The 144,179-nt window shown below is 38.9% G+C and overlaps 8 protein-coding genes across 9 annotated transcripts; 3 read left to right on the top strand and 5 right to left on the bottom strand.

Moving 5' to 3' along the window:
• The first annotated feature begins 16,022 nt into the window (after positions 1 to 16,022).
• LOC128362224 (low choriolytic enzyme-like) lies at positions 16,023 to 21,665 on the top strand. The gene is made up of 10 exons (XM_053322969.1): positions 16,023 to 16,091; positions 16,296 to 16,326; positions 16,455 to 16,520; positions 16,777 to 16,938; positions 17,918 to 18,035; positions 18,189 to 18,367; positions 18,742 to 18,823; positions 19,422 to 19,546; positions 21,096 to 21,159; positions 21,422 to 21,665. The coding sequence occupies exons 1-9, from the start codon at positions 16,029 to 16,031 to the stop codon at positions 21,149 to 21,151; spliced, it is 882 nt and encodes a 293-aa protein (XP_053178944.1). The 5' UTR covers positions 16,023 to 16,028; the 3' UTR covers positions 21,152 to 21,159; positions 21,422 to 21,665.
• Positions 21,666 to 36,082: 14,417 nt separating this feature from the next.
• Positions 36,083 to 43,927, bottom strand: LOC128361685 (hatching enzyme 1.2-like). Its single transcript, XM_053322225.1, has 10 exons — positions 43,850 to 43,927; positions 43,741 to 43,744; positions 43,318 to 43,389; positions 43,064 to 43,219; positions 42,187 to 42,307; positions 41,924 to 42,102; positions 41,171 to 41,252; positions 40,372 to 40,496; positions 36,430 to 36,700; positions 36,083 to 36,344 (listed from the first exon to the last, which is right to left on the bottom strand). The coding sequence occupies exons 1-10, from the start codon at positions 43,925 to 43,927 to the stop codon at positions 36,083 to 36,085; spliced, it is 1,350 nt and encodes a 449-aa protein (XP_053178200.1).
• Positions 43,928 to 53,054: 9,127 nt separating this feature from the next.
• Positions 53,055 to 57,731, bottom strand: LOC128362267 (low choriolytic enzyme-like). The gene is made up of 10 exons (XM_053323011.1): positions 57,652 to 57,731; positions 57,430 to 57,460; positions 57,236 to 57,301; positions 56,819 to 56,971; positions 56,037 to 56,154; positions 55,660 to 55,838; positions 55,211 to 55,292; positions 53,867 to 53,991; positions 53,491 to 53,554; positions 53,055 to 53,208 (listed from the first exon to the last, which is right to left on the bottom strand). The coding sequence occupies exons 1-9, from the start codon at positions 57,712 to 57,714 to the stop codon at positions 53,499 to 53,501; spliced, it is 873 nt and encodes a 290-aa protein (XP_053178986.1). The 5' UTR covers positions 57,715 to 57,731; the 3' UTR covers positions 53,055 to 53,208; positions 53,491 to 53,498.
• Positions 57,732 to 65,795: 8,064 nt separating this feature from the next.
• mtch2 (mitochondrial carrier homolog 2) lies at positions 65,796 to 78,865 on the top strand. The gene is made up of 13 exons (XM_053320919.1): positions 65,796 to 65,917; positions 66,743 to 66,827; positions 69,620 to 69,726; positions 70,451 to 70,477; positions 74,095 to 74,151; positions 74,865 to 74,922; positions 75,078 to 75,129; positions 75,242 to 75,301; positions 75,699 to 75,792; positions 76,622 to 76,669; positions 76,758 to 76,825; positions 76,911 to 76,986; positions 78,029 to 78,865. Exons 1-13 carry the CDS (start codon positions 65,831 to 65,833, stop codon positions 78,113 to 78,115), a joined length of 906 nt encoding a protein of 301 aa, XP_053176894.1. The 5' UTR covers positions 65,796 to 65,830; the 3' UTR covers positions 78,116 to 78,865.
• A 400-nt stretch (positions 78,866 to 79,265) lies between these two features.
• Positions 79,266 to 83,542, bottom strand: znf414 (zinc finger protein 414). The gene is made up of 5 exons (XM_053320371.1): positions 83,468 to 83,542; positions 83,163 to 83,273; positions 82,385 to 82,490; positions 81,817 to 82,265; positions 79,266 to 79,820 (listed from the first exon to the last, which is right to left on the bottom strand). The coding sequence occupies exons 1-5, from the start codon at positions 83,505 to 83,507 to the stop codon at positions 79,651 to 79,653; spliced, it is 876 nt and encodes a 291-aa protein (XP_053176346.1). The 5' UTR covers positions 83,508 to 83,542; the 3' UTR covers positions 79,266 to 79,650.
• Positions 83,543 to 87,099: 3,557 nt separating this feature from the next.
• ankdd1a (ankyrin repeat and death domain containing 1A) lies at positions 87,100 to 98,915 on the bottom strand. Its single transcript, XM_053319939.1, has 15 exons — positions 98,860 to 98,915; positions 98,157 to 98,260; positions 96,397 to 96,495; positions 95,231 to 95,329; positions 94,958 to 95,062; positions 93,131 to 93,229; positions 92,856 to 92,954; positions 91,273 to 91,371; positions 91,045 to 91,143; positions 90,012 to 90,110; positions 89,791 to 89,889; positions 89,336 to 89,431; positions 88,633 to 88,834; positions 87,416 to 87,547; positions 87,100 to 87,237 (listed from the first exon to the last, which is right to left on the bottom strand). The coding sequence occupies exons 1-15, from the start codon at positions 98,891 to 98,893 to the stop codon at positions 87,176 to 87,178; spliced, it is 1,527 nt and encodes a 508-aa protein (XP_053175914.1). The 5' UTR covers positions 98,894 to 98,915; the 3' UTR covers positions 87,100 to 87,175.
• Positions 98,916 to 99,890: 975 nt separating this feature from the next.
• On the bottom strand, positions 99,891 to 118,099 carry plekho2 (pleckstrin homology domain containing, family O member 2). Its single transcript, XM_053319258.1, has 7 exons — positions 117,962 to 118,099; positions 107,027 to 107,176; positions 106,784 to 106,906; positions 103,889 to 103,993; positions 103,637 to 103,735; positions 102,717 to 103,037; positions 99,891 to 102,616 (listed from the first exon to the last, which is right to left on the bottom strand). The coding sequence occupies exons 1-7, from the start codon at positions 117,968 to 117,970 to the stop codon at positions 101,270 to 101,272; spliced, it is 2,154 nt and encodes a 717-aa protein (XP_053175233.1). The 5' UTR covers positions 117,971 to 118,099; the 3' UTR covers positions 99,891 to 101,269.
• A 4,412-nt stretch (positions 118,100 to 122,511) lies between these two features.
• Positions 122,512 to 127,142, top strand: rwdd3 (RWD domain containing 3). 2 transcript variants are annotated; one of them, XM_053319270.1, is made up of 5 exons: positions 122,512 to 122,680; positions 123,996 to 124,228; positions 124,377 to 124,598; positions 126,169 to 126,287; positions 126,367 to 127,142. In XM_053319270.1, exons 1-5 carry the CDS (start codon positions 122,596 to 122,598, stop codon positions 126,479 to 126,481), a joined length of 774 nt encoding a protein of 257 aa, XP_053175245.1. In that variant the 5' UTR covers positions 122,512 to 122,595; the 3' UTR covers positions 126,482 to 127,142. The 2 variants fall into 2 exon arrangements, with proteins under 2 accessions (XP_053175245.1, XP_053175253.1); XM_053319278.1 differs by having other exon boundaries at positions 126,169 to 126,277; positions 126,367 to 126,522.
• The last annotated feature ends 17,037 nt before the right edge of the window (positions 127,143 to 144,179 follow it).

The following is a 144,179-nucleotide window of genomic DNA, read 5'->3' as shown; positions in this document are numbered from 1 at the left end:
TTGACTCTGGCTCCACTGTCTCATTGATCTCAGAAGAATTCAGAATGTCCATCCCAGCTTTACGTAAGCGTGTGTTGAATACACGTTACATGTTTGCACGTGCGGTGAATGGACAATTATTGGACACTTTAGGTACTGTAGCACTTCCTATAATGTTGGGCGGAAAGGCATATGAACAATGTGTACATGTTGTGCGGGGGGCCACACAGGCCATCTTGTTGGGTTTTGCTTTCATGCGACAGACTCATGCTATTATGGATGTGGGGCGAGGGCATCTCAGCATTGGGGACACTAACATTCCTCTCTTGCAGGCTGCTGATTTTATCCCACAATGCTGTAACATCTCCATGTCTAGCACTGTCATTGTTCCACCTTTCAGTGAAATGATTGTCCCGGTTCAGGTGGAGCCCCGCCGCATCGGAGGACCGACTTGACTCTTACCTGGGCTATTTGGAGCCTGAGGTGCGTGACAACATGGGACTGGTGGTCGCACGCACAGTAGCGCCGGTGAAGGATGGGTGCACTATGGCACGGCTGCTCAACCCGACTGACCAGGAAATGAAACTGCACCCGGGTTTTCACTTAGGAGTATTTCACCATGTTGACGAGTGTGACATTTTAACCCCTGCAGAGGTTTTTGACTCCCAACAGGTGGATGCCCCCCTGCCAGAGGTAGCAGAGTGCCCGTTGTCTGATGAGCAGAGGCGACAACTGCACGTCCTGCTGAGGAAGCACCAAAGAGTTTTCAGCACAGCGCGGGGTGGATCAACTAACCCAAACCTGATCAAGCACCACATTGACACCGGTGATCACCCCCCTGTGAAGCGACATGCCTACCGCACTTACCCCGACAAGCGGAGGGAGATGAACAGACAGCGCCTTTTGGAAGATGGCATCATCGAGGAGAGCTGCAGCCCTTGGTCCTCTCCTGTGGTTCTGGTGAGAAAAAAAAATAACACATGGAGATTTTGTGTGGATTACAGAGGTCTCAATGCTGTAACGATCAAAGACTTTCATCCATTACCACGGGTCGATGATACACTCGACGCACTGGCGGGCGCCACCTGGTTCAGCATCCTGGACTTTTCAGACGGCTACTGGCCGGTAGCACCGGAGGACCGTGAGAAGACCGCCTTCACCACCAGCCAGGGTCTATATCAGTTCCGATCCATGCCCATGGGGCTCACGAATGCACCAGCAACTTTTCAGAGGGTTATGGAACACGTGTTAAAGGGGCTGCCATGGCACATCTGCATGGTGTATCTGGATGATATACTGATATATAGCAGGTCCTTTCAAGCTCACCTCGCAGCCCTGGAGGAGGTTTTCACCCGGATTGGGGCAGCTGGGCTGCGGCTGAATGCCAAAAAGTGCCACCTGGCCCGGGATCATGTGGTTTTCCTGGAGCATGTCGTCTCTGCAGAGGGGCTTCGCCCTGATCCCAGAAATACAGACAAAGTGAAGTCTTGGCCGGTGCCGCGGTCTGCTACAGAGGTGCGTGCTTTCCTGGGGCTCTGCTCCTATTAGGAGGTTTGTGAGGAATTTTGCACAACAAGCCGCCCCCCTCAGCCACCTGACAGGTAAAGAAGTTCCATTTCAGTGGATCACAGATTGCCAGGAGGCGTTTGAGTTCCTGCGAGACGCTCTCTGTGCTGAGCCCATGATGAGACACCCTGACTTCACCCATCAGTTCACTCTTTACACTGACGCTTCGCAAGTGGCAATTGGGGCAGTGTTGGCGCAAGATGCTGATGGTCAAGAGAAGGTGGTGGCTTATGCAAGCCGCTCCCTCACAGCAGCTGAACGTCGATGGTCAACATACGACAGGGAGTTGTGGGCAGTAGTGTGGGCGGTTCGCCACTTCAGGGATCGCCACCAACCCGTGTTGGGCCTGCGGCGGCTCCCCATTGACAATGACAGGACAGGGCGTCGCAGTCGCTGGGCCCTGGAATTGGACCCGTATGACTGGGTTATCATACATAAGAGTGGGGCACAACACACCAACGCGGATGCCCTGTCGCGCAGACCCGACCCCGGGGTGGAACTAACTGTCAGTGTTGACCCTGATGTAAAACACTCTCTGAGGCATGCATGTACCCAAACAACGGCGGACGAGGACCCCGGCACTGTGTGCACCATAGAAGCCCCTGTGTCCACCATAGCTCCTACTGAGAGTCCCGCCTCTGCCCCCAGCGTCTGTCCCCCCCCTGACCCCCAGGTTGCCGCGGACCAGGCTGTAATCTACACCCTGTCACACAACGGCTCTCGTATCAGGGAGCTTCAAAAGGGTGATTCGGATATTGCACAGGTCTGGGGCTGGCTGGAGGTTGGGCAGAGACCCCCTAGATGGAGGTTGAGGGATGCTGGTCATGGTTTGAGGAGACTGTGGCATGAGTTTCCCCGGCTAACCTACGTTGATGGACTGCTGTGCAGGGTTGTGTGGTTGTCTGATGAGGGGCAGACTACACAGATTGTGGTACCTACTGTCTTGGTTCCTGAGATACTGGGACACCTGCATGGTACACCACTGACTGCTCACCTTGCCTATGAACGTGTGTTGAGCCGTGCCAGGAGTGTATGTTACTGGCCCACGATGTACAGTGACATTAAAAAGTGGTGCGAACAGTGTTATGCATGTCAGAGGAGGAAGTCCCCCGTTCCCAAGCAGCATGCCCCGATGAGAACTTCACAGACTGTCAGGCCTTTCCAGCGTGTTTCAGCCGACATACTTGAGTTGCCAGTCACCTCCAAGGGCAACCGGTATGTTTTGGTTGTGGAGGACTATTTCACTAAGTTTGTTAACCTCTATGCCATCCCCAGTCAAACAGCCACTACAGTTGCCGAATGCCTCTTTGAGTGTTATGTTTTGGAGCATGGGGTGATGGAGACGCTGCACACAGACATGGGGAGGCAGTTCGAGTCGGATGTGGTGAGACACTTATGCAAGATGTTGGGGGTGAAGAAAACACATACCACGCCATACAACGGTATGGTAGAGAGGTTTAACAGGACGCTTGTCGACCAGCTGGCTAAGATGCTCCTGTCATGCGAGGGAGAATGAGATTCTTTCTTACAACAGGTTGCTTTTGCCTATAACACCAGTGTGCACTCCAGTACTGGGTTTACGCCCTACTTCCTTACACACGGCAGGGAGGCCCGTACACCAGTGGATGTGATGCTGGGGCCACTGATGCAAAGCAATTCAATGGGGAGGTCCACAGAGGACTTTGCTAGCTCCCTCCTCAGGCGCTTGGACGTTGCTTTTAGCCGGACTGTGGATAACAACACTGTGGCAAGCCAGAGACAGAGGTAACACCAAGTTGAGGTATGAACCTTACGAGGTTGGGGACCTGGTGTGGCTAAACGACCCCACACAGAGCCGTCGTAAATTGGCTCCCCACTGGAAGGGGCCTTACTTGGTGCAACGACGAATGGACAGGGATGACGAGGTGGGCGTCACTTACGAGATTTGTAGCCCATTTGAGGAGGAGCCCCCTCTTCAGACCGTCCACTATGACAGATTACGGTGCTACAGTTTGCCGGTGGCTTTTCCCTTGGAGGGCCCGTCTAGAATCACCCCCCCCCCCCTCTCCGCCCTCAGTGGTGCTGGATGATGCAGCAGCACCTAGTAGCCCTGTTGGCGGGTTCTCTTCTGCTGAGGGCTTGGACTGTGTTCATGGACTGGGTTCTGGTCCTGCTGATGTTCCCCTACTGGCGCCTGCCCCCCATGGACAGTCCCGGGTGGGTAGGTCGTCGCGGCCCCCGGTCCGCTTTGGAGATTATGTGATGGGGTGACTGTTTTATGTTCATGCTAGGGACTCCATGTTTGGCTGGGGGATAACATGTATGTGGGGCATTAGCTGCTATGCTGTTTTATTGCTGCAGCGGGTTATAACTGTTACTGTTTAATGACATGCACTTTTTTTAATATTTCCCCCTGAGTATTATATTGGCGTGAGTGCCTTAATCCTCGTTTAATATTGTGTTTTTTTGTTATGTTGTTTTTTTTAATACTTAGAAATGTGGACATTTCTTACTGTAAGGGGGGACGCATGTAAGAGTTGAATGCAGCTTATGTTTAAAAGGTATGCATAGAGAGTTGGACGCTTAGCTGACGTCATCGGGTGGCAACTTTGTTGTGGTCACGTGTGTTGTCTCTGATAACTGATTAAACGGAGTGTGTCGTTCCTCTCCAAAAGAGTACAAGTTTCTGCGTCTTTGCATAGCACTGCATAGTTATCAGCCAGTTTTTGTTTTATAAGCTTTCTTATCAGAATACTACAAAAACACGTGACAATCAGAAGTGTGTGATACACAAAAACAGCATACTACCGTAGAAAAATAAACTAAAAATAAATAAAAATACATTTAAAAAATAATTTCTAAAAAAATTAAAATAAAAAAAAACACCTCAGTCTGCAAACAGTAGTGTCAGTATAGACAACAAATTGGTTTAACAGCAGTTAAACTGAACCCAGCCCAGTATTAGGGGCTAATACCCCCCCCCCCCCCCCCCGCCTATGGAACTCTCTCCCACCAGACATTCACACTTCTGACTCTGTCTCCACCTTTAAATCCTACCTGAAAACAGTCTCGCACTAACTATGCAATCTTCATTCTTGTTTATTTATTGTACTAATGCACTTTGCAGTCACATTCATATTTATTCTTTATCTTTGCACTAAATCTCACCTGATTTATATCGTTTGATGTACTGTTGTTGTATTATATGTGCTTTGTAATGTGACCTTGAGTGCTTTGAGTCATTTGACCTGTGACACTTAACATCAAAATGAACTTGCAATCAAGAGCACTCGATTTTTAACCAAAGATTATTTTTAAGGTAGTGTATTTTAGTGAAGAGAAATCAAAAGAAACACAAAGGAAGAAAAGTTCATCTGTGACTTGCTGATCAGGCTCAACCTTTTCCCCACTTATTACAGAAATTATATTAAAAACATCCGTCCAATATTTATGCAAAGATGGGCAAAGCCAGAGCACATGTATAAGATCTGCAGGTGAATGCTGGCATCTGTTGCATGCAGGGGACACCCAATCATAGAACTTCGACAAACACCAATTTGCTCTGAATAAGGCTATGCCTCGCGCAAATAGAGGATTTATGAACTTGCTTTAAAGTCTCTGCCCAAATATCCTCTGATATTGCCTTCCCTACTGTATATCCTTCTCCCATATCATCTTAATGGAGCCCAGATGTAAAAGATACATTTGGTTAGAAATATATGAGCTGGAGCCTTTTAATGTTTGGATTGGTGTCAGTAAACTATCTAGAACAGAATCGTTAGGTAGGTGGGGAAACATGGGAAATGTGTTATGAGCAAAGTTCTGCAGAAATCTGAAAAAATGTTGCTTAAGAAGTGAAAATTTGCAATAAACTCCCGTTTTCTTGGAACCGACTTGTGTTTGTTGTTGTGAAAAGAGCTATAAATACTTCATCTGCAAGTGATGAAGAAAAGAAGGGAAAACGCAACATTGTCATTACAATCGATTTCGCACAATTAGAGAAGTCTTATAACGAAATCATTGTCGAGCAACTCTGAAGAGTTGTGTAAATGTGAAGACCTTAATGCAATAAAATAAACATGTTGAATTTAGTTTCAGTGCAACACCATATTAATCACTGAGTGATGCCACAGGTACCTTATCATAAATGATTCAATATCCATATTATTAGATTACTGATCAAATATATGATCAGTGTGGGCTGTCTTTCGAAGCCCACATCAATAACGTTACTCGGTCTGCATACTTCCGTTTACGTAACATCAATCGTCTCCGTCCCTCACTTTCACCAACCTGCACCGCTATCCTGGTAAACACCCCCCCCCCCCCTTCTTATGGAACTCTCTCCCACCAGACATTCACACTTCAGACTCTGTCTCCACCTTTAAATCCCGCCTGAAAACACACCTATTCAGAGTGGCCAACTCTGTCACTCACTAACTATGCAATCTTCATTCTTGTTTATTTATTGTACTAATGCACTTTGTAGTCACATTCATATTTATTCTTTATCTTTGCACTAAATGTCATCTGATTTATATTGTTGAACCCACTCACTGTTATAACCACACCCTTGACCTTGTTTTGACATATGGTATTGAGGTTGAACATTTAATAGTTTTCCCTCATAATCCTTCTTTATCAGACCATTATTTAATAACATTTGAATTCCTATTACTGGACTATAAGCCGTTAGACAAACATGTTCTTACTAGAAGTCTGTATGATGGTGTTGTCACTAAATTTAAAGAAATAATTCCATCAGTACTGAACTCAATACCATGTCTCAATACAACAGAGATGACTTATTCTGACTTTAGTCCCCCCCAGATTGACTGTGTTGTGGATAGTGCTGCAGACTCACTGAGAAAAACTCTGAACTCCATCGCCCCTCTAAAAAAGAAGGTAATTAAACAACAGAGAACAGCTCCATGGAACAATTCCAACACCAGACAATTAAAGCAAACTTCACGAAAATTAGAAAGACTATGGCGTTCTACTAAATTAGAAGAATCTCACTTAGCCTGGCAAAACAGTCTTAAAGCATATAAGAAGGCCCTCCGTAACGCCAGAGTCGCCTACTACTCATCACTTATAGAGGAGAATAAAAACAGTCCAAGGTTTCTTTTCAGTACTTTGGCTAAACTGACAAAGAGCCACAATACCACTGATCCTTGTATTCCTTTAACTCTCAGTAGTGATGACTTCATAAGTTTCTTTAATGATAAAATTGTAACCATTAGGGACAAAATCAATCACCTCCTGCCCTCAATGAATTCTGATTTATCTTCTAACACAGAATACCTAGAAATCGCTGTTAAACCTGATACTTTAGACTGTTTCTCTCCAGTCGACCTTATAGAATTAACTTCAATGATTACTTCATCCGAACCATCAAATTGTCTCTTAGACCCGATTCCAACTAGGCTGCTCAAGGAAGTATTTCCCTCAGTTAGCACTTCCTTATTAGATATGATTAATCTGTCTTTCGTGACAGGTTATGTACCACAGTCCTTTAAGGTAGCTGTAATTAAACCACTTCTTAAAAAGCCTACTCTTGATTCAGAGGCTCTAGCCAACTATAGGCCGATATCAAACCTTCCCTTTCTCTCTAAGATCCTCGAAAAAGCAGTTGCTAATCAGCTGTGTAACTTTCTCCATAGTAACAGTTTATTTGAGAATTTTCAGTCTGGATTTAGAGCTCATCATAGCACAGAGACTGCACTGGTAAAAGTTACAATTGACCTTTTAACCTCATCAGACAATGGACTTCTCTCTGTCCTCATCCTGTTAGACCTTAGTGCTGCCTTTGACACTATTGATCATCAAATCCTGTTACAGAGACTTGAACATTTAACTGGTATTAAAGAAATAGCATTGAAATGGTTTAAATCATATTTATCCGATAGATTTCAGTTTGTAAATGTTCATGATAAATCCTCCATGCAAACAAAAGTTAGACATGGTGTTCCTCAAGGCTCAGTGCTTGGACCAATACTATTCTCCTTATATATGCTTCCTTTAGGAAACATTATCCGGAATCACTCAATAAATGTTCATTGTTACGCAGATGATACTCAATTATATCTCTCAATAAAGCCTAATGAAACTAAACAATTATCTAAACTACAAACATGCATTAAGGACATAAAGGCCTGGATGACCTGCAACTTCCTGTTACTAAACTCAGAAAAAACTGAAGTTATTGTGCTTGGCCCTAAACACCTTAGAAATTCACTATCAAATGACATAATTTCTCTGGATGGCATTACTCTGGCCCCCAGCTCCACTGTAAGGAACCTAGGAGTTATATTTGATCAGGATCTGTCCTTTAATTCCCACATAAAACAAATTTCAAGGACTGCCTTCTTTCATCTGCGTAATATTGCAAGAATTAGACATATCCTGTCTCAAAATGATGCTGAAAAACTAGTCCATGCATTTGTTACTTCTAGGCTGGACTACTGTAATTCATTATTATCAGGCTGTCCTAATAAGTCTCTAAAGACTCTCCAGCTGGTCCAGAATGCAGCTGCTCGTGTTCTGACAAAAAATAGAAAGAGAGATCATATTACTCCCATCTTGGCTTCACTGCATTGGCTTCCCGTAAAATTCAGAATAGAATTCAAAATCCTCCTCCTCACCTTCAAAGCTCTTAATGGTCAGGCTCCATCATATCTTAAAGAACTGATAGTACCTTATGTACCTACTAGAATACTGCGCTCCCAGCATGCAGGTCTACTTGTGGTTCCTAGTATCTCTAAAAGTAGAACAGGAGGCAGAGCCTTCAGCTATCAGGCTCCTCTTCTGTGGAACCATCTTCCAGATTTGGTCCGGGGGGCAGACACCCTCCCTACATTTAAGAGTAGGCTTAAAACTTTCCTATTTGATAAAGCCTATAGTTAGGGCTCTTTGAGCTCTTAACTTATGCTGCCATAGGCTTAGATTGCCGGGGGACCCCCATGATGCACTGAGCTCCTCTCTCCTCCTCCCTCTCTCTCTCTCTCTCTATCCATCCATCTATATCAATTAACATTCATGTTCTATTAATGCATTCAATAACCTAAACTTCTTCCCCATAGTTGTCTGTGCTTTCTCGTCTCACAGGTAATCTGGGCCTGTAGATGTCCGGATGACGGATTCCAGTCCCGGACCTTCTAGCTTCATTGTTGATTTTCATTGTGCTTCTCTCCTCTATCCTTCCTTTCTCTCCTCTCAACCCCAACCGGTCTAGGCAGATGGCCGCCCACTTCTGAGTCTAGTTCTGCCTGAGGTTTCTTCCTGTTAAAATGGAGTTTTTTCTCACCACTGTTGCTCATGTGGGAATGTTGGGTCTCTTTAAGGTTAAAACCTGAAGAGTTCGGTTTAGAACCTGCTCTATGTGTAAAGTGCCTTGAGATAACTTTGTTGTGATTTGGCGCTATACAAATAAAGATTGATTGATTGATTGATTGATTGTTTGATGTACTGTTGTTGTATTATATGTGCTTTGTAATGTGACCTTGAGTGCTTTGAGTCATTTGACCTGTGACACTTAACATCAAAATGAACTTGCAATCAAGAGCACTCGATTTTTAACCAAAGATTATTTTTAAGGTAGTGTATTTTAGTGAAGAGAAATCAAAAGAAACACAAAGGAAGAAAAGTTCATCTGTGACTTGCTGATCAGGCTCAACCTTTTCCCCACTTATTACAGAAATTATATTAAAAACATCCGTCCAATATCCATCCAGGGGACACCCAATCATAGAACTTCGACAAACACCAATTTGCTCTGAATAAGGCTATGCCTTGCGCAAATAGAGGATTTATGAACTTGTTTTAAAATCTCTGCCCAAATATCCTCTGATATTGCCTTCCCTACTGTATATCCTTCTCCCATATCATCTTAATGGAGTCCAGATGTAAAAGATACATTTGGTTAGAAATATATGAGCTGGAGCCTTTTAATGTTTGGATTGGTGTCAGTAAACTATCTAGAACAGAATCGTTAGGTAGGTGGGGAAACATGGGAAATGTGTTATGAGCAAAGTTCTGCAGAAATCTGAAAAAATGTTGCTTAAGAAGTGAAAATTTGCAATAAACTCCCGTTTTCTTGGAACCGACTTGTGTTTGTTGTTGTGAAAAGAGCTATAAATACTTCATCTGCAAGTGATGAAGAAAAGAAGGGAAAACGCAACATTGTCATTACAATCGATTTCGCACAATTAGAGAAGTCTTATAACGAAATCATTGTCGAGCAACTCTGAAGAGTTGTGTAAATGTGAAGACCTTAATGCAATAAAATAAACATGTTGAATTTAGTTTCAGTGCAACACCATATTAATCACTGAGTGATGCCACAGGTAGTTTATCATAAATGATTCATTATTCATATTATTAGATTACTGATCAAATATATGAATGAAATAAAACGCCTTCATTTTCATTTTTCTCACCTTAAGTATTCACAGACAACTGCTGTTTGGTTCTCCGTCAGTCCGTCTTCTTCGGCTTATCGCGGGGGCCAGCAGCCTAAGCAGAGAAGCCCAGACTTCCTTCTCCCCAGCCACTTCGTCCAGCACTTCCCAGGGGATCCCAAGGCGTTCCCAGGCCAGCTGAGAGACATAGTCTCTCCAGCGTGTCCTTGGTCTTCCCCGGGGTCTCCTACCGGTGGGACATGCCCTGAACACCTCACCAGAGAGGTGTCCGGGAGGCATCCTAAGTAGATGTCAATGTGGAGGAGCAGCGGGTCTACTCCGAACTCCTCCTGGATGACCGAGCTTCTCACCCTATCTCTAAGAGAGAGCCCAGCCACCCTACGGAGGAAGCTCATTGCGGCCGCTTGTCCCCATGATCTTGTTCTGTTGGTCACTACCCAAAGCTCATGAACCATAGGTGAGGGTAGGAATGAAGAAGCTGGTAAATCGAGAGCTTCGCCTTTCGGCTCAGCTCTCTCTTCACCACGACGGATCTGTGCAGAGCCCGCATTACTTCAAACACCGCGCCAGTCCACCTGTCGATCTCACAATCCATCCTTCCCTCACTCATGAACCAGACCCAGAGGCACTTGAACTCCTCCACTTGGGGCAGAATCTCATCCCCAATCCGGAGAGTGCACTCCACCCTTTTCCTGCTGAGGACCATGGACTCGGATTTGGAAGTGCTGATTCTCATCCCAGCCGCTTCACACTCAGCAGCAAACCGATCCAGTGAGAGTTGGAGGTCACAGTCTGATGAAGTCAACAGCACCACATCATCCGCAAAAAGCAGTGACCCAATTCTGAGGTCACCAAACTGGCTGCGGCTAGAAATCCTGTCCATAAAGATTATGAACAGGATCGGTGACAAAGGGCAGCCCTGGAGTCCAACCCTTACCGGAAACAAGTCTGACTTATTACCGGTAATATTTGATTCTGCAGACTAGAAATGATTCTCAACATTATGAATAATATCATCTGAAATGATCATAAATGAAGAAGTTTAAAATGAATGTATTTAATTATTAAAAGCTATGAATCATTGAGGCAGTCCAAACAAGTGTTCCTGTTATCTAACATCATGTTCATTTGGAAGGCATTGTGAGCTGTTAATGCAGTTTTTATACGTATTCTGAAGTTCAGTAATGATTTTCCAAAATATGTCCTGTCAGATCTTCCACTGGTTCATTGCATTTTGAAAACATGATTTAGTGGAGATAAAGTGATACTTTACAGTGATACCACTGACTGGGGCTCTTTCACCTAATGAGTGCATATGCTTTAAATGCTTTAAAGTACATTTTGCTCTTAATTCTTGCACACTTTCAACTCTTTCAGTGCATGATTTTTCTTGTGATGGAGTATTTTTTTTTCTTTTTTTTCTTTTTTTCTTTCTTTATTTATTTTTTATTATTATATTTACAACACAAACTCAAAAGTCTCACACAAAGCATGGTCATTCATATTATTCCATAACTTTCCATCAGGTGCTTTGTACATTGGTCTCAAACATTTTAACAGATACCATTAACCCCTCCCATTTTTACACCCTCCCACCCCCCACATATACACATTCACATACATTACATTCACGCACACAAACACACTCAACGGTCATCACAGAAACTATTTCTTTCCTTTTTTTTAAAGATTTTGTTGGCATAGACGCCTTTATTTATCAGTAGATCAACAGGAAACATGGGAGAGAGAGGGGGGTGTGACATGCAGCAAAGGACCTCCAATTGGGATTCGAACCGGGGTCGGCTGCGTATATGGTATGCGCTCTAACCACTCGACCACCAGCGCCCAGAAACTATTTCTTTCCTTGATAGCTGGTCGATCTCGCTCCTCCACTCTCTATAAATCCTCATAAATTATAGTCCATACATTATCAAATTGTTTTCCTTTATTGTTGTCTTCCGACATTGTTCTTTCGATTTTTAAATAATAAGTTTTCCAGTTTTCAAAAGATGGCGCCTCTGTTTTTTTTCAATTTTGCAAAATTAACTTTTTATAAACCAGTGAGGAAAAAATAATTTGCCACCCCAATGGGTATCTCATATTTTCAATATCTTGAAAGAATTGCAATTCTTTAGTGTGAGCACGAACTCACGGTTGCAGATTCTTGACATCCATTTCTCAATTTTATCCCATATTTCTCGAATTTTCTTACAGTACCAAAATGCATGGGTGAGGGAGTCACTTTGAGTGTTACATTTTAAACATTTATCTGAAGATTTACTATCAAATACGAGTATTTTGTCTCGGGTATAATATATTTGTGTCATTACTTTGTATTGGATTAACCTTAAATTTTCGTTTATAGTGACCTTATTTGTAAGTCGCAAACATTCCTTCCATCTTACCCCTGCATTTTTTATATCCAACTCTACATTCCATTTATTATATATATTTTCTAACAAGTTTTCATTACTCTCTGCTTTAATAAGAGTGTCATATGTAGCTCCTATTAATCTTCTCTTTTTATTCCCTTCCTTTTTCAAAATTTCTCCTATTTCTGTAGTTGTTCCATATTTGAGGTCTATATTGTCCTGTATCCAATTTTTCAGTTGCAGATACTTAAACTTTTCTGTGTACCTCAATCCAAATCTATCCTCTAACTCCTTATATGAGCATATTGATTTTTGGTTTGTGATATCTGATATTGTTTGGATTCCTAAACTCTTCCAGGTCCCCCACCTAATTTTAGCATTTTGAATTCTTATAGAAGGGTTATCCCATATCTTTATGTGTCTTGGCATTTCAATTTCCTGTCCTATTTGCTTTTTTATTTTACTCCAAGTATTTAATGTAGAGTTGATGATAAAGCTTGCAGTAGTACATTTTTGATTGGAGAAAAGGGTAGTTAGATTAGTTTTTAGGCATTAACTGATGATTTTCGATATCTATCCATGGACTTTCGTTTGCATTATTTATTATTTGATCAATATAAAACATCTGCGCTGCACAGTGATAACTGTGGATAATACAATAGCTTTCTTTTTAACCTATGACCTTTATTTGACCAAATAAAGGATAGTAAAATTGAATTAACCTCTTTATAAAAGGCTTTTGGTGGTATAATAGGAATTGTTTGGAATATATATAAAAATCTTGGAAGCCACATCATCTTAAACAAATTTATTCTACCAATGATGTTTATTTTCAAATATAACCACTTTTCAATATCTTTTTTTAATTCTTTAATTAAGGGCAGAAAGTTGTCTCTATAAAGTTGTGATTTATCTGTGCTGATGTAGCAACCTAAATATTTAATATTTCGTGATTGGACTTTAAATTGATCACAGTTTTCCAATTTGTTTATACTTTTGTCTACTACTAATAATTCTGTTTTTTTAATATTTATTTTATACCCGGATAACGTTGAAAAACTTGTTAATATTTCTAATACTTCTGGTATGGATGTATTAGCCTTATTTAGATAAAGTAATAAGTCGTCTGCATAAAGACTAAGTTTGTACTCACGCTTTCCAATAGTAATACCTTTTATTTTGTCTGTGTCTCTTATTTTTTGAGCTAATGGTTCTATTGCTAGAGTGAATAAAGATGGGGATAAAGGGTCTCCCTGGGCTGTACCTCTATTTAGTGGAAAAGGATTTAAGAGAATTCCGTTTGTATATACTTGTGCCTTTGGTGACTTGTAGATTATTTTAATCATATTTATAAATTCCTCTGGAAAGCCATAAACTTCCAGCACTTTAAATAAATATGCTCTCTCCAACCTATCAAAGGCCTTTTCTGCATCCACCGCCATAAGTGTTAAGTCTATTTTATTTTTCTTTGCATATTGTATTAATGACAAAAAAGGTCCTGGTGTTGGTTCTTAAGTCTCTATCCTGTATGAATCCTGTCTGATTTTGATGGATGATTCCAGGTAAAATATGAGAAAGTCTATTATTTATAACTTAATAATAGTAATAATTTTTTTATCACAATTAATTAAGCTTATAGGTCTATAGTCCGCTGGAGTATTACCATCTCTTCCTGGTTTTGGTATTACTGAGATGACTGCTTGGTTCATTGTTTGAGGCAGTGTATGGTCCTTTTGGGCCGAGTTCACTAATTCTATAAAAAGGGGCTCAATACTTGACCAAAATGTTAAATAGAATTCAATTGGGATTCCATCCATTCCTGGAGCCTTTTTTAATGGGAAAGTTTTTATTGCAGAATGTATTTCCTCACAAGTTATATCTTTCCTCAGTTGTTCCCTTTGCTCTGCTGTTAAGTATTTTAAGTTAAGTGATTTAAGAAAGGGGGTAGGGTCTGAGTCTTTTAATTCTGATGCATATAGATTCTCGTAGAACACTTTAAATTCATTATTAATCAACTGATTATTTGTATAGACTGAGTCTGATGTTTTATTTATTATTGATATAGGTTGTCTTTTAGCTACTCTTTTAACTAATGAGGCTAAATGTTTACCTGATTTGTTAGCTGATATATAGTTAAATTTATTTGAGTGATGTCTAAAGTCATTAGCTTTTTGTAGAAGCAAATTGTCTAGATCTAATTTTTTTTTCTGAATTTCCGTCAGTACACTACTGCTAGCTTGCATTTTATGCTGATTTTGTAGTCTATTTATTTGTTCTGTCAATTTATGTATTTCTTTATCCAACTCTGCTTTCTTTTTAGCTGCATATCCTAGCATTATTCCCCTTATATATGCTTTAAATGTGTCCCATATTATACCGATTTCTGGTCTATTTTCAGAGTTCCCAACATTAACATTGGTTTCAATGAATAATTCAATGTGTCCTTTAATATATTTTAGAATTTCTATATCTGTTAAATGTTTCCTATTCATTCTCCAGATTCTGTGGTGTACTGTGTTTTGTCTGGGCAGCATATTGCATACTAATATTGCGTGATCCGATATTATAATTTAATTTATTTTACTTGATAGTATTCTTTCCATATTTAATCTGGAGGTAAATAGGTAGTCTATTCTACTGTAGCTATTTTGAGGATTTGAGAAGTATGTATAATCTAAAGTTTTTGGATATAATGTTCTCCAGATATCCTCTAATTCGTTATCTTCTAGGAATCTCAGAAGTCTTTTTGGTGGATTAATTTTCCTGTTCTTTGTGGAGCTATCCTGGGGGCTGAAGATAGTGTTTAAATCCCCCCCAAAAACAATCACTCCTGTCGGGGAGCTGTCTAATATAATCTGGTTTAAAGTGAAGCTCCTGCATTAAAACAATGTCAGGAGACAGCTTTTGGATGGAGTATTTTCACAGTACTTTTATATTAAAAAAAATGTATATTAAACATTTATATTAAAAAAGAAAAAGGAAGAAATAGCAGATAAATACTTCCTTTTCCATGATAGATCATTTAGCTTTCTAAGAACAAAACAGGAAACAAAACTAGCCCACATCTTGCACAAATCAGTTTGATTCAAGTAATAACGGTCACTTCCACCTGAGCTGAATTTGTCAATAAGTGTCTGTTGAGCAGTGGTGCAATGTAACGAAGTACATTTACTCAAGTACTGTACAATTCTGAGCCACTACTTTACTCAAGTATAAATCATTGAAAATATTGTATGTTTTACTCATACATTTATTTGACACTTTGTTCATGTTTATTGTACATTGAAAAAACATAAAACATATATAATTAATAAAATGTATTTTAAAAGAAAAAGTTGCATCGGTAAAGATAAAACCAGTTTCCCAACCAAACAAGATCAACTCTTATATTTTAACAGAAAAAGAAAAGATTAAAGTTAAAGCATGAATACAAATTGTGGACTTATCTTTGTTCTGACCGTAATTTTCTGCAAAAAAACCTTTCACTGATATGATCTACTTTTACTTAAGTATGATTATAAGAGCAGGACTTTTACTTATGATGACATACTTCTACATTGTTGTGTTGGATCTGAGTACTTCTTTCATTACTGTTGTTGAGCAACATGCCATATTTGGATGAGAGGTAGTTGCTCTCCCACCAATATAAGCTTGAGATCTTCTGTCTCTCTGGATGTCTTCTTTGTCTGCCGTTGCTGTTCTGTGACCAGCCATGATCCTCCAGACCGCTGTGCTCAGCATCCTCCTCTGCTCTGTCCAGAGCTTCACTCTGCAGGTAAGCATCAACAGACACCTTTAGATTCATACAGTATTCACACAGTATTGCAAATGTTTCATTCAGTAGTCTCTGAAATTGAAGTTTGCAGGATTTAAACTGAATATTTCAACTTGCAAAAAATATTATACTGAATTCAGATAAGACCACAGTGGCACTATATCAATTTAAAAGCATTTGACCAACCTCTGCATGCTATTACAGGCTTCATTTGAAAAGAGTGATGAATCCTCTGGTAAGACATACTTACATTTCATGAAGTACAATGTATTTACTTGATGTAAATATTTAGTATTCATGTAAATATATAGCAATTCATGAAGTTACATTCAAGTACATGAACAAACTGTTTCTATTCAACAGGCAACACCATTGAGGAAGATGATTTCAGTGTCTCCACACTGATAGAGAAAGCCAATGCCAATCTGGGTATGTTCATCTCCACTGCAGCTGCTTTGTGTTGTTCAGTACAGATCTCATAATATGTGATAACATTTCATCTTTGGTGAAATTATCATTCCAGCAGTAAATGCATAGAGCAAGACAATCAGTTTGCATTCAAACTGAGATTACATTATTACAGTATATTAGCCTATAGAGACTCAGATTTGACCTGCCTGATTGAAATGCAGTACAACAAAATAGATGGAAACATTTTCTCAACTGTCATCATGTCATTTTACAGGAAAGAACCCTGGTGATCCTCTAGTGATGTTTGGAGACATAGCAGTGTCAACTGATCTAGGGAATGCTGATCCCTGCACCGATGACAAAGACGACAACTGCAAGTGGCCTAAAGCTTCTGATGGCAACGTCTATGTTCCTTACCGCATCTCCAATCAGTACTGTAAGTCTCACTAACCATCTAGCTTTTGAAGGCACAATGTTGGTTTGTGAGAGGTGGATTAGCAATATATAACACACCTGTCTTCAATTCAGAACACTTATGGGCTACAGCCTTAATTATGGAGGCTGATGTGTGCAAACTGATACTGTATGACAGACACTACTGAACAACATGTTAACGCTATGTATTCACTTACTGTTGTATGTATTCAAGTTTGATGCAACTAGTTACTGTTGTATATACTGAATTACATGTACATTTTCAACGACTACAAATCTTATAGAAATTATTTGAGTCAGCAAAGTGATCTGTGATCTAATTTGTTCTTTACACCTCTTGTATCAATCAATCAGACTCTATTCATCTAGAACTTCTCATACAGTAAAATGTAGCACAATGTGCTTTACATAATATAAGCAAGAAGAAAAAAAGCAGAAGCAAAACCAAAAGCCACACACACACACACACACACACACACACACACACACACACACACACACACACACACACACTTTTTCTCACACATAATACATATATACATGCTGAAAACTGAGGAAGCACTATCCCACCCTCAGCAATTTGCAGTGAGGAAACACCAAATAAATAAAAGGAACTGAACATAAAGAAAAGATGACTTAATACAAATAAATTGAAACCAGAATTTAAAAGTTAACATTAATACGATGACATAATAATGTAAATAACTAAAATTATACAATAAATAGGCTAAATAAACTAATAAACTAAACAGTTTAAAAAAGATAAATAAAAGAACAGAATATAATAAAACCTTTAAATAAAATTTAGACAAACTAGGCTACAAAGGTAAGTCTTAAATTTGCTTTTAAAAATGTCCTAATAATTAGTAATAAGTAGTAATCATCCCATTTTTGCTACAGTGGCTACTGTTCAGCAACACTTTCAGATAAGAAAACTGACTAAACTGATAATACATGTTGTTGTTTTTCTTTCTTTGAAGCACCCAAAGACAGAGACACCATCATTCAAGGTCTGGAGTCATTTGCCCAGTCTACCTGCATCCACTTCATCCCTTTCAAAGGAGAGACGGACTTTCTGGACATCCAGTCTGACAAGGGGTAAGAACCACACATGCACTATAGCACACTAGAATACCTTAATGCAACAGACATGGTGTGTCTCAGGTCAGAAGTACACAATGTGAGATATTCTTGGGGAAACATTAAGGCTCTTTTACAGTTTGATTTGTTTTATTTACTGCTCTGTTTCAGGTGTTACTCATATGTCGGGCGTCAGGGTGGGGGCCAGATTGTGTCGCTGAAGACTCCTGGGTGCATTTATCACAACATCATCCAACATGAGCTGATCCATGCCCTGGGTTTCCAGCATGAACAGAGTCGGTCTGACAGGGACGAACACATTGAAATCATCTGGGAAAACATCAAAGATGGTGAATCATCACAGTCTTCATCGAAAATTTGAAAAAGTCATTATCCATTATATAGAATAAACTATGGCTTCAATATTACTTTTGAAATAACAAAAACCAACAAAAAACAGGATGTATTAATATACATGTCACCCATAACACTTACTAATAAATGACTGGACTTCATCATTTCATTTCAGCAGGTATAAAGTAACTCAGGGTGTGAATCATGTTTATCAAGACCTCTTGAATGAGCAACCATTGGTACAGAAATAGTGACATATGTAGTTTCCTGCATATGCTGTTCATGCTTTTCACTTACTGCACTTTTCAGACATTTTACTGACAAACTGTAATGGAACAGATCAAATCTGACTTGTGTGATTCTTTTGCAGGAGAAGAGGACCAATTTGAGATAGTCGACACCAGGAACCTTGACACTCCCTATGACTACGACTCTGTCATGCAGTATAAAAGGTATCTCTCATAGTTTACTCATTGATCAGTATACTTAAGCAAAAGTTAAATCCTGTTATTATAACATGACAAACTCTTCTTTTATACTTACAATCATTTACTTCAATATTCCCCTTTTTTTGTAACTGTCTCTTAGCAGTGGGCGGGTATTTTGTACTAAAATGATTATACATTTGGAAGCTTGCTAGTCCTTTGATTTGTCTATCAGAGTGTTTGAAGCCTCTTCAAGAAAAGAGAATATTGGACTTACAGAAATCAAGTGGATCCAGTGTCTATCCAAATGAATGCTAATTGTAGTCTGTGTGTCTGCTAGATGTACATCTAGACATGTTAGCCAGAACAACCTCATAAAGTGATGATATGTCAGACTACATTACATTATTATGTTTTCAGTCTGTTGTTGAGTTTTTCTGCCCCCAGGTGGTGAAACATTCTTAATGCAGCTTTAATCCTCCCATACTGTACATCAGTGGTCACTCAGCTCTACAGGAAGAATTAGTGGTTCCTGTTGAACAAGATCTAAGCAGTTGTGAAGACAGAGAATGGTTAAAAGTTTACATTTTAAACTCCTCTTAACTACTGCCTGTTTGCACCACAGGGATGCCTTCTCTAAGAATGGGCAGCCAACCATGATTCCCATCCCCGACCCCGACGTGCCCATTGGCATGGCCACCGAGATGAGTCCCAACGACATCCTTCGGGTGAACCGTCTTTATCGCTGCAGTATGTATCTTTTGACCCATGAAGCCTGTTACTACTATTCCCTCTGAACTATCGACCTGCTCTTGTTTCTTCTCATCTTCATCCTTCCTACCTTCTAACCTGGCTACCCACTAGCCCAGGGGTTCTCAACCTTTTGCAAGCTGGGCCCCACCAAAGCTGGTTCATTGCAGTTGGGGCCCCCCCTCCTCCCGGTGTCACCCTCCCTCGCGGCCCCAACCCCACTACACCACCTTGCATAGATAGATAGATAGATAAAATAATAGATTTGTTATTTTTAGGCCCACACTATTATTATTATTATTAGCCTATTATTATTATTATTATTATTATTATTATTATTATTATTATTATTATTATTATAATCATCAGGTAGGCCTATCATCATTACTAGGCTATTGTTATAACTGGCAGTAGCACCAGACTTCTAATGTGAGCTTGCAGGCATTATTATTATTATTATTATTATTATTATTATTATGAGTAGTGATATCCCTATTATCATTACTAGGCTAGCTATATAATTATAGTTACATGCTTTGCTGTTATTATTATCATTATTATTAGTAGTAGTAGTAGTAGTATTACTATTATTATTATTATTATTATTATTATTATTATTATTATTATTATTATTATCATAGGCCTATTATCATTACTAGGCTATTGTTATAACCGGGAGGTAGGCGATGTTAATGTGAGACCTGAGCCTGCTTTGCCTTGCAAAGATCCTCAATTCTTGGTGCAATGTCTGATAAACATAGCCTCAAATCATCCTCAATTTGTGCACGATTCCGGTATTTCGTTTTGAGTGCAGTCATTTTCGAGAAGCCTGCCTCACACAAATATGTCGACGCGAAAGGGAGGAGAATCTTCAATGCGACGTCACAGAGTTGAGGGTATTCCTGCATCAATGCTGCCCAGAATGACGAAAGAGGGCAGGAGGTGAAACGTTCCTTCAGCCTACTGTCACTCTTCAGCTCAATAAGCTGTTCCTGCATGTCAATTGACAGCTCGTTTGCTGTGCACACAAATGGATCTCGAACCCACGCGAAAGAGCGATAATCCTCTTTGAAATACGTCGCAAATTGTTGTCTCATTGCAGACAGGTGCTCAGACGCTGACTGAAATAAAGAAGTGAAATCGTGTGACGTGCCTGCATCAGTGATAGTAGTGATAGATTGTAGTAGTCCAACCACTTGCATTTTCGACATGGGGATTTTCGCGATTTGTTTTTAATGATTTATTTTTTTATTTTTTATGATTTTTCCCTCCATCCTGTTGCCTACTCGCGCCCGCTCGCCCCCCCCCGGAGAGTGTTCGCGCCCCCCACCGGTTGAGAAACACTGCACTAGCCTACCACCTACCAACATTATACTACTGTATCTATCACCCTGCTGACAAAATGGACAGACTAGTAAATAGACATACAGTAAACTTGGAACGATGAAATTATATAAAAAATACAAAATATAGATGTTCACTTTACGTCAGTTCAAATAAGAAATGAAGCAACATTTTCAGAATTGTCTTTTTTTTAAATTCATTTCAGATCAAGCTGCTTCCCAATCTGATGCGGAACCTGTGAAAAGGAACCAATTCCTCTAGAAATTAAAGTAAGTTTCTGTGGACACCATCATCAACGTGATTTATTGTTAGCTTGTATTTACTGACTCATTTTCTATTTAAACATCTGATGATCTAATGTGTAGAGATAATGTATTTTATGAAATGATAGAACTGTACTCAGATCACTTTAATGTTTTACTGCATGTATGCCAGTGTGTGTGTGTGTGTGTGTGTGTGTGTGTGTGTGTGTGCACACTGGCAAGGACGTATGTGTAATTATTTTCAACATTTTCAATTGTTTTTCAACAGGAGGCAAACCATGCAGCTTCTCATCTACAATCAACGCCAGTAATGCATGTTATGATTTGTGATGTGCTTAATGAAATTTAGAAGTTGATTAAATTCAGCTAAATATGATACTGATTTCATTAGCTTTAAAAGTATAGGCAATGCAACTGTCCAAATACAACAGCACAAGTTTACACTTACTGTATGTGTATAACTGCTTCTGCACTTCATTGAACATTAATAATGAATAAAAATGCTTTCAGATACAGCATATAATGTCAGCCTGTTTCTGTTTGGTCTAATTGAGATACTTACCTGTTAAGATTTCTGACACTGGAAAGATAAACATGACCAAATGTTGTTCCAGCATTTATGTCTACACGTTACACCTGTACACCACAGTCACCACCAGCTACAGAGACACACAGTATGTGGAAGGAGTGACGTTGTTCATGACATGACCACGAAACAAACATTTAGAAATACAACAAAGAAAATACACATCTTTAATTAGCATTTAAAGATAAGACTATACTATTAAATCTAATATGTAACTGATACAATGTAAAGTTACAAATTATTGTTCAATATATTTATTTCAAAAAGCTTTTCATGTCATTATCTATACTTTAAAAATAATATTGAGCCCTTGGGGCTCTGGGAACATAAAAGCTTTATTCTGAAAAGGTTGTCTATAAAGACAAATCTAATAAAGAAACATTATAGAACACGCTATCCTCTACAATAGCTCTGCAATAAATGGACTGCTCCAATTATGAGAAGAGGAGCTGAATCCAGCTGTAGTAACTTGTAGTGATGTTGTAAGAGACTGCATTAGATTGTAAAATGCTTCTATGGTGTTGGCTATTGTCTTTAGTACAAGGTGGACAGGTGTTGCTTTGTTTTGTTTTACTCTAAGTTCACCATTCATATGAAAACACAGATTTATAATGAAGTCATTCATGTTTAGAACTGCAGAGGTCAAATGAATGGTGTATAGAAATTAACATGTGTTAAACATTTCAATCACCAATTTGTGTGATTTGTGTAGAGATTATTTTTGTAACTTCTGGGACAAAAAGGCAGCTAGCCTAAGCTTTATTTAGGCAATTTTATTTATGCAAGTCATTTATTGCATAGTAAGTAAGTTTTTATATGTTTAGCATGAATGCATGTTACCTTTTGTCTTAAGTTTGCCTTTGTGTGATTTCATCATTGGAATCAGTATATTTAAAAATAATAGACAAACTGTATTGTTTTGATGCCATAATTGGCCTTAACACACTATGCATTGTATCATTTTTTGAATCGAGAATTGATTTTGAATCGAATCATGACCCTAAGAATCGGAATCGAATCGAATCGTGAGACACCCAAAGATTCACACCCCTATTATTTACGTAGTAATATTTATCACAGGCCTAACGTGTCAATGTGCAGATGTTACTGAAGCTATTAAAACTCAATATATCTAATTGTAGTGACTAGTCCTAAACTTAAAGCCACAACTGGCTGCTAATGGTTAGATGTTCCGACGTGCACTCAATACGCAGACTACTTAACTTGTTGATAAATTATTTATTCGTCCTTTAAACACAACGCTTAATTTTCGTTTGTTTGCTCTTAATACAAAAATAAAAAAATAAACCAAAACAACAGAAAATAGCTGCGACCTGAACGCAGTCAAAAAACTTTTTGCCTCACCATCAGCACACCTGTGGTGATTGGCATGACCCTTTAAAAGTAAATCAGTGCGCTGCCAGTATAACCATGCACCCCCTGCTGTTTGGGAGGAGCACCATACTCAAATTCATACCTGGCTCCTACAATATTAATATAAGAAGAATGGAATAATTTGCAATACAAAAAACATTTATTGAACATGTATTTAGTGAACAAAATTAAAATTGTTTGAAAACTCGAGTAAATATGAACGTTTTGTTAAAGGCACAAAAATAAAGCACAAAAATAATTACAAAATACAAAAATATATAAATAAAATAAACATAAATAAAAATTCTGCAGACTCCAGAACAATTCTGCTGGCTTCCAGAAGGAACATTCAGAGATTATTCAGAGTCACAGTTGTGACGTGTAAATATTACCCCAGGTGTTCAATCTTTATGTGCCCAGGACTTGCACATCCAGCACTGGAAACTTTCCAGGCAGACGATGCAGAAATCTTCTTCCTCTTAAGAGTCGGATTGTTCTCTCTTCTTTTTTTGGATTTTCAACACTTTTCTTTGTGGTTTGCTTTACTTCTATCCTTTTTTTGCCTTCCTCTGTACAGTTTTGTTTTTTTCTTCCTCTAATGCTTTCTTCACATGTGTGTCTGTGAGGATGGCAGTGGAGCACAGTTTTCTGCCTTTTGCAGATTCTTTCTTGCTCCTGCTTTGGGATGAAGCTGTACAGTCTCTGGTGAGAAGTTTTCTGTAACTGTCTGACATGCTGATGGTGTTGGTGGTGACCCTGTTGGAGGAGGCATAGTGGAACTTGGCTCTATTGGAGGAAGCGTAGCAGGAGATGGCCCTGTCGGAGGAGGCAGACTGGAACTTGGCCCTGTTGGAGGAAGCGTGGCAGGAGATGGCCCCGATGAAGGAGATGGCCCTGTCAGAGGAGGCACACTGGAAGATGGAAGATGCCGGTCAGTGAGGAGGGTGCAAAGTCACTATCCTGGAATATCTCCCTACTAAATGGCCAAATCCCTTTGCATTTAAATCCTGCTTGCCCATTTGTGGATGTTGCTGCCAGTGGCAGAGACTCCCTCACAATGCCTGGGATGTCGTAAATCAACATTGTCATCCCTGGATGAGTTTTCAACCAGGAGTCACAGGCTGAGTTGACAACTCTTTTAAGTGGCTCAAACACACTTCTGTCAAGTGGCTGTAACTTGTGAGAGCAGTGGGGAGCAAAAGATAGCAGTACAATTCCATGGCTGCAGCAGAAGTTGATGCCTTCCACTTCCGCTGTGAGGGGTGGTTGTCTAGAATTAAAAGAACCTTCAAATCTGGGGAGATTTTTGTATGAAGGTGGAAGTGCTTCAGATAGACCAGAAAATCAGCCTCTTGCATCCACCCTGATGGGTTTGCTGTCCCAGTGCAGCCAGGTGGGCCATCTCAAACGAAATGTGATTTAAAATGCACACGTGGGAAAATAAACATAGGTGGTATTGTGTTGCCAAGTGCATTGATTGCACAGGCCAGTGTAACAAGTGTGCCTCTTTCTGCTGAGGTGACTGCACCAACCTGCCTTTCCCCACGCCTTCCCACAACCCTTTCAGGAGTTTGAACTGTTGTTATCCCAATTTCGTCCATGTTCCACACATTTTGTGGTTGAAACTGGTCTTTTTCTAGAACCTTTCTCAAATTGTCAAAGAAGCTGTTAACATTGGTTCTATTGAAGCTGGTTGCCCTCGAAAGGCTGGTGGCTTGGGGATGCCTTATCGAGAGAGTGGGGTTCCTCTTTAGAAAACCACTGAACCAGTCAACACCAGCCATACTGGTCTCACTCCACTTTGAGGGAAATTTGCAGTTATAGTGAGAGGCCAGCTGAAAGGCAAATTTCTGAACCTGAAATAAAATGAAACAAATACAAAAGCTTAATAATAAATATTTTCTCTCTCTTTCTCTCCCTCCCTCTGTCTCTCTCCCTCTATCTCTCTTGCTCTCTGATATATAGCATTCTCTTGTTAAAAAAGATTTTTCTTATACATTTATCTTACCTCTCTGGGCCCCATAGTACAAATCAGCTGCTCTTTGTAAATTGAGGCTCTTCTCTTTCTCCTGCAAGCAGTATCTTACTTGATGACCCGCTTAAAAGTCTCTCTCTTTTTTTGTGGAACCTAAATAATGTGGTGTGGCATATCTCGAAGGCCTTGGCTACTGCCCTGACTGATTTTCCCTCATCTCTCACAATAGCTGAGGCTCGTTCCAAAATATTGAGGGGAACCCCTTTGTTAGTCACTCTCTTCCTCACTCTAGGCATACTGAAAACAAACAGAATACGATTTGTACTTCTAGATGATTTATTCACTATAGGACAACAAATAAATTTACTTTTCTCCTGTTTTCACAAGAAAATGTATGTGGCTAGTTGGTCCCATAGCACAACAGATAGAACAATAATTTCTCATTTTTGCTAAACTAGATATTTGGGGAATTATTTTGTTTATCAATAGCGTTAGTCTCTCATTGTCTTATAATTTCCAGTTCTGTTCATCATGAGCACAGGCACATTATAAAACATGAATTGTGCCTATCTTGAACTTAAAATCTTCAAAAACACTGTTTTGATATGACTAGCCAACTTAGCATGGGGACAGTTGCAACTGTTGCAACTGTCCCTATGGTATCAGTCATGCCAAAATATCATGTGCTAGCTAGCCACACTGACATTGACACATGCTAACCATGTCACTGAATAGTCAACAAAACAATGATTCAAATTAGGTAAGTTTGGATTCACTCATACGAAAGGTCTGGACAGTATGACAAAAATACAGCTCATGAAAAAAGCTACTTTCATACCTCCAAAACAACTTTTCTTGATAAAAGCAGGACCACATGCTCAATATGGCCTCTCTCTTTTTGGTGGGCAGAGGGTCTAACTGAGCATGTGCAGTGTGAGTGTCATCACTCTCGCATGCTTCTGATTGGTTTGATTCGGTCCGCTGGGAGTACCTATATTTGACGCTGAGAAGATTTGGATTCAAAGACGACTCTATATTTTTCCCCAAATGCCAGGATAAAAAATCAACGGACATCACTCACAGCCTATTGAGCTGGAGCAAGGCTGCCGTCAAGGTTGTCCTCTCAGCCCAGCTCTTTTCTCAATATATATCGAACTCTTAGCACAGTCAATCAGGGATGACCCGGTAATAAAAGGAGTAATGGTCAGAGGCTTGGAGCAAAAGATTTGTCTATACACGGATGACGTTTTATTGCTTTTAACACCGCTAGAGACTAGCATCCCTTGGCTGATGTCTACACTAAAAAAATTTGGAACCTATTCTGGATATAAATTAAATGTGCAAAAAACCCACATTTTAAGCTATAACTACTCCCCTCAAAAAGACATGCTGAATAGATTAGATTTTAAATGGAACTCAAAGGAGATTAAATATTTGGGGATTCGAATACCTAAAGATCTATCCAAAATATATGAAAGCAATTTAGGTCCTGTAAGTAAAAACATTAAGTCAGAAATCGACAGATGGTCTCAACTGCCCTTAGACATGCACAATAGGACAGACACAATAAAGATGAACCTACTTCCCCGACTTTTGTACCTCTTTCAATCCCTGCCAGTAATGATCATACAAATGCAATTTAACGAATGGGATAAGTGGATCTCAAGATTCATATGGGCGGGTAGAAGGCCAAGGATCCAATTCAAAACACTGCAACAGGCTAAAGAGAAAGGGGGCAGTTCACTACCATGCCTGGCAGACTATTATAAGGCAGCGCAATTAAGACCACTGACATGCTGCTGCAACCCAAATTATACAGCAAAATGGAAGGATTTGGAAACTTCACAATTAGACATACTGTTACAATTTATACTGGGCAGTAAAACACTGTATGAGCAGCATTCTAATGGCCTGAACCAATGGTTTAGTTTAGTTTATTTGGATCCCCCATTAGCTGTTACTCAGGCAACAGCAACTCTTCCTGGGGTCCATATTAAAATAAATACAACCAATTACATTACAATTACAATATAACATAAATGCATACCTAAATAGAGTGACCCCCCCCCCCTTTAAAACAGTGACTTCAAACTTCGTACAATTCCATTAAAACCAGCTTACATAATTGGTATCAAAACACACAAATGATTGAGACAACACTATAAACAACAAACAATCAAACAAGAAACAACAAAAACAAACAAACAAACAAACAACAACAACAACAACCAAGCAATGATACATATTAAATATTTTGCTGGCCTCCACCCAAGAATAACCTTTTTATATGCTTTTTAAAACATTCTTTATTTGCAGTTTGAATAATATAGTCTGGTAATTTGTTCCATTGAAAACTGGCTCTATACAGAACTGTTTTTTTTCATTGCATTTGATCTAGGTTTAGGAATTACAACATGACCCCTCCTCACCTGTCTTGTTTCATGGTCATGTCTGTCCCTAGAAAACGTTATTCTTGAGTATAGGCAGGTTGGTTGTTTAAAAACACATATATTCCAGAATAATGTTAAAAGACTTCGTCTTAATCTATCTTCCACCTTCAACCAGGCAAGATCAGCGTGCATTTGGTTTGTACTTTTCCTTATTGAACACCGGAGTGCAAGACGGGCTGCTCTATTTTGTACTAACTGAAGCTTATACAGCTCTTTATTAGCTGCACTAGACCAGATAGCTGAGCAATAATCTAGATGAGACAGTATCAAAGCTTGAATAACCTGCAATGTGGTACTTGGTGTAAGAAAAGAGGAACATCTTCTTATAACAGATATTCCTCTCCCCATTTTCCCAATTATTTTATCAATGTGATTCTGCCATGATAGTTTACTATCAAGGGTGACCCCTAGAAGTTTAGCCTCATTGACCTGCTCTATACAGCTGCCCTTGATGGAGATGGATAACTGCTTCTCCTCCCTTAGTGTATACATTGATCCAAAAACAATACATTTGGTCTTAGACACATTCAAAACTAAATTGTTATTCTCTACCCAATCTGAAATGTGTTTAATTTCATTTTGAAGGAGAACATTTAACTTTTCCACACCACTTGATGACATATATACAGTAGAATCATCAGCAAACATAGCTAAACTGGCTTTACTCAGAACAAGAGGCATGTCATTGGTAAAATAGAATAGAGCAAAGGACCCAAGCAACTCCCCTGGGGAACACCCCACTGTACTGTCTTGACAGTGGAAAACTACCATTAAAAAACACTGTTTGTGTTCTATTGGATAAATAGCTCCTCATCCAGCTAAGAGGCAGAGTATTAAAACCATAAGCAGGAAGTTTCATTAATAGCATCTCATGGTCAATTAAATCAAATGCAGCACTAAAATCAAGCAGAACAGCACCTACAATTCTTTTCCTGTCTATATCACTCAACCACTGATCAGTCATCTGCATTAAAGCTGTACTTGTGGAGTAACCTTTCTTGTAAGCATGCTGAAAATCAGAGTTAAGTTCATTAACTGAGAAATAATGTGTGATCTGGTCAAATACCAATCTTTCCAACAGTTTACTTAACAGAGGAAGAATGCTGATAGGACGACTATTGGCACCTGTAAACCAGGGGTCTAGGAGGAACTGCGGTGAACAGCTAGCAGACCATTTTCATAATGGTCTAAAGTCTGCCTTCGTTTTTGGTTTAAGGAATGTAAGTCACCATCACTTGAAAGACAGTCTAAGTTACTGAGATGGGTTGCCTTTGACCCTGAATTCAAGCCCGCAAGGATTGACAATGTGTTATATGTCCGGATGGTTTTCAGAAAATTTCAGATACATATGGGCTAGAAAAAATTTATTTCTTTAGGTATCTTCAAACCAGGTCTTATTATAACGATCAGATTAAACCACTAGACGAAAGTGAGACCAACTTAATCAACATATTTATTGACATGTACAAAATAAGGACAATAGGAAACTTGTTTCAAAACTGTACTCCCATATTCAATCTAATAAGAAACACTCAATAGATAAAGTTAGATTAAAATGGGAAAAAGAATCTCGAACTGTCATCACAGAAGAAGAGTGGTTGAATATATGCTCTGGGCAGTCAACTTCAACTAGTTCTGATCTCTGGAGCGATTTCTGCTGGCGGAATCTGGTTAGATATTTCATAACCCCTAAGTTAAAATGTGTGCAGACAGGGGAGACGGCCAGGGGACTATGTTAGAGGAACTGCGGTGAACAGCTAGCAGACCATTTTCATATATTCTGGAGCTGCCCAGCTATTCAGTCATATTGGCAAAAGATTACACAAGTAATACAAAACATTTTTGGTGATGAAATTAACAGCTCTTTTTCTACAATCTACCTGGGCAATATTGCACCTCATATACTGGGGCAAGTCAGTAAGAAAACCGTAACTCGAAGCTGGTTACAGTCCGCACCTCCAGCAGAGTGAGACTGGATCGATATTGTGACCAAAATTCAAAATATGGAAAGGATGACCTTTTCGTTAAATCCACAGACTGATAAATATTTGCACTATTGGGAAAAAAGGATTGTGTACATATCCACAAGAAATGCTCATTGAGTCATCATTGTATTTGTAACTCCATCAGTATAACGTCTGAATGAATGTATATTGACCATCTGTTTGTTCTATGTCTCTCTATATGTTGTCTATGTTCCTTCTATAAAAATAAAGTACAAAAAAAAGAAGAAGTTAAAGGAGAGTGTGAAGACATGCTTAAGGGATGGACTGCTTGAGGCTGGAGTCTTGTGCTGGCAGCCAGTTAGTCCAGTGACCAGTGTAGTGCCTAATCCTGGAACTCTAACATTTGAACAACAGAAGGAGTTGCTGCAGTTGCAGTTAAAACAGTAGTTAGAGTTGGTGAGGTTGAAATTTGAAAAGGAAGTAGAATTGGGAACTATAAAGCATAAAACTGAGTGTGCATAGTTGGAAGTGCAGCAGTATCAACTACAGCTGGTAAAGGAGAGTAAACTTTCAGATATTGGCAGAGCTGATAGTTTTGAGGCCTCAGGGGGCAAGTCTTCTCAGTGTGACCTGGTTAATAATCTCTGCCTGCTTCCCAGGTTTAGTGAGTCTGATCCAGATTCATTTTTTTCTCTGTATGAGGGGATAGCAGATGCTCAAGACTGGCCGGACTCAGACAGAATGATGCTGCTACAGTGTGTTCTGACTGGAAAGGCTCAGGAGGCCTACTCTGCTTTAAGTGTAGCAGAAAGTAAGGTTTATGACACAGTGAAGGCAGTGGTGTTAAAAGCGTATGAACTTGTGCCACAGGCATATTGCCAGCATTTCAGATCTAGGAAGAGGCTGGATAATCAGACCTACTCTGAATTGGCCCGTGATATGACTTCCCAGTTTAACCGCTGGTGTGCAGCATCTGAAGTTGATACATTTGATGATCTCTGCAACCTGGTGGTACTGGAACAACTTAAAAACTCTGATGAGGCTGATGGCTGATGAGTATGTTCTAACAAAGAGAAGTTTCTGTGACACAACAGAAATTAATTATTTTGTCATAGAAATGACACTTATTCTAGGCCAGGAAAGGTAAAAACAGCTAACGAGGCAGATCTGCAAAAGTGGGTGGAGTTCAGCAGTCAATTCTGACACCTGAGGCAGAACCTGCTCAGAAAAAAACAGCGGAGCCTGAAAAACTAATGAAAACAGCGCCATGTGATGTCACCATTAACAACGTTAATCCTCAGACAGATAACTGTGACGTTACTATAGTAACAAGTTTCAGGCTAACTGTCTCAGAGTAGGGATGGGCAATACCACACTTTTAGGATTCGATACGATACTGATACTTTTTCTTGCAATTTCATTGATATTGATACCAATACTGATAATTTCTTTTTGGCAATTTTTTCCAGTCAAAATATTGTCAAATAACTGTCAAATAATCCAAATTGCAATATGGCTGAATCTGAATCACAAGAAGCTGCAGTTATTTTATTTTATTTTTTTTAAGTTTGTGATAAACAGTATTATAATTAATCAAATATGAAAATCATGTTACAGATTAAAACCAATATCACAACATCACAACTGTAATGTTTTTTCCAATGGAAAAAATAAAACTGTCATGCAAAGATGAAAAATCCCCAAAAATTGTATCTCATATTTACTTATCTTTTTTACTCTGAGCCAGAAATGTTCAAATTCAGTAAATGTATTTTTATGGTGTGGAAATCAAGATGACTTAATTCCTCTCTGTAGAAGCTTTTGCCTCTTACTTATTCACATAATAAAATAAGGATTTCATACCTGGCTTAATCAGGTGTTCAGACTTCTGAAAATAAATGTATATTCACACATATACGTTTTGCAAAATATCAGTAAACATTACTAAAACCAATGTCTGTTTTAAGTAATCAACAACTCGACTATACTGGATATAAATATCCTCTTCACCTGAAGTATGTTGTGTTAAAATTAGATTGTGATCATAAAGATTCAGGAACAGACACAACACAAGCGTTGTCTTTATCACTACACTGGCAAAGGCAACAGTGCTGTCTGTACCTGGATACACTTGGCCTTTTTGAAAACTCTCCAGCAAGGTCTTTTGGTGGACAGTGGGTGGTGCAGGAGACTGAACTTTTTCAGCAGCTTGTCTTTTTCCAAGCTTAGTGTGGCTCTCGGGATGTGTGGTCTTCAGGTGTTTGGTTAAATTGGTTGTGTGGCTGCTGTTGTGAAAAATAACTTGCATTCGTGTTGGCTGTGCAGAGTGCACTGTCGGCTGAGTGGCTCATGTCTCAAATTTCCTTGTCACGTGACACGGGCCACTGGGGCCAGCGCAATATGCTGCCAGGTACGGGGGTGTCTCGACACATAGTAATTGAAGTAAGCTATCTTAAACAGTTGAAAGTGATGCATGCCAATTCTTATTTGTTAGTTAATACCGATATTTGTTTAAGGAAATCTATGCCAAATGTGTAGCGTGTGAGTATCGTTATATCGATACCACAGGATCGATACGCCCATCCCTAGCTCAGAGTATATGAACGGCTCCAACTAAACAGGTGATGTAAAAAGGCCAAGGGATTGTGAATAGAGCTGTATGATAGACTGCTTTTTTTTTTTTTTTTTTTTTTTTTTGCGATAGGTTCACTTTATTTATATTTATTGAATTTCAAAAATTTGCACTCCCACTTGTGTCACATTATACATGTCAGCTTTTAATTAACATTGAGTGGCTGATACAACATGGCAAAGAGTTATACTTTATCCTTATTAACATATAATTTCTTGGAGTCACTTTTCTTCCACTCTACAGTCCCCAATTTTGATTAGATATGTCCTATATGAAAGAGGTTGCTTTGGTGACTCCAGTTAATATTCCACGTGGTTAACCCAACTCCACTGACTGGTTGTGTTCCTTCAGCAAATAGTCTTGATTGTACCCCAATGTTTCAGAATTGTAATACTGCCACTAGTCCCCAAAATGTACCAAAAACAGCCAAAATTAGATGGGAGCACCTTCATGTGCTTGTGCTCTGTGTTTGCACTTCCACTTGAATTTTGGTGCCTTTAATTTCCTAAGTGATACTTCAAATATCCAAAATCAAAGAAATTTGGTTGTAATAATTGGTGACCATTGGCAACCCAGCTCGAGCAGTCTAGAACCCTAACAGAGCTGAACATTTTAAAACCGCAGTGCAAAGTTCTGCTGACTCACCAGGCCTTACTCTGACTCAAGTGAGAGGTTGAGTGATTGGCCTCGGCTTCCAGTGGAGAGGAAATGTACCATTACCATCCTCAAGTCAGTCCAAATGAACAAATTTGATGCTGACAGTGGTGCTAGAGGAGAGTCCAATATTCATACAGCATATTTGATACAATAACATAAAATACAATGAGTTTCACAAAGGTTGAAAAATGCAAAGTGGCTTGCTGGATTGAACAGGACAGGGACTTCTGCTTTGAAACACCATATAACAGGCATGTCCAAACTATTCCATAACGGACCATGTGTCAAGAGCACACAAATCGACTAATCAACTGTCTGAAGACTGAGATCAGTTGATTAAATGAGTCATGCCTGGTGTGCTTCTGCTTAGTTGGAACGAAAACCTGCAGCCACATGGCCTTTTATAGAATAGTTTAGAAATCCCTGCCATAGAACCATTGGCGGTCTTAAGCATCTGGGGACCCAAGCTACCCCCCAAAACCAGGTTTCTTGTATCAATAATGGTATCATTTGATTTCAAAATGCACTTTCAGCATGATGGACAGCTCAACATAGAAATAATCCAAACCATCCCCATGACCTCGCCCGAGAAGCCTTATGAGCAAACACTGGTCCCCACTAGATAGCACTGTGTGTTATGTATTAGCAGACATAAAACCAGCTTAAACAATTCCCTCGGCATATTTTGCTTGGTATGGAAAGTAGATTGAAAAGTGTCTGAAACTATTGGTAGTTTACAATGAATTGTGCTTTGGCGTTCTTTCAGCACCATGGACAGCTCATGTTGGGATTCAATTGAAATTGGTGAAACATAGATAATACCACCAATGCATAGAGCATAGAAATATCAGCCTTCAATGAGCCTCCAAGGAAATGGGACGCACCCATGTGACTTCAAATATTAAATCACCCAAATACGTCTTAGCAGAAAGATTTGGGCTGTAGATCTCATTCCTCATTATCACTGATAGCAGGAGAACATGCTTTGCCTGAATGAAAGCAACATGATTCAAACTGGTTAAAAACTTAACAACTCTTCTTCTTTTGCAAGGTCAGCCAAATATCTGTGCCTTCAAAATGAGTACTGTCCTTGTTTAACCATGACATATGGCTATGACTGCTATGACATCACAGCCCCAGAGAATTCTGGGAGTTTTTTTCATGAGAAGCAATGCAAGCCTAATGGACAGAGTGCAAGTTGCTTGACTAACCTGTGTGGACTTTATTTGTGTAGATGTGCGTCCATTATAATGTAAGTGTGGAAAAATGATTCTTCTTTATAATTTGGCTGGTGACATGTGCTTTGTTTTACCGTTTCATATCAGCATTAGGCGCTTGTATGCTACATTTCCCTTTACTAACCCATGCGGTTTGAGGAGATTTAAATGCAGACAATATTACCAAATTCCTACTATAGAAGTTATTATTAATCTGTATAGTTCGATATTGTGTGGTGTTTCATTGCTAGTTTGAGTAATTTAAGAAGTTTATTGTTTAATTGAAAGGAGGTCATTTAAAGTCTGTAGCAGCATTTGACCAACAGAGGGCAGTGTGTATCCATGTAACAGGCCACAGAGGCAGTGGAACTAATGTTTGTCTAATATGCAGTAGTGTAACTAGCTGCCTATTGCTGCCTGTTGTGTTTGATTATTACACTGATGTTTAATGATGGCAGCCTCTGTAAGGTTTAATTTGTTGATATTAAGGTTATGTGACCAATTTATTTAATATGTTAGTTTGGATGTAAATATGATTTACCGAGGTAACGTATGTCTGAACTTTGGTTTTATTTCCCTTTTCAGAACCACATTATCACAAGTTTAGTCAACTAAGCCCTGTTGTGAATAAGAGCTCTGTGCTTTGCCGTGCCTCCAATTTGACTGAATAAAGTGCCATAAAAGAATACTGGGATCCTGTCAAATGCATTCTGACTGATGCACCTAGGCGAATATCCATCTCCGCACCAGTTCATACAGTCCAACTAATTAACTCCACTTTAGGTGATATTAACGGCATAATGTGTAAAATGCTGCAGTGCTGTGTGTTTTATCAGCTGATGTTACAAAACATCAATTTAAGTCACTCAGATGTTTCTCATTCAACAGACATGAAGAGAGAGAGTGAGGCATTCAACAAAAACATGATGCTACTGAAGCTGAATATAACTACTTAACTGTATAATACTATATAACTTGTAATTACTATAAATATAGTTCAGAGAATAAGTTAACTATATAACATAGACTGAATGGTTTAACCTGTGCAATCTAATTTAATCCAATACAGCAGCTCTGCTATAAATTCTACATTTATGAAGCTTAAATACATTTTTTGAGAAGAAGGTGAAATTTCTGCTTTATGTTCATTATTGAGTGATTGTGGTGTATTAGGGTGCATTATACTGAAAGGTGTTCCTAATATTTTGTCCACTCCATTAACATACATGAGGAGGACAAAATATTAAGAACACCATTCAATATAATGCACCCAAGTACACCACCACCACTTAGTATGACCTCAGTAATAAACAAAGTAGAATTATCACTTTTTTGACAATGTCAACAAAAGCTGAATATGTATAAACTTCAAAAAAAAGCAGAATTTATAGCAGAGCTGTTGTATTGGGTTGAATTATATTGTACAATAATGAAGTTGTTCAGAGAATAAGGGCCCATCTTGCGGTCGGCGCACAGCGGATGGCACATGTGGCGCATGTGTCATTTTCTCGCCTTGGGCCCACGTTGTCTAAATAGTAAATGCACGTGCACCAGTCTGTGCACCTATGGGCGTGTTGGTCTCAAAATGAGGTGTGGTCAGGTTCATTGGTGGCGTCTTGCTATTTTGGGGCAGAGGAAAGCGATTGCACTACTGACCAAAAAAAAAGAGGTCTAAAGTCACTGGAGCATATTTCACTGTTTAACCCTTTTATGGTCTCCGGTTTTTTGTTACACAGGGAGTCCTGCTGGGTTTGGTGGACCCATCACATTTTGAGGCTTTTAATTCAACATAATCAAACCTTTTTTTTGTTAAAATACAGATCTTTACTTCATCCCAATTGCAACAACACATATGTTAAAATTGTTCCCTTTACCTTCGTTAAATCATGTTTATGAATAGAAATGTCACTCATTTATTGTTTATTTTTTTAATTAAAATGCAAGAAAATAATTAAATGCATCATAAAGCAGGCATTCTAGTTCATAATCATTTCGGGCTTTCGATGCTCCTGGTCACAGAGTCCCCCGTCCCTGTGCAGTGTACTCATGAGCACCACATTTTTCCCTTTCTTTGGTACATATGATACCAGGTTCATGTCAGTCGTGTCAAACTTTGATGACTGGACAGGTCTGTGCTCTGTTTACAGCAGCTGGGGAGGGAGCTCAGACCTGTTTTTGCGTCTGTTCCCACCATAGTCAGCTTCCGCTTTAGCAGCTCCTGTCCCAGCTCGTTCAATGTGAAAAAATTGTTGCACATGATGTTGTGTCCAGAAAGTCCCTGAACCATATCGAGGACCATTCTCCTGCCTTGATTTTTCTCAGGGGCTCCTCCATTGCGCTTGCCCGTGTAGGACCTGCAAGTTCCATGCTTAAGATGAAGCAGCATCACAGCCAGCCCAAATCTTTATACCATATTTGGCGGGCTTAGAGGGTAGATACTGCCGAAATGGGCAGCGGCCCCAAAATGGCATCAGCTGCTCATCAATGGTGACATTGATAGTGACAGGGTTGTAAAACAGGGGGAGACGTGCCACCCACTTGTCCCACACAGTCCTGATGGCAGCTTGCTTGTCTCTCTGCCGTCGAGCTGGTCTATCATTACGGTCATCAAAATGGATGGTTTTTGAAATTATTTGGAACGTTTTCAGAGACAAAAAGTTCTCTGCAAGTTTCTTCATCCCACAAGGATTCTGTGGCCTCACCTTCGGACCTAAAAACACCAGCAAGGATAAGAACTCCAAAGTAAGCATCCAGATCAGTTACGTCCATAACCTTCCACCTCTCTCCAAAAACTCTGCTTCCTTCTAATTGGTGCAATCCAGGATGATTTTCTTGAATAGGGTATGGCATGAAAAGGTCAAAAGAAGACTTGAGGTTTTCTGCATGAGTGACTGCCAAGTGTGTAGGTCCTGGTATCATTCGAATCACATTGGCAGCTATGCAGGGGGGGTTCCTTTCTTGAGCAAGAAGACCATTCAGTTCTGTCATTTTTAATTAATTGTAAATGTACTGTTCTCCCTGTGTGTTGTGTGCTTTGTGTACGTTAACACATTTTAACAGTCAGCCAAACTCAGGTACACTTGAGCCAGGATCGGAGCGTCTTGCTCCCTTTATTTCCTTAGATTTAATAGTAATACCACGAGTGAAACTGCAAATGAAAAACAATACAAAACCTTAGCGACACACTATAAAGAAAACTAATGAACAGTAATAATATTTAAAGAATAGCTGAAAAACGACACAGCACAAAACAGGCGTTTACCTTAACAGTCGGCTGAGATACACTGTTGCTAAGCAACGCTCACTTTACACTTTCTTATATACAGTCTATGACTTTACATTAGCTCACAAATTACTTTTAACTTCTTGTTTGACTTAAGTTAGTTAATAAACATCACACATTACAATACTAAACTCATTAACTTATCATTACATATTATATATTACTTCAAATTAACAAATTTACAGCCATTGCTTTCGTGAATATGACAAAGACGATTCAGATTGACCAGCCGTCTTTCTTATTGCTGGTTGCTACGTTACTGTTACGTTATAAACCGTTATGTAGCCATAACTCATTCATTTTGGTTTACTTATTATTGTTGACTAATGAATGAATGTGCACAGCATGGAATCATCTATTTATGAGTTTCAAGTATGAGCTCAGAAAAAGCAGTGGAGCAACCGATTTACAGACTGTACACATAACAAGGTCCATATTCTATGTATCATGTTTTCTCTTTGTTTTATCTCATTTATTGATCTTATTGTGTTTGTACATGTTTTAATGTTCATTTTGTCTTTTTGATGTGAAACACTTGGTGCATATAATTTCATTAGTTGTAAAGCACTTTGAGCTGGATTTTTCACATGAAAGTTATTATTTCACTCAATCATTTTTATGATTATTATTGTTATTATTATTATTATTATTATTATTATTATTATTATTATTATTAGTAGTAGTAGTAGTAGTAGTAGTTGTATCCTTAATTCAGTTAATTCATTATTATTCAGAAATAAGTTTATTATTATTGAAAAGAATGTTATTTATTTACTCGTTAATTATATTACATGATGATTAATATTCAAATGGTAAAATGCAGTTAAAAGTAAGATTACATATACATGAGTCAGTTGTATTGTATGTGTTATGTTACAGTATGAGACCACAAGGTGGCGCCTCATTCGTTTACATGTCAGTTTTACGACAGGTCAGAGGGCAAACCAGAAGAAGAAGAAAAGTGTTCAGTTGAGAAAAAGTAGCCGTTTGTAGCAGTTAGGCCGATGTGATGTTTGTGAATACATATTTTCGTCAGTAAAACCACTGAAACGACATCGAGGAGTCCTGCCTCATTTTTATCAGAAGGTTGCGGCTAAGTTCCCACAGTAGTAGTAATAATGGAAGAAGTTGTAGAAGTAGTAGTAGTAGTAGTAGTAGTAGTATTATATATAAATTATTGCATTTGTTATCCAGAATATTCTTTTCAATCATAAGGTTCTTGTCTTGTCAAGTATTGTCTGGTTGGTAATCCACCCTTGATACCCACTGGCTACATGTCATACTGTGGCTGTGTCCCAATCTGGTCCTAATTGCGAGGCTGCATCCTCGAAGTGCGCATTTAGAGGCCGATTACGTCACAACGCCGCGCGAAGGCTGTCCCAATTCGAAGACTCCTTCAAATGCAGCCTTGAAATGCGGCCTTCTTTTCCCTCTTTTTCGAGGATGCACCGCTACTATCCTTCGCGGCCTCCCAAATCCCAAGATCCTTTGCGCGGCGCTGTTCAGTGCCGCGAAAACACAACAATGGCGACACCAACAGGTGAAGACTTTTCATTCAAGTGTAAGTATTGGTTTGTTTTATTTAATTATTTTTACTTATTACTACTTATACTTTTATACTTTTACTAATTACTTATATTTTATTACTTGACTTATATCTATATCTATATCTATCTATATATATATATATATATATATATATATATATAGAAATGGACTAAGATGAACAAATTTAGATTTTAATAAAGAGCTACTTTTGGGATTATCACTATTATATGTTATACTTCATTATTATCATTATTATGATAATTTTTTGCTATATTAGAACCCTTTTGTCTGTTGACATAGTATAAAAAAAAACATGTTTTACATTACATTTTGTTTTATTTTTGTTTTAGGGAGCAAGGAGCAAACCGAGCTCCTGATTAAACAAAGAGGGGAAAATGACCATCTATTCACGGGGGCGAAAAACTTTTTGTACATCTTTGCATCCCTGTGTTGATGTGATCTTGTGTTTACCTTTTCTCTTGCTTCCCTCTGTGTTTAGAGCAATACTGGAAAAGATTGGGCTGGAGGGGAAGGTCCAGCCCTACCAGGCCAAAAAAAAATGGGACAATTTAAAAAAATATATATAAAGTAGGTAGCCTACAGGTTTGGATTAGTTTTACTGTTACTAAATACTTTTGCTGAAAATTGCTGACATGATTGATTTCCACTGCCTTAGGATTGCAAATATCCAGGGACAGGGGAGGGGGTCAGCGGCAAGCCCACTGCTGGCACTTGGCCGTGGTTTGTCCTCATGGATGAGGTACTGGGGCAGAGGCCATCTATTGCCCCCCCTGTCCTCATTGCCTCCATCCGTGAGGACACACCAGGGCCAAGTGCCGCAGTGGGTGAGCAGGAGAGTGAAGAGGAGGAGGAGGAGGAGGAGGAGGAGAGCCAGCCAGGGAGCAGCAGGGACCAGCCAGGGCCCAGGAGTAAGAGGAGGAGGAGGGAGGATGACCTCCTTGACCTCATAAAGGAGGACATGAGAAGGCAAAATGAGGCAGAGGAGAGGAGGGAGCAGGAGGGGTACTTCGAGGATGCAGCCTCGCAGTTGGGTCGGAATTGAGACACAGCCTGTCTTTCATTATTAGACCTGTTTTCATTTGCTTCCCAAACAAAAAAGTCCTACAAGTCAACTCAGTATTTATTCATTCAGGGTGGATTCATTTATTATTATAACTGTGAAGGAGAAGATCACTGCCGATTCCTGCAGCAGTCCTCACAGTTGTTTGCAGTCCAGCAAACAACTGCTTAAGCTTAATAAAAGCATAGATTACATTTAGTTCACTTGGAAAAAAACAAAAAGGATGTAGTCAAAGCATGTTTATTGTCTGATCACTGATTGTTGTGCTGCTGAGTTCAGGTGTGCAGCTTCTGTTGTGCAGTGAGGACGAGATGATAATCTCCTCATCACATCTGAACAGGCTTCCTCTGTAATGGTGAACAGCACAGAGTTGGATCAGGTTAAAACTGAGCGTAATAACAAAGAGTGAAACAATCAGTGTTTGTATGCCTGTGTGTTATATTCTTAATGTGCTCAGGAGGACACTCACAGCACTTGTAGAGTGTGTTGAGCCTGGCAATGTCATTTCTGCTCATCTCCTTAGCGTTACCAAAGCTGACGTTGGAGTTAGGGATGGGGACCATGGTGGGCTGGTTGTTCTTGGAGAAGGCGTACCTACAGCAGAACACATAGCAGGTAGACTGAACCGCAGCACATCCTGCTCACACAACACTAGGCTTTACACAATCAGGATTTTTGGGGCCGATCACCTATTAGTGAGTTTAAATAAACCAATCACCGATCCGATCACGTCTTCTTTGTCCACGATCCGTTTCTTAAACTCGGCATGCTCCTCCTTGTGTTCCCCATCCAGGTACATTTGTGGTGTTGAAACATTTTGCAGATGCTTCCCCACAAGGTACTTTAGTGTTGCACAGATTGCGAATAGCTTGTTTTATCTGTCTGCCCACAACACCGACATGTTTGTTTGAATCCGACAGCTAATGATTCAAGATTCAAAAACCTGTCTATCACATCGTGACAGGGCTCAAAACTAAGGATTCAAACAAACATGTCGGTGGTGTGGAACTGAGTAAATGAGACAGATAAAACACAAGCCATCTGCAATCTATGCAACGGGAGCATCTGCAAAAAGTTTCAACACGACAATGACGACATTGATCGGAACAGCGAATTAAGACATTACAACCGATCTCACAAATTACATGAAATGCAAAATATCGGCCAATCCAATATAGCCAATCAGATCGGCAGAAAGCCTACATAACACACATGTATGATGACACAGTGCAGGGCTGTGTGTGGACATTGAAGCCAGTTCTTCTCACCTGTGGTACTGCATGACAGAGTTGTAATCGTAGGGAGTGCCTTGGTTAAGAGTGGCAATCTTCCTGAAGTTGTGCTCCATTCCTAAAAGAAACACAAAGGAAGAAAAGTTCATCTGTGTTTCTTTGGAATTCAGAAAGGAGTCCAGTTGCTGCAGAGCTATAAACTTCAGTGTCGAGAGTTTTATATTCAGAAAACCACATTTAAACAATGATCATCTTCTTCATGTAAGTGTTGTGCCATCATGTGCTGATCGGGATCTTTTTAAAGATTTAAAGACTTACTCACAGCTTATTTTTTGAACCATAAGTGTATTGTTGTGGATTTTCTGAACTTAACAGTCATGATAAAAGTATGAACTTGGGAAACTTGGTCTTGCCCAATAACTTTAAATACTAGTTTGAATTGTCTTAAAATAGACATCTGGCAGAAAGGATTGATCAAACAACATCAGCACAGTATAAAAATCTCCATTGAGTGAATGTTTTCAGTTCTGCATATGTTAGCAAAAGACGGTTCACCATGTTCATCATCTTTAGCATGCTAGCATGTTGACATTTGCTATTTAGAAAGACCTTAAATGTAATTTGGAGTTTTGCAAGATTGCAAGATATGACTAAAGGGTTGTATTATCAGTGTGATTGTTCCCAAAGTTTAGTCATGAAATATATAACCATGTCTTTTGTGATAATGAATCTATTTGAAGGTACTGTCAGCAGGGTTTAAGATGGGTCTAAGATGACATCCTCCATTACCAGACTGGACGTTTTGCAGCAGGACTCTGATGTGGTTGTCCCTGTCAGAGCGGGTCTGTTCATGGTTGAATCCCAGAGCGTGGAGCAGCTCATGCTGGATGGTTCCATGGTAAAGACATCCACTACGAGCCAGAGATACCACCTGCTTACCACCACCACGACCAACGTAGGAATAGCAGCTGGACAGAATGAGAGAAAAGTTGTAGAGCACTGACATAACCTTTCAACTCAAACTGAGTTGAGCATTGGTGTCGGTTTCCTACCCGTTCTGGGACTCAATGCTCAGCCAGTCACGGTCGCTGCTTCTGCTGGGCCTGAAGCGGATACAGGAGAAGGAAGAAAAGGATTCCAGTCCACGGGTGATGATGGCCTTCTCACGGGAGGCTAGCAGTGAGACACCACACATCATTTAGCTTTTAACCATCTCACAGTATAAAAAACTGAGCACTGTAACATACTGACCCCAATATTAGACAGTATTCAATTCAATTTCTTTTCTAAAAATAACATTTATACCACATTATATTATATAATATATATATATATTATATTATAAGACAATTACATGTTCATAACAGATCTTTTTGTGAATGGAGAGAGTATTAGTGTAACAGTCCCTACAGAGAGTGTTGTCTTCTGGGTTGTTTGTAGCCTCAGTGTTGCAAGGTTCACTAGTTTCTAGTATTTTAGAGTTAGTCAACCCTCAGACTGCTTAGTGTGTCCAGTTTAAAAATCTTTCATATGAGCACTATGGCAACAACTACTGGATGATGGCAGATGGTAAACATTAAGCTAACAGTAGCACATGAGCAGACTTGGAATACATGTAAAGGTGTTACATAATTAAGACACTGTAGCTGAAATTATTTTGAAGTAGTCAGTTTTTTCTTGGATTACGTTACCGATTACATTTTATAACACATTTAAAAAAAAAAAAAAACCAGACCAAGCTAAACGGTCTAAATGTGTTAAATTCTATTTATTTTCATATATCAGACAAAAATGTCTTATTTTAAAAATGATATGCCATGATGATGACCTCAAAAGAAAGTCTGAAAAGTTCCGACAGCCAGAGAAAGTCATACAGACTGCTATAAGAGTCTGAGTATTGGGCCTCATGGGCCTCCGTCTGACACTTACAGAAGTGATTGGTGATGTAATAAGGAATGTAGACCTTCCCATCAGTATATTTGCCCCACATGCAGCCTCGGCTGGTGCAAGGGTCGGCGTTCCTTTCGGCCTCGCTGTCAACGGCGATGTCCCCTTCTGTCAGGATGGGTTCATCTTGGGAACGCACTGAAACACATCAAGCAGCCCGTGTAAACCTGTTGAACTGCTACTGATAAATTTAAGAGAAGAAGAGGAACATGAAGACTGCAGCAGGTCACACTCACTCAGATTACTGTTGGCTCTTTCCAGAAGTTCAGAGACCGAAAGCTCTCCTAAGTCCTCCTCTGCAACGTACTCTGCTCAATGACATCATCAACAACATCAAACAACATTTCATTTAGACACTTTAGTAAAAATACTGGACAATACAATATTAATACAATTAGAATAGATTGCATACCTGCCTGCATGTTCCATGGAGGGATTAGAGAAGAAAAATAAACATGTATTAGAAATGAATAGAAACACATGACATGAAATAACAGCTAAAAGCTAATAGAACTCTTCAACCAAAGAACCATATAGAGTCTTATAGTGACTGATAAGGAAAACAAGCTTAGAGATACACTTTTTAGCTTATATCATGGAAACTAAAGTATTGCATAGATATATCACCCACATGGTCAAATCACCAACTGTGAGGAAACCTGCCTGCAAGTGCTGGTGAACAACTAAAGCCACTGTCCTTCTGGACATGCATATGTAAATCTGTTTGTTTAAAACTCAGTTGAGGTGTGAATAACAGTATGATCCTACCTGATTGTCTGCCCAACAGGAGGCAGACAGCAGCAGCAGAGTCAGAGCTGAGAATCTGAAAACAGACATGCGATCCATCCTGACAGACCTGCTGGACACAGACAAGAATCACTTACTGTTTCTTTCCTCTGAGTGGAAGCTGTATCATAAACAATATTGAACCAAAACACATACAGCTTCATCTGAATACAGTAAGAGACAGAGCACATGTTCCTGTTACATTCTGCTACAAACATTTGCAGCTGAACTCACCTTGAGTCCTCTGTGTGCAGCTGAGGTTTGTCTGCAGGTTTTTAAACATGTTCAACTGAGTCAATAAGTCCAAATATGGATTATCAGAGTACTGATAAACCCAAAGAATCAGCTAAACTCACAGGCTTATCAGTCATATACTGTGAAGACACATATGCAGACACACCCCCAATACGATACTGGTGGGAAAAGGACACTTGTTCCATTTTTCATCATACTGTACAAAACACATGGATTACATATGTTAAAAACATTTTCTGTTCCCATGGTTTGTACTCAAGATTGAAATGTTTAACACGTTAATTTCTATACACCATTCATTTGACCTCTGCAGTTCTAAACATGAATGACTTCATTATAAATCTGTGTTTTCATAAGATTGGTGAACTTAGAGTAAAACACCAGCACAGGTGAACAAAACAAAGCAACGCCTGTCCACCTTGTACTAAAGACAATGTACAACACCATAGAAGCATTTTACAATCTAATGCAGTCTCTTACAACAGGGGTTCTCAACCTTTTGCAAGCTGGGCCCCCCCAAAGCTGGTTCATTGCAGTTGGGACCCCCCCTCCCCCCGGTGTCACCCTCCCTCGCGGCCCCAACCCCACTACACCACCTTGCATAGATAGATAGATAGATAGATAGATAAAATAATAGATTTGTTATTTTTAGGCCCACACTATTATTATTATTATTAGCCTATTATTATTATTATTATTATAATTATTATTATTATTATTATTATAATCATCAGGTAGGCCTATCATCATTACTAGGCTATTGTTATAACTGGCAGTAGCACCAGACTTCTAATGTGAGCTTGCAGGCATTATTATTATTATTATTATTATTATTATGAGTAGTGATATCCCTATTATCATTACTAGGCTAGCTATATAATTATAGTTACATGCTTTGCTGTTATTATTAACATTATTATTAGTAGTAGTAGTAGTAGTATTACTATTATTATTATTATTATTATTATTATCATAGGCCTATTATCATTACTAGGCTATTGTTATAACCGGGAGGTAGGCGATGTTAATGTGAGACCTGAGCCTGCTTTGCCTTGCAAAGATCCTCAATTCTTGGTGCAATGTCTGATAAACATAGCCTCAAATCATCCTCAATTTGTGCACGATTCCGGTATTTCGTTTTGAGTGCAGTCATTTTCGAGAAGCCTGCCTCACACAAATATGTCGACGCGAAAGGGAGGAGAATCTTCAATGCGACGTCACAGAGTTGAGGGTATTCCTGCATCAATGCTGCCCAGAATGACGAAAGAGGGCAGGAGGTGAAACGTTCCTTCAGCCTACTGTCACTCTTCAGCTCAATAAGCTGTTCCTGCATGTCAATTGACAGCTCGTTTGCTGTGCACACAAATGGATCTCGAACCCACGCGAAAGAGCGATAATCCTCTTTGAAATACGTCGCAAATTGTTGTCTCATTGCAGACAGGTGCTCAGACGCTGACTGAAATAAAGAGGTGAAATCGTGTGACGTGCCTGCATCAGTGATAAAGTCTGCAAGGCTGGGGAACATGTCGCAGTTCCCTCGACTGATCATGGGGATTTTCGCGATTTGTTTTTAATGATTTTTTTTTTTATTTTTATGATTTTTCCCTCCATCCTGTTGCCTACTCGCGCCCGCTCGCGCCCCCCCCCCCTCCCCGGAGAGTGTTCCACCGGTTGAGAAACACTGTCTTACAACATCACTACAAGTTACTACAGCTGGATTCAGCTCCTCTTCTCATAATTGGAGCAGTCCATTTATTGTGTTTTATGTTTCTTTATTTTATCTGTCCCTATAGAGAACCTTTTGTTTATGTTCCCAGAGCATCAAAGGCTCAATATTATTTTTAAAGTATAGATAATGACATGAAAGAAAATAGAAATAAATGAATTGAACAATAATCTGTAAAATAATTTTAAAAAATGAACTCAATATTATGACTTGTTTTTTCATTATTTTTTTTATTAATTCATGTCACGTTCATGACTGTGACTAATCACTTCTCCCTCACCTTTCATCCAATCACATGGTGCCTTCCTCTTAAGATAGCAAGTTTAACACTTTCTGCTGGATTCAGCCATTTAGCTCCCGATTGTTAGTGCAACAATCATGTCAAAGTCATTCTGAATCAACAGTCTAGTTGCTGCTAGATACAGATACAGAAACTCAACTTCTACTGGTATTTAGTTTGATGATATTGTACATGCTTCCAACTAGACCGGTGAGGTTGTGAGCTTGGTTCATTATGTAACTGAATTCCCATTGGTTTGCAGGTCTCTCCTCAGTCCATAAATTCTGGCTGTGACGTCGGCACAGTGCCAGTATGAGAGGATTGTAGGTTACATGAAGCACAGCGTTACATTAAATCTGTCAAAATAACGTAATTCAGTGACACAGCTATCATGATATTATGTCCGACTATATTACAGAAAGTGGCGACTGCATTGTACTCACTTTTATGTGTGAAATTGTTCATATTTTTATTTAGTGTTTACACTGTAGTTAGCTTCCTTAGCGCCTAAACTAAGCTAACATTTGCTAACTTTTCTTTAGAGCTGTGCCTTAAAATTGCTGTGCCTACAGACTGACCAGTGGATTTTCATGCTGTATTCAGGTACATATTTTTGTTGTGCATTTATTTATCATATTTTATTAATGAATAGTGCCAGTATGAGAGGATTGAGCCCAAGAGCTGTGCCTTAACATTGCTGTGCCTACATGACTGACCAGTGGATTTTCATGCTGTATTCAGGCAATAAACGGTCAAAAGTTGAAGAGTGTTGGTCCATACTTCACACAACACAACACAGACTGAAGGAGACTGAACAACAGTTACAATTACTCAGCATCAAAGTGAAGAGTCAGTGTTAACAGCAGCAGTTAGCTGATCCATTCAGTTACCTCAGCAGCATTGTGACTCTAAAGACACACAACTCTATGAAGAAGATGCTCAAGCCAACAGGAGCTAGTTAACACTGTTATTATATATCATCACTCAGAGTCTGGCCTTCAGAGCAAGGCCAGAAAAAAGGCTTATCAAGTACATTACATGCTACATTGTTTACACCCATGTGTGTTTATCTAACAGCTTCACTGCACCCTGTCCATGAAGGTGAATGAAATGAAATGTGAATACTGCTGATCATCTGCATTTACTGTTCAGCTGTTGTCACGGTTTATTTTTCACTGCAATAACATTAGGCTGCACATTTGTATATGTGCACCTAAAGATGAGCAGATACTGTAGGTTTTCATTAACCTTCAACTAGTGTGTTAACTCACACTACACTTTTAACTGCACTGTCTACACAGCCGAACCCACCACTTCTATACCTACTTTAAGTTTGATCAACCAGTCACAGTGTGGGTGCTGAAAACTAAACATCAGCTGATTTTGTTCAATGACAATTTCAACAACGTTTTATTCTAAAAAGATGGCCGCATCCTCAACAATGTTGACTTAAAAGATAAAGGCAGTGTGAAAAATACAGATCAGCAGCTGGCTGAAAGATGTTTTCTTTCTGGTCCAGTAATATTAAATCAAGTTGAGTACAGTCTATAGTCTTAAGAAGGTCTTTTGACATAAGCCATGTGTGAAAAAGAGGAACTGAGGATGAGAAACTGTTCAATAAAGAATTCTGACCCCCTCAAACTAATCACCGAATGACAACTGATCTATGGGAAATTCATCCTTATTCTTTAATTAGCTCTGTTGCTGTCCTCAGGTTAATATTTTTATATCAGAATTATGGATATTTTTCATCTAATTGACCGAAACTCACATGGATGGTTCCATTCTACATTCTTCAAACACATACATTCACACACACACGCACACACACACACTTATTATTACATTAGTGTTAGTATATTAGTAATGGCAGAGCAGATGAGACCACTAGGTGATGCAATGGAGTCAGTGTTTTCTTTTCCAGCAAATGAACATGCACACACACATAATAACAGAGCAGATATGACCACTGAATACTGCAATGGAGTCACAGTACGCACACCAAGGTTACTATAGTATCGAAATTTTCATTCATTTTTATATTTTTTATTTTGTTTTTCAGTTTGCTTTTTTATTTCAGCTTAGTTTGAGTTAGTTTAACAAGTGATTTAGGGCGCACTCACACTAGGCAATCGTACCGTGCCCAAGCACATTTGCCCCCTTAAATACGGATTATTTGGCTAGTGTGAGTGCAAGTGTACCGTGCTTGAGTACTGTACACTTCCCTGGCACGGTACACTTGGTCACACATGCGCACTAGGGATTAATATTTTTCCCATAATTAGACATTTTAAATCCCGGGAAAAGAAGCCAATTTTCCTCAATTTATGTCCATCGACATTATAATGAATAGGCTATAGGCTTAATATTAGTTTGCATCCAGCATGCTGCATGGACTTCATTTCATCTGCTGCACCGTTACCACAATTATGAAATGCTAAGTTGTCTGTGACTGTGACCCTCATAAAAGTAATATTTTAAAAATCTGTGTTATATAAACCAACGAAATTCGTTAAAGTAAGTCATGTGGCGCGAGGCCGGCTCTACGCAGGAGAAAGCACATTTTATATAAATTTTTTTTTTTTTTTTTAAAGTCCAGATCGGAGCAAGATTAAAAATCTCTCTCTATATGTCTGCCTGTGTATATGCATTTGACATTGATGTGCAGCACGTGCGTGCGCATGTTGTCTGTTTACTTTGTTTAAAAAATGAAGAAACACAAGTCAGGTGCGCTAAAGCGCAAAGAGCAAGAGCAGAGGAAGAATGTTGTGGCCGCTTGTGTTCCTCTCACCAACTTCTTCCGACCATCTCAACCCTCCACATCCAGTCAGTGTCTTGTTGCTGCTAGCCCTGCCAAGTTAGCAAGGAATGCGCAGCTAGCTCCGAGGACAAAGGTAATGAGGAGACAGGGGAAGAGGATGGTGATAGCGGCGAGGATGAGTTGAATGAGGGCACAGCTGTAGTCTGTGATGAAAGTGGAAATGATGATCATTACGATGATAATGACAGGCTGATGGAAACTTCTGCTGCGGAACACCCCCTCTCCGCCCATTTCCCCCTGAATCTGATCAATGTTCCTCCGTTTCAGATAGCACTGCAGGGCCCTCATCTGTTGATTTTCTACTTAACGTTGAGGATCAGTACCCAACGGATCCCTTCTTTTTCAAGGAGAAACCTCTCACACATCAGCTGATCAGAGCACTGATGAAGCACGGCCCATGTCAGCCAGGGCTGAAAGACAGCCACAGTTTCCCATATGATGAAGATAAAAGATGCTTCAGTCCAGTGAGGTATAAGCGCACTATAGGTCAGTCATGTTCAGTGGACAGACAATGGTTGACCAAAATGCAATAGCCTCTTTTGTAGCAGGCTGGTACATTTTATTTTTTTGGTCTTTACCGATTGTTTCCAGGTTCACAGACTGTTACCGGCAGTTAGCTCTATGCTAAAGCATCGGCTGGGCTAGGCTAGGCTACACCCAGAGGTCCGCGGGCGGCTACATCCAGCAGTTGACAGGCGCTGCGGTGTCCGTGTTTGTTAGCCTATTTTTGGGTAGTTTTTTTGTGGCAATATGGCGTGTTGTGCAGTTGATTGAACTAACCGACCGACAAAGGATTCTACGTTAGTGCTATTCCCCTCCGAGCCCGTGGTGGCATGTGAGGCCAGGAGATACGCGTCTGGATGTGTCAATAAACATCTGTATCACAACACTGGAGGATTTCCGCTCAATGATAAACCGGGCTGTGGTAGAGACGCTCGGAAATGACATCATCCAGATCAGAGGTTAGTAGGTCAACCTACAGACCCCGGATGTTGATAACATGCCACCACGGGCTCGGAGGGGAATAGCACTAATGTATCATAACAAAATATTGGTGAAATGAACTAGTTTAGCAGCAGATAATGCGTTATATAGAGGCTGCGCTTCGGTGCCCCGTGTACTCACGCGGCGCTCCACTGGAGCTAACTTCATCCGAACGACTCCAAATGACACCAAAGTTGTCTGGGTGAGTAAATGGTCGTATTTTATGCTAGAAATAAGGTCCAGGCTGTAAAAAACGGTAATTATCCTTTAAGGCTGATTTATTCTTCTGCGTCGGAGCAACGGCATCGCCCCAGTCTGTAGTTCTGTACTGTTTTTTTTTTTTTATAATCACAGCAGCAGCTCACAAAGAGAAAGTTAATGCTGTGTTATGCATCCGTTTTTCAGAGCTTTTAAAAAGTGTAGTGCTGCTCCTGCATGTAGTAGTAGCAATGATGCTACTGCTAGTACATCAGAGACAGCAGCTAGCAATACTGCACCTTTAGCATCAGCAAGCACTGATTCTCCTGCACCAGCTCCCTCCATCCCCCCAACAAGTGCTCACCCAAAGCAGCCTGCTCAGCTACTCAGTGACTTAAATGGCAATGCACTATCTCAGCCAATACTGGGTAGCTACCCAAAGCGTGCATTTGGTACAACATTGAGATCATTCAATCCTGCCTGGTACCGCACACGACCATGGCTAGAGTATTCTGTGGTGCGAGACGCCTGCTTCTGTTTCCCCAGTCGGAAATATGGCAGCGCTGTTAATGAGAGGGATGTTGTTTTTACCTTAACTGGTTTTAACAACTGAAAAGCAGCACTTGATCGAGACAAGGGGCAACAGAGGCATGTGTCCAGCAGCTTGAACTGTATGGACTCACAAAAGCAGAGAGGCAACAGGGGCAACTGTTGACTCCCTGTTGGTTGGTAAAACACAATTTGAAAAAAAACATTACTATGTCAAGAGTGTGGGCAGTGCTGTTAAGTTTCTCTGTGTAAATGAGTTGGGGCTCCGTGGGACTGCAGAAACTTTGAGGCATGATGCAGCTGACGACGACATTGCTTCAGGTCTCTTCCTAAAGCTGATGGAGTACACCTTAGAGAAGGATGAGAAGCTAGCAAGCATTGCTAAGGGTATCCCAAAGAATGCAAAATATCCATCTAAGGATATACAAAATGAAATGATAGAAACACTGGCAGACATGGTGCTTGGAGAGATCAGGAAAAAATATGAAAATGCGGATTCTGCGGGGTTTTGCCTCAAAAGTGATAGGACCAGAGACAGGTGCAATGTGGAAAATTTGTCTGTGATGATTCGCTTTGTCAGCAATTCCATGCCAGAGGAGCATCTTTATTGGGTTGCTTGACTTGCATCAACTTGGTGCACAGTAGCCTACATCACCTCTGAGATACTGACACACCTTTCTGATGCTGGCTACAGTGCTGACAACATACTTAGTCAGTAGTTTTTTTGTTGTTGTCTAGTCTTAGTTTTAGTTACCTATAATAACCCTGATACACAAGTGCACGCACACACACACACACACAGAGAGAGAGAGAGAGAGAGAGAGAGCAGCTGAGGCACTACTAGATGGTGCAATGGGGCAAAGGGCAACACTATTGCTTTCCAAACCAATGAACACACACATACACACAGTATTTATATTTTACACACAAAGTAGCTGAAAACCATCACTAGATGGTGCAATGGGGAACATTATTGCACTTTCCAGTGGATGAGCACACATACATACACAGATCAGCTTAGACTCAGTTTAGAAATTATGCTTTTGAGCAGATGAACACACTCACACACACACACACACACACACTAGAAGCAGGTTGGCCCTAAAATAATATAACAAAATAATAATGACAAGATTGCAACATCAAGAATCCATCATGTCAAATAAGTTATGCTCTTGTGTCCGAACTACCTGTGGTTTGGGCCAAACAGCATCCTATGAGGATTCTTGCATCACCTTGTGATATCATGAATCCAGCTGCCCGACCAGGTAATATGGTGATCAATGGATGGTTCATCCAAACATCTGCCAAGTGATTTTTGGAAGTGCCTGCCCTTTTCCAAACCGTTTCCAAGTTTGACTTTTCAAATGGCAATAAATCATTTGGCACATCAGGTTAGCAATAATACTATTCTTGACAATATGACAAAATACTCCTTGTGGAATTGTTGGCTCTCCTCTTACTGATTACTTTCTCTTTCAAACATACAAATGTGAAATTATTTCAAAACAGTATTCTGACTAAATGTTGATAAGGAAAATGACCTCAACCTCAATACAAAGAAAACCAAAGAAATAATCATAGACTTCAGGAAAAACAAGAACACACTTCATACTGAGTTGTGCACTGATGGGGAGAAAGTCTCCATCTTCAAATGTCCATATTTCTGAAGACCTCATCTGGAGCCTTAACACCCCACACCTGACCAAGAAGGCCCAGAAGCGTGTCTTTTGCCTGAGGACGCTGAAGCGCAACAGACTTCTGGAGGCTGTGATAATCCACCAACATATATTTTTCTGATCTGAAATATATCCAAAATAATTCATAATTTGTTTGTTCTTTCTTATTTTACTCAAACATTTAATGTAATTAAGATGTAATTGAGGTCTGTTGACTATGAGTTTGAAAAAGTAGTGTAAAACGTGTGGTTGGAATGAAGTTCAGAAGTCCAGAATTAGGTGATCATTTATATCTTATGCTTTATAAACAGATAAATCAGACCGGGTCAATTTTGACATATTCTGTGATAACCCATAACATATTTTCCTCTGATCTTAAATCTAGTTAAATCTAGTTAGTTCTGCTTTTTTAACTCAAAAATGAGGAATAATTTAATTTAAATGAGCCCTACTGACCATAATTCCATAAATGTAAAGGCTATGGTAATGAATTGGAATGCAGTTGGCTAAAAAAAACTGAGAACTGGGTGGTAATTTATACCTTAAGCTTTATAGACTGTTGTGTAGAGGTGTAACGTGACATAAATGCTGAAACAAAATTTGGTTATGCTGTATCTGAAAGCATTTTTATTCATTATTAATGTTCAATTAAGTGCAAAAGCAGTTATACACATACAGTAAGTGTAAACTTGTCTTTGGACAGGTGCATTGCCTATACTTTTAACGTTAATTAAATCAGTATCATATTTTGCTAAATGTAATCAAATTTTGAATTTCACTAAGCACATTACAAATCATAAGATGTATTAATGGCGTTGCTTGTAGTTGAGAACCTGCATGGTTTGCCTCCTGTTGAACAGACAATTGAAAAATAATTACACATATGCAAGTGTGCATACACACACACACACACACACACACACACAGACACACATACACCAGCATATACATGCATTAAATCATTAAAGTCCTTAGGTAATAGCTCTATCATTTCATAAAATGCAGTATCTCTACACATTAGAGCAGATGAATAAATACCAGCTACCAATAAAATAAAGCACAGTAAATAGTAAGGAGTCAATATTATGCTTAGTTTCAATCAAGTTGATGATGGTGTCCACAGAAACTTACTTTCATATCTAGAGGAATTGGTTCCTTTTCATAGGTTCCACATCAGATGGGGTAGCAGTTCTATCTAAAATTGATTTAAAAAAAGACAGAAAAATTCTGAAAACGTTGCTTCATTTCTTATTTGAACTGCATATAACATATATATTTTATATCGTTTCATCGTTCCAAGTTTACTGTATGTCTATTTACTAGTCTGTCCATTTTGTCATCAAGGTGATAGATACAGTAGTATGATGAGAGAGTAGTGTTGGTAGGTGGTAGGCTAGTGGGTAGCCAGGTTAGAAGGTAGGAAGGATGAAGATGAGAAGAAACAAGAGCAGGTCGATAGTTCAGAGGGAATAGTAGTAACAGGCTTCATGGGTCAAAAGATACATACTGCAGCGATAAAGACGGTTCACCCGAAGGATGTCAGTGGGACTCATCTGGGTGGCCCTGCCAATGGGTACGTTGGTGTTGGGGATGGGAACAATGGTTGGCTGCCTATTACGAGAGAAGGCAAACCTGTGGTGCAAACAGGCAGTAGTTAAGAGGAGTTTAAAATGTAAACTTGTAACCATTCTCTGTTTTCACAACTGCTTAGATCTTGTTCAACAGGAACCACTAGTTCTTCCTGTTGAGCTGAGTGACCACTGGTGTACAGTATGGGAGGATTAAAGCTGCATTAAGAATGTTTCACCACCTGGGGGCAGAAAAACTCAACAACAGACTGAAAACATAATAAAATAATGTAATCTGATTTATAATCACTTTATGAGATTGTTCTGGCTAACATGTCTAGTGGATATTTGCACAGATCAGAGACTGTGTTTTTCCCTCATCTCTTCATGGCTAGTAGGGAGAGTAAAAATGAATGAATGAGAATGTTCAGTAACTCTTGCAACATACATATTGGTATGTGAGTATTGTTTTAATACAGACTTGAAAAAATGTCAACTCAAAAAGATTTGTCATGTTATATAAGGATCGACCAATAATCGGCATGGACAATAATATCGGCCGATATTCGGCATTTTTATGATAATCAGCATCGGCCGTTTTTTCCACCGATAACCGATCAAATAAGTTTATTTTAAAACGCGCTTCTTTGGCTCTTATGCAGCCGTCTCTCTCTGCCTGAAGTAATCACTCTTGGCTGTGTAACAATATCCCGCCTACAGCGCCCACTGATTGGCTGCACGGCACAAGTGACAGCCAATCAACACTGCAGCTTCTAGCTGCAGCGCCACAGAGAGGAGAGGAGAGGACTGCTCCGTGAAGTAGCAGCGTGGTGTTTTAAGGCAAGGCAACAGAAAATGTCGAAGTTGCAATAAAAATACTCTATGGTGAAGTTTTAAAGACACCACAACCTTATTATGATCAGTTTCATTGAAGAAATTTGCTTTTTTTTTCTTGAACCATTTCAATCAAGATTTGCATCAGAGTTTGTGTTATTCTACAAAAGTTTAAGGTCTTTTTATCACAGATTTTCACAGTGTACAAAAACAAACACTGTATTATACTGTATTATACTGTATTCAGTCTAATCCCAAGTGTGTTATTCTAAATTTTGACACCAACATTAAAATGTTTACTGCAAATTAATATTGATTCTAAATATCGGTTATCGATTTCCTTGCTTACTAATAATTGGTATCGGCCTTTAAAAAATCATATCGGTCAATCCCTAATGTTATAATAACATGATTTAACTTTTGCTTAAGTATACTGATCAATGAGCTACCTTCCGTAGTGCATGACAGAGTTGTAGTCATAGGGAGTGCCAAGGTTCCTTGTCTGGATCCTTCTGAAATTGTGCTCTTGTCCTACAAAAGAATCACACAAGTCAGATTTGGTCTGTTCCATTACAGTTTGTCAGTAAAATGTCTGAAAAGTGCAGTAAGTGAAAAGCATGAACAGCATATGCAGGAAACTACATATGTCACTATTTCTGTACCAATGGTTGCTCATTCAACAAATGATTCACACCCCGAACTACTTTATACCTGCTGAAATGAAATGATAAAGTCAAGTCATGTATTAGTAAGGGTTAATGGTCAGAAGTATTAGTTGTAATACCCTGTCCTTGTTTGGGGGCGTAGTTGTTGTTGCAAAAGTGATATTAAAGTCATAGTCGCGTTCTATATAATTTTTCAAAATTTTGGTCAAGACTGTAATCTTAACATGACGCACCACGAATGACGTTCTGCAGGAGGATTCGGACATGCTGGTCCCTGTCGGACCGAGTCTGTTCATGGTTGAAGCCCAGGGCATGGAGCAGCTCATGTTGGACAATCTGTTGGAAAATACACCCCTGGCGACTCAGTGACACTACCTGGGCCCTACCACGACGCCCAACAAATGAGAAACACCTGAAACAGAGCAGTAAATAAAATGATCAAACTTTAAATGAGCCTTAGTATTTCCCCAAGAACAACCCATCCCAATATCATGTCCTTTGGCCTGAGAAAAACCATGTCTGTTGACAAGCTGTGGTGTAAGACCCCAGTTGTAAACTGTGAGTGGGTTCAGGCATGCAAGCATGGTATAGTGCATTGTGTGGCCCATACCCTTGTCTAGACTGGATGTCCACAAAGTCCTGCTGTCTGTTTAAGGGGGTGAAGCGGATGCAGGTAGACTGGGCAAATGATCGCAGACCTTGAACGATGGTGTTTCTCTCTCTGGCGGCTTGAAAGAAAAAAACAAAAACAAACATTTATTATCAGATTGTCAGTTTAGTTGTTTTTTGTCTTAATCTTGATGGACAAGAAGTCAAAAAGTTTTAAAAGGGGACTGTAACTTTTGCTGAACAGTAGCCACTGTAGCAAAAATTGGGTGATTACTGGAGGTAAAGAACAAATCAAATCACAAATCATGTTGCTGATGTAATTTAGTATATACAACTGTAACTAGTTACATCACTGTTCAATGAAATTTGAATACATGCAACAGGGTATACACTATTGTTAAAATGTACCACATATCAGCATGTTTTTCAGAACTGCTATCTGTCTTTGGTTCAGGTGTACATTCAGTTTATTGGTTCTTATTATTGAGTTCAGTGTTATTTAAGATTTGTCCAGCACCTTATACATTGTGAAACACTGAATTTAAATGTTTATCTGTGATATGCTAAAACATAGTGGAAGAGTAGCACTACACCATAGCAATACAGTCAGAAAACTCACTTAATAGTGTCTGTCATACAGTATCAGTTTGCCCACATCAGCCTCCATAATTAAGGCTGTAGCCCATAAGTGTTCTGAATTGAAGACAGGTGTGTTATATATTGTGTATATATATATATATATGTATATATATATATATAAGCTAGATGATTAGTGAGACTTACAGTACTGATTGGAGATGCGGTAAGGAACATAGACGTTGCCGTCAGTAGCTTTAGGCCACAGGCAGCCTCGTGCGGTGCAGGGATCAGCATTCCCTAGATCAGTTGGCACTGCTATGTCTCCAAACATCACTAGAGGATCACCAGGGTTCTTTCCTGTAAAATGACATGATGACAGTTGAGAAAAAGTTTTCATCTTGTTTGTTGTACTGCATTTCATTCAGGCAGGTCAAATCTGAGTCTATATAGGCTAATATACTGTAATACTTGCATAATGTAATCTCAGTTTAAATGTAAAATGATTGTCTTGCTCTATGCATTTACTGCTGGAATGATAATTTCACCAAAGATGAAATGTTATCACATATTATGAGATCTGTACTGAACAACACAAAGCAGCTGCAGTGGAGATGAACATACCCAGATTGGCATTGGCTTTCTCTATCAGTGTGGAGACACTGAAATCATCTTCCTCAATGGTGTTCCCTGTTGAATAGAAACAGTTTGTTCATGTACTTGAATGTAACTTAATCAATTGCTATATATTTACATGAATACTACATATTTACATCAAGTAAATACATTTTACTTCATGAAATGTAAGTATGTCTTACCAGAGGATTCATCACTCTTTTCAAATGAAGCCTGCAATAGCATGCAGAGGTTGGTCAAATGTTTTTAAATTGATATAGTGCCACTTTCAGAGGCTACTGAATGAAACATTTGCAATACTGTGTAGGACCACAATGCAATACAGTTTAAAAACTACTAGTATAAAATGAAAGACCAACAATCTTTTAGACCATATGAATCTAAAGGTGTCTGTTGATGGTTACCTGCAGAGTCAAGCTCTGGACAGAGCAGAGGAGGATGCTGAGCACAGCGGTCTGGAGGATCATGGCTGGTCACAGGACAGCAACAGCAGACAAAGAAGACATCCAAAGAGACAGAAGTTCTCAAGCTTATATTGGTGGGAGAGCAACTTCCTCTCATCCAAATATGGCATGTTGCTCAACAACAGTAATGAAAGAAGTAGTCAAATCCAACACAACAATGTATGTCATCATAAGTAAAAGTCCTGCTCTTATAATCATACTTAAATAAAAGTAGATCATATCAGCAAGTCTTTTTTGTTGTTGTTTTTGTATGGTTGTTGTTTTTTGCAGAAAATTCCAAAAGCCCACAATTTGAATTCATGTTTTAACTTTTCTCTAATCTTTGTTGATCTTGTTTGGTTGGGAAACTGGTTTTATCTTCACCAATGCATTTTATTTTATTGTATTTTATTTTATTTTATTTTATTTCATACATTTTATATATTATATATGTTTTATGTTTTTTCAATGTACAATAAACATGAACAAAGTGACTAAAGCTGTTAAATACATACAATATTAGCAAAACATACAATATTTTCAATGGTTTATACTTGAGTAAAGTATAAGTGGCTCAGAATTGTACAGTACTTGAATAAATGTACTTAGTTACATTGCACCACTGCTCAACAGACAAGATGCGGGCTAGTTTTGTTTCCTGCTGTTTTGTTTATAGGAAGACAAGTGTACAGCTAAACGATCTATCATGGAAAAAGAGGAATTTATCTGCTTTATATTTTTTCTACTTAAAAAAAAATATACAAGTAAAATGTGAAAATATTCCATCAAAAGAAAAAGGTGTGTACTTTAAAGTATGATACATATATGTAGCATACACACTCATTAGGTTTAAGAGCCCCTGTCAGTGGTATCACTGTAAAGTATCACTTAATCTGACAGGACATATTTGGAAAATCATTACTGAACTTCAGAATATGTATAAAAACTGCATTAACAGCTCACAATGCCTTCCAAATGAACATGATGTTAGATAACAGAAACACTTGTTTGGACTGCCTCAATGATTCATAGCTTTTAATAATTAAATACATTCATTTTAAACTTCATTTATGATCATGTCAGATTATATTATTCATAATGTTGAGAATCATTTCTAGTCTGCAGAATCCAACAGCAGTTGTCTATGAATACTGGAGCTGAGAGAATTATTAATAAAGTCTTCAGTTTTATTTCATTAATATATTTGATCAATAATTTAACAATCCATATAATGAATAATAAAAACATACATTTCATTAAAAAATGACAATGTCAAATATGAATCTATCAATGAATGGAGAATGAGTGGCCTGTAAAAACATGCAATACATTACCAAAGTGAACAATACAAAGTAGCTGCACAGCAGCACACATATCAGTGTTAATTACATGATCATGTTATTGCATCAATGTTGTCACATTTACACAACTCTTCAGAGTTGCATGACATTGATGTGGTTATATGACTTCTGTAATTGTGGCCACGGTTGCACGGTGTCCTTAGTTTTCATAGAGTCTTGAAAAATATTGCAAAAACAGGAACAATGATTAAGGTAAATCTTATGAGCACGGATTGGACATATGGTTTCCCAATGAATCACCTGCTTTTGTATCTGTTAATAGATTGCCTTAAAGAAACTGATTGTAATGAGAATGTTGTTGTGTTTTCTCTTCTTTTCTTCTTCACTTGCAGACGTAGTATTTTTTTTTCCAAACTTGTTGCAGTTTTCACAAAGGTCCAGTTAAAGTAGTCCCAAGCTAGTAGAGTTTCCTTAAGGTGCTCCGTCTCTATGGAGTTGATCCTGGGCGGGGGTTACTGTTTATGTCATTGTGAAAGCTTCTGTCCTCTTAATTTTGTTATTTTATCACAGGTCCCTCACTATGCAAATCCCTATACAAAGTACAAAAAAGTAAGAATAAATACAACAAATTACATTTTCAATTACTACTACCAAAAAACACAACCTCAGTTCAGGTTTCAAAGGTCCTCTGAGTTTTATATCATTAATGCTCATTACAAGGCAAACTGCTGCAGGCAGTGCATCACTTCTTCAGTGTTGCAGACAGCTGCCACAACTTCTCCTAACATTGCATGGATGTTGCAGAGGAATTTCAAAACGGGTAGTGTGGCTTCGTGTTGTGACATATCCACTGATTTGAGAAGTTAGAAATCTCTCAGTGTTGCATTGTTGTTTTCTGTCACCCACACAGTGATTTGTAGCTCGAGGGAAAGTCTCTAGAACTAAATGTCTTACCAGGATATCTTTTATTGGTTGATGTGAGTGGAGGTTGTGCAATAACTTGATTTATAATCAGGTCAGGATAATGAAGAGGACAGATTTTCTGAATCAGACAGGCCAATGAGGGCAAGAATTATAATTTATTTGTGTCACTTTATGAGAACAGGGAAACAAAATCAAAAAGTAGGAATTTGCCCAAAGGTTTGTATTGTGTATCAGAGAAATCAAGCCGATCAATCAGATGTGTAAAACTTCCACTCAACCTTATATTTCATAAGATCTGCCTGTCACATACTGAAATACCACTAACATCCACTGCACCAGGACATTTTAGTCCAATGTTTATCTCTCCTCCAGCTTATCATTACTAGTGCTTTGGAAATACTGCTGTTATTTGAGCCTGTACTTAATTCACATCACAAAATCCAGTTTGTGTCTAAAAACAGACATAAGAGCCAGAAAATAGCTTTTTCTTGAAGTAAGGTTGCCATTAAATGCAATCTGTTTAGCATATCAGTATTATATTATATTTTTGTCATCTGGCATCCTTGAGCTTGTGAAAGTATATAAATGCATAGATTGTTTATCTTTCTGACTCCATGATATGAGGAGAATCCTGAAACTTATATAGTGACATTCAATATGATTGAGGATCATATATCCATCCATCCATCTTCTTGCCGCTTATCCGGGGTCGGGTCGCGGGGGCAGCAGCCTAAGCAGGGAAGCCCAGACTTCCCTCTCCCCAGCCACTTCGTCCAGCTCTTCCAGGGGTACCCCGAGGCGTTCCCAGGCCAGCCGAGAGACATAGTCTCTCCAGCGTGTCCTGGGTCTTCCCCGGGGTCTCCTACCGGTGGGACGTGCCCTGAACACCTCACCAGGGAGGCGTCCGGGAGGCATCCTGATTAGATGCCCGAACCACCTCATCTGGCTCCTCTCGACGTGGAGGAGCAGCGGGTCTACTCCGAGCTCCCTCCGGATAACTGAGCTTCTCACCCTATCTCTAAGGGAGAGCCCAGCCACCCTACGGAGGAAGCTCATTTCGGCCGCTTGTACCCGCGATCTTGTTCTTTCGGTCACTACCCAAAGCTCATGACCATAGGTGAGGGTAGGAACGAAGATCGACTGGTAAATCGAGAGCTTCGCCTTTCGGCTCAGCTCTCTCTTCACCACGACGGATCTGTGCAGAGTCCGCATTACTGCAGACGCCGCACCGATCCGCCTGTCGATCTCCCGTTCCATCCTTCCCTCACTCGTGAACAAGACCCCGAGGTACTTGAACTCCTCCACTTGAGGCAGAATCTCATCCCCGACCCGAAGAGTGCACTCCACCCTTTTCCGGTTGAGGACCATGGCCTCGGATTTGGAGGTGCTGATTTTCATCCCGGCCGCTTCACACTCGGCTGCGAACCGATCCAGTGAGAGTTGGAGGTCACGGTCTGATGAAGCCAACAGGACCACATCATCTGCAAAAAGCAGTGACCCAATCCTGAGGCCACCAAACCGGACCCCCTCTACACCCTGGCTGCGCCTAGAAATCCTGTCCATAAAAATTATGAACAGGATCGGTGACAAAGGGCAGCCCTGGCGGAGTCCAACTCTCACTGGAAACAAGTCCGACTTATTGCCGGAAATGCGGACCAAGCTCTGACACCGGTCATACAGGGAACGGACGGCCCTTATCAGGGAGTCCGATACCCCATACTCCCGGAGAACCCCCCACAGGATCCCCCGAGGGACACGGTCGAATGCCTTCTCCAAGTCCACAAAACACATGTGGACTGGTTGGGCAAACTCCCATGCACCCTCAAAGATCCTGCAGAGGGTGTAGAGCTGGTCCACTGTTCCACGGCCCAGACGAAAACCACACTGCTCCTCCTGAATCCGAGATTCGACTATCCGACGGACCCTCCTCTCCAGCACCCCCGAATAGACCTTACCAGGGAGGCTGAGGAGTGTGATTCCCCTGTAATTGGAACACACCCTCCGGTCCCCCTTCTTAAAAAGAGGGACCACCACCCCAGTCAGATCATATATATAAAACCAATATAAAACCAATTTCTACCTGTTTTTTCCACCTACACTCACCGATGTGGTTAAACTTTATCCTCACCATTATTAGATTAGAATGAATTTATTCAACAGTTTTGATGTGTAAATGTTCTATCCTTTCTTCCACCACACACTGAAAAAGCATAATCCCACAGCATATACATAACTGCAAAGCTGTGGCAGGCTTCAATATCAGACATGACACTGCGTGCCGACAAATAGGTTTTGTACAAGTGTGCATTTCCCAAACATGTCTCCAGTGCATGACTCTTTCAGTTTCCCAGTACTCAGATAATCCATATTTAGGTTTATCGACTCAGTTGAACATGTATGAAAACCTGCAGCCAAACCTAACCTGCACACAGAGGAGTCATGGTCTTTTCAGCTGCAAATATCTGCAGCAGACTGTAACATAAATGTCTCTATGAAGATTTATTGTGTCAGCTTTTTGGTTTAAATATGTTTTCTGTGTCACAAAAAGCGGAGCAGGTGGACCCAAACACAGAGACTGAAGGCAGGACTGCAGAAAAGGTTTTACTGTTGAACTGATGAGAATAAATGAAAACTAGACAACTGACAAGCAGGAAACAAAGGACCCAACAAAGACCTTCTGGAGGATGAGCTGAAGGCCAGTGACGAAGACTATTGATTTGTGCACAGCTTAGGTGACATTGGAGGATGACCGCCAGGAGTGCATCAGATGCTGGAGGCAGGGCCACAATGGATGCTGCAGGTGGAGCCAGTGGTTTCCTTGGGAAAGCTGGGACCAGGTGAATTTGGCAAGCAGCTCAGCAGGAACCCAACGACCAAGGACTCCATAACTTCAGGCAGACAGGGACAGGGACAGGATTGTTGCAGCTCAGTTAGAATCTGTATACATCTGTGTGTGTGTGTGTGTGTGTGTGTGTGTGTGTGTGTGTGTGTGTGTGTGTGTGTGTGTGTGTGTGTGTGTGTGTGTGTGTGTGTTTGTGTGTGTGTGTGTGTGTGTGTGTGCGCGCGTGCGTGCGTGCATGTATGTGTGTGTGTGTGTGTGTGTGTGTGTGTGTGTGTGTGTGTGTGTGTGTGTGTGTGTGTTTGTGTATTGCATTAGTGTATATTGTATTGGTAAACCTTATTAGCCACAGTAGTCATTGTTTAGCAAAAGTTACATACCCTCTTTAACAGAAGATCTGGTGCTGTCTTTCTGAAGTAAACATTTTCATTCATCAGAAATGCATGTCCTCCATTGCAGGAAAAAAAAGTACAAACCGTCAGAAACTCCACCAAATTAAAATAAATATAATTCAAATATATTCATCTAATGTCTAGAAAACTGATACCAATGAACAGTTTGAGTTGAAAGCTTTTGTCAGTGATCTACAACTTTTCTCTCATTCTGTCCAGCTGCTACTCGTACATTGGCCATCGTGGTGGTAAGCAGGTGGTGTCTCTGGCCTGTCGTGAATGTCTTTACCATGGCAACGTCCAGCATGAGCTGCTCCACGCTCTGGGATTCAACCATGAACAGACCCACTCTGACAGGGACAACCACATTAGAGTTTCGCTGGAAAACGTCTAGTCTGGTAATGGAGGATGTCATCTTAGACCCATCTTAGACCCTGCTGACAAATTTTCATTCAAATAGATTCAGACAAAGGACTAAAGTTTGGGAACAATTACACTGAGCCCTTTAGTCATACAAAGAATGTTGATATCTGATAATCTTGCAAAAAAAAACAAGTTACATTTAGTGACAACTCTTTCTAAATAGCAAATGTTAATATGCCAACATGCTAAACATGGTGAACATGCTAAACCATTTTTTGCCAACACATCTGTTCATTTACTCAAGCAATGTTTTTAATGCAGAAGTTTTACTTCACAGAGCTGTGGTTTGCGGTGTGATACATCCCTGACTGAAACATGTCTGTTTTGAGAACAAAACATGCAGAAGCATGTGATGAAATGAAATGTCTCAAACCAGTAAAATCATTTGACAAGACCATGTTTCCCAAGTACTTCCTCTCATCATGCTCTCATCGAGCCCAGAAGTACACTCATGGTTAAAAGTATGGTGATTTCTTGGTGCCTCCATGGGACATGCATGTAAAACTACACAAATATTGGAACAACACTTACATGAAGAAGACAATCATTGTTTGACAGTGGCTTTCTGAATATAAAACTATAAATCTATAAAAGTGGGATCCTTCTTAATTCCAAAGAAATGTAGATGAACTTTCCTTCCTTTCTGTTTCTTTTAGGAATGGAGCACAACTTCAGGCAGATTGCCACTCTCAACCAGGGCAATCCCTATGATTACAACTCTGTCATGCAGTACCACAGGTGAGACGAACTGGCTTCACCATGAATATCCAGCACACACACAAATGTCAACTTCAGTCCTGCACTGTGTCATCATACGTGTGTGTTGTGTGAGCAGGATGTGCTGCAGTTCAGTCTACCTGCTGTGTGTTCTGCTGTAGGTACGCCTTCTCCAAGAACAACCAGCCCACCATGGTCCCCATCCCTAACTCCAACGTCAGCTTTGGTAACGCTAAGGAGATGAGCAGAAATGACATTGCCAGGCTCAACACACTCTACAAGTGCTGTGAGTGTCCTCCTGAGCACATTAAGAATATAACACACAGGCATACAAACACTGATTGTTTCACTCTTTGTTATTACGCTCAGTTTTAACCTGATCCAACTCTGTGGAAGGGAAGCCTGTTCACATGTGCTGAGGAGATTAACACCTAATCCTCACTGCACAACAGAAGCTACAGACCTGAACTCAGCAGCACAACACTCAGTGATCATCAGGGTTGGGAAGGTTACACTGGAAATAGATTACTAGTTACACTATTTAAAATGTAATAAGTAATGTAACTATTTCAATTACATTTGATTACTTTTTTATTTTTTTAACAAATGTTTTCAGCTGCTCATTAAGCACCAAATTCTAACAAACCAAATTCTAAATCTTTCTTATGAAACAAGATTTATCTCTCATTTGAAAATGTATCCATTTGTTCATGTAGATTTTGGAATATAAAATAAAGAGATATGATGAAAAAAGTCAAAAGTCTGGCATGGAGCTTAATTGGTACTGTGACTCCACTTAAGCGCATGTGTGCTCCAAATAAGCCCATGTCATGATTTATTGATTTATTTACACATTAAAAAACCATTGATTTCACTGCTGAGCAAATGCTTAAAGGTCTGATTTCAAATGTAACCCCCTTTGTAGTCATCAACATTTTCATCAGTATCTGCGATTTAATGCACATTTTTTTCTCAGTAACTGTAACAGATTACACTTACCTTTATTTTGTAATTAAATTACTGCCGTTACAAGTAACTCTATGAGCTGCTGCCCTCAGGCAAACACTACAGAGTACGTACAAATAGATTACACAACAGCTTTTATGCTAAAGCCATAAATGCACATAACTGCATTAAATAATGAAATAATGATATTTATTTATTTATTTTTGTTTCTGCACTTTAAATATGGCATCTCAATTTCGTTGTGCTTTACAATGACAATAAAGACTTTTTATTCTATTGTATTCTATTGTATTCTATTGTATTCTATTCTATTCTATAGACTTACATTGACTAGGCCTACATTCCTCCTTGCATTCTTTCTAGAAAATATAATATATCATGACAACATTATAATTTCCCACAGTTATAGCCTTATAGCCTAAATATTAAAACAAATCTTAACTTTTTAACTAACTTGAAATTATACATACACCACTAGATGGCGCCACCGTTGTAACGAGATCAAACATGAGCGCTTATCGAGCCCTGTGACGAAAGAAAAAAAAGAAGAACTTCCTGTCGGTCCTGTCTCTCCAAAAATGGCGGACACGTGTGGCCAAGTGTTACTGGGATCAGGGCTCACCGTCCTCTCCCACCCTCTGATGTACATTAAAGTCCTGGTTCAGGTAAGAGGGGACGCTCTGGTTGAGACACTGGGGGGGATATGAACCAGGAACTGATGCTATAACTGTCAGCTAGCTGCACCAAGAGCTGCGAGCTGCCAGACTCCGTTAAAAAATCCTGCAGTTTAATGTTGCTTCGCTTGTCAGTAAATGGACGTGAAGCGCAGAGAATGACTCTAGGGCTTTTGTGAAGCATTAGCACGGACTCTTTAATACGGCATGCATTTAAACAATATAACAGCAGCTTTTAAGATAACAGTGTCAAATACATGATGTGTGTCCGTGTGTTGTCCCTGTGACCTTCTGCTGCCAAAACAAGCGGTTAGTTGGGGTTAGGACTGTCGGGTTATTGTTGTGGTTAGGCGTAGCTGAGATAACTGGTTTGGATTAAGGTAAGCTTGGGGTCAGGTTAAACCCCTCAGAGGACCACTGGTTGATGTGAGGGGGAAGGTTGGGTACAGGTTAACACATATCGACACAACACCGGCGCCCTTTGGCCCTGTTAACAGCTTGGAGCTGACACTGCCCGGTTTGCTAACTAGCTGATGTCAATGTTCATTATTTAAACCGTCCACTTTAGTTGTTCTACAGACTCATTTGAAGTTGAGCATATTTGCGACGTTTGCAGACGATAAAAGGAGAACAATTGACACATAAAGTTACAATGAAGCCAAAATGGCAACAAGTTGGCAGAATGTATATAAAAAGAAAAGAGGAAGTGTGTGTGTGTGTGTGTGAGAGAGAGAGAGAGAGATGTTGTGACATAATGAAAGCAATAACAGCAACAATGCTTATCACTGTGTTATTATGCTTGTTGTGCATTGACAGGTAGGACATGAGCCTCTGCCTCCAACACTGGGCAGGAACCTGTTTGGCAGACAAGTGTACCAGCTGCCAGGACTGTTTGCTTATGGTGAGTCAGTCTGTGTTTCCCAGGTTGGGCCTTTTTCCACAAATGAAACCTTCAACATTGATTACAGCAATCAGAAGAGGACAGAAAAGGATGTGTCAAAGTCTGAAGTCAATATGACAGCGTTGACTTTAGACTTGAGCTGTGTTACGTGAGCTGTGGAAGTGTTACGGACATATTCTGACTTTTACAACAAAAAAAAAAGTGGCTGTTTAAATGTGAGGTGGCACATTTACGGAATGAGGTGCATGTTAAAGAGGGCTGTCAGATGACTGTGTCCCTCTGTTTACAGACACAACTTTTTTTGTCGCCTCCCCCCAAGCAAACTCAAATTAGTGATGTTTGTGAAAATGTGTCTCTTAGTGTTTGTCAGCAGGAGTGTATGGTAAATATTTGTATTTCAAGATCGCCTCCAGACATGTATATTTTGTGTCTCAAGGTTTTTTCTTAAAAATAAAGCATAATTATAACTTAAAAATCATGCTATTTACGATGCCTCCTACTTCAGTGTAAAGCATTGTCCGTGCATGTTTCAGATGTTCCCCTCTTACAACGCACCTGACTCAAATGATCAGCCGGTCACGCTTGATAACGATTTATTCATTTGAAGCAGGTGTGTCGGAGCAAGGAAACATCTAAAATATGTAGGGCAAGGTTAGGCTAGGACCAGGACCAAGACTGAAAAAAAAACCACTGCTGTAAAGTCCATTCTCAATATATGTGCACTGGAGGCATTTCAAGTCAAGTCAGATAAGCTGATGCAGCACTGTCTCAGATTTGGTTCAAACCTTTCTATATCATGAAGGGGTCCCAACGCCAAGGCCTGTAAAATATATCCATTCAAATCCAAATGTTTTCCCTTTTTTTGCCCTCCATATTATTTCAAAAACGCCGTATTTGTGAAGTCATGTTTGGCCATTAATATTGTGACAAGTATTGTTCCTAGCCTCACTAAACGGTGTAGGATGGAAGATAAGCATGTCTTCTGTTGGCCAAAACATGTAAAAAGCCTGTATTGCATTCCATTTTATTTTTATGAGATCATACATTTGTAGAAAAAAGTGCAAAACTCTTAAAACCAGTGATATTAAGGGTACTACACACCCACATGTCGCACCAATATGGGTTTTTTTCCTGCAAATACATCTTATTAATTCTTGTGCCAATATTTGAGGTCTCTAACACCAGTGGACATGAAGATATTATGAATAAAACAAGGAGTGGAGGTATGTTTCGTTGATTTTCATAGGACCAAAATGGTATGTGGGGTAGCTAGTAGAACATAAGCAGTGTGCATAGAGATTGCTTGATGTTTGGTTATTAAAGGTACAGAGTGCCAGCGTCCTTCCATTTGTCCTTCAAACAAAAACCGTGTCTCTGGTAGTGTCCTTGGTATTGAATATAAGTGAAACATTTTAATAAAAAGCTCTGATGTAAGGTAGTAATAAGTGATATCCCGATCGGCCCTCACAGGCTATAGTGGAACTATCTAAATGTGTTTCCACATAAAAAGTTGGATGTGATTTATATGTGTAATTTTACAGTGTACATGACATCTATACACTGTGATAGTAAAGTATTGAGCCTGTAGTAAAACAACAACGCATCAGTCCAGATAATAAGAGAAAACCCTGCTTCTCTATGAAGGACTTTTTTTTTTCCTATTGTAAAAACAAAGCCTGTCATAACTATTTTTATTGGACGATATATTGTCTCAGAAAAAATTGCGATAAATGATATTATTGTGATTTGAGGATCATTTTATACCACTGATATAATGATAATAAAATAACATCATAATGTAAGGGGGAGTGGGGGGTGGGATTGTAGAGTGGGTGCTACACTACTGTAAATGTCCATGTATGTGTCCAATTATTGTAATAGACCTACCTTTACCTCTGTGTGTTTAACATGGAAGGACACTAACTAAATGACATCCATCTATTTCCACATACATTATTATGTTCCAACTAGCTACCCTACATATCATTTCTATTAAAATAACCAAAACAATGCTACCACGCCTTGTTCCATTCATAATATCATTATGTCCATTAGATGTAGATACCTCAAATAATGAAACAACACAGCAAAATGAATAGATTGTTTTAGAAGAAAATGTCTTAATACCATATAAGTTTATAATACCCTGAGTATCACTGTTGTTTTTTTTCCAAATTTAGAACCTCATAGAAAATCAATAGGCCTGCAAGTAAAAACTAGTTTGGTGAGGCTTGGACCTGTTTTTAAGAAAAAATTCCAAACATGGCGTGCAGGTGGTGGAGTGGTTAAGAACACATAACACGTAGGCAGCGGACCCCGGTTTGAGTCCCGGCCGGCGGACATTTGCTGCATGTCACACCCCCTTCTCTCTCCTGTGATTTACTGTCTTTCTACTGTCAATAAAGGTGTCTATGCTGAAGAAATCTTTCCTGGATTCTGCGTGACTTGACAGTAAATGACCCCAAACTTGGATCTTTTGCCAAACAGCAGAGTCTGAACTCCAATCTGAGAGTGTTTGGAAGCTATGTAACTGATCTGGTTTGGTTTAAATTTGCTGTGTTAAAGTCAGTCGACAGTAGTGTAAACACACAAATCAACTGGTGACTATTTTACCACGTCTCTTTTGTAGCATAAGTTTTAGAACTACTGTTGTGAGATAATGGAGAGTAAAAAAAGAACAAGCATTTATTTTATAATCCTCCATGCCTGTGTTTTTTTTTTTTGTGTTTTTGCTGTACTGTATGATTTATTGTGTGTGTGTGTGTGTGTGTGTGTTTGTTTGAATGTCTCAGCAAAACACATCATCAAGATTGATGGCAAAGCAGGGCTCTTCAAGGGGCTTGGTCCAAGGCTGTGTGCAGGAACCATCGGGACTGTTGTGCACAGCAAAGTTGTGCAGGTAAGTCTGGATAGATTTAGTGAATCACATTTCAAAGCACTGATTTCATGTGTGTGTTGTTGTTGTTGTTGTTGTTCAGACTTTCTAAGTCTGGATACAATGTTAGTATAGCAACAAGAAACAACAACCCATAAACAGAGATTTGGGCTGTCAGAAGCTGAACATCAGCTGTTGTGTACAGGTCAAAAGAACTGTACTCAGATTGCATCTCGCAGCAGCAACAATTTGTTTCTCCTCCTTAACAATAATTTTTAAAAAAAGGCAAAATATGTCTTAGAACCCATTTCTGACCTCTGCCTCTAACGTACAGCCTAGTAGATTTGCCATAACTGCGCTTTATTGTCAGTTGTTGCTGTGAGTTTACTGCTGGATACATTTGACTTGGACGCCTTTACACCTGGATTACAGACATGTTACATAAAGTCACAATGTAAAAAAAAAATGTTCTGCTTAGAATATTTGTGTCTCATATGGCTTTTTCCCACAAAACAAAAGTATAACTATCCCATTCAAACCATTAAAATGACATCTCCTCCATATCTCCTACTTCACTATTATTCCTATTCTCAGTGTGTGTGTGTGTGTGTGAACTGGAGTTTCCACATCACACCCATTTGAATTTAAATGTTTGACCACAGGCTGTTTGCAAACTAGTTGTGACTACTTCATGTTGCTCAGCCTAACATTTGCACTTTGGTAATAATTCCGTTTACTTTCTTTGCAGAGATGTCAGGAACAAGGCACACCTCAGGTAAGAGTTTTGGGATCTGATACTGATATTATGGCCCAATATCGATATATCAGCCAATACACAATACATACATAGAACACACATTTTTTGCAACACCTGTGACAAAGATATATAATGGAGGTCATGATATTTTACAGTTTAACAATACACATATATCAGTGCACTAAGATAGTAAACTTCACTGCTTAAATATTATAAATTACTATAGCGAAAAAAAACATATGCGACAACAAAAAACATGTACTCATATGTTAAACTTGAATGTTAAAAAAAGGATCAAATATAGATAAAATACTGCTTTTATAATTTAAAATAAGTGCATATTGGACAACATATATGCTGATACTGATATATCTGTGATAGGCCAATAACAGCGGCTGACTTATATATAGTTTGAACTATTATCCACTTATCATACATAGAGCTGGGCGATATGGCTGAAAACTGTGTCACAATAAAAGTGTTTCATATCAGTTGATATCAATAATTATTGATTTTTTTAATGATCCATTTAAAATAAGGACACGGGGGAAAAAATTCAATTTAAACACTTTTATTGTAAACTTAACCATCTTCTGATTTTAAACACCTCAGTTATCAATCAAGGCAGACAGGGAAAAGAAATGTTAACACAACCATGAAAAACACTCAAATAAATACACGTGTTTATACTCCAAAACATTCTCAATAAAGTTTTATTAGAAACACAATAAAACACACAGATTACACCTGAAACAGTGTGTCAGGTTAATGGTTAATAGTCTGGTAATGATTTAACTGAACTGGTATATTAACCCAGACTGGGTTCAGGTTAGGCTGAGTTTATATTAAACCTTTTAAAAGAACACAATCACTTTACATATTTAATACAGTGTGTAGCTGTGTGCTCTTCATTAGAGCTGTCACTGTGTGTAAATAGACTACTGCACCCGAGTCATCAGTAAGATCTGTAAATCCTGAAACATCACAGCTACTAGTGTCTGAAATACTTCTGATCAACACACAATCATTGTTCCGTACAACATTGAGCATTAACGGGTTTATTTTCATTAGCTGCTGACACAGCTGGAGTGCGCAGTGAGTGATTGACATAGCTGTTTGTAGGACATTATAGTTCTTAAATGTGGACGCTCACATCGTTATGTTTACGGTTATAGTTATTATTCTTAGTGTGGAAAGCCCTTTACATACCTATGATCATATCCACATCCAACCTCTCTCTGTATTTTACTGGTGAAGATGACACTCTGTGTATAAGACACACCTCTCTGTTAGCGTGTCACTCCATACGTTGCTAGGTTACAAGGGAGCAAGTGAGTTTGTTCATGCAACCAACCTTGCTTCGCGTTTTTTTCTCTTCAGTGAAATTATCGAACTTTCTACCGAACATATTTTTTGTTGATATTGATCACATGTCTATCGCAATATATATTGCTATCGTTTTATCACCCAGTCCTTATCATACAATAATGTAATTGTCAACATCAACATGTCTAAGTATGGATTTATCATATGATACATGGACATGAACTCAGTATCACCACACTTCACATTAGCAGCTAAGAGTCTATTCATGTCACATTAGCTAAACAAGTAGTGTCCTCCATTCCTCACTGTGTATGAATTAAAGGTAAATAACTCTGTCCCCAACCATAAGTGTAGCACCCACTCTACACCCCCACCCCCCCCCCCACCCCCCTTACATTATTATACTATTATATTATCATTATATCAGTGGTATAAAATGATCTTCAAATCACAATAATATCGTTTATCGCGATTATTTTTGAGACAATATATCGTCCAGTAAAAGTAGTTATCATGACAGATCTAGTAATGCTCTTCCAAAACACAGAAAATATACCGCATATGGAGAAAAGAAGTAACACACTGCTCAAAGTATTTATTTTTTAAGTGCTGGAAGCTAATTTGATGTTAAAAGTGACATCTGTTAAAAACCAGCCTCACAACACAACAGAACAGAACAGACAAACCCTGGAGCATCAAGTCAGTATCTGTTTAGAGGTTGTGTGAAGGCCTCCTAGTGCAACACACTGTAATAATTATGATGATATTAATAATAATGGTAATAACTTTATTTATATAGCAGCTTTCATATAAGAAATGCAGCTTTAAGTGCTTTACTACAAAATACATGACATACACCAAGTGCTTCACATTAAAAGAGCCGTTTAAACAATATTTTAAAAAGAATCCATGAATCTATTTACTGTCATAGAAGACTAAATCATTTGGACCTTTTTTTAAAAAAATGACTTCCGACAATAGTTGTGATTAATTTAATAGTTTGCAGCTAACTGATTAATGGTTGCAGCTCCAGTTTAAACAAATGCAGTCTGCTGTATAAGTAGCGTGGATAAAAGTGAGATAAAGATGGGAGTGGGTTCAGTGAATAAGACGCAAAACTTAGTATGTTCATTTTTCCAATATGTAGTAAAACAGAACAATAAGCAGAAATCACTCAGGAGTAGGGTTGCAAAGGGGTGGAAAATTTCCGGTGTATTTCCGGAAAGTTTCCGGTAAATTTACATGGGAAGTTAAGCTGGGGAATTTTGGAAATATTCCATATTGGAAACTTTCCATGGGAATTAAGGGAATTATGGGAATTAATGGCAACTGAGGGTAATTTAGTGGAAAGGTATCATCATTTGATTGATTAATTGGATAAAAAAAAGTCCACCCCTTCATTAAAAATCAGAACATTATTTTAAGTTGACGATGAAAAAAGGTGCACAATGTCGCTTGATGTCCCTGAGCTGTTAAAGTTATATTAAATTATACAATTATTAAAAAAACAACTAAATGTTATTATTCTTAATGGTTTCACACACAACAATGTGTCAGTGAAGCTACACATCCCTGATCTGTGCATGTGATGCAGGAATGCACAGTGCATGTAGGGGGCGTGGTCTCAGATAGCATAGATATTCAACTGTACTGCATGATATCTGGTTGTTTTAGTCAGGATTATGCTAAAATATTATTTTACACAACTATATTTAAGTTCCCTAATAAGAACATACCTCCAGTTTAGTAAATTCCTGGTTTATTCCCGTTAATTCCCATGGAAAGTTTCCAAGTTTGAAAATTCCCAGAATTTTGCAACCCTACTCAGGAGAGTCTGACTGGTTTTCTTCCTCTTCACCAAGCTGCATTTTAGTTCCACACTGTTCTTTTCATGTCTCACAACACTCAGATACACATGTATAAATAAAGTCAATAATCATATGTTTTTGTTTTCTTTATCTCCCGTAGAAACAGTGACAAACCAAAAGGGGAAAATAAAGCAGTTTCTGACTGAAAAGGTGTAGAATGAAGCATTAGCTCATAACACCTACCCTGATTACATTACACATTTAAGAACGTATGCATAATGTCCATATACAATAAGACACACATTTCCTTTATCTACATGTGCATGGTTATATATCTCCAAAAACACCAAGGTTCTTATACATAACACAATCCATTATTATCCCAGTGTTTCATTCAGAGAGCTGCACACCTGATGCTTGCCGCTCTTCACACGTGTGGAGAAAACAAACAGGAATGCAGTGATTGGGTCTGATGGTGAGGTCTGTGTGGTGTATTTGCAGGTACTGGGTGGTCAGCAGAAGGCTGTGGAGGGCTCCCTGCAGCACGTTGTTAACGAGGTGACACATCAGAAAGCAGCATTTGGGAGTGTTTAGGAGTGTTTGCAAGAGTTTCAGATGATGTTAGAATATCCTGAGAGCTGACATTATAAGTGTCGTATTTGAACGTAATTAACGAGCAAAGATAAGTAAAGGCTTTAGTAATGCCGCTCCCTGTTTTGTGTTCAGGCCTTTTCATAAAGCAGGCACTGTTGTGTAAGAATCAGCGGTTATAAAGCAAAGTGCACTGTCATAAACACAGTCAAGAGGCTTTAGAATGGAGGGAGAGGCTTATATACAACATTACTATAATCAAGCAAAGGCAAGATTATACCAGAAATCCTAATGTAACTTTTAGTTTTGCGTCATAGTCTTCTACATGGAGCTTGAAAGTGAGTTTACTATCCAGCCAGAGTCTATATATGTGTAGTGGGCTGGATACACTGAACTCAGAATGTAATACAATAATAATATGATATTGTGCGTATCTGTTCTAGAGAGACTGGCAGATCTTATTTTTAGATCATGAATGCTTGAACAGCTCAGCCTCTTATCAGAACGCAGCCAGACAAAGATGAGTAAATGGAAAACCAAAAAACTGACAACTGACAAAGAAAAGGATCATCTATTGCTCCTGTACAAATAAAAAAGATATACATTTTAAATGATTTGAATGTTTACAGTGTATAAACGTACAGTATACGTCCACCTACATGTGTTTTCTCTCTCCACAGACAACCAAAGAGATGATCGCTCGTTCCTGCGCCACCATCGTCACACATCCCTTTCACGGTAAGTCGTCATCATCATCATCATCATCTCAGAGCTTCAGACCAAACATTTCAAACAGCTTTCACTTGTGATGCCTTGTTGAATGTGTTGGTTGGATGTGTGTGATGTGTGATGTCACTCCTCCAACTATGTTTTTTTTGTTTGTTTGTTTTCAGTGATTACTTTGCGATGTATGGTCCAGTTTATTGGGAGAGAAGCAAAGTACAGGTAAGGTTTTAATCTGAAGTCATATATCCTCCAACGGCACAAAAACATGAACATTGTAAAGGTAAAAAATAAAAAAAAATAAAAATCCTTGTGTGTGTGTGTGTGTTCACAGCGGAGTCTTTGACTCCGTCATCACTGTCTACAGAGAAGAAGGCATACTGGGATTCTTTGCGTAAGTTAACTCTTTATCTCTAGTCTTTTTACTCTAATATTCATTTAATTTATTTTCCCTTATTTATTTTATTTTAGATTTTGATTATAAATCAGAAATCTTTATTGTTTTATTTTTAAACCTTTTTTTTCCTTTTCTGTATGTCTAGACATGTTGTGTCTTATTATCAGCTTGTCAGTCAACTGGTCAAGCACGTTGAACTACATGAACCTGTGTGAAAGCTGCTGCATAAATAAAGTTTGATTGACTGATAAAAAGGTGCTTGTAATAATTTAGAGATAACTGTGATAAGCTAACGATGATACTTTTGTTTTTAGTATGATTCTGTGCTTATTTGTTTCATTTGGTTCATATTCCAGATGTTCTAATGAGAAATGACTTTGTTTTTTTCCTCCAGTGGTTTGATCCCCCGCCTGCTTGGTGACGTCCTGTCTCTGTGGATTTGCAACCTGCTGGCTCACGTCATCAATACATACGCTATTGATGACTCGGTACGCCGCTTTGTTTCATGCTCTGAAATAATTGTGTCAGGCAGCCATCACAGGCTGTGTGTGCAGGGCTGTAGAGGAGGGTAAACACACACACACTTCACATTCTGAAGTAGTGTTTAAGCACCATCCATCATCATGTCTATATATGGACTTATCATATGATACATGGACATGCCATAGCACCATAGACCCTCCTCCCCACTGCCTTTTGTTGCTGTTAAACAAATGGTGGGACATTTTAAATATAGTGAATAAAGCTGTAATCAGGTATCCAAAATAGCTCCCTAGTCTGCAACAGCAAATAACGGTTACCAAGTCAACACAAATTGGGTCACACTGATCTCCAGACAACAGACTTCAGTATGAAGATGTAATGTAGCTAGGAGGATGCAAAATAGCGTCATGGCAACAGTATCGGCGCAGGGAATCCTTCACATTCACTCACTTCCAACAGTAAATTGGATTTACAACCAATACATTTAGCTTAGAAAGGCATACACACACACACATACACACATACACACATACACATACACACACACATACACACACACACACACACACACAGACTTTTCCAAACTAAAAACAGACCTTTTTTAAATGGAATTAGGCTTAAATGCAGAGTCTCATGATATTTATATTACTTCCATACACCAGATACAATGTCTCTATTGTTTAAAGTAAATAACAACACATAGAAACATAGTAACAATGGCAACACATAGTTAGATCATTATGCTTGGAGGGGTTTCATACATTCAGCAAAAATTCAATAAAAACATCTTTGTGTGAACTCTGCATTAATCCAGTCATGTGTTCTCATGCACAGATGAGTCATACAGGAGAAATCAAGAACTGCTCTCAGGCTGTGACAGGGGTGAGTGTGACAGTCTGCATCATCACAGCACACAGTGCGTCTGGAGCTTTCCACTCACTCATCATGTTCTTCTTCTGCTCCCCTCCAGTTCTTCGCCAGTATGCTCACATACCCTTTTGTCTTGGTGTCAAACCTCATGGCTGTCAATAACTGCGGGTGAGTTGACGAGTTATTAGCCGAGCTGTGTTGTAAAAATCTGGTGTCTCATCAAGCAGCACTCATGTTTATGTCATGCTCTCAGGCTCGCTGGAGGCCTGCCCCCCTATGCATCAGTATATCCCACCTGGGTGGACTGCTGGAGGCATCTAAGCAGAGAGGTAAATCCATCACACATGTAACCTGAGGCAACAAACCTGTTCCTATGTTCCTCATTCATATCTGACAGATGTTTGCTGTAGATTCTCATCAGTAATCTTAACATGAGCTTGTGTGCACATCTGTTTAGATTATAGATTAGATTCAACTGTAGTGTCATTGCACAGAGTACAAGTACAAGAAGAACAAAATGCAGTTTTGCAGTGCAGTGTTGGGTGAAAAGTTATATATGTAGGTCAGTGACAAATAAGTGTTGGCAAGATGAGAAATTCAAAGATAAGTTAAAACTAGTTTTAAAAGCAGCATCAGGTTGGTAAAAATGTACCTTTAGTATTTCTGTTGGTTTTATATAATTTGAAATGACATTTAACCATTTTTTACCAAAAGTAAGAATGAATGCTCCTGAAATTGTCAAATGGTGTAACCACAAAAGAATGATACATATTACATATTGTATCATCTACAGTGTATTTAAGTGGACTTATACTAATAATGACTTCATTTAAACCATTATGTAAATGTTTCCTGATCTCCATGATTCTCCAGATTAAATATAATATTTAGAACAATTGTATTCCATTCCACACATGTAAGATCATGACAACTAGTTGATATGGTGTTTTATTGAGAATTTACTGTTTTTAAGCAAGTTGAATTATTTGGTGCAAAGTTTTTATGGTTACACCACTTAGACATTTTTACCATAGTCCTCTAATATATTCTCTCTAAATGGATTAAAAGCAGAAATCTTATACTGGGTCTACAAAAAAATCAAATATGAACCACTTTAAATTTAAACTAAATTAAATTAAATTAAACTAAGTGTCATGTTGTGAGGACAGTAAAATATATAGTGATGATGAATCACTATTTTGTCATTTAAGCAGTGATTTCTGTCCAGCTTGTGTCTTTTAAAGGTGTGTGTGTGTGTGTGTGTGTGTGTGTGTGTGTGTGTGTGTGTGTGTGTGTGTGTGTGTGTGTGTGTGTGTGCTGACTTGTAGTGTTCTATGTGACTTCTGACCTACTGTCTCCTCTCCATCTCAGGGCAACATGAGCAGAGGCAACAGTTTATTTTTCCGGAAGCTTCCAGCAGGAAAGACGTACGCCATCGACCAGAAAAGATTTTTTTAAAGCCTCAAGAGAACTGAGCAGATCATAGTTGTGATAATAATAAAAAAGGAAAAAAGAATCAACATTGCCTGATCTGGGGGTTGGACAGTCTGCACTTGAAATCTTTTTTTTTTGTATGCACTTGTTTACTATATAAGTTGTTTTTTTTTCTTAACCTGTCACCATGTAAATTAAAAAAACATTAGTTTCCAGTTAATTTCAAGCAGATTAACAGAAATTTACAAATAAGATGGAGCTTTTTTTTTTTTAAACTACTGAAGAACAGATCATGCTGTCAAACCAGTCTGTGTTATGTAAGGACAGAGTGATGTGTAAGTACCCCACCCTCCTCCCCCATGTATTTTTTTTTCTTTTTCTATAGATTATCAATTGACAAGGACTTCCCTTCATCCATGTGATGGGATTTGTTTGTTTTTAAAAACAGCACTTCTGTCTGCATGTGGTAACGTCTAATAATTCACGTTAATGGGACCTCTCGTCATGTGTTTTTTTTTTGTCTTGGTGTGTTTAATTATTGTCAAGCTCACCGCTGGGTGGGCACATAACGCTAACGAAAAGGAAGGAAAAGAGTGTGTGTGGGAGTAGGGGGTTGTTGGGCGCGGGGGGGGGGGGGGGGGTGTAGAAGCATGTATGAGTGTACAGAGGCATGCGGAGTAGCCTGAGCTGACCACACTCTCTCTGGCACTCTGATTAGTCAAAGCGCTTGTATCAACTCATTCTGATTGACCCGAATAAAAACTTTGCTTTTTAGATCTTGTCTTCCTTGTAAAAAAAAAAAAAAAAGTGTTTAGAATTATAGATATTACGTACCCCTACCATTAAACCCCCCACACACACACAGTCCTGCCAGGAATATTATTCCTCCGCTGAAAATAGTCCCCAACAGATGCACATTCCTGTTGTTGGAATTCAGTGTGACATAAACTACAATGAGCAGCTGTTTCAGGAAATTGAAGCCATTAAAAATATATAAATATAAATGTGATTTTCTTTTTTTCTTCAGTAGTGACCAGTTGGCTGAGGCTGTCACATAAAGGCTCATAGACTAATGTTTTGTTGCTAGTAAGAGTACATCATTGACATAATTGACAACATACAATTAAATATAATAGAGCAGTGACTGTTTTCAACCTGAACACAAACTTACAATAGTTTATTTATTTTAAAGCAGTTACATCATAAGATTTTCATGTTAATATCTGAATGTTAAGCTGTAACAGTTCTCCTGAGATGATTTTTAAATTTGACCAAACATTTAAGGCCAAAACATTCTGCTTTACACCAGAGACTGCACCAGCAAGAGAATTTCAGCGACCAAAATGAATGATTTTCACAGATTGAATGAGTTCTAGCACTAAATTTTACAAGATCAAGCTTAAATAAATGACATGAATAGTGCAAAAGGTATGAAAAGAATAGTGGCAATACTAAGAACAGGAGGACAGTGAGCCACTTAAACCATATTTGATATGTGCTTTATGGAAGGATGGAAAGAATATGACCCATTGCTGCTGGCTCTGAATAAAGCTGTCACATCATGTGTTAGTGACAGGACTCCTGGTGTCCTCTGCAGGTTTGTTACTGCTGTGTTGAGAGCTGATATGTTGAGTCATGTCCTTGCGGTTGGTTGCCGTGTGACCGCACTGCACGCACGTGTAGCGGCCTTTCGTGTGCTCCCAGAGGATGCGTCTGTTGCAGGTCATTCCTGGTGTGTGAAATAAACAGATGAATTAACCAAAATACAGAAGACACTAAGGTCGTCTTGAGTTTCCAATCATTTCTACAACTCTTATTTTTCTGTGATAGAGTGATTGGAACACAGACTTCTTTATTACAAAAAAACATTCATGAAGTTTGGTTCTTTAATGAATTAATTATGGGTCTACTGAAAATGTGACCAAATCTGCTGGGTCAAAAATATACATACAGCAACATGAATGATCAATGAAATGAGCTTCATGGACTCTTAACTTGTTGTGAGTGATTATGATTGACTACAGCTGGTGACTTCTCTGAGCCCAGAAGCCAGAAGCTTGTGGATGGCTACCAAAAGAGCCTAAATCAGGGATGTCAAACAGATCCGGCCCACCGAGGGGTCCAATCCGGCCCACTTTCCTTCCTGTGTTCATTTCCTTCCTACCTTCCTTTATCCTTTCTTCGTTCCTTCCTTCCTTTCATATGTCCTTCCTTCCTTCCTTTTACCCTTTCTTTGTTCCTCCCTTTATTCCATCTGTCCTTCCTCCCTTTATTCCATCTGTCCTTCCTCTCTTTCTTCCTTCCTTCTTACCTTCCATCTGTCTTTCCTACCTTTCTTCCCTCCTTCCTTTTGCCTGTCTTTCCTTCCTTCCCTTCTTATTTCCTTCCTTCTTTCCCTCCATCTTTTTAATGATCCGGCCCACATGAGATCAAATTGGTCTGTATGTGGCCCTTGAATGAAAATTAGTTTGACACCTCTGGCCTAAATGGAGTGAAAATAGCCAAGGGACATGTAATCTAATATTAGCATTGCTCTATGTATATTTTTGACCCAGCAGATTTGGTCACATTTTCAGTAGACCCATAATAAATTCATAAAAGAACCAAACTTCATCAATGTTTTTTGTGACAAAATCACTCCGTCACACAAAATTGTAGAAATTTTTGGAAACTCAAGACGGCCATGACATTATGTTCTTTACAAGTGTATGTAAACTGTTGACCACAACTGTAGTTGTACAAATTATATTCATGTAGACTTTGTGTTGTAGTTTTACTCCAGAAACACGTCCGTTCAAAGTGACTCAAATTTTATTTTTGTTCCATCATCTCTTTGTTCCACATGTATCTGAATATCTATGAGATGGATATCTGGAACATTTGGCACTAGGCATGGGCCGGTATGAGATTCTGGCAGTATGATAACCATAAGAAACAATATCACGGTTTCTCGGTATGGTGGTATTGTGATTACAGCCCTAAAATGTTCCTAAAAAAGGAAGAAAAATAAAGACAGACATGTTAATTTAACCTGAATATACACTGTAATGACAGTGTGAGGGGTCGTGATACTCTACGCTGCAGCTGCATCACCTGAGGGATTTCTGACCAGCACTTCCTGTCTTTGACCAGACTAAAAAGTGAGGGTCACTTCCTTTTCCTAAACAGAGATTAAGCTTGTACTCCTGTTGTCCTCGAGTCAAGGAGGGAAGGAAGGAAGGGAGGGAGGAAGGAAAGAAGGAAGGAAGGAAGGGAGGGAAGGGAAGGACGGAAGGAAGGAAGGGAGGGAGGGAGGGAAGGAGGGAGAGAGGAAGAAAAGGAAGGGAGGAAGGACGGAAGAAAAGAAGGAAGGATGGGCAGGAGGAAGAAGGAAGGAAAGGAAGGACTAGCACTTTCTGTCTTTGACCAGACTAAAAACATCTCATACCTCAGGAACGCTATGATAGAAAATTTGGCGGTTTCGGTTATGGTGACTTTTCATATCGCAGTAAACCTTGAACACGGTTATCATCCCATGCCTATTTGGCACAGATATCCATGATGTCCAGATGATGAATCCTTATGTATTTATAGTAGTATGTGGAATTTTAAACTTGTACATTACTGCAGTTTTTACCTTAATACCTGCACTCACTAATCCTGTGACTCTTAAACTTGGTAACACTGATTTGATTCTCAGTACAAACTACAGATGCTTTGTGAAGTGTACACAACAAGACCTTCACCTTGACTCTTCTTCCACGTAGCTGCAGACCCTGGTGGAGATTGAGGAGCCGATGCTGAAGGTGGAGCAGGATGGAGAGACTCAGGAGTCCTGGTTTGTGGTCCAGGATGGTGCTGAGCCTGGGTATCAGGGGGGCCAGGAGCTGCTGTTGATCTATCAAACTGAGGCTGATGCTGCAGAAGAGCTGCTTCTGTGAGTTGTGGAGAGGAGCCATCTGGGTTGAACAGGGAAGGGGGGGCAGCAGAGTCTGGGGAGGAACCATCTGGTTGTGGGATCTGATGGTGATCCAGCTGTACAGGGTTGAGGTCCATGGAGGTCATGGGGGTCACGTTGGCAGATTGAGAATTTGTTGCCTCGGGCTTGGCTTTGCCCCGCGTCACCTTGGAGCAGGTGTGCAGGTGAGTGAGGAGGCCGCGGTAGGAGCGCAGCTTTGTGCGACAGCTTTCACACCTGCAGACAGAGGAGCAGCTTTACATCACACACACACACTCTCACACACACACACACACACACACACACACAACACATGAAGAAACACACTGAGCAGCTCAGCTCGGAGGAGAACTCACAGGAAGAATATGTTGGGTTTGTGATGATGTCTCATATGTTCCATCAGTTTCTGCATGTTAGGGAAGGAGCCGCTGCAGCCCACAGTGGAGCACAGCAACACTTTCCCTGAGGAGAGGACAGAAAACACCAAACATAACATGCACATCAACCATCACCAAACACAGATTTTTAACTAATATAATAAAAAGTGATGAAAACCCTTTGAGAGCCAATTCTTAAATGTTAACTTAAAGAAAACCTTTAGTTGAAGACCTGGAATTAGCTGTTTGGAATTAGTTTTGCATTCTGGTTCAATAAATGACTTAAATGATGAATCGATGATCCAACGTGTTGCAGCATTGATGGATCTCAGCAGTTGCACTGGATTTCAGAGTGGCCAGTGTTGAATAAGTAGAAATCAACAGTTCACTTGTGTGTAGAGGCTGACTTCAACATGCTCCTGCCTCTCTGATGGATCATCTCAAACATTAAAATAATGTGTTCAGAGTGTCTTACAATACACATACTGAATCTTAGCTATGAACTCTTCAATGTATGTATGCATAGGACTTCAGATTTGCTGTTTTACACATTGTAATCTCTTTTTCTGTGGTATATGTTCTATTTTGAATGTGATTCCTAAAAAGAGCCAGAACTCCCATCACTTGCATAGAGCATTACAACCTCTATAGGCAATCACAACTATGTAAGCATAACTTTTGGTCACCTTGATAACACGGCGTATGACATTAAAAGCAGGAAGATAGAGTAAATGAAGTTAGTGTGTGCAGGACTGACCAGGAAGAGACTGAGCTGGCATCTCATGATCTTTGACGTGTACGTCCAGAGAGCTCATGTCAGAGTAGACCCGCTTACAGCCGTACAGCGGACACGGTATTCTCTGGTTCCCTGGAACAGACAAACAGCACTTTATTCATACATACCATAACATGTGATAGCAAGTGTCAATAACGCAGCGACAGGACTCGAGAGGGTTAGCATGCCAGCTAGCCAGCTCCGCTCAGCTAGTGTAAATAAACACAGAGACGTAAACACATCGTTCATTTGGCGCCAGTGTGCAACATTTTAGCTAAATAACAAACCTCCAGTTCCATGTTCTGCTGTTTGCACAGCCGAAGACATAGTAGTGACAGAGTAGCGCTCCTCTGCAGAGACAATAAACCATAAGCGGACTTCAAGAACCAGAATGCACTGCAATAACGGTAGCGCATGCGCACGAGGGTTTTTCCGTTTTTTTTTTGTTTTTTTTTAGATAAATCGTTTTATTTTTTATTTGTTTGTTTTTTTCTATTGTTTATTCTTTGTTTCTTGGCCGCTTTTGTCCTTTTTCTGTCTCTCCATAAATACAAATACAATACAAATCCACCTTAATACAAATATAAATGAGCTTTACACGTATAGGTAAAGGGTCTGACTCTAGGGTAACTTTATTGACCCCCCCTAGGGAGAAATTCAAAATTGACATAATAGTATTTCCAAAAGTAAAAGGAAATTTAAAATTAAATAAACAATAAAACTATTTCAAAATATTATATGCATCCACTGGGGGCCATGTCGAGAAGAGCCCTTTGTCAAAATTAGATTATTATTTAAAAATCATATCAAATGGTTAATATCTTGAAATAAAGTGGTGTTTAATCCAATTGCCACAAATGAAATACGCAGGTTATTTCAGCACAGGAAGTAGAAGCCAAACAGTAACTTTTGCCCTGGAGCTTTTAGCTGTGGCCCAATGTAATAAGTGTATCATTTTCAGCCATATGTACGAAAGCATAACTGATCAACTTCAAGTAAACAAAAGAGTGCAAGAAGAAGCTTGTACACAATATTATTTTTTCAAGTTTCCTTCCGACAAGAGAACAAGCGGATATAATGAGTGTATGTGCGGTTAGAGAGTTTATGTATTTCCAGATTTATGTAGAAAATTGCAACATGGACGCTTTGTTTTTAAAGTGAAGTGTTTATTGGTCTTATAAACATAGTGTAAATGTAATTATCATACACATACACACATACGGTTCATTGCATTGTATGTTTATACACTAATTATATAAAGGAAAATACAGTGATTGCATTGTTGTTGGAAAAAATCATCTCATGAGGCATTCAGGGAGGAGCCTGGCTCTGTAAAAGGTGATTTCCTTCACAGATAAAACTTCTACACATGCATTTATTCTTTCTATACCTACAGAACTCAAGATACACCACCAAAAAAAACCCTCTCACACAGGTTTCCTAATGACAAGACGATTTGATTGGCTCCAGGAAACCTTTTTGTAAAGCAGTAATCATTTCACAGTACTATAAAACCATTAGATTTGTCATACAAATCATTACAAAAAACAGGTGTCATCACTTTGTGAAGCTACTTATGAACATATAATATGTATTTACCTCATGCAAAAATAGCTATTTGTTTTATAGTGCATTAACTTTATTTACACCTGGCATTAAGAAGTGGTCAGAAACACAAGTGAAATGAAAATGGCATCCAATTTCATGTTGATTAGAGTTGAGCTGAGTAAAAACATGAATGCATGTGGAAACGTTAAATTCAGGACACAGTATTTCTCTACAAGAGAACGAAGAGTGTAAATTGTTAAAAATGTGCATAAATCCAGTGGATTCATAAACATGAACAAAGTAAAAAGAAAAAGAACATGCACACATACAATTCCTTAAGTTCTCATTTTTACAAGCTGGGGTTTCAGTTATGTAGTTTTGGTCATCCTTCCTGTTGGTTGTAACATTTCTGCAGCGCTATAGTGATATACTTTGACTCTTGAGACCATTACAGAAAGCAACAGGGCAACTTTTAGAGAAATCAGATGATCCAGTCAATAACTGTTAAACTGAGGATTTGTTATAAAAGTGTCAGACTGCTCATGTTGCATTACGCTCTCTCTGCCAACAATAACTATGACAACTGGATCTAATACCCAGCTTATAAAAAGAAGAATTTATCTTTAAGGCCACAAAGACAGAAGGTGCAGAGCATCAGATCCTGCCCCCTCCAGGAAGACAGAGAAGGCTTTGGCTGTGTAGACACAACAGTATTAACCCTGACATCAATGTCTATAACAATCTGAACAATGATAAAGATGCTGGTAGGTTGATCTCTAAATGTACATGTGCTTCTGTGATTACAGGATTCAAACATATCCATTGACAGTGTATTTTCACCCTGGTGTCCTCCATTTCCCTGCTAAGCAACTTTATGTACAGTATATAATAGCACCGTTCTACAAAGTGCAGACATCAGTAAAAGATAAATAAGACAGACAGAGACACAATAGAGCAATGGAAAAAATCAATAAAAACGCAACTTGAGCTGCTTTTTTACAACAGCGTCCATAGATTTTCCACAGTGAGAAAGTTCCACCATTTAGAACCCACAGTGTCCTTTAGATTAAGAGAGGGAGCACCAGCTAGTTACAGTATGCAGGGCTGTAGCTGGTCTGACCATGCAAAGTCTAAAAGTGATCACTAGCTGTAAAATAATAAAGCCAGTTATTGATATAGTCTGATGATCTCATTATTCAAAATCTGTATTGGTTCTTTACTGCTAAATTAATCAAATGAGTCAACTTGAATAAGGCTGTGGTACAATTAATCTATATAGTCTGATGTGAAAATGGAATCAAATGACTTCCCTTAAGAAGGTCACTAATGTGAGCATTATCATCCAATTATTCTGCTCTACACAGCTTTTAGCTCATATATTCTGTATTTACACACTGTGTGTTTGGCTTCCAACAACTCTCCCCAGCTCCCCTGTATACTGTATACTGTTAAACTATGTTTACACTAAATATCAAGTAAATTTAAAGACTATGCCACGAAGTAAATGTAAAACATGAGTAAATGTGAAAGCAAATGCTTTCTAGATAGAGGATTGCTACCTAGTTACAGCCTTGTTTTGGGGCCCTTTATGCCCCCTAGTGGTCGGACTTTACTCACTGCAGCTTTAAAAGGGAACTTCTTTAGTGGCTCAAAAGGGAGTTTAGTAAAATCTGATAAATTGCCTCAAGTGATGTCACTGTCAGCAGTAGAGTTGGATTATAGGTAATGTGGATGCCAGGTTTTAACCAAGCTACCAGGAACAACTGTAGTGGCCAAATCAGGTGATTACAAATTTACAATGTTAGAATGAGTCATGTGATTAAATTACTTCCAATTCATGTGTTCAGAGAGCTAATGGGAAGCCAGCTCAGCCAGTGAACATTCTCTAGAAAACAGGGAAAGTTGAGGAAGCCTTTGTTTTGGCTATATGCTGCTTTGTGCAACTTTCACAAGAATTAATGGGGGTCCATCTTTGAATCGGTATCCAGTTCTCTTAAATATATTCATTTTAACTGTCCATCATAAGTCTGACAGTGTTATAGGAGTGTGCTACTAAATTGATAGAGTTCTCTTTTAATGAGGATATATTTTTGATTAAGACATGTTAACTCTTCTGGTGTTTTAAATGTTACTACTATAATGTGCTTTAAAGTACAGTATACAGTACACTAAGAGTACAGTACATTAGACTAAATGACCTTTGTTGCCTCTTTCTGTCCCTCGTGTCCTGTCTGCTTCTCCAGTATCAGCTGTCAATTAAAGCATGCATGAATAAATATCCTACAGGTTTAGAATGATCACAGTATGTCGAACGTGTGAATATGCAGACAGGTCATGCTGTGGACATTACAAACCTGTCCTCTTATTGGCTCAGCTCTGGACATCTCCAGTTAAATAGAGTTCAGATGTGCACGGACACCTTGCATTAGTCGTGTTCACAGTGTTGATCACATAGCAGAGCACATTTTAGGAGAGCTGCTTTCTGCGTTTGCCTTATGCCGGATGCACTCTGGACGATTAAAAGACAGTAAGGAAACGAGTCATTATGCAGCAGTCAACATACTGATTGTTCCTGGTCATTGTGTGAGGTTGGTTGAAGTCGTACAGTCTATGATTCCAATTTAAAACTGACCAGTGATGTACAGTTACTGCAGTCTACAGAGAAGAGTTCAGTTTCATGAGCTCACCTGCCAAGTCTGTCCGGGAGATTTCCACCAGCCCCTCATAGAGACCTTTGGTCGGGTTCTCCCCCGCCATCACCACTCCATGAAGCCAGATTAACAACATTCGGTGGCCGTGCTCCTTGAAGCTTTTCATACCTGGAATATGGAATTATAATACATCTAAAGGAAACCTGACAGAAAGTGGCAACTATCCCTTCTTTTGGCAGGTAGGAACCAAGGACCAATGGGGTCAAAGAGTTGTGATTATTGGACTGAAAATGACCAGTATAGTGACAGCAACATTAAAAAACATCTTACTGGGAGCATCTCGGTTTAATTTAATTCATTAAAGAACTGAGCAGTTGGACAGTTAGTCTGCAGACTGCAGCTGTTTTACTCACATAGTAAACCTGATGCCACACTGTTTCACTGAGCTGAAATGTAGCTGCTTGATATATATTTGATACAAGTCTTCATTTTTGTTTCTAAAATGAGAGAAGAAAAATCGTGTGCTTTGTCACCTTCAGTGACACATTTTTATGATTTATCACACAGAAACTACAAAGACCTGCAAAAGACAAAGGCAACATTTTTTGTGCATTTTACACCTTATTATAGATTAACAGTAGTCAGATAATAGGGAATGAGAGGCGTGAGAGGCAGGGAATAATGGTCATGAACTAGTGGAATCTGTAGTTTATGGTTAGTGCCACTGAAATGTTTCAACATGAGCTTAATATTTGCACTTGTTCCAAAGTAGGAATCTACTTATAAACATACAGAGAGGAGAGGAAAAAAAGGAAAGGACCAGAGGACCAGAGTTTGTGGAAATACCAGAAAGGACCAGAGTTTGTGGAGAAGATCAGTCAGAGGCTATTGCAAGCAAACGTTGCTACCTAGCTAGAGCGATCGTCTGTGTAGATGTTTCATTGGTTGTGTATAAACACGAGCTACACAAATCCATGCAAGTAATGCTGGCAAAAAAATCTCTTCATATTCTGTCTAAACACACATTTAGACATTCAGAGGAAAAGACATTCCTAAGCATGTATAAACACTTGTGTCTTTAGCTGCTGTCAGATGACACTAATTCATTTGAAGAACACTGAGGCCTTTAAGCTACACCACCCAGTGGTCACTAGTGTAGTCGAGTAAGGAAAGCATGACCAAGCCATGGTCTAAAAGCAGTAGTGTATTTTATTTATGTTTTTGACCATTCTTGAGTGGTTAGCATGACTCACCTGTCCACTGTTGTTCTATAGCCCGTATATGAGCATCGCTGAAGTTCCAGTGTTGTGCCAGAATCTTCCATTCTCCACGGCAGAGGTGCTTGGTGGCCAGGCTCCACAGGACAGAGCGGAGGTGTTGTGTCTCTGGCTGGTGGTCCTGCTTGAAGCTCAGCTGCCTCCCCACCCAGGAGTCCTGCTCACTGCCCATGTGATCCTGAATCCAGCAGGGGGAGTCATTTTTCATACATAATGTCGGAACAAGAATCAGTCAAGTGAAGAGGTCAAGTGATTATATATAGGACCAGGTATCCGTACTTGAACCAAGTAATATCAATCCTTTTTGCACCCAGAGCTAGAAAAAAGATGACTATTTGTATGGACTTGTTCACAGCCAATCATCACAAGCATTCTTTGATTTAATGCATGTGATTGGCCCACTGCCACAGCCGCTACCATGGATGACTGGTGGCATTTTATACAATTTAATGCTTCTATTCACATGATTGGTATTCAATGCAATGAAATACTCAGTTGGTATCAGTATCACTTTAAGGGAACTTGGATTTCTAGTGGTATCATAATCTTTTAAACCACACCCAACCCTAGTGATGTATTTCCAGGTGAATCAATAAAAATCAGACCTCAACCACATTCTTAACAAATATAGACACTGTTTTGGCGAGCTACTGAGATATTTCAGTGAATAATAACTCACCTTCTCCCACTTATAAAAACGGTCAGCTTTGATGATCATGTCAACGAGGATGACATGGTTTCCTCTTGCTGCCACCTCCAGACAGGTTTTCCCCTGCTGTATACGTCACACAGCCAGTTCAAAACACATTTTTACTTGCCATAAAACACTTTAATGAATATAATGAAACTAATCTGCAAATATGGTATGTAATCATTCATTCTGATTGCTGGCGATTATCAGAGGGATTTCTCTTATGGTTTATAGATATAAGGTCAAAAAGTAGTATTTATTGTGGGCAAAAACACAACTAAAAGCTACTGCTGGTGGCTTTTAGCTAAAGCCTAGTAGTCATTATCAACTAACTACAGTTAACCTCAAAGCTACATGACTAAAGATAATAATAAAAAACAGGAAGGACAAAATCTTGTGTGTGTGTGCCTGTGTGCCTGTGTGCCTGTGTGCGTGTCTGTTACCTTATCAGTCAGATTCAGGTTGATGCCTGAAACTAGCATCATCTCAGCCATGTCCTGCCAGCCATGCTCTGCTGCTATGTGCAAAGCGGTCTGTTGTCTCTGTGAACCACATGACCACATGGGCAAACTATTCATAATATTACACTGCAGGCTTTGTGTCACATGAGTCAACAAGTGGCTCCTCGATGTGTAGCGCTGCTGCTGTAAAGGTGAGTACTCACGTTGTCAGCTATATCCAGGTCACACTCAGCATCTATCAGCAGCCGTACAACCTCTATGTGATTGTTGAAGGTGGCCAGGTGGAGAGGTGTGTTCTGTTGCTGTTTCAAACACAGAGAAAGAAGACGTCATTTTCATCTGGTGTGAATAATACCAGGAACAGCTCATAATATTGCCCGACTGAGTACTGGATTTTTGGGGCAGAGGCCAATACCGATATTAGGGAGTGAGTGTTCCAAATTCTGATATTGACATATTGGCCGATAATCTTATCTTATATACATAAATATACTTTTTTTCCCAAATGTGGTTACCAAACATTTATGACAATAATATGCAATTAAAGGCATTCAATTTTACAGTTTAAGAATAAACTTCCGTGCACTGAAACAGTTAATTTCACAGGGAATTTAATATATATTAAACGTTGTTTCAAAAATAAAGTTGAGAGATTAGACTTTTTTCTTTTAAGACTGTATCCAACAGCAAATGTCATTTTTCCATTACCAGATGTTTTTGATATTTTACTGCTGTACAGGACCCACTGGTGTATAAGACGCACCGCACTTTTAAATGAAATGAAATTGCGTTAAAGGTGAGTTTTTTCCACCGGTTATTACGGTAAATCAGTCTAAACTTTGTGTTTGTGCTTCTTGTCACCTTCGTTTTCATAAATGTGTTGGGTTACTTGGTAATAGCTTTTATTGGTTTGCACTGTTTCTCACTTCCTTTGTATCTTCTATGTATCTTTCTATCATTTTTTTCAGCACAATCAAATAAAAAAGATTTTAAAACCCTCATGATATAATCAAGTGTATTTCCAAAACATAATTACCTCCAGGCTAATAATTCTGTTGCTGTCATGTATATGTTGCAGTCCAGCATTGAACAATGTACCTGCTGTACAGCGCTGGATCGCTAAGTACGACAAACCACACCTGTCCAAATTGAGGCGCGATGTCAAATTACACTATCTCAGTGTGAAGACTTTATTTGTTTAATATAAACCACAATGACAGTTATGACATAACTTACATTGTCTGAAGCATGTATGTTGATCCCTGCCTCCACCAGCAGACCGGCCTCTCTGTCAAAGCCATGTTGGGCCACATAATGGAGAGCATTCATATTCCTCTGCAGACACAAGCAAACCAAATGAAGGCTTCAACGTCACGCTCAACTTATTAACATCTACATTGTAATCTGTTGTGTCTATAAAAAAAAAAAAAAAGATACATTATGTGAAAAAAGAGCAAACCGTACATTAGTGAGTGCGTTGACGTTACAGCTGGACTCCAGCAGCAGTCGGACACATACGTAGTGACCTCCATCAGCTGCCAGGTGCAAAGCTGTGAGACCGTTCTAAAAACACAACAGGAACATTACAGTCAGGAAACACTGAGTCAAATTGTTATATAATCATAAATATATTATCTTATCAGGTGATCTGTGTGTACAATGGCAGTTCATCACATCACAGAATGCAGAAGCAGCTCACATCACAGCTTATAATAGATTTTAACCATGCAGATCGGAAGTGCTACCAGGGGGAAAAAACACGCTAGAGAAGCTTTATTCAAACATTAAAAAATGGTTTTAGGTCAACACTACCACACCTATAGACCAGCCACTAACAACCAGCCATGGTGGGTGTGGCAGGCCATCCGGGATATCACTCAAATACAAGACCAGAAACTACATGGACTTCAGTGTTTCCTTGCTTGCTTTGAGGTGAAAGCAGATGCAAACACCTTCCCCAGCCTCCAGCAGCCACATCCTCAGTGTGCAGCAGCATGATGAGGCCTGTGGTCAGAGAGGTGAACCCAGGGGAAAGCTTCCGGCACACTGTTGTCTGTGATGCGTGAATGTGAAAGCACTGTAAGGATTCTGTGTGATGAACGTTCTATTATAAAAGTGAGTTGCCGAGTGAGATACTTGGACCTACATTTTTACATCTCAACACAGTCAGAAGTTGTTGCAAGGAAACACTGTTTACTGCAGTTTACAGTGAATAAATGGAGTCTCAAGTCATATACTTCTGTTGGTGCACTTCTGTTAGTACAATGTGTACTTACTTGTGTAGTATGCAAATTTCAACAGGTTAGTGTCCCAAATCAAATACTGCCTAGCGTTAGCACGCGAGCATGAATAGGCCAGAGCTGGCATTAGCAAGCTAGCGTTAGCATTGCTGTTATCATTCTTGGTACCAAATCATTACAGACTGCTAAATTAACCCAATAAACCTACTGATGGCTTATATATGTGACAACAGTATAGTGGTGCTTAGTGCAAAAAACATGTATAATTTACATTTGAATAATGTAGTGATGCTCACTGTAGTTACAACCAGTGAACTATTAGACATTATCTGGCTTGTTATTCAGTAACAGAAGGAGCTACAAACATGGGACAAGCTACATTTTATATATTCTATTGTAGTTTCCTAATATTTTTTTCAGCTCCCTCATTATTTTGCGTGAATTCTCTGTTACAACGTCCTCGGCCGCCATTTCCTGTTTGAAAAGCGGGCCCTCCCCTTCCACTACATAGCCAAGATGGCAACCGTTGAAGGTGAAAAGTGTCCATAATTCCACACTCAACTTTTTGACTGTTTTCAGTGAAACCATCCAGGTACTCATAGTGCACTGTATCTTTCCATACTTCTCAATAAGAACACAGTTATGCACTCAGAAGTGTAAGAAGTGTAAGTACAGAAGTATGTGATTTGAGACACAGCTACAGTCCTCAACACCCAAAACCTTATGTGTGAAATATGGCTACCAGGCTGCCAGTTGTGCACCGCAGTCCTTCTAATTAAGTAAGCAATCTGGGTCTGGTTCACTCACTATGTTCCGCTCATCCACATCCACTCCGGTCTCCATGATCTTCTGCAGGACCTCTGTGTGGCCATGCTGCGCTGCCATATGAACGGCTGTGTTCTCTTCCTGTAGTCCAGACATAACAACAAATTACAACTGGAGACAGTTTCCTCTACACTATGTCCATGGTGGATGTCTTTCAGCTCACATTAGCTTAAAGTGAAGGTGTGGTCATTACACTCTAACAAAGAAAGTGTAACAATTTAACTTTATTATTTAAAACTATTTCCTGTAGTCTTTACCTTGTCCTTTAAACTATGAGTGCACCCCATTCCAATCAGGAAGTCCACCACTTCAAGTTGTCCATGTTCGGCAGCCAGGTGGAGAGCTGTCTTCCCCGACTGGTGAGAGAAATGTCCACAGGTTACACACATACCGTACTGCGTATCACTATGTTCAGATAATAGCATCATGTTGCACTGGTGTTAATGTCTCTTCCGTTATTGGCCCACTGTTGACAACAAATTTCAAATTGATATTATTTATAGAACACTTTTAATAAGGCAACAGATTTTGAGCCAAAGTGTGAGAAAAAATGTATACACATAACAGATGGCTGTGAAAAAAAGATTAAAATGGAACCAAATTTAAAACCCAAATAAATCAAATAAATAAATAAAGATTAAACACAGTTCAAAGCCAGAGGATAAAAGTGAGTCTTAACCCTGTAACGCCAAGTGATTCATATTTGATACATGAGTTTTAGAGAGCTCTACATCATCAGTGTAAAAACCTGATATATACGATCAGACACATGCAATGCACATATAAACCACCAGGGGGCTGTTTATTTAAGGTGTTGTCAATCAGTGAGCCATCATTTTGATAAATGGATATTTTTGCCAGTTTTCAAAAAGTTAAGATAAGAAAAACATTAAAATATTTAGTGATACTTCAATAGGAATAGTTGCTGGATTGATTGACTTCCTAAATATTTTGTAGTTTATTTTATGGTAAATTCAAATTGAAAATGTGTGCATCAGATTAGATACAGCAGGTATAGAAGCTCATTTATCTGTACTTCTGACAATTATCATTTTATTGCATTTCAAGTTGTGGGTAATATGAGCTCTATGCAGGAGCTTTAAGGGCTTAAAATGTTCTCTATGTTATTGTTTGTTTGAAAGAAAAACGTGACACTTAGGAGTTGTGATATGAGCTTTATGAAGGACCTATAAAGGCTTAAAAATGCTGTATATTTAAACAAAGCATGCTATGGAAAATACATTTCATTTCACATGTATCAAATATGATACAAAATAAAACTAATCTATGCAAAGTGTTATTTAATTAAGTTTTTTTTTTTCCAATAAACACTCCAGATTTAAAGAATTAGAATTTTCTAGCAATGATTTGATTGTTCAGACTTTATAGGGTTAAAATGCATCTTAGAAGCATCAACAGACTCAGACTGTTTAACAGCGTCTGGAAGGATGTTCCAGAGCCGAGGGGCTGCTGCAGAAAAAGCCCCCAGCCTGTGGTCACTGCCAACATGCTAAGGTGGGAGGATGTGAGAGGTCTGGTGATGTTGTAAGGCAAGGCTGTCAAGCACATTTTAGTTCTCATTTGATCTCAAGTGGGCCGAACCAGTAAAACCATTACATAATAACCTACAAATAATATATAAAATATGTATAATATCTTTACCATAATAAACCAGCGGTTTCAACAAAATGATGTCTGTTCAGAATATTGTGCACAATATCATCTTTTAGTTTACCTAAATTATGAAAATATAACATATAACATGTATTTTATTGAAACTGAAAATTACAAGAACTTTTTGAAACCATGAAAAGAGATTAATTTAACAAAAAGCCCCACATTTGTAACACTTACAAAAGTATAACATTTTAAAAAGACATTAATTTTTGTGCATTTTGGGCCACTATAGGAAAAGTCGTAAGAGTGAAAGACATTTGTGGTGAAAATTTGTATATCTTGTAAATCTTTATATATGTAGGGGTGAGACCATGAAGGGATTTATAGACTGAAGAATGTTGCATTCCAGTGGTTGTATCTTTATATTGGCAGGAGAATGTTTGTTTAAGACTCTGAAAAGAAATCACCTTATCCACTCTGTCCAGAGAGATGTCCTCCAGATCCTCCATGATGAACTCCAACACTGTGATGTGGCCTCGCTGGGCAGCGCAGTGCAGCATGCTCAGACCATCCTAACACACACACACACACACACACACACACACACACACACAAACACACACACACACACACACACACACACACATACAAACATAGAAACAAAACAACACACTGTTCAAGGTACCACTCACTGAATCTTCATTCTTACTGCAGTGATGCTGACAGGAAGCAGCTCTTACTTTGTTCTCACAGTTGAGTTTTGCTCCGCAGGACACCAGGATCTGCAGGATCTTTAGGTGACCGAACCACGACGCCAGCAGCAGAGCATTCATGCCAAACTGTGGACGAGCATTTACAACTCTATTATGTTACACAGTGACTCTCTGATAGTGAAGATGAAAAGCAACAACAGGCTTATGGCATCATGGTGGATAGTAACTATTTGTATCTGTCTATGGGCATTATTTTGTTTTAAGCATCATTTCATGTTTTGTTCTGATTGGTTGGTTCGTAGTCCTGAATCTGTGGTCCTGTCTAGAGTCCTTGGTCCAGAATTTCTGACACTGTCTGAATTTAGACGCAGGCTGTGTTTTGGCATAGAGGCTTAACTAAACCTTTTTATATTCTACAACACACTTTATTCAAAGTGCTTCACAGCTCTGAGCTCTTAAAGGGAAACTCAACTGATTTTCCACATCAGTGTGTGTTTCTATGTGTTTAGGGAGTACTAATACATACCTGAACAAGACTACGTTTTCAACTTTTAGTTTGAACGTTGCCAGATACACAGCATTTTTAAGATGTTTATTTTCATGTAAATTCAACTTTATTTATTTGTATGGCACTTTTCATTAAGGAGTTGTAATATATAGGAAACAGAAACTATTATTAGTCTATTTCTTTCATTACTCACACTTAAACACTTCAATATTCAATAATCACCTTTATGCTGACTTTGATCTGAATTATTCATTTCATTGCCTAAAACGGTTTGCAAATTTATGCTGAATAACTGAATAAATGTGGAAAAGTAAACATCGTTCAACCCAGTGAAAAGAAGCTGATGAATAAAGTAAACAATATGCATTTAGGTCACTTTTGGGTAGTATTACAGGCTGAAGGGGGGGGGGGTAGACAGTAAATAATCCATGATGCTAACACACTGATCAGGACAGATCAATGACATAATTGCAATAAATTAGGTGTAAAAACAGGGTTAGGGTTAACAACATAAAATCTATTCTAAAGACTGGTCCTACCAGGATTAGTAAAGAGCCATCGCAGCTGTAACAACTATTGTAGGCAGGTGAATCAGTGTGCTGTTATATCTCTCAGTAACAGAGAACTATATTATTGTAGTGTTAGGGAATTGAATCAATGGCAACCCTTCAAGTAGTGTACATACAATGTCCCTCTCATCAACTTCAGTGTCATGGTCCAGTAGGAGACGTAAAGCCTGTTCGTTCCCAGCTCCTGCTGCCCAATGCAGTGCTTTACGATCTATCTGGACACAGAGACACAGAGACATGAATACTGTCAGTTTTTAAAAAATAAAGAAATTAGTCATGAAATTGGAGTAAACATCTGAGTCTATGAATAAGTGAGAGCACCAGTTCAATAACACCACCAGACTGTTTGACTTGTCGTAACAGGAAGTGTCACTACTAACATTAACGCTGGCTCTGTTCCATTAAGCGTGTCAGTTAGCAGTGACCTGGAAGTGATATTGTGATGCAGTCATGAGTAAAAAGGTTTACTGGTTAACTCAACACATCTATAAAAGGCAGGAACCTAAAAGAGGAATTGAGTTTGATGTGAAGACGAGTTCACTACGTGTATGAATCAAAATTGTACATTCATTTGTATGACTTCCCTTTTTGAAAAACGTGCATTGCAAATTTGTTTGTGTTTAGCAGGCAGTGTGTCGGTGGCATCGAGAGTCTAAATAACACCTAAATAAAGCAAGTCTGTGTACAGCAGTGAGATACACTGCAGATGTAGAGATTATTAGCTCACATGTACAGCTACAAGTTATAACGTACAAGCCCATGTTTAATGTCTGTGGTTAAAGTTAGACTGTGTGCTGTGTACACATTCAATCTATCAAACTTTATTTATATAGCAGCTTTCACACTGGTTATTTTAGTTCCAAGTGCTTCACATTTGATTGACAAGGTGATAATAAGACAGAGCAAGTGTAGACATAAGGAAAAGGATGACAAACACAGAACAAATTAAAAAGAAAAACATGCAACCAATGCACACCACAGAAAATGAGTTAGAAAGTGTAAATAAATTAAGAAAAATAAAAAATAAAGAAAAATAATGAAAATTAAGAGAGAATAAGAGGAAAAGGTTATTAAAAGTTTGTATAATAACTAGGTTAAATAGATTAAAAAGACAAAAAAGGAAAATGAAATAAAAGAGATGAAGTTTAATAAAATCTAGACTAAAACTATGTTAAAATAAGATATTTAAAGACAAAAAACCATGAATAAAATCGATGAGACAAAACTTATAGAATCAGAATAATAATAAAATACTGTAAAATAAATGTATATATAAATATATAGTAGATTTAAGGAGGCTTGGTGCTAATACAAACTTTACACCTTTTAAAAACATTACGGCTGTGTCCAAAATCATATAAAAGGAAATCAGTAGTTAACTCTGTATTTGGCAGTAAATCAAGAGTTTAGACACCTAGAAATTACAACTGTAACTTAACATCTGTAAAACGTGACATATTTCATTGTGGGATTGATTCATTGTAGAAATATCTGAGGACAATACTCCGTTTTTCTCAAGAGACACTGTGCTTGTAGAAGTAGTACCAGCACAGGTGTAATTAATAAAATGATCTCTCTCTCAGCTTTGTTACATGTCATATGAATTGAAGTGAATGTAGAAATAAACAGATTAAAAGCTCACACACTGCAGGGCTTCAGTCTCAATGACAATACATTTGTTTAATTCCACTTTGCTCTATTTCACCCTGTTAGTTCCACCTGTGCTATTTCTGTTTCGACAGGTCAGAGTGTCTGCTGTGAGGAAAAAAAAGACCTGTTGTCGTTGCCTGTTATCAGCTGAGAGGAACTTCTGTAACAAAGCAGAGACTGGCAAATCCCCTAAAGAGTGTACATATTTATCATTCGGGAAGCTCACTTTGTTTTTGGCTTTAACGTCCACACCCTTCTTGATCAGTTCCTGCATTCTCCCTGTGTCGTTCCTCTTTGCAGCATCGTGGAACTCCTTTTCTGACCAGAGCACTGTTGGGAGACAAGGAGGGACGTAAAGTGTAAGGAAACTGTATAAAGCAACAACTTGTATTGTATTGTATGTCTAAGCAACCTAATTATAATTGGAATAGTGTTTAATACTGACCATTGTATGCTTTACCTGGGGGATGAATACAGACATAGTGGCTACAGCCTTGTTCAAGTCATTGCAGGCTAGACAATTAACAAGCAGCGTCCTACACATCTTCCATCCACTGTTCATAAAGGCGCGAAAATGTAGTTAAAAATCGGTGGAATTGTCCTTTAATGAATCGACGGTTTCCTGCTAAACGGCTTTCTCATCTTTCATATAGAGAGATACCGCACTTAAAATGTTAAGATAATAAATGAACCTGACAGTTTCAGCAACAAATATGGCAATAAGACTATGTTTTATTTTTTTAATGTTTAAATAAAGTGGAGAAAACACGTCAAATATTGGCCTGTAACGTTTACCAAGACGCAGCGTAGTGTCCCGCGGCTGCGACATTAACATCCGTGTACAGTGACCAGTATTACAGTAATAGTAACGGTAGTAGTAAATGCTTGTTCCGGTTGTGTTGACGAGGAGAGTGGACAGTTTTACTCACAGACATCATCTTCAGACGCCAGGTCGTCCTCCATCTTTAAAGGCACCTCTGACTCCTCGCTTTCATTCTCTCCTTCTGCTCCCGCTTCAGATATTTTCCAGCTGATACTACATTTGACAGATATTTCTGTCAAGCCTCTAGAAAATATACAAGAGTGCGCACTTCCGGTCAAGACCTTCAGAATAAAGTGCATACGTCACCTTCTGGTTGATACATCTACGCAACAACTTTTTTTTTCCACTTTTCACTTTTTATCTGTTCATCTGTCCGTTTACTTTTCTCGACAACACGTAACAGATACCTCGTCCTAAAGGTGATACTATCGTGTCACTATTTCAAAACCGCAAATATATTCATGTACAATGAAAAACAAAGAGACAAGCAGTAAATACTTCCATGAGACAGATTAAAAAACAAATGGAGGAGAGGCTGAGATATCCTGAGCTTTTCTCCTACATTTCCCATGATGCCGCACACTTATTAAACAAATCCAGAGTAGTAAATACTCCTCATGGCAAGTACATGTGTAAAATCTGTGGCGTGTTCCTTTATTCTAAAAGGCTAAAATAAAGTGTTTGTTAGGTCTGAAAAATAATAAAAAGTAAAACTGAGATGTTAATATAGAAGTACTACCCCATTAAAGACATTAAACATAAGCAGACAGTTTCCCTTTGTTTATTTGGGCAATAGCAAATTTGATCAGAGTACAAAATAAGCTAATGTTGAAATGTAAAATCTTACATAAACTAAGTTGCATGGCATGTTGATAATCATCTTTTTAACCATAATCAGATCCTTTCACAAAGCACCCTACATAAAAAAATGTGAAATTGTTCAGAGTTCATGATTCAGAGAAAGTATCTCCCAACAAAACAAAATGTAAAACTGATCTGTAAAACAGTTTAGTGAGCGCTAAGAGGTCTGCTAAAATGACTTTCTTCTCTGCTATTTACAATACCATTCAGGCATTTTAATTCATACCAAAACTGCAATTCTTATATGTCAAAGGCAGTTCAACTACACCTTGATAATAACATTTGCTTTAATCACATGATTAGTCTGAAAAGACTCCTGAGCTATGTTGGTACACTTTTTCCTTATCAACAATAAACACTAAAAATATAATATATGTACAGTATAAATTCCCTCATATAAACTATGCTAGCAATTAGGGTATGTGCTATCTGAAAATAGGAGAAAAAGGACTATGAAGTTCAGTAAACTATTACAATTGCTCTGTCATTTGGTATTACCATTTTTAGTATTGCTAGGTCATTATATTATTAATTCTCAAATTAGCTGCAAAGTAATTATTCTTGAAAATGGCTAATATTTCATGTATAACAAAAAAAGCAACAACACACAGTAGAACATAAGCATGACTTTCAGCTGTAGAGAAAGTTAAACTAACAATAATTGCACTTAATTAATTACGAGCGAACAGTTGCACGTGCTGCATAAATAAGAAGGACCTCCATTGTTTTGACTCAGTATACCAACTGTCTGTTCACAAAGCCCTGTGCTCCTTACTTACTGTCACTACACCTGTCAAGCTTTTTATCCTTGCGCAGGACATAACACTGTTTACAATGATACCTCTGGCACAGTCACAACTTGAAATTTTTTAAACAGTGGGTCTTTGATTTTCAGACAGGTAGACAAGTGCGGCTTTATATTTCCAGCCGGCGACTGTCAATTTCTGATTTTATCGGCTGTAGCTACCCAGCTAGATAAGCTAGCGTTAGCTCCGTGAGATGATCAAAAATGTTGTCTCTGGTCAAAGTTCCTCGCTGTTACAAGAGAAAAGGCTTTTAGTACGAGGAATAACCAGTATGTTAAGCAAAAATAATGTAATTTCGGGTAACACCGACCAGAGCTGCTGGAGTGTAAATAACCAAATCAAAGTAAGATCAGGATAGGCTAATAGCAGCTAGTGGATAAGTCTAATAGTATCCAGAACTGCCTTTCACACAGTGGGTAAAAAGTACATAGTTGATGTGCAAATTGTGAATGTTTTTTTGTAACCTGTAACCTTAAAACCTAATGTTGCTCTGCTTGGTTAAGCTACGCTACCAAGCTAGCATGTCTGGCTAACTAGTTCTGGCTAAGCTAGTTAGCCAGACATGCTAACAGCTGCTGCTAACGTTGAAGCAGATAACCACTATTTAATTCAATATTGAATTTTTGGTTTTGGTTTTGGAAAGGCTAAAAAAGACATTCAAAGACCATCCAAACTCTGCAGAGTATCCCATTTACGTACCACAGTCTCATTTACCCTGTGTGAAGAAATCCAAAGCTTGACAGGCCTGCTCTGCCTAGTTACATTTGCTAAGCTATGATCAGACAATCGCTGTTCAGTGGAGGGATTTAACAAACAATTCATTTCAAGTCAATCTGCTGTGACTGACATTCACCAGCTGTTCCTGTTGTTTAAGTTCTTTGCAAGTTTCAGTTTCTTGACCTCCCTGAGGACATTATCGGCCATCTTCAGCTTCTCCATGGCCTTGGCCAGCAGATCCTCTGGCATGCCCTCCCCACCCTTTCCATCCTGGGACTGGGACACTCTGCTCAGGAGCTCACCCGTTTTTTCCATCTCCTGAGTCACTTCAGTCTCAAGTTTCGTGACGTCATCACCAGGTGCCCCGTCACTTCCAGAAACAGTTCTGCTTTGCTGTCTTACCTGAGCACTGTCTGAAAAGTCAGACAACAGATCTCCACTAGAGGCCGACTTAGCCTTAGTTGAGGGTTTGAGAGGAGTAGTGGGCCGTGGGCGCCGGATGGGAAAGACCTTTGCAGCAACTTGAGGCTTGGTTGCAGCTTGTGCTGGCTTTAAATTAACAGAGATTTGAATCTCGTCCTCACAGGCGTCCAACACGTCCAAAGCAGGGTGGCTTCCTCTCATTGCAGCTGTGGAAGCCGCCAGTGTGTCTTCAACAGAGCCTTCACTGTCAATGTCTGAGTGCTGGCCGCTATCTACAGATTTCTCCTCTGCCTTTTTTTTCTTCTCCCCAGGCAAGTGGCCGAGCAGCGGACTCAAACTGAGACTGTCAACCACAGGGTCATTTAGAGAGACCACCACTGCTTGGACTTCAATCTTAGATAGTGCCTCTTCTGCTTTGATAGAGGTATTTGAGGCTGTCTGCACCTGTGAAGTAGGTTCTTCTCCAGTTCCAGTTGTGTTGTCTTCTATGAGTGTGTTGGGTTCATGTAATTCTGAGGGCTTTTTCTTGAGGCTTAGAGGAGGACTAGGGCTCTTTCTAGGTGACTCTGTCTGAGACTGTGAAACAGGCACTTGTGGCTCACTGTTGGATGCCTTGTTTACTGTCTCCCCCGATTCCTCTTCACAAACCTGTCCTTCTGTGCTTGGAGTTTTATCATCTCTAACACTGGGCAGAGCTTCATTTGTTCCCACGGGTGTTATGGTCGTCTCCTTCTTATTGTCTTCTTCTTTCTCCTTATTCTCATCTGTTGTGCCTTGAACCTCTTGGTTTGGCTCTTCAGCAGGAGGGGGGGGTTTCTTCTCTTTGGAAGGAGGGGCAGGAGGTTGGGTGTTTGACTTGGACTGCAAGGCCTCTGCAGGTTCCTTCATGGAGCTGTTCGTGGGTTTGCTGGGAGGGGCTGGTGGTGGCCCTGTCTTCTTTTTGGCATCAGGACTTTTTTCAGATATCTTCTCAGTTTTAGCATCTTCTGAAGTTTCTTCAACAGGAGACGAAGAGGGCTTGGCTTCTTTAGTTGGGGGCATAGGCGGCTTCACAACCTTAAAAACATAAAAACATATTGTATAGTCTATATTAACCAAACAGAAAGATACATAAATGTTTCTGCCTTGTATAAGACGTATTTATTATTATACAGACCTTCTTCTCTGAGCCATCACTCTTCTCAGCTCCCTCCTCAGGTGTTGTAATCCATTTAACTTCTTTGACAGGGGGCATGGGAGGTTTGATGACCTTTTTCTGGGGAGTAGCCTCTGGCTCAGTCTCAGCTACCTCTTCAGCCAATGGTTCCAGCTGTTTCTCTGCTACGTCCTTAGCATTGGACGAAGGCATGGGTACTTTTTTTGCTTCTTTGGGGATCTCCTTGCCATCTACAGTAGCCTGATGGGTCCCATTAGGCATTATGGCATCCTCAAGATCAAGATCTAAACGCAGGATACCATCAGATGACACATCAGCTACCTAGAAGGAAATATATACAATTTAATTCAAATCTGGTATACAATAATTTCCTAATAAAAGCTGTTATACAAATATGGGTGACGTCATGTCATAAGTCCCTTTTTCTGTTTTGTTTTACAGTCCATGACTTTTCCTCAGTGAATGTTTGTTGAGTGGCTCGTTCAACAAGCTAAGGTACAGGACGAGATATGCTCACTTTTGTTAGTTAAGAAAACAAGACTTTAGCAGCAAAGCTAATGTGGGTTATTCAGAATCTGCGACTCTTGTGTTGTGTAGCAGGATGCTGTTAAGCTCAAAGCATATTGAGCTTTGAAATTCTTATTCAATTAACTTTACGCAAGAAGAAAAGTGTCAATGTAGCATGAAACAGGAATGATTTAAGTTTAGACATTTAACAGACACTCTTATCCTGAATGACTTACAATGAGTGAGTAGAGAAGTGTTGCAGGTAGTCACAATCACATCTACTGTGTGAACCAATAAGAAACCCATCCAAACGATTCAAATCTAGACCTCTTAGAGCTTTTAGGACTAGAGCTAACCACCAAGTGACTGTTACACACAGATGAATGGATTCTCACATGCACACACACACAAACCTCTTTCATGTGTATCCTGGTCGGTGGCCGGCGGTTACGGTTCCCTTTGGGTCTTGATCGAGTAACATGCTCTAAATTACTGCCTTCATCAACCTTCACCTGTGAAAACATTGAGTTCATTCATTCACCTTTTCACTGAGTCCATCTGAAGCGTTTAAAAGTTAAGCATGTATAAAACTAAACAGAGATGTCACTGATTGGCATGAAGAGATATCTATGATTCTGTGTGAGTGACACGATTCTTTACAGTACCTCATCAAAGACTTTGTTCTTTGCTCGATTGATGCCATCATTCAGGGCTTTAATCCAAGCCTCCTTCTCCTCTGCATTCTGAGTTCTGAACTTCACATCACTGACCTGTCAGTCACATAAAGCAGAGAAATAACTTGTTTAAGACCGAAATACAGAATACCTACTTAAAATTGGATAAACTTTGATTTGATTTTACCAAACCAAGCACTTTCTTACATACATTTCTACTTTCTTTTAATAGCCAAACATGTCAATCTCATGGAGTCACTAGAGCTAAATTCAGTGGAGAGCAATGCTGCCAGCATGGCTAAAAACAAGCAACTGAATGATAGAAATAAGGAAAAGCAGAAAATACAGCTTTATCAATGTGCAACTAGTCACTTTAAAGGTTTGTAAAAGCTTTACTTTTCTTTTACAGAAGATGTCATTTCACAGTGAGAAAAACAAGAGAATGTGAAGAAGCTATACTTAAAAACAAACTCATATTTCAGAAGTTGTCTATGTTTTCTCACATAAGGACCTTTAACACTGTACTACATGTAATATTTCTTTCCTAAATTCCCTGTATAACACTCATTCTGCTTCTTTAAACTGTAGTAAATCAACCACAGAGGGTTGGTTGGTTCTGGGACACACTGCTGCTGCTGCGCTGCTTATAGAAAGTCTTTTTGTCTGTTTGGCATCATTCAGCCATACAGAGACAGAGCTGAACAGGGTTACCCCGGAGAAACCAAGAGGCAGCCAAGTAGCTCTTCACATCCTGGTCAGACCCTCTCACTTCATTCACACTCAACAACAACAATGGAATAGAAGCTACCAAAAGATTCAGGAACCCAGAGTTTAACAAATAGCGGATTGTTTTAAATGCTAGCTGATGGTATCTCAACTCATGAAACAATCATTTGTAGCTATATTGCTATTTGTTTCACAATGACTTCCCTTTATTCAGTGGATATCACACTTTCATACACGTGTCATCTACCACATTTTATTGGCCCTTTTATTATTATCTTTACGACAGTTATTGCTATCTTTATCAGTATTATCGCCCCTTTAAATCATGTTATTACAATGAATCCATTGTTTCCAATCAGTAAAAACACCACTGTGTCCAGGCAGAGTACAATTCTTGGAAGACATTGAAGGTAGCAGACTCAGTTACAATTGTGCACACTGCTGTCCGACTCATTTCTCAGTTTGGTCACTGCAGAATGGGGGAAAAGGTGACACGTGATTGCGTAATGTGCAATGCTGTATGTTCTTTAAAAAAGTATGTGTACCTCCCATTCTCTCACTAACTCACATAACCGAGCTGAGGTCTATTTCAGAAGGCTGCTTTAACTCATGAGATGGGAAATTCAGTTACCCAAGTTCTTGGTTCCAGAACAGCTGATCGGAGTCAGTTCAATCAACTCTGAGTATGTTCACTCTGAGTTGAGCATGTGCGTAGTGAATGAAAAAAGCCATTGTCAGTGGAGCTCCAATACTTCACCATGGCAACAGGTAAATAAAAGGTAGAGCCTCTGTTATAGTCCAGTGGATGTAGAGACATTAATGCATCTGTATAGAGATGGTGCACATTTATCTTTAAAAAAAGAGCCTGAGTCAGAGTGGGAAACGTGTCAATAAGTAGAATCTGACTGTGTATCAGGCTGCACTGAATTTCAAACATATTTGTTCATCTTTAATCTGATGAAGACAACTGAAGATTAAAAAGAGAATCAAAAATGTAAAGTATACATCAAGACCTAGAGATGTGACTGTAAGATTGCAATCAGGATTAAAACAAGTATTATGGAAATAATGTTCCATCAATGCAACTGATCACATCATGAGTAATATATAACTACCTCTATCTTGAATCTGAACAAAGGGGTACTGAAACCAAAGTATCACATCATTGAGTCCCTTTAGTAAATGTCAACAGTGCTGCAACACTGTGTGGCAGCAGCAGTGGTGTATAACTAAAGGGTTCAGTTAGACTGGCAGGTTAAATATAGGTCTTGAAATGTCTTAAGGTGCCCTTGTGCAAGGCACTTAATTCCCAGCAGCTCTAGAGGAGTCAAAACTGTGGCAGGCTTGCTTCAGTAGGTGTTTTGTGAAAGTGTTAGTGTAAACAGCATTAGTGCTTATTACTTACCCTGGATACATAATTATCATTTAAGAACCATTCAATTCATTTGTTAGAGCTGGTGCAAAATCATAAATACTAACCACAATGAGGAAGTAACACTATTACACATCTTACTACAGCTAACAGCCTGACTGAAACTGTGCTGAACTTTAGTCTGAAGTACTGAGAAAACAGGCCTTCCGTCTCGTATTTCAGTGTGTCCATGTGTAGACTGGTGCATTAGCCTATATCCGATCTGATCTAAGAGCAGACATCTGAATAGAGATAGCAGTCGTCTGCAGATAACTCACACAATAATATTTGTTATCGAGCATTCTATGCAAAGCTTCACTAAAATTAGCCACCATAAGCTTGTCACACCACACCACGTATATAAGACTGTAGCAGGAAAACCCCTGAGTGTACTTAAGCATGTGAGTGTTGCACTAGGGGTCCAAGCTGTGAACCTACCCTTACTATAGGATAGTACAAACACAGCAGAAGACACATTTTTTTAAGTACCATTAGCATCACAAAAAGGGTAAATAAATCCTGCTAGATTGCTAAAGAACCCTTTCGTCACACCCTTTGTTGCCGTGGCAGTGCAGTGATTTCTCGATGAGCTTCACACTCCGATCAAGCTCGGAGTGTGATTCAAGCTCCTCCTGATTTAAACCCTCCGCACACCTTCAGTCAGTGTTTGCTTGCCCCTCATCCTCTACTGTTGTACGTTACATTTACACAATGTTCCCCCCTTTCACCAATAGCATCTTTCAGCTCACCTTATTTCCAGATTTGGGTGATCGAATCAGTATCAGTCTCTGCTTCTTACTGAAGGAGCTCTTTAATTCGTGACAGTCATCATAGTTTTCCAGGTTAACCCTCTCTAAGCAATTCTGTAGGTCCTGTAACACAAAGAACAGTTACATTTTTCATTCCAATTCAAAATACCTGTAATGTCTATGTAGCCACAGTCTTATATAGTTTTTAATTCTGAAATAATGAGTGCAGCAGAAATACTATACCTCATTTTCATAAACCACCATCTCTGTCCTCTCCACTTGGATGAAGCGGTCCTTGTAGGTCGCCAACAACTTGGCGGGGGCCTTCTTCACCCAGCCAGCCTTACCCAGGAACTTAGGCACTTTACTCTGGGCCGGGTCTTCTTTCGCACCCTAAAAGAATACAGAGGAAGGAAATCACACCTTAACACATGCCAGAGTGCAAGCAGATTGCGTGTTATCACTTTCACTTTGCAGTTTTGACTTACTGGTATTGCACAGTACAATATGTACTAAAAAGAACTGAGGTACTTTAAGTTTAAGTTAATATGTATACCACATTTCCTCAAATAGTTAACCTCCACTGCAAAGGATACCAGGCCTTTATTGGAAGCAGGCTTATAGTTGAAAGACTTTTATATCTAATTCCCTTCTGCTTGATACATATTTTTGCTCCTGTTTGATCTCTTAAATGTTACCAGTAATTCACTTGCTCCGAGTTGTGGAATAATCATTCTAGCAATTGAGTTCGACCCAGAACATTTTGGCAGTGCACCACTTAGTTGTATCTTTTATCAGAGGAAATACAGAATTCCAAATTCATTAACAACCAAAAGGAATTTATTTTTATTGCAGACTTTAGCCAATGTTTCCATTCAAAGTTTAACCAAACTTACATAATATTGACGAAAGAGAATGCAAATGAATGTGCATTTCCACCGACTACCATTAAATAATATATGGAGTTGGTTCATCAAGATAAACACATGCTGGCCTCTAATCTCCAGTTGGTGGCATTAAACTACTGCAGACAAAGAGTACACAACAAGATGACATAATTGAAAGAGCTCAAACTGTGAAAAAACAATGACATTTCAATTTGTTTCATGTATTTATATGGGTTTCCTGACATGTTTCCTGACACATAGATGCGCTTCTACCCACAAACATAGCATCGGTGTGTGGGCTGGCCACATAAAAGCTGTTAGAGAGCCTCAAGGGCAAACATTTGCTTTTAGGCCCCTGAAATTTATTCAGGAAGATGCACCATCTGAGTCCAATATAAATCAAAATAATTAGCCAGGGGCCTGGGAGTCTGCAATTTTTGTTTATCCAGCCATGCAGCCTACATAGAAAACAACAGATGTTTTAAGTGTTGGTGTGTGATGCACTTTACACTGATGTTGCTGCACTACTCAAATAATGTTACAGGTGAGTAAGTAAGCGTGACTGAGTATTAGAACTCTACAATACTTATTTGAAGGACCTCAATCTATAACACGAACACCATGAACTGGTTTCCATACTTACAGTAAGTGGTTTTAAGTTATTTACATTAAATAAGCAGTTGAATGTTTTCATGTTTAAACAAAGCTTAGTAAACCCACTCCTGTGATCTAGGGAAGTGTGATCAATCATTTCCTCAATTTTAAGCAGAAGTTGTTCTGTATGTACAAAAAAGCTTCTTCCAATCACTCCAGATCCTGCATACTTTAAGTCTGAGTGACTCAGGAAATACACCTATACTGAGGTTGTGCAGAAAGTGAGAATAGCACAAGTTCTGCTTACAGTTTGATGTTATTACAAAAGTTAGATTTCAGCAGATTTCACTTCATCAGACCTTTACTCACAGCCTCAAAACAACACAAATACACCCACTAGTGTGATTAATAAGGAGTCTGTAAAAAAAAAAAAAAAAACTAAGAGAACTGAAATACTTAACATTCATACTGAAAATGTGCCAACTGCAACCAAGTTCCACTGGTACAGTCAAGCCCGAAATTATTCATACCCCTGGCAAATTTTTTGACTTTTTTTGACATGCCACTTTTTGTTCAAATGTCAAACATGACTGACAAATATTTTTTTTTCCACAATGATGCCTCTTGTGCATTGTCTTATTGTCTTCTGGGAGACGCCTGTGTCATTTCCGCTCAAAGAAACAACTTAAAGTTAAATTTTGACTTAAAGTAGCTTTAAGTCAAAATTTGCCAGGGGTATGAATAATTTCGGGCTTGACACATTCTATAGTTTCAAAACAATATCAGTGTGAACGAAAAAAATGTTCACAACAGCCATGCTTACACTATTCCAATTTTAAATAAAAGAGAAAATGTCCAAAAGTTCTCAAACCACTGCTCCAGCTTAAAAGACGTCTACACTGTCTATATGTCTGGTCTGTGACACACCAGAATATTGAAGTTTACTTTTGACACTAGAAGGGTTAGCTGTTAACCTCAGCAACCAGCCCAAGCTACTAATGTGAAAAGCTAAATTGCAAAACAAACACAATTCTTCATGTGTTATCAAAGACTGAATTTGGCGTTACTTTATCTCTCTAAGCTAACAAAAAAAGTCTCTATGATTATCAATATAACTATATTATTTGTATTTTAGCCAAAATATCTAAATGTGAGGCGTACACTAGTATGAATAGGTGTTTATATTAGCAAGCAACATAAGCTAATGTAGCTGCAAACTAAGCAAGCTCTGTCCTAGTGACGATATTTTTTTAAACAGTTTTTATCATTGAATTATCCTCACTCATGGAGAAATGCAAAGATATTTCCAGCATTGTCTGGATACAGTGGTGGGATGTGAGGCTAACACTAGCATGATGGCTATTCATATTAGCAAACAACATAAGCTAATGTAACTGCAAAGTAAACTAGCTATACATGCTGTAGTGACAATTGTTTGATTTTTTTTTTAACTGTTTATCATTGAATTATCCTCACTCATGGAGAAATGCAAAGATATTTCCAGCATTGTCTGGATACAGTGGTGGGAAGGGACTCCAGTGTTATTTATGTATCAAAAACACCCATAACTCTTCAAACCACTCTCCAACACAACCCACTTCTGCTCATCCTTATTGTATTTTAAAAATACACACACACACACACACACACAGAGAGAGAGAGAGAGAGAGAGAGAGAGAGAGAGAGAGAGAGAGAGAGAGAGAGAGAGAGAAGTTAATGTGATTGTAAAATATGAAAAGATAGCTAGTATGAACTCTTCATGAATGTTACTGTGTATTAAGTATGTATGGAATCAGAATGATTAAACATCAAACAAAAATAATAATCTGAGAGAGAATAAAAATCATCCAAGCAAAAAAAGTAATCTAAAAAAATAAAAAAAAAACGTATAACTTGCAAACATTATCTGTATAATCATGTAAACTATTGTTCTTTGGCTATTTTCATACCATGTCCTTTTGTTTACAGTTCTCTCTTTTTCTTTCTCACTGACAGCTTTGCAGTTGCTCTCCCAGCTCTCTCCTTTGCACTCCCTCATTTTTTGCTTTCTGACACAAACCTCTGGCGTGGGCGAGTTCTTTAAGGCTAATGAGTTTTTTTGCTTGGATGATTTTTATTCTCTCTCAAATTATTATTTTTGTTTGATGTTTAAAATGTTTTGCTTGATCATTCTAACACAAATCTGATTCCATAGATATAATATAAAATATATATTATATTATATTATATATTAGAAGGATTGGTATGAGATATTTCTATGGAATCTTTAATATTTTTACCCTGAACTGTGTCACTATTGCAAACTATTGTAACCTGCTGTGAAACCTCTAACATACAGTATATATAGACTAATGGAGTTCTCTCTGTGTAAACCCAGACACTCATTTTTCATGGTGACTAAAATACTAAGTGCAGGTGTCTGCAAAATTCACAGCCTTTGTTTCTGTTGGAGGAACTTCCACAGGATATCTTTTTTTCTTTTTTGGGATTAGGTGGGAGGTCATCTAACTGTTTTTCCACTTTCACTGTAACTGCAAGCGTGTCCCAGCTTGGTAAACAGCAGTGCAGCTGCAAAGAGAGGAACGCCAAGCAGGAAGGGAGAAGACTTTCCAGGCAGAAAGTGAGAAGGGCAAAAAATAAAAAAAGGTACCGTACTTTGCAAAACTGCTTCGAAATGATATGATAATGCAGCCTCTCCGCAGAGACAAAGCAGCCTCACTGTGCAGCCCAGAAATTCACCCATGGCCATAAAGTCGGCCTTGTCATATTCTGACATGGTTGCACATGGAAAAAAAAAAGTTGGATTTAGGTGGGACACTCCAATACACAGAGTAGCTCTGACCAAACCCCTTACAACAGGGCGGTAGTGAGATGTTTCCATTACTCAGGGCTCAGCTGACGACTATAGCTCTGCACTGTGATATCAGCTTGTAGCTTCAGCTCCAATTTTGGACTCTTACAGGAAGTGTGCTCTGCACTAAAGCGCAGACCTAACCATGCACGTTCCCCTAAAAAACCACACAGATATTTGTGCGATCTATTAACTGTCTTATTTGTGGTCTCATGGGTAGTATTGAACAAGGTCACACGTCATCAGCCATTGTGCAGATCTATTAAAAGGCACATGCACAGACAAATGAGTTTGGTAAAGCAGTTATAAAATTATAAAATGCTGAAGCTACGGTGTCTCAGCAGGCTGGGTTTTTTTTTAAAAAGCAAGGAGAAAAACAGCGGAAGGTTTTGTGGAAGAGGCGCACCTTAGCAGACATGTGTTTCTGATGAAGTTTTAGGTCAGGGAGCATCTGGCATTCATTGATTTTCACGCTGACCTGCCCAGCTTGAACTCACCACAAGCCTCACTGGAGCACATTTTACCCCCACTAACCCCTTTCTGCTAGAGCTGGGAGAGGACAGCATGGATGGACCAATACATATTGTTTTGCTGGTATCACCAACCTGCTATTGGCTTAAAATAAAATATGCAACACAGGCTAATCAGTGTCTTGCCTTACAAAAGCTACATAAAAAAGTCCTCAATATGAATTGTGGGGATTCCAGTTCCTGTTTTGTGCTTTTGCTGCCAATGCTGTCACAGCCAAATGTTCTGTAATAAATGATGGGAGTGTCTAACACAACTTCAGGGATGATAAAACTGTCCACACCCTCCTATCACAAACAGATTCATTGCTAAGAATTGCATTGTGATTTTTAAAGTACACTTTTTTTTTGTCTTGTCTTACAACAAGCGTTAGGAGCCTGAATGCATTTTAAAACAGATTTTCATATTGTCATCATTCCTCCTGTTCACATTAGATACTGACAGTTTCAAATGTGCTTCCAGTGTAAGTGATGGAGGACAAGATCCACAGCCCAAATGTTGTGGGTATCTTCCAAAGTTGGAGCTTTTTTAGTTCATAATTCCTTCTTTCTGTTACTATCCCTCCATCCACATGTTGCACTAAAGTAAACTTTCACTTTGGAAGATTATTGATTAATTGTATTACACTTCATATAAAGATTTGATTACATTTTTGCACCTCCCTTGCACTCCATGGCAGAACATGTACACCAGCAGTATGACACACCCCAAAGCTTCCTTTCACTTGTGGTGAAGAATGGATAAACACAATAGCTTTATCTTTTTTAAACTAATCTAAAGTGCTAACTTTTATTTTTTGGACTAAAATCGACCTGACTCATTCTTGGACTCATCTTAACCTTGACCACAGAGCCGTTAAAGGGTTAACAAGCTAAGTGCAAAAGAGCGCCACCGGTGTTTCTTTTTAACACACGGGGAGGAAATCTATTTTTATAATGCTGTCAGGGCCATGCGAGAACATTTAAGCGTGCGTTAACAATACACCTTAACACCGACGTTATTTCTGTCATTACAAAAGTGTACTACATAGCCTGGTGTCACTGAACATAAATGGTGAGGTTCATATATAAAAAGCACTAATTGATTCATTGATGAACTGGTTTAGCTGTCGTTTCCATAGCTGCCCCAAGCAGAACAAAACACCAGGTCCCGCATGTAAGGAAGCAACCTTGTAAACAGACGACATCTTTTGCAATTCACCAAAAGACGATGGAGAGTAAAGCAATGCCTCCCTGCCTGATGATGACTCACTGTATCATGACTTCCTGTATTTTGCCTTGGCCACCACATTTTATTAGTATGTCACAGCCAAACAATGTGGAGGATAAAGATTCTACAGACAAGCGAAAAAATCCTAGATAAAGATACAGAACTGCTGACATTATGCCAAGGTTTTATTGGGAGGTTTTTTTTTGGTTGTTTTGCTCTGACCACTGACACAGAACCTGCTGTTGAGGTTGCTAGGAATATTTCATTGAACAGTTTTCACACTGATAACAGAGATGTGTTGATTTAACAGTTATTCCTCTACGTGGACTTCCGAGAACCTGTACAGCTGCATTGATCTACTCCACACTTGTCCACATTTTTCTGGGTAGCTAGTCAGCTATTTACAACAATGACTTTCCTATTCTTAATCTCACCTACAAAGCTCTGAATGCTCCATTCTATCTCCAACTGGGTAAGCAGCCGTGGAGAACAACACCAGACTTAAATGCAGAATTGGAATTGCAGAATTGGCTGAAACTGTCAATGAAATCATATTACATATTAAAATCTTTAAGAGTTATTGACTGAAATCAAAGTTTAACAAGCTGTGAACACTACATTGACATATTATACCTTCTCAAGTTTCTATGGCAAACATGTTAGCTAAAACTTATTTTTTTAATAGAGCTGTGATAATTAGCAGTATTATGAGCATTGATCAACCAAGAGAAAATAATCACCAACTATTTTGATAATTGAATCGCTTCAATAAGTTTTTAAGCTAAAATACCAAACATTAGCTGATGTGATGAGTTCATATTTTTCTTTGTCATACAGGACAGTACAGTGATTATCGTTGGGTTTTTAGCTGTTGGCCAGTCAAAGTAAGATACATGAAGATGTAATCTTTGACTTTGGGAAATTATAATGCAAGTTTTTCACTATTCTTGAACTTTTTATAGACAAAGCAGCTATATTCTCAATTGAGAATATAATTAGCAGTTCGAAATAGTCATTAGTTGCCGCCCTACATATCTATGCATCTACACTACACATCGAGAAGACATAGAGCAACATTATCATTTCATCATAATCTAACATTTACTCTTTCTTTAGTTTTGGTTTTGTCTTAGCCGACTCCTGAGCTAACGTAATCTGAAGGCTGTCTGGTGCTGAGCAGGTGTATTATCAGAGATGATTCCCTGAAAACAGCTGACTGCTGCTGCTGCTGGATACCAGCTCAATGAGAGCTGAGAGACTGAACCAAAATGGTAAAGTTACAGGATGAAAAAGCAAAACAATGATTTGATAGATGCTAAAATGCTCTGGAGAGCTGAGAAAGATGGACGGGAATTAAGGCCATAAACAACCAAAGCCAATAATAAAAGTCCTTATCCTAAAGTAAACTTTTTTGCAGTAAGTAGAAGTAATAAAAATATCCTTCAAGAGAATATTTTCCACATCTTTCAGTCTTTTGAGGACCTCTTATCCCAATAAGGACACAAATTCCAGAACACATGCTTGCATTCACTATTGAGGACTCTGTTGAGGACTTTTTCATAAAGGCACTTTCCCAGAAACTGTGTAGTGGTGCCCCAGTAAGATGATGCACACACACACACACACACACACACATACATCCATTATGTGACAGAGGCCTGGATAGCAGGGCGATTATCAGAGAGGGTTAATTGTTTTCTGCCTGACACATAATGTGGCAGTCTGTTTCGGGTCAGGCAGAAACGTCACACTATGCACTGTAGGTCAGTGGGCAGATAAAAGGGTGACTCACAGAGCTGAGACAAATGACAATCGTGGAAGGGCTTTGGTGGTTTTTGGGGGTGAAAAATGAAGAAGCAGAGCAGGAAATGACAATATTAAAAAATAAAGAAACCGATAAGAAGAACAGCTGTTAGTAGGCAGGCAGCCAAACAGTGGGTGTTCATACTAGCACACAGTTTTAAATACTTCCAAGCACCTAGTTTCAGTTCAGCTTTAGACATTAGATCTACCCAAAGATAAAGTTAGTATTACTAAAGTCAAGCTGACATTTTCATTTGTTCTCATGTACTAAAAAGAAGATATTCCATTGAAACAGGATGGGTGGGCGTCTTCCACTCTTTCAGCTTCCATGGTGACCTACTGATTGGTACGTCAATAAGCCCACACAGAGCTTGCTAAGTAACATTGGCATGAAACATTACCGACGACTCATCATGCAATTAAGTTTGTATTTCATTGGGAAAGTGGAAGCTAATTAGTCTACACTGTTAGTCGGAACCATCAATTCATGCCTCCTGGTGAACACTACAGTTGAGAAATACATCAGACTTAAACCCTATTTATCAGATCGTTAACCATTAATCATGCGTGCACACAAAAGTTAGACACAAAGTCCCACAAGGTTCAGTGTTTGGGCCAATGCTATTCACTTCATGCTTCCTCTACGTAATATTTACAAAACATTCCAAAAATATTCATTGTTATACAGATGATACCCAATTGTATTTATCACTGAAACAAGATAAATCTAATCAGTTAACTATCTCTTAACTAACTATGCCTTAAATACTTTGTCCAAGTCCAAACATCATGATCAATTATGTTCTCCATTAATTGATTAGTTGTTTATAGGGCTAGGGCCATGAGAAAAATTTGCGTCGCTTTTAATCAAGAATGGACACTCTGACCCGGCGTAGACAGGAAGCGTAGCGTTAGCAGCATGTTTAGAAGATCAACAGCGAGTGTCTACACAACAGGAGGCATTCATGTACATGGTTAAGTGTAGATCACCCACGTTTTGGAAGTGCTCAGAGCCCAAAATACAATGACTGTAGCTAAGCACGTAAAATTAAGGAAATGCTTCTACAGGCAGTTCAACATCAGTTTGTCTCATCTATCTGGAGAGATTTTGGGAGCTATACTCTGAAGGGATGTATTAAAGAAATGTTAAATAAATATTGAAATGTTATAAGAAATCAATATTTTTTAATACTCATGTGTAAATTGTTATAGTGATCAAATAATGGGAAAATAATCAATAATGGTTTTGCCCAGCCCTAGTCGTTTGGTCCACAAAATGTCCAAAAAATGGTGAGACATCCCAATCACCTGCAGCCTCAAGCTAATGTCCTCAAAAGTCTTGTTTTGTCCACAACCATGTATTCAGTTGACTGTCATAGAAGACGAAAGAAATACTAGATGTTGAGCACTGAAATACTCTCACATCTCTGCTGGATCCTTTTCAGACAGTTTCAGTCCCCTTGGCTCTCATCCATCAGCTTTCTGGGAATCCCCAGCCAAACTGGTAAATTACTCAGGTTTAGGTTAAGAGCAAATGCACAAAAAATCTGTTCTCTTCAACTATCACCAGCACCGCATTTAATGTTAATATCTGCTGTTACCTATTTGTCATTACTCTTGTCATGTACAGTGTAGTTTGAGGGTCGTTGAAATAATGGAGACATGACACAAAGTAATTCACTTTTTCTTCACAGACTGAGCTGCTTTCTATGATTTCAATGTTTCCCAAAAAATTAAAAGTTGAGGTTATTATTATATATTTTATATCATTATATGTTAGAATGATGTCAACAGTTTGTCGGCCGTTTGATGTGAGGGCTGATGGATGATGCTGAGTGCAATGCAGGAATCGACTCTCATCACCATTCTCATGAATGACTTAAAAATACAGAAATGTGATTGGTGCATTGCTTAATGTGCATACCTGACATGTACTAAGCCTCTATTTATAACATGCTCGACCTATAGCCTCAGTATGACTAACATATTTCCATCCAGCAACATTTCATTTTGATGAAGTCTCTGCTACAGTTGGCTCTCTTTGTATTATTACAGGCCAACACACTGTGTTTACGGTGGAAGATGCATGAGAATAAAGGAGAACTAATAATTTACATATGGGTTGTGGCTACTTCAAGGTTTATAGTCTACAAACTCTGGACTTAAGAGTGACTCACAAAAGGTGTGACACATGAAAAAATATCCAAAAAAGCAAAAGTAAAACGGCAGATTGTGAGATTGTGGAGACTGGAACATATGGTAACTAAATTAAACAGTTCTGATCACTGTGACAATCATAGGGCGGGGTTCTGCATGCTGAAGAACGCTTGCAACAAGTTCCTTGCATGATGTAGTATGACTGTGCTTGACTTCCTTTTTCAAGTAAATTGGCTTCCTCAAAATGCCAAATTTAGCATGACTGTACCTATGTCCCTTGTGTATACAAAACCTTTTCTGAGGCTGTATCAAATATGTTCATTATTTTGAATAGATGCCACGAAACAAACTACACATCTATAGTGTGTCTTGTGATGAGTGATAATCTGATCCCGAGCATCATTCACAAATACGTCAAATCAAACAAATCATTGGTTGTTATGGAAATAAGAAAGGTAATTACACCTATCTTAATACTTTTTCTGACACATTCACCAACCACTTTGAATTCGGCTAAGGTATAATCCATGATATGATTTTCTGTGTGACAATTTATAGGTATTATGTCAATCCTCTCCCATCAACAAGTAGCGTTACAGAGCGACAGAGACGTAATACGTAACGTTGAATAATGACTCACAAATTAGTTAAATGTGGATTAAAATGATGCCGAATTCACCACAGCACTTTTATGACTCGGATAAAATCTCAATCTATATTTTAAACGACGCGTGCTCACATTCACATTTAGTTGAATATTAAATTGAGTGTTTTTTAAATGGAGTTCGCAGCACAGAACTTCATCGCATTGCCCATTGTGGAATCTGACCAAGAAGTTGATGCAACACATTGACAGGTGGGCAGGTGCTTGTGCCAAATATTGTTGACTGAAGACGACTGGAGCAGAAAGTTTAAACAACCCAGAGTAACTTGTTTCTTTAGGTTTTTGTAGGTTAGAGCCCGGACTGCCACCTTTCTCTAGGGGCCTTAACTTCACTTTTACTGAAGAGAACTTTCACTGCTGCACCGTTACTTTCTATCATCACGTACTTGAACGTCTACTGGAATGTTCACTCTCACTGAAATACTTTTTACTACAGACAAAAAAAACAAAAACAGGCGCCATACACAGTGTGACTGACTACTCACATCTTCCATGATAAAGGAGCAGAATCCGTTATGTGAGAGCTCGGAGCCTAAAAAATCTCTCGACGTCGCTCTTTATCCTCGCCTCAAACTGTTGACTTGTGTCCTGATGGTCGGCAGCTGACACATTTCCAACAGCGCTCGTAACTGAGGAGAATAAGGAACTGTGTAGTTTTATGACATCAAGGGTCGTCTCTTTTTCCTCTTTTGCCTCAGAGAGAGAGAGAGGAGGAGGAGGAGGAGGAGGAGGGGGGGGTAAAGTTCGAAGAAAAAAGTTTGGTTTCCGGTTTAAGTCCCTTTACACTCTTGAATGTGTCGAGGAGGAGCCTGCGTCTGTGTGCATCATCTGAGGCATCCTAATTCACACTCAGCACTCTGCTTTTAGGACTAGTTTTTTTGGACTATTGGACTCTACTTTTACTGCCGTGCGTGCATCACACTCACTGCTTTTCTCACTCCTGATGAGCAACTCATTTCATCCCAGCTGTTGTTACTGTTATCTGCTGCAGCATCCTCTAAAGATTCACACATAGTGCTCGTCCTCTCTCTCTCTCTCTCTCTCTCTCTCTCTCTCTCTCTCTCTCTCTCTCTCTCTCTCTCTCCTCCCTAAACACTGCTTTGGTAATAACATTTCACCAAACACCATGAAGTGTGTTTCAGGACAGCAACATGTTGTCATTGGACTGGAAACTTTCACAGCCTCCACTTATTTTTAGCCTCCTTATTCGCTTTTATCAGGGTCATCCAGGCTGATGAGCATTACAGAGCTATGGGCTCTCATGTTGCTCTACTCAATACTTCCTGGTGGGTGTGGCTGTTGATTTTTGTTAGAGAAGGGAGGTTGAAAACTTGCAACAGTGTCACAAAGGCAAACGCCTTTATTATACTTCCAAAACCAAAGTAAAAGTGGTGGCAGCACTTTCTAGTAATAAAGCACACCTTTTTAAGGGGCTGAGAGGTTGTAACTAATGATTTATTTTATAATAATAATAATAATAATTTATTTTAAAATTTTCAATAGATCACTAATACACTATTTTATTAATGATACATTCAATGTATCATATACTTCTTTAGTTTTTGGTAATAATACAGTAATATGTTGTCAATCTGTTAATAAATACTAATGATAAGTTGTTAACAGTCCAATCAGTTTTTATTAATGATCAATCAATCTTTATTTGTATAGCGCCAAATCCCAACAAAGTCATCTCAAGGCACTTTACACATAGAGCAGGTCTAAACTGAACTCTTCAGGAGACCCAACATTCCCCCATGAGCAATCACTTGGCGACAGTGGCAAGAAGCAGGAAGAAACCTCAGGCAGAACCAGACTCAAAGTGGGTAGCCATCTGCCTCGACCGGTTGGGGTTGAGAGGAGAGAGAGGAAGGATAGAATCAACATGGAAGCTTGAAGGTCCGGGACTGGAGTCCGTCATCCAGACGTCTACAGGCCCAGATTACCTGTGAGACCAGAAAGCACAGACAACTCTGGGGAAGAAGTTTAGTTTACTGAATGCATTAATAGTACATGAATGTTAATGGATATAGATGGATGGATAGAGAGAGAGAGGAAGGAGGAGAGAGGGGCTCAGTGCATCATGGGAGTCCCCATGATGCACTGGGAGGACCCATGGGAGTCTAAGCCTATAGCAGCATAAGCTAAGACCTCTAAGAGCCCTAACTATAAGCTTGATCAAAAAGGAAAGTTTTAAGCCTACAAGAGAGGAGTCTGATAACTGAATCAGTAGTATCTGCTTAGAAAGTGATGCAGCCATGGCCAGGTTTACCATACAGGCAATCTCCTCAACTTCCCAGGGGCCCTTGAGCAGAAAGCAGCCATTTCATGATGGGAGAAAAAAATGTGTGCGCTTTTCTTTCTTTTCTTTTTTTTGGTCAGGGTCTACAGGAGGGGTCAACAGCTAGGTTCACCGATGCACTGGTTTTTTCAGGATTTTTCATTAAGGAGCTATTAATCGATGCACATGAAATGCAGGTTCATGTGTTTATTTCTTCTAATTTATTTAAGATAAAACAGATTTACCACACTGTTAAGGATTGTATCTCAAAAGGGAAAATGGCATCAGCACAGCATCTCTCCTCCATTGCCAAAAGTTGAATTTATGTATTAAACTTGAATTTCTCAAAGGTTTATTGGGGTTGTTTGGGGGACATGAGCTTCAGTGTCCAGGGGCCCCTGAGGGTACTAATGTAACCTTGTGTGCAGTAGTGACCAATCTCAGAGTACATTAACAACAAAACAAACAGAAATCTTAACAATGATTATGAATCAGTCAGCGAGACAAATTTAATATCCTGCATGATGAATGTATCAAGCCCCAGTTTATAATGTCATAATAGTAAACTTGATTTATTTAGCACTTATATACACACCTTATCATACAACTGCTTCACAAAACAACAAAGAGGTAGCAGAGGATTTAAGCAAGTTACAACATTGAAGCAGATATTTTAAAAATTAAGTTAAACTAAACTAAAATTACCTAACAGGTAACAATAATAACAAAATCAGTAAATATTCCATAATCTCTGCAGATGTTTCAGTGACAGAATTCCTGTTTGTGTCCAAAACTACAGAAAGCATCTTCACTGCAGATCAAGTCAACATTCATTTGAATTATCATAAAACAATGCAGGATTGTACAATGACATTTGACTGTTTCCCCCCTCCACACTACACACACAATATTTATTACAAATATTAAAAACAAAAAAAAGTAGCACTAGCAAAGATATTCAAAATGAAAATATGCAAGGAATTCACAGTTACATACATACATAGGCTACTCACATGTTTTTACAAGTTGTGTAAAATAAATGCAATATGCAAGTTATAGTGCAAAACAAATCTTGAGGTAGCATTTTTATTTTCCTGTATTTAACCATTAAAAGTCTTGTATGTATCCTAAATCTAACTTCAACTGATGTTGTAACATAAATGACATTATCCTGAAAGTAAAGATGCAGTAAATTGTAGGTACACCTTTCCCCACAGCCAATCACAAGGACTCTTTGTCCTTATTTTGGGTCATAAACTGTCAGAGAAGCCATTTTCAATGGAGTAAAAGAGGCTCCTGATATGATCAAACAAGCCATCTGACATCATTTACCGCTGTGTTGTTGAGTGAGCAGCCAATGAGCAGCTTTATGTTGTCATCCTGCAAAAGGACTTATCAGCAGATCAGTATAGCTTCCTTCACCAGCTATCTTTATGTACGTGCATTCTCTCTTTGACACATTGCTAAACCAGCTCAATATATAATTAGTCTGTAAGCAAGTCATGATTTTAGAGCATGCACGGACATATGTGCACTGTAGCTGAGCTATTTTTGAGCGTTTCTCAACACTTAAAGCAAAGAGGCAACACTCGCAAACTGTTTTTGCCTCACAAGTTCAGAAGAGAAACTTGCTTTTTGCTCTCATGATCATACAGATGTTCATTTTTTCAATTCAGTTCACTTCAGTGAGCTTGCAGATAAGCTGGAGCAAATTGTTTCTGGTGTCAATATTGCATGGACAACACAAGGAAGTGAAAGAGTCACATGGTGTTAATGCGAAAACCACAAATACACATAGTACAACAGTTACTTAAGGATTGACTGGTAACAATAACAGCTATAATAAAGGTGATAAAATATTAAGCAGAGTGGGTATTCATCTGTAGACCAAGAAGTGATACTCCTCTTTGTATTTGACTTGTGCATGTCTCTTATGCAAAGGAGTTTTAATGAGATCTAAACCACATTTTTATTTTAGGCCCGACATCAGTGTTCTCTAATCTCCCTTTATCTAGCTATTAATAGAACACCATGATGAACGTTGGGAACACCTCCAAATGCAAACAAGATCAGTTATAACAGTCAAAAAATATCATTTATATTATGTTATGAGGTTTTTTTTTTAAAGATGAACTATTTGCATTTATTTGACAGACAGTGTAGAGACAGGACACACAAGGGACTGCCCCCCCCCCCACCCCCAACCCCCGCCAGGATCAGACTGTGATGGTAATGTGGTGTGCACCTTAACCATTAGGGCATGAAGTTTTAACACTTTTAAATGTGTGTGTGTTAATGTCGCAGAGACACGAGCAAGCAAGCAGTCAAACTTTATTTGTTTGGCAATTCGCAAAAAGAACAGTTAAAGTTATTTACTGGAAAATGAGAAAAGAAAGAGGAAGAATCAGTATGAGAGATAAGGGAGGTCTAAACATATAAACAATTAGAAATAAAGGTATTAAATACATAATGATTCTTATTTACAGGTGATTATACACTAATTAAAACATACTTATGAATGTGATATTGCATTTTCTGCAAAGTCCGTTCCATTAAATTCTAAACGCTGCACCTTTAAGAAATATGTATGACAACATTAAAGATTATTAATAGTCAGTATAAACAGGAGGAATGATTGCAGAATTCCCTGGAGTTGTAACAGACATTGAACGTCACATCTTCCTGGTCCCTGTAGAGGCGGAACTTTGAGTAGCGGAACTAAAGAACTCAGCAGCAAAACTACCCGAACGAAACCAACGTCCGGACGTGTAACAACATTATATCCAGTGAATTCAGTGAAACATGGATTAAAACAAAGACATGACTGGTTTATAAATAATGTCCGAAGCTGTTTTAGAGGAAGTTTCAGCTTTATCGTCCATTTACTGCGCAGAGGGAGAGTTCCTGCTGCTGCAGCAGTCTGGTGAGACGCTCACGACACTGGTGGAAAAACAGCAATAAGCATGTAAAACTGACGCTACTAATGTTTGGAGATGTGAGGTTTTGGAGATGCTTAACTTATACATCCATCTGTCTCGATATTTAAAGTTTTCCTTTTACTTCCTTCAGTTGGAATGTTTGAGCCTACTGTGCAGAATGACACATGTTTGTTTTCACATTCATCTACTGGAGGAGGAAACTTTCTCTGTGCTGTCCTTAAATCTGACTCTGACACATGTACACGTGAGCATTATTTGTCACATGATCACATGACACATATTTTGGAAGCCAACACTGGTCCAATATCATATACAACTAACACGACTGTGATGTGGAAGCTTGAAGCCTCCAGTACAAAAATACTGAAAATGGACTTTACAGTGAAGTAGGAGACCTCTTACATCAGTTTAAACTCTTGACATGAACAGTATTTTCTTCTGTATTAACAGATTAAATGTTTTAAGATTTAGAGGATATGAAGCACTTTGAATTTCTTTTCTTTCTTTTTTTAAACATGTTTTTTGCACATAAAACATCAGCTCCTCCTCTCATTAAAAATCCAGAATCTATAAACATATTCTAAATATAATAATGTTCGTGCACTAGAGGCTTCATGTTTCCTCATCACAGTTCTGTAAGTCGCATGCTGGACAATGATTGGCTAGTTGTGATTTCACAAAGTAAGCTAAACTTCACATTTTAGGTGAGCACAGGGCAGACGTTCTTCCTTTACCAGAAGACACATACACTGTAAATGACCTTTAATGCAGCGAAATATACACACACTATACTATAGTTTATGTTGACTAATTTTCACGTTATGGCCATAAATTATGTATTAAGGTAAACGCTCTTATTTTGAAAGGTTAATGCGCTGTTCAAAGCCTGTAAAATGTACCGTAAAGTGTGAGAAAGAAGTCAAACAAAGGAAAGGTATTGCCATGTGTCTGCATGCACAATATGTTTCTGTTCAAAACGGTGCATTCACAGTGTTACAAAAAAAGGAACAAGGAAATGACCAAAATAAACGTGTGAACCGTCAGAGTCAGCCAGGAGTGCTTTATGCACACATCATTCTGCACAATGAAGCTAAAATATCCAACTGAAAGAACAAGAAGAAAAACATAAAACAATATTTAATGCTCATAATCATGCAAATGCAGTTATTTCAAAGTGAACTGTGGCAGCTGTCATTAACTTCTATTCAATTCCAAAATAAAAACATAATCAGTTGAATCTGTAATGTTCATGACATGTACATATACCTGACTGTCTGTTTCTCTATGTGCTGTCTATAGCTCCGGATGGCCTCGTGGTCCAGATCAACAGCACTGTTGGAGGAGAGAGAAGGCTGGATGTGAGTCTGGTGTTCCATTTGCACCCACATTACCCTTCCTGTCCCCCCGACGTCTCCGTCTCTTCCACCGCTCTGTCCAGAAGTCAGTGTCACAATATCAAGCAGAAGCTCCTGGATAAAGCTGCGGCCTTACCGCCAGAACCGATGCTTCATCAGCTGGTGGAGTGGGCACAGGTAAACAGCTGACTCCGTAACTTTACCATAGAACACCTGAGAATTTAGCTTCTAACTTATTCCACATTAAAGGAACGTTCCACCCCCCCCCCCCCCCCCCCAAAAAAAAAAATGATGATGTACCATATGTGTGCTGTTGTGTGTGCAGGATGTGGAGGTGATGGACGACTGCAGAGGAGGTGAGGATGAGGTCAAAGAGAGCAATAAAGAGGAGGAGTGGACTGCAGTGCTGTCGTTAGACCACATCCGATCTCGAAATCGTTACGTCGCTCTGCTGGAGCGCTGGAGCCAGCAGCTGCAACTGACTGGGAGGTTATTACTGGGATGGAGTATACTGGTCATCCTGCAGGGAGCCAGAGCCAGCATCAAGGTACCAACCCACACTGATACTGACTATACTGTGTGTCTGTGTCTTATAGATGTATGCATTGGAAAACATACTGTACATGTACTGACACATACTGTAAACACATCATAATTGCGTTTTTGTGATCCAATGAGACCATGATGGAGTGGATTGGCTCAGGTGGTAGGGTTCATATTTGATGACATTTCCTATAAACTGGGAGGACAACTCCCCCTTCCTCTTGTGTAAAGTAATGCAGCTGGTGTCACAATGTAGAAAACAGAGGCTGAAAGTTTCCTATGATGTGTTTTCTGACTTCATCTGAAGGCTGAAGTGTTTCTGTTTGAACTCAAAGGTGACAGTCTTGTTTATAGATACGTAGAGGATTCAATTACAAAAAAAGAAAAAAAAAACAGAAAAAAAAGAAAAGAAAAAATACATAAAAATCCTCCAGGTTCTTGAAGTAGTCGTGTAAAGAGTAAAAAAGATAAGTTTGAGTTATAACTTTCACACAAAAGTAATCATTTGGTGGCACAAATAAAGAGCACACAATATTAAACAATAGATTTTGATATATATGAAATAATAGAGCACTGCATTAAATCCAAACAGCTTGTTTAGATTACATCGTCAATGTTCTGAGAACCTTCACAGTATATTTTTCACTGCAGTAACATTAGGCTGCAGAGTTAAAGATGAGCAGATACTGTAGGGTTTTATGAACCTTGAGTGTTGTGTTAACTCACACTACTGTCTGCACAGCCTAACCCACCACTTCTATATCTACTTTATGTTTGATCAACCAGTCACAGTGTGGGTGCTGAAAACTAAACATCAGCTGATTTTGTTCAATGACAATTCCAACAAAGTTTAATTCCCACAAGATCCTCAACAACACTGACAAAAAAGAGAAAGAGCGTGTGACCTTGTGCAATTTTACTTTGAAGTGAAAGCAAGAAGGGAAACAAGAAAATACAGAGCAGCAGCTGGCTAGAAGATGTTTTATTTCTGCTCCAGTAATATTGAATCAAGTTGAGTACAGTCTATAGTCTTTAGACAGGTATTTTGGCAGAAGCCATGTGACAAATTACATCAAGGAACTGGTCAAACTGCAAGACAGCTGACCAAAACTTCTGACCTGAGAAAATTGAATTGAATTAGGAATAGTGTCTGTCCACGAAACTGTCTGTGGAATTGGGGGAAATTCAGTCTTTAATTAATCTGGGGTGATCAATTTTGGGTTAAAATCTACATCTGGAGGGACCTCAGTACTAAAACACAGCTGTATTATGTGTATATTCAGCACATATTAGAGTTAATGAACGATGAAGAGCTGCAATGGTTTGTCTATTAAAGGACCAGTGTGTAGGATTTAGTGACATCTAGTGGTGATGTTGCAGATTGCAATAAACTGATGCTAGTTGGTTAGTCAATGTTTTGAGACAAGACACTTTAGGTTGCATCTTAAGCTTTGGGAAAATGTGATCAACATTTTTCTGACATTATATAAATCAAACAGCTAATTGACAGTTTGATCAGTTTAATGAAAATAGTCCCTATAATGTTGTGCATTTTCTTTCTGCTGTATCTTTAGGAGTTCTGTCGTCTTTTGAAGACGGTGAAGGTGGACGTTGATTCTTCAGGCAAGAAATGCAAAGAGAGGATGATGAAGGTTCTCATTGAAACCCCCTCGCCTTCCTCCTGTGAGCACAGGTATGGATCAGACACAACACAGATGCTAGCAGTGAGTCAGACATATGTAATGTGACGACTCTGTATGTGTGTCTGTCAGTCTGCAGGGTTTTATAGTGAAGAGCTACCAGTCGTTACCAGAGCTCACCGCTGCCTTCCAGGAATTCAACATGACAGAGCTTTACCAGCAGATACAGCCGTCGTTAAGTGACTGACGGCACACGTTACCATGGTGACGGAACTTAAACTGAGACATCGTTGAGGAATATCCAGACTCTCAAAACCAAAAGTGCGATTGTGATTTAAAGAGGAGAGCATGAGCACTGCTGCAGTATCGACTCAACAACACACAGAGGAAATCTGATCTCTGAAAACTGAAGAATTGATTTCATAACAGACAGCATCAGTGTTGCCCTAGTGCATGCTGGGAGGAAAATGAAATAAGAGCACATTGTTATTCACAATAACTCATTAAAATAATCCTTTTAACTCTCATCCAGCTAATTTGGATCTTTGAAGGCAGTGTTGTCAGTCCTGGATGAAGTTATCTTGAATAATAAAGGCAAAATGAGTGGAAAGTTGAAACCATGATTGGGTTAGTGATGATGATCCAGTTACATGAGTTGGGTGTGCTGGGAACCCTAATTTTATGTGTGTTCCTGCATTGTTAATGCTGTTCTTTTATTGTATATGAGGTTCTACAATGTTTCTGCTGTTTCCACATCTATCTATCGCTCTTTGATTTTATTGGTACCAAATTTGTGTGGAAGGAGCCATGTTGTTTTCCAATTAATATAAGAGAAAAAGGAGGTCCATACAAATTTTCCTCTAGGCGTGATTTTTCTTTTCCTGTAAAAATTATTCCTAATATGCTTATTGTTACATTGTCGACTCATAATGTTTATACCATTAATGAAAAGGGTGAAATCAACTTTCTTCGTCTCTGGTCTCTCAAAATGTCATTTCATCAATAGGAGAATTCCACTAGGAATAGCGTTTATCACCATTTGATATTCTTTATAGGTAACAGGAAAGATTTTGGATCTGAGAAATTCTTCATAACTAAAAATTACACCTTCATCATTTTGTAAATCTGCAAGGAAAATTATTTCCCTGTCAATCCAGTGCTTCAGGTATAGTGATTTATTTTTTCTAGTTATGAACTCATTGTTCCAGATAATAGTTTTGTGCGGAGAAAAGTTGTGGACAAAGCATAGCTTCACTGCTGAAAGAACTTGTTGATGGAATTTAGATAGTTTTAGTGGTAGCTTTGAAACATCATAATCACAACTCAGAAGAAAATGTAGTCTCCAGATTTTCTCAAAAATATTTTGTGGTATAAAGTACCAAAAGGAATCTGGCTTTTTTAGATATTCTATTATCCATTTGTTTTTCCAGACAAAGTTAATTAAGGTTGAACCAAAAGAGAGAGTCAGATAAACAAATCTAGAAATAGCATCTGCTTTACTTAGAAGAACTCTTCCTAACAGAGACAAATCTCTTTGAAGCCAAGTATTAAAACAGTTTTTTGTATTTTGTCTTAAGTTTTTTATTTGGCGTTCATTAAGAGTTTTAGTGAATTCCAAGATATTTAACACTTTCTTTAACTGGTTTCTTATATATTAGGGTTTCCTTTGTGTTGCAAAGACATAATATTTCACATTTTGTTAAATTAAGTTTTAGACCTGATGCATCAGAAAAGGTATTTATCATCTTAAAGACCGTGTAAAGTGAATTCAGACATTTTCTTCTAAACACATTCAATAGGTCATAAATGTATTTTCTAAAAAAGGTGTAAAAACATTTCAACAATTTAGATTTGAATTGTGGAGCTAGGCTTCACAAACTGTGTTTCAAGATTTCTGTGTTCAGGATTTAGTGGGCGGGTCTGAAAATCAGTAGAAGTCAGAGGTGTTCACAAGTCATTTTTTGCAAGTCCAAGTCAAGTCTCAAGTCTTTGAGTGAGAGTCCGAGTCAAGTCTCAAGTCTTTGAAGGTCAAGTCTCAAGTCTTTGAAGGTCAAGTCCAAGTCAAGTCTCAAGTCTCTGGTTAAGAGTCCAAGTCAAGTTTCAAGTCTCTCGCAAACACTAAATCAAATTCAAATTCTATAAGCTCTGTAAAATCCTCTACATAAGAAAGTATTGATGATTGTTTCACTAGAATCTACTGCAATGTGATGTGGAAAAAATACAAAGGATTGTTTCAATTTCATAACTGTATTTTTCTTTAACAAGAGTTTTTTTTTAACAATGCTGTAAAATACAATAAAAGAAATAACCGTTATGGTTATTACATTATGACTCCTCTCTCTCTCTCTCTCTCTCTCTCTCTCTCTCCCTCCCTCCCTCCCCTCTCTCTCTTTCTCTTTCTCTCTCCCTCTCTCGATATGTGACAAATATCCTTCTTGATATCTAGAATAGGCTGCTTGGGTATGACTCTTATAAAGCATTAAATGTGTAGGTGCTCCACTTATTTACACATAAAACGCCACTGGGTGACTGTACTGTAACTTAACTTAAGACAATGTCACAGAATAATCTTCTGGCACACCGTTACGAAATGTTAACTCAGCCTGTCACATCATATGGCCAGCAGCAAGAATGTAACGTTAATATTCGTTTGAGAGCTAATTGCTAATTTTAACGTCTTTCACATTAGCAAGTGACTGACCGGTCTGGGTGCGTTTTCAGATGCCGGATGAAGTTTGAAGTGGTTGAACCAAAATCTTGAATCTTCTTGTTGCACACTATGCACACTGCTGTCCGTTTGTTGGCTGACTGCGTGAAGGCATTGTAGCCAAATGTAACGATCCAAGGGACTCCTGTTGGGCTTCTTTCACTCGCCATTGTCTTGAAATCAGAGAGTTTCTAATACAGTATACAGTAGTAGACGGGCTCTGCTCGAAATGCGCGCGTACACACGACGCATGCGTGATGTTGGTGTTTACTGTCAGCCTCAGTCACAGCCAGAGATCACTTCCCAAATACAAACAGAGAAGCCGAATGACAGATAATAAATAATGAGAATATAAATGATAACATGAAAATAATGGTAATTTGCGAGTCTCCAGCCTCGAGTCCGAGTCAAGTCTGAAGTCTTTTGAGGTCGGGTCCGAGTCGAGTCTGAAGTCAATGTGTAGTGCGACTTAAGTGCGACTCGAGTACGAGTTGCAAGTCCGAGTCACCAGCTCTGGTAGAAGTATAAATACATTCAGTGCACACTACTACTACTACAGTCTACAGTCCGCCGAGTTAGCAGCAGAAAGCTCTCAGACGTAGCGTCCATGTTTCTGGTAGAGGTGGTGACTTTGATTAACAGGTGACACTTGGTAGGGGGCGGGGTTTCAGCAGACTCGGCGGGCACTGCCACAGCATTTGGTAGCAGAGAAAGAGGCAGATTTTTACACAATTTTGAAGCCTAATTTCTTATATTTGGCGATTTTTTTAATCATTTAAATTTGGCAGGGTGGTTAACAACACACTTTTCTGTGGTATGTCAAACTCAGAACACATTTATTCTTACTTTACACGGACTTTAAGTGCTGTCTCTATTTGTTGTTTATTTTTCACAAATAAGACTATCATCTGCTAGCTGAGTTATCCTAATCTCTCTATCAAATATTCTTAAACCTTGAAGGGCATTGCTCTGTCGAATCTGTATTGAAAGCAATTCAACAACTATAAGAAAGCGAAATGGCGAGCAGGGACATCCTTGCCGGACCGACCTATAAACTGAAAATCTTTTTGTCGTATTTGTGAATAACATGACACAGCTACTGATATCTTTATAAAGCATTCTGATATAGGAAACAAACATTTCATATTCATATATACTCTACACTGTTGAAAGCTTTATAGAAGTCTAAGAATAAAATTAAGGCGTCTGAATCAACATATTCAGAGTAAGCTATTAAATCAAGAATAAACGTGATGTTGCAGCTTATGTGACGATTAGTCATGAAGCCAGTTTGAGTTTAATTTATAATTTCACTCAAACCTTTTCTTAAGCACCTGGCGAAAATTAGTGAGAGTATTTAATCGTCAACATTAAGCAATGTTATCGGCCTCCAATTATCTTCCTTCAGCATTTCAAAAAGAGGGTTTTCAATTATATTCCAAAAGCACTGGATTCAACGGGAAGACTGTCCATTCCTGGAGATTTACCTTTTTTCATTTTGTTTACAGCATCTAGCATTTCAGAGTTAGAAATAGGTTTTTTGCAAACCAATTTAAACTTGTCCGATATTTGGGGAATAAATTCTTTAACATTATTAATGAATTCTTCACCATTTATTGAGTTATAATTAGAGCTGTATAAATCAGAGTAAAATTGAAAAGTATGATTTGCTAAATCAGTTGGATTGGAGGTTATAGAGTTGTTTATTTTCAGAGATGTGATATTATTTCTCTTGTAATTCCTTTTTTCTAGTGCGAAGAAATAGCTTGTATTCTTCTCGCCTTCCTCTAGCCATTTAGCTCTGGAACATATAAAGGCACCCTTGGTCATATTAGTATATTAGTATAGTTGGTCTAAATCGTCTTTCAATCTTATCAGTTTGATTTCTTCCTCTAGAGTAGGAGAGGGTTTTTTTAGGTATTGTTAATAAACACGCTACTTACTGTAGCTGGACTTTTATGTAAACTAGGCCTTACTTCAAAGGCACATGTGTGTGTGTGTGTGTGTGTGTGTGTGTGTGTGTTAGTCTGTGTCATGTGCGCACATTTTATTCCATTGCCCAATAGACTTCAATTCATTTGTTTTATAATGGAAGTCTATGGGAGCCATTTCTTTAATCTGACACTACAAAAAAACTAAAAAACCCTGGAAATCAATCTTGTTACTCATCAATGACATATCCAAGACTGTTATAATCCCCCCAAACCAAATTCAATTTGCATTCAGTAAATTGGAAATATCCACCTTTTCATGTGCTTTTTTTTTTTTTTAATTTTTTTACCAGGGACTATTTTTTGGCATTGAAGGGATTAAAAGTCTGAAATTAAATAAATCAATGGTTTGGATCAATAGAGAAGAAGTGGATTAGAAGATACATGCAAAAAAAAAACTGAAAAGAAATTCTCAAATACGCCTTTTTTGTGGCATCAAACACATTGGACACTTTTGGTGGTAAATGTGCCAGTGAAAGATATTAGGGTACAAAGGTTAAGAATGACCAATCAAAGGAAGCACCTCTTGGGTTCAGACATGGACAGTGTTCTCCTGATAAGAGGTAAGATGTTACTAGTATTAGATGATGTCTTCATCTGGTAAAGTTATGTCGGGCATGTACTGTATCTATTCTTGTAATATTATGAGGCTTTAACAAAGTTGTTGTACCTAAACAGAGAGGTAGGTTGTATCAATGCTTCCCAAAATGATCGACTTAAATGGTCATTATCTGAATTGCAAATTGAGTTTCAACATGGGAAGGATGATGTTATCAGTCTTAAAGATGTGACAGTATGAATCATGATAGTATGGTAGATAGCAATAGTCTACAAATCTAATCATATTTAACTCCCAGAACAGATACAAACATTTTGATCCATACAAAAATATCAACAATTACTTGTTACATTCCCATACATGTTGGTCCCCAGAGAATGAATCCTAATGACTTTGATGAACCCCTGACTTTTCATTCAGTGCCACCAACAGTTTTTGACCAAATGGCTGTAAACGTGTCTGAAAAGACAAGAACATACTGAGTGGATTGAAATATCAATTTTATTGAGCCCAAATAGTTTCTGGGTACCCAGCAGGTTCTGTGGATGATCAATTAGATGGTGATATTCCTATCTGCCTGTCAGGATCCGTCTGGAGAAACCAGATTTCCCTGAATCCAGCTGTGTGTCTATGAAGAGTGAGCAATCAAGGGAACCTCCTTTTACATTCAGAGATGGACACAATTTCCCTGAAATGACGTATGTAATACTACCATCAAAATTACACTGCATCCATTATTTTTAAAATGTATTATTTAATTAGTATTCCAATCCTTTCAGCTAATCTAAGATGGTAAAGGAAGAATTCCAAAATCTGGAAGGCTGGAAGACATATTGCAATATGTGCCAACTCCTCATGCTTTATTTCATGTGTACCTCACAGAGTCAACCAGAAGAGGGCAGATGATCCATTGCTTGAGCATCATCAAAGACTTGGACTACATATTCATGGTGTGTAAATGTAAACCTTTTACTTAATCTAGAAGAAATTATATGAATTGACAGAGTCAGTTTTATAATAGTCTGAACGCAACATCCTTTAGATCAGTGAGATGTTACAGTATTTATGTATCAATAGACAATACTTCCATTCATTTCTGAGTTATTTTATAGGTCAGTGTATTGGTAGCAAAAGCATTTAAATTCCATGCAACTACCTACAGCTAATCTTTGGGAATATTTCAGCTCTCCAAGATCATGTTTCTGTTTTATCTCCAAATGGCTTGGTAGAACATTTTTGTTGTTCGCATGTTTCCTGAGTATCATGTTATCATAGCTGATAGAACCAATGGCCCGAGCTATGAAAATAAATCAAAGTTGTAGCTTAAGGTGCTATGACTGATAAAGACATAAGAGAAATCCTCACCCTCAAAAAGCGATATTGGGTTACTACACTCCCGGAGCCATGAATGTCCATCGTGCTTGTCGGGTTGGATGGCTAAGTAAAGTTAGCTGGTAAAAACATTTTGCTGTAGTGTTGTCACTGTGCTCTAACAAGCCTGTGAGCATATGCAGCCAAAGATTTTTTGTCAAAGAAGGAAAACCACCCTGAAATTTGATGACTTTTCCTACAGGGGCCCAAAATTAAAAATCTTTTTAAATGTTATGTATAGGTGCTACAAAAAAATGTCTAATTGACCCATATCTATTGACATGTGTTTTAGTGAAATGAATAGTTAATAGTTTTAATAATATAGTAGTTTTTATGATGTAGCAGTGAAGACTGATGGCTCTAATGGTTATACAACCCCACACTTCCATAAAGTTCTTGTTATTTTCACTTTACCTAAAATACATTTCAATCATTATTGCTATGTTATATTTTAGTGTCTTAGGAAAAATAGGACATGATATTGTGTGATAGTAGCTGTTCTTCCTCCAAAATTGAGTGGTGTAAAACCTAAAAAACACACTTTTTTCCAGCTGCTTGAGGAGAACATTATCACTTTTGTGAAGAATGAGCTAAAGGGGTTCAAGAGGGTTCTGAGTCCAGATGATCCAAAATGTTCGGAGAAGAAGAGGGAGGATGAGAATGTGATCGATGATCAGATCAGGAGAAAGAGCACAGGAGGAGCAGCAGAGAAGCTTTTCTGAAGATCTCACTGAACTTCCTGAGGAGAATGAAACAGGATCAGCTGGCTGACTCTCTGCAGAGCAGTAAGATGCTTTGTACATAAATTGACATTTGTCCAAAGAGAAAACTGTCCCTTACATTTCCAAAATGACTTTAAATGTTTCTGTATAATGGCATGCCATACCCAGGTAGGGTTGGGGTTAGCACTCCACTAACAAGGACCATTGTGAAAGGCTTTTTCACACAGGCCTTTTGTTACAAATTGCAAGTAAAGAGACAGCGGAAAAGACAGAGAGATATTAGTGTAGTTGTAGCCAGACAGTTGTTGAGGTACATGGTTGCAGTTTTAACAACCTTGTTCATGGGGACGCCCCAAGAGCTGTGCAGCTTTTGTTCATACTTGTGCTTTGTGGACTTGCGATGGCTTATTGTCTTGTCCCTGGTGTATCTTGTAGGGCATACTGCAGGAGTATGTGGTATGGAGCTATTATTATGAGCTATTTGGACCTTTCAAAACCACAGTGAAAGCTATGTCCACATTCATCTTTAATTAGACTTTATTTGTATAGCACTTTTACATATACAATGACACAAAGTGCTTTACCTGCTTTGCTTTAAGTCCATTAGAAAGTCTGCTGTGGTCCTGCTGGCTTCTTCAGACCATGTAATACAGTGACAGTCAAAAGCTTACACATTTTAGACAATTTCTAAATCAAGGGAATGGGTAGGTCTGTCCAAACTTTTGATTGGAACTGTACAATCCATGTTGCCTCAAGTGACAGGACTAAAAGTTAGAGCCAAGTTTGACAATGTTGGTGTCTTGTTCACAATTCCTTTAGCGTCAGCAGTAATGTTGTACCAAACTGGGCTGCTTGTGGTGAAGGAACAGGGCGTAAAGGCTCACGATTTACTGATCAACCTATGTTTTAAGCTTCAATCTATGGTGAAAAGCTTTGGTTAATGACCAAAATAATGGGATCAAGAATATATGTGGCAAAAATCTTTCCTTCATAGGGTGGTTAGATTCACCCCCAATGTTAAAATAAGGAACTCTGTGAAGAGCTCAGATTAGCACCATTGCACCTGTCTATTGAAATGATGGAGTGTATTTTCTTGTTACCAGTGGTGGACAGTAACAAAGTAAATTTACTTGAGTACTGTACTTAAGTACAGTTTTTGAGTATCTGTACTTTACTTGAGTATTATTTTTGGGAGATATTTTTACTTTCACTCCACTACATTTGAAGGACAAATATTGTACTTTTTACTCCACTACATTTCTATTGATGCTCTCGTTACTTGCTACTTTTGAGCTTACGTCAGCTGATGATTTATTTATTTTTTGCAAAATTCTGAGAAAAATAAATGTTCTGCTGATTTGCATATGGTTTGTTTTAGTCGTATTGCCGTACCTGTACTATGTCATACAAAGAAATGAAGAAACTCCCACCGAGCAGGTCTTATCTCAAACCCATGATTGAGATTTTTGTCACAAAAACTGATCACGGCCTAAAAAAACTTGTCTTCCAACCTGAAAAAGTATGTCGTGGTAAAGTAGCTACTAACGTTAGCTAGTGTGTTAGTGTGAACTCACACTGGACCCAAACTAGTGATGGGAACGGCAGTTCTTTTTACTGTACTGAATCTTTAGAATCCGTTCATTAAAATGATTCGTTCAAAAGATTCGTTCACTGAATCGTTCAGTGCTCTCCAACTCCCTGAACTGATAAACAGCCAAATAATCCGTCATTCAGTTCATGATTCAGCCCTGAGGTTCACGTTCACTTACTGAGGGACGGTGCGTTCAAGGACTATATTATACAATCATTCGCGGGAGACGCAGCGCTGCTTATACATGCACTAAAAATATTACACAGTGAAAGTGTCCTCTGTGCACAGTAAAATAACATAACATGATGCTACACTGATGTTAGCAACACAGCGCTAATGTTAGCAGTACATGTACTGAACGTGAATCAACTCCTCAGCCCTCAGTGCCCTGAGTCAGTGAGTGACTGACACAGCGCCACTTTCAGCAGTTCGCGAACGATTCATTGAACGACATGCTGAGGACGTGAATCTCGTTCACGTACTGTGCTGAAAGTGGCGCTGTGTCAGACTCACTCAGAGTCAGTCAAAGTGTTGTCGTTCACTGAGTGATTCGTTCGCAGTGAACGAGTGAGTGAGTCGCGGCAGTTCCACTCCCGACCGGCAGCCATGCTCGCTGCTGAGCTCAACTGAACTGAACTGAGAAAGGAACGAATCAGTTCATGAAGTGATTCAGTTCACTTCGTTCACTCAAAAGATTCGTTCGTTCGAACGACACGTTCGCGAACGACACAACACTAACCCAAACACAGCAAACAAAAATGTCCTCCTCTCTGAAGACAGCAGAAAGGCAACAGTCCTCACCCAGACAGATATGACTTCTTGTCTTACTGTGAGGTTGAGAGGGAGGGATGGCTCTCTCTAGGAGTAGCTTACAGAGGAATTGGACGGAAAGGGACTGATAATGACTGCAGGCTGGGAAGGAATGACAAGTCTTGGGCTCTGTTTGCTTCTGATGGTCTTTTCTCTGCTTGGCACAATGACAAAGCAAAGACTGTCAACACCCCACCCTCTGTCCAGACTAACAGAATAGGAGTATATCTTGACTGTCATGTTGGCATCCTTTCTTTCTATAGTCTCCTCTGACACATTGATCCACCTCCACACCTTCCACGCCACATTCACTGAACCGCTCTACCCTGAGTTTGGGTTCAGGGATGGATCTGCAGTGTGTTTGTGTAAGCTGTCAGAGGGAGAGCAGTCTGGAAATATGACAGGGTAATGGCAGAGGTTGACGATTGACAAAATAAGGAAAAACCACAATAAACTTGGGTGGTGGTTGATGAGTGTCATAATGTTAGTCATGAATCAGTTCAGTCCTTTTGCAATTTGTGTTATTAAAAAACAAACAGGCTGGTGTTTAGAGATGTATCACTTTTCATGATAAATACAGTGATGGGCACATCACTTAACTACACATTTGTCAGTAGCTTGGCGGTAACGTCGCTATTTACAAAACCAAGTAACTTTTCAGTAGCTAAGCTCTTTTATTGATCAAGTAGTGCGGTCGCGTCCTCGAAAGCTACTTTCTCCTGGACATTTCTGATGTTCATACATAACAGCGTTTCCCTGCAGCCATCAACACACACAAATTAGGAAGAAGACAGGATGTTTGTGTGTCCATGACAACACGCCGGGTACAAGCGCATGCGTAGGCCTTGGTGACGACACACACGGAGACACTGGAGGGAAAAGACAGGATAGCAGAGAGCCCAAGTGCCGAAGAGTCTGAACATGTGACACCGTGGCCATACCTTCAAAAGTACGTCACTTTAGTCGAGACGAGTGAAAAGAAATATGTTTTCAGATGCCTTCTTTGTAATCCCAAGAAAACGTTCCTGTCGACGTCAACGACATCCAACACAAACATACAAACATACGTTCAGGTGAATTTCACTTCTACCGTTTTTCCATTTTGCAGCAATGAATGAAATTAAGCTTAAATCAGCTAACGAAACGAATTAAGTAGGAAAGTGGTGGGAGAATTGAATAATTGATGAAGTTAAAACTCATGCTAACCAGCAGAGGGAACAATAATAAGCTAGGTCCACTGTTAGCTATGCAAGACAAAATATATTTTAGCGTCTAGCTTATTGTATAGAATGGGTCTTAAGCAGTTGGCTACTAGAAATAATGTTTAATCACAGTCACATACATTAAACAAATATTAAATACATTATCTCTTCTCTAGAGAGTCCACCCAAATAACTTTGCTTGCATGGAGAGGGAGCATGAACAAGCCAAGAAGAGGAGTGCGCCAGAGGATGACGAACACCACGCACCACAACAAGGCAGTGTATCTCAGTATTTTGCTCTCTAAATCAAGAACATTTCAATAAATTAGTTCTTAATTTCGTGATTCAGGGATTGCACCCACTGTAGACTGTGGAGAGGCCAGAATATATAGAACTATTCTGTGAAATTCTACCCTCCAGGCAGTTAGTATCAAGACGCACGTTGGGGAGACTGTTAGATGATCACTATTCATTGGTGAAGAGCACACTGGTCAAAATATTGTCCAAACAGAACCATGTATGCACAACAACAGATGCGTGGTCATCAAACAACAGAAGCTTTCTTGGCGTGACTATCCACTGGATAGACGAGGAAAGTTTAGGTGTATGCTCTGGAGCATTAGCCTGTCGTAGGCTTGCAGGGCGGCACACGTATGATGTTTTAGCAGAGATGCTTGAAGATATCCACCGAGATTTCACCATAAAAGAAATAGTGACCGTTACAACCACGGATAACGGTTCTAATTTTGTGAAGGCATTCAGTATGTTCGCAGAGGCTCAAAGAACCATCGAAGGCAGTGGAGAAGAGGAGGATGAAGATGACGAGGACGAGGAACAACCTGTCTTCATCAATGTCACAGATATCCTGAATGAAGCAGACTCAGAGGAAGATTATAGTCTCCCACCTCACCAGAGATGCGCCTGCCACACCCTTAATCTGGTTGTTACAAGAGACATTGAAAGTGCCTTAAGCCAGTCAGAGCCCTTTAAGAAAATATCAAGATCAATACTTGCCAAATGCCAGGCATTATGGAACAAGCAACATAGGAGTACTCAAGCTTCAGATACCATTCAGGAAAAGTTAGGTCGGCAACTGATAGTGCCTGTTTCAACCCGGTGGAACTCCACTTACCATGTCATGGAGCGCTTGAATACTTGTATACTGACACAAGAACAAGAACTCCACGAAATCTGTGAGAAGCTGCAGGTGACTCGCTTCAAAGCCGCAGAACTAACCTTCATACAGGAGTATGTCCAGGTAAATATAATTTGATATTCACTACGTATGTGCCACGTAGCCATGTCAACATAAATGCAACAACAGTAGTAGTCTTCCTACAGTCTGACAAAATGGCCTACACAGGAGTGTTGGTGCCAACGATCTCAATTCTCCTTGAAAAGATAGAGCAGATGAAGCATGGGATCCACCTACATCACTGTAACCCGCTGGTAAATGCCATCATCATTGGGGTTAAAAAGAGGTTTGAATATATTTTTCAAGATCACAGGTTGCTCATAGCCTCTGCAGCTCATCCAATGTTCAGGCTGACCTACATCCCTTCTGAAAAGAAGACGCATGTTGTGTCAAACCTAAAAGCGGAAGTGAACCGGTTACAAACTCAGGCTCCAGATCACATGGAGACAGAGCATGAAGACCCATGTGATAATGGTGATGAAGTAATAGGGTACTTCCCATCTCTGAAACAGTTCAGAATGAGGTGGAGATCTTCTTGCATTCGTCTGAAACCAATACAATACAATACACTCGTCAGTGCATTCCAAAACCTGCCATTGATGAAGAAGATCTTCCTCAAATACAACACAGGAGTTCCTTCAAGTGCTGCCTCTGAAAGACTCTTTATTGTAGGAAGCGACATTTTCCGTCCAAAGAGAAATCACCTTTCTGATGCTAATTTTGAGAAGCTTCTCTTGTGTCGTGTAAACAAACACCTGTTGTGAAAAAGTTGAGGGCCCAGGCTTCCACCCCCCATCCTACACACACACCCACACACGCATACACACACTCACCTCACACCAACTCTTATTTAGAAGACTTTTATTTTCACTTTACTGTTTGGAGCTATTGCAATTTTCATCAATCTCTGTGACTTAACTATGGATAATAAGGCTGTATGATGGTAGTGGTAGTCACAATTGTTTTCCTAAACAGAGTCTCAGAGGTCTGAGACAGTTCTTAGCAAAGTTAATTTGTAAACTCATGCCATGTTTTTTATTTACTTACTGTATTTATTTTATTTACAATTTCAGAGGGCATTCTTGCTTGAATAGAGCAGTTAATTTGCTCTGATTCACAGATTGTTTTGTTGTTATTGTTAAACAGTTCTTAGGAAAATACAATGTTGTTAATTTGTAAACTAAACTCGTGTTTTTGTCCTATTCAGAATCATTGCTATCATTTTTCCTTCCTTTATTTATTTTATTTACAATTTCAAAAGGCATTCTCACATAACTATAAATATCTAAACATATTTTAGCCTTTATCTGACTGATAACTTTATCTGTTGATCACTAAAATTGGATTGACTTAGCATGCAGTTTGTTTAATTGAAAGTAGCTATAATGTAGCAAGCTACTTTTGACAGATTTTTGTAACTTAGCTTGCTACATTTTTATGGGTGGTAGCTTCTGTGTAGTGAAGCTGAATTTATTGTAGAGTAGCTGGTAGCTTAGCTCACTACACATATCAAGTAGCCAATACAGGTCTGGTGGGAAAATCTGGGCAAGAGCCAGAAACAAAACATGCTACAATATGTCAAATCTTAACACATTTTTCAGTTTATGTTGTTATAATGAAGCAGACAAATCAGACAAACTGAAATAAATTGCAAAACAATGTTATTTCTTCACAATTCACATTCAAGGCCTATGTCAGTTTTATTTTCTTAATATACACTTTCAGAAAGTAACGTGATACATAAATGTGTTAAGAGGTATTAACCCTTATATACTGTTCAGGGTCAAATTAAAAAAAAAAAAAAAAAATCAGAGCTGTAAAAACACCTCATACGCATTCCTCTTAGTGGGACCTTTCCTAATCAGTTTACAAGAATGGAAATAAAATGCATATTATTTTATTTTTCTGCAGCTGATACACATTTTAAATATGCAAATGATTAAGTTTGATAAGATTATACACTATACAGTGCACGTCCAAACGTTAAAAAAAGAATTCACCATTCAAACATGTTAAATTCATCATATTCTATCAAATGTTCTCCTGGACCATGAAATAGTGATTATGAATGTCTTTTTTCCATAAGATTAATCAAACATTTATAAATGACTGATGAGGAATTTATGAATGTGAATTGGTGTAGAGACTAAAAATGAGTCAGAATATGAACAGTATGTGAGATTTAAAACAGAAATTGTAAAAAAAAAAAAAAAAAAAAAAAGTAAAGTGAATGAAAACTCTACCTCTATTTACATTTAGATTAGTGACATGAGTCTTCAGTTGGGCTCCATAGACGACAGGTCTTTAATTTAAAATGTACAGAACCTGTGTGTGAAATCAACACAGGACATTTCTCACAGATTCTGCACTCCCAAAGGTGTATATATATATATATATATATATATATATATATAAAACCATTCTATCCCTGATATTATCACTTTAAACCACTGCTCTGTGCCACTGAGCTCTCTGAAGTTCATCCTCCTCCTCCTCCTCCTCCAGCTGCTGCAGGTTGGAGACAACTCCTGGGCATACAGATGAAATGCACTGAGTTTATCCAGTGGTATCCTCACTGGTACAAATGCTATTTAACATTCTGCATAGGTTCCTGTGTGCTTCCCATAGTTCTTCCCACCTTAAAAAATATCTCTATCTACAAATGTGAGTATGCGGTTCATCCAAGATATGGAATCTGATAAATATACAAACTGTAAGGAAAGTTTTGGTTTTTCAGTTTTTTTATTAAAAAATGAGTCTTTAGTCTGAAATTAAAGAATTAAACACAAACAATTTGAGAAGTAGCCCATTTGTTTTGCAGATATAACAGCTGAGCCCATTCTTTCTACAATGGAAATCACATATTGTTGGGAAAGTTCTCCTCAAGTCTGTTAGAGAAGTTCCCACAAATGTGTTGCACTTGCAGTTTGCTTTGCTTTCACTTTTCTTTCCACTTTGTCCGAAACCAGCACAATGACTGTGCTACATCCATGATTTGAAGCCTGCTCTCTTCTTCTTTTCTTCTATAATTTAGTTCTGACAGTCTGGATGTTTTGGATCTTGCTGTAGGATGAACGCCTGTCCAACTAGACCTGAGGGTACTGTACGGTTCTGTATCAGTCACTCAGACCATAACAATTCCACCTCCATGCCTTTATACTGACAGAGTGCTTGAAAGCAAGTAGACATCAGCTAAAGTTGGGACACCTGGAGGAATTGGCTACATCAGACTTTCAAGGCTTATTCTATCTTTAGTGCTGCAGAAAAGCTCTCATGTTAACCCGTTATTTATCCCTGAAGAAGCTTTTTATAACGCTAAAATTTACATTATTTTTTTTGGACATGTGCAATCATACCGGTGTGATCTCTCCACTATATATAATGCAGGGCTCCTGTGTGTAGCCAAAGTTAAAAAGAAGTCAGGCCTGTTCTTATGGGATAACCTCCCTGATGTCACACAATCTAAGTCTGTTAAATCCTTTAAATCTGAATTTAAAACTCACCTTTCTGCCTTAACTTACAATTAGCTACCTTTAATTGATCATCGTCATTACCTTGTACTGTACGGTGGGCTGGTTTCTGTCTCAATAGATTTATTAAGAGCTGTGCTGATTATTGATATAGATGATTGATTAATGATAACTATTCTGGTAACCATTTCATCTCTCTAACTTTCCATTTGTTTATTTCAAAAGCACATGAGTGTCTGAGCTATTTTCTCCTTCTGTCCTCTCTTGTCTCTCAGGCATCTCTTGCTGGACCATCACCCATCCTGGAAACCACTCTGCTTCACTGGCTTCTGGCTGTCAGTGGTTTTGGATCTGGTTCCCCATTCTGCAGGTGTTCAGCTTCACCTCTGAATAATGTATTTATCCTTCTCTCTCCCCCTTATCTATCTCCTGTGTGAATAATGTCTTTTCTTGCCTCTTCTTCCATGTATGTGAATGGTGTGATGTGAGCCTCCTCCCAGGTCTCCATGGTGATGTTCGGGTCCTATTCTGTTCTGCCAGAACCTGAAAGCTGCTCAGCATCCTCTTCGTCATATTCTTCATATATTAGAAATCCATTATGATTGTGTTATCCTGTTCCATACTGATGCTGTGTTTCTGTCACTTGTCTTTCTTCTATTCTGTACACAGGTTTCTTCCATTTTCTTTTACCCAGTTCAATCGAATCAAATCGAGGTTCTAAGGACAAAGGATGTTGTGAAGAAAATGTATGATTTGTGGTATTGGGCTACACAAATAAAATTGTATGTTATTTCAGGGCACTTTGCACATTAAAGAGACTGTACTCTTTAATTTCATTTAAAGAGAGAGAGAGAAAGAGAGGAAAAAGAGAAAAAATAAATGCATTAACCAATGTTGTGTATTTTTCCTTTAATCTGTCATCAATCTATAAATCACAGAAGTCAACCTGGCATTACAAATGTGCTGTACAGAGATGTAAATACACTTTTCAAGTGTGCCTGCAGAGGGTAGCAGCAGTTTATTGAAAGGTTTAACTCATACTAAAGACTTAATTGTATTTAAGGGGGGAGTTGTTGCATTTGGTCTCTCTTCAGTGACACAGCAACTTAAATGATGAGTAAACTATGGCTTAAGCATGTAAAAAACTGATACTGATACTATGAATTCATACCCTTCCTGGTGTGGTATGTTTGTAGAAGCTGATATTAAACCATCAAAAAGTCACATTGGTGTTTCAGCTGATTTGTATGTTCAGCGATGCAAGATGCAGAAGCCACTCTAGCATTATTGTATATGAATGTCACATAGAGGGGTTTTCACATATTTTGGACACAACAGAACATATTTCAGCTCAGAAGTAATAAAAGTACCAGCAAATAAATCAAACATTCTGTCAAGCAGCAAAAAACTGAAAGTCTTGAGCATATGTTTAATCAGTTGTCTATGTTAACATATAAAGTGGAAAGCCCTAGACAATGAAATGATTTGATGTCCTCATTTTCCTGCCTTCAGCTGTCATAATGCGAGCCTGTTCATCATTACCAGGAGAAATGTCAACACATATAAGACAGAGAACATTTCTGAGCTCTAAATCAGTGAGTTTTAAGTATAATTTAAAGTAAGAGCATTAAAAAAAATACACTCCAGTTGAGCTGAGTCTTCTCAAGAATTTAAACCTCAAGTCACTCAGCAGTTTACATCTGTTGTGTGTTTTCCTCTAGAACACTTCAGACCATATGGCTCTTTGAAGGCAGTAATATGTGTCTCCATCCTCATCCTTAAAGAATGTGGCTGGCTGTCTATATTTTTCTTATTGTCAAATCTCATGTGCAGAGCCAAACCCACAATGTTTTTTTTTCCTCTTCTTGCAAGTATTGTGTGTGTATCCAAAGTCTGATGCATCATGTTCGTCTGATCTCTGCTGTTGTCCAAAAACGATTAAAAACATGTCAGTGACGCACACCGTGGCACTGGCTGGCATGTTCCTTCGCCACAAAGAGTTTGGGCATGTTAGTTTGTTTAGAAAAGACTAATAACAGCTAAATTTAAAGGGAATAGTTCCTTGTATGACAAATGTGCATGCTTGTGGGTGCACAGTACCATTTATAGAGCTTTACTAGCTTACTAAGCTGAATGTCAAAACCTCGTCTTGACTTTAAACTCAAGTTGGGACAATGTGCAATGTCATAAAAAGTCAAGAGGTTTTGATATATAGCATGCTTCTAAAGTTCTTTGAGAAATGTACAATGTTGCCAAGAAGTACAACCTTCGATACTCTCCGACTTGCTGCTTAAAGACCCTAAAAACCAGTAAAAGCAGCCAATCAC

Source organism: Scomber japonicus, chromosome 1 (genome assembly GCF_027409825.1).
Source record: "Scomber japonicus isolate fScoJap1 chromosome 1, fScoJap1.pri, whole genome shotgun sequence".
NCBI classification, from domain to species: Eukaryota; Metazoa; Chordata; class Actinopteri; order Scombriformes; family Scombridae; genus Scomber; species Scomber japonicus.
The sequence above is the reverse complement of the archived record's forward strand: the minus strand, read 5'-3'. Positions and strand labels throughout refer to the sequence as shown.

What these genes read in the sequence shown, in the direction of transcription:
- plekho2 (XM_053319258.1), bottom strand. An exon ending in TGGTGGTTTATGAAAATGAG is followed by an intron (nt 106,907 to 107,026) that starts GTATAGTATTTC and finishes TTTGTGTTACAG; the next exon opens with GACCTACAGAATTGCTTAGA. An exon ending in CCAGGATACACATGAAAGAG is followed by an intron (nt 103,038 to 103,636) that starts GTTTGTGTGTGT and finishes ATTTCCTTCTAG; the next exon opens with GTAGCTGATGTGTCATCTGA.
- znf414 (XM_053320371.1), bottom strand. Translation starts at nt 83,507, where the DNA reads ATGTCTTCGGCTGTGCAAACAGCAGAACATGGAACTGGAG. An exon ending in GCCAGCTCAGTCTCTTCCTG is followed by an intron (nt 82,491 to 83,162) that starts GTCAGTCCTGCA and finishes TCCTCTCCTCAG; the next exon opens with GGAAAGTGTTGCTGTGCTCC. An exon ending in AAACCCAACATATTCTTCCT is followed by an intron (nt 82,266 to 82,384) that starts GTGAGTTCTCCT and finishes CTCTGTCTGCAG; the next exon opens with GTGTGAAAGCTGTCGCACAA.
- LOC128361685 (XM_053322225.1), bottom strand. Translation starts at nt 43,927, where the DNA reads ATGGATCGCATGTCTGTTTTCAGATTCTCAGCTCTGACTCTGCTGCTG. An exon ending in AGCATTGAGTCCCAGAACGG is followed by an intron (nt 42,103 to 42,186) that starts GTAGGAAACCGA and finishes CATTCTGTCCAG; the next exon opens with CTGCTATTCCTACGTTGGTC. An exon ending in GCTGCAAAACGTCCAGTCTG is followed by an intron (nt 41,253 to 41,923) that starts GTAATGGAGGAT and finishes TGTTTCTTTTAG; the next exon opens with GAATGGAGCACAACTTCAGG.
- LOC128362224 (XM_053322969.1), top strand. Translation starts at nt 16,029, where the DNA reads ATGATCCTCCAGACCGCTGTGCTCAGCATCCTCCTCTGCTCTGTCCAG. An exon ending in AAAGAGTGATGAATCCTCTG is followed by an intron (nt 16,327 to 16,454) that starts GTAAGACATACT and finishes TCTATTCAACAG; the next exon opens with GCAACACCATTGAGGAAGAT. An exon ending in GAAAGCCAATGCCAATCTGG is followed by an intron (nt 16,521 to 16,776) that starts GTATGTTCATCT and finishes GTCATTTTACAG; the next exon opens with GAAAGAACCCTGGTGATCCT.
- ankdd1a (XM_053319939.1), bottom strand. Translation starts at nt 98,893, where the DNA reads ATGGAGGACGACCTGGCGTCTGAAGATGATGTCT. An exon ending in ACCTGGATATAGCTGACAAC is followed by an intron (nt 89,890 to 90,011) that starts GTGAGTACTCAC and finishes TGTGGTTCACAG; the next exon opens with AGACAACAGACCGCTTTGCA. An exon ending in ACCTGAATCTGACTGATAAG is followed by an intron (nt 89,432 to 89,790) that starts GTAACAGACACG and finishes TGACGTATACAG; the next exon opens with CAGGGGAAAACCTGTCTGGA.
- LOC128362267 (XM_053323011.1), bottom strand. Translation starts at nt 57,714, where the DNA reads ATGATCCTCCAGACCGCTGTGCTCAGCATCCTCCTCTGCTCTGTCCAG. An exon ending in AAAGAGTGATGAATCCTCTG is followed by an intron (nt 57,302 to 57,429) that starts GTAAGACATACT and finishes TCTATTCAACAG; the next exon opens with GGAACACCATTGAGGAAGAT. An exon ending in CCGCATCTCCAATCAGTACT is followed by an intron (nt 56,155 to 56,818) that starts GTAAGTCTCACT and finishes TTTTCTTTCAAG; the next exon opens with CCGCCAGAGAGAGAAACACC.
- rwdd3 (XM_053319270.1), top strand. Translation starts at nt 122,596, where the DNA reads ATGTCCGAAGCTGTTTTAGAGGAAGTTTCAGCTTTATCGTCCATTTAC. An exon ending in GAGCCAGAGCCAGCATCAAG is followed by an intron (nt 124,599 to 126,168) that starts GTACCAACCCAC and finishes CTGTATCTTTAG; the next exon opens with GAGTTCTGTCGTCTTTTGAA. An exon ending in CCTTCCTCCTGTGAGCACAG is followed by an intron (nt 126,288 to 126,366) that starts GTATGGATCAGA and finishes TGTGTCTGTCAG; the next exon opens with TCTGCAGGGTTTTATAGTGA.
- mtch2 (XM_053320919.1), top strand. Translation starts at nt 65,831, where the DNA reads ATGGCGGACACGTGTGGCCAAGTGTTACTGGGATCAGGGCTCACCGTC. An exon ending in AGGAACAAGGCACACCTCAG is followed by an intron (nt 70,478 to 74,094) that starts GTAAGAGTTTTG and finishes GTGTATTTGCAG; the next exon opens with GTACTGGGTGGTCAGCAGAA. An exon ending in TGCAGCACGTTGTTAACGAG is followed by an intron (nt 74,152 to 74,864) that starts GTGACACATCAG and finishes CTCTCTCCACAG; the next exon opens with ACAACCAAAGAGATGATCGC.